Genomic DNA, 123590 nt, shown 5'->3' on the forward strand with positions numbered 1-123590 from the left:
TGAGATATAGGCAAGAAATCCGAGAAATCAAGATGAAGGGTGTAGCAAGATTTGAAACCGAATTTGGTCTCCCTCCACGTAGCGAATGGGAATAGTGGATCCCACACTTCTTCCCTGAAACGGAAGATCGAGCTGTTCGAATCTACCCCAACGACTGCTCATCTCAGGTCGGTTATCAGCTCAACTCCGAGCAATGGTCGACCACCTAACTTAAAGACGGCTGTTAGTGCCAAATTCAACGAATTTGACATTAATGGGGCTGTTCACCTTCTTTCCTCTCTGTCCTATTTTGTCCCGTGTACCACAGACTCCTACAAACAACTGAAGGGGAAACATCCCCCGGCCCCACCAGATGATCACCTACACTAGCCCGACCCACCAAGTTTTCCATAACCCATCTTCACCCCTGACAATGTCAGGAGGGCAATTGCTTGTTTTCCAGCAGGTTCTGGCGCGGGAATCGCAGCTCAAGGATGGTATCCCCCTGTCAGCAGGTGATGCTGGGCTCAAATTCTTGGAGAACCTAACACAGTTCATAAACTTGTTATGTCCGTGTTGCTCACTCCAGCTGTTTTCAAAGCGACAATCTAGACACGTTTTGCTTTCGACGCCACGCTTGTTTACAAACCTGTTATAGACGAACGAAACAAAAGACATATGCAAATTTGTATGTTAGATGTAGACAATATTACCCGAACCGATATTCTTCAGGAAGAGTTTTAAACATGGGCAAATCTTTCTGGGACACCCTGCACATACATACATACATACATACATACATACATACATACATACATACATACATACACACACACATACATACACACATACATACATACATACATACATACATATCTACTACTATTAATTAAAATAATACACGTTTACTGTGAACTTCCTGTAGCACATGCGCAATGATATACAGTAACCTGCCTGAGTTAGCTGAAGCATTCCTGCACATATGTGCTCCAACAAATTTCTTTCCTCATAACTTTCAGAAATTGGATATTTTTTAACGAAAGGTTCTACAAATACACTTCAGATGATGTAAATTCGGATTATATTGGAATTTGTCGTAATTATAAATCTTTCGTTAGAAAATGTGATTAGTCTGAGTATATATGTGTGCTATCCCGCCAATTTTAATTTGCCAATTAAATTCTGATATAATCGTTGTCTACATATTCTGAAAGGTATTTGTCGAAATCTTCATTTAAAAGTATTTCTCTTTTTTTTTAAGTTATGAGGAAACAAAGCTGACCCAAATGAATTTTCTGAATCTCCCTCCCCACAATTTCGAATACATTGTTTTCACTACTAACTTAGATATGATCGGAATCTACACCATCTGTAGCATATTTGTAGAACATTTCATTGAAAAATATCCATTTTTGTAGAAGTTATGACGAAAGAAAATCCTTTGGGACACATTTTTGTATGTATATTCATTGCTTTACGCATGTATATACATATATGTATGAGCCAACGAGAAAACCTCTATATGGCAGCTAGACCTTATAGAAACAGCATCCCAGTTTCCTCCAAATCTAAGTAAGTGGCTGGAGTTAGCTACAACATACTTCGTATATGTGCCCCAGCGAATTTCTTTCGCCATTATTGTGGTTTCTCAGCATTACATACCCACCAGGGTTGAACTTAAGTCACCTAGCCAGTCCATGGCATGCCCAGAAATTGCATATAAGTCCACGACTTATATGCAAATTCCGGGCATGCCAGCACATAGTGTTACAAGCCATGGGCATATAAATCGTGGACTGGCTGTGTGACTTGCCTTCGACCTTGGCGGGATCTTGATGTTGAGAAGCTGGATTAATGGCGAAACATCGGTGTCCATGACTTTGAAGTGTTTTAAGACCCGGCGCTTTGAGAGTGTGTGTACTCTATCACGCTATTGCAGCCACCGGAAAATACACGAAGCATCACTAGCGTAGCTAGAGTGTGTGCTACCTTTCCGTTTGCTGCCTCCGGACGCCATAAAGAACACACAATGCTTACAGCAGACCCCAAAGTGCCGCCCCTTAAAAAGTATCGCTCCATAAAAAGGGTCACTCCTTTAAAAGTGCCGCCCCTGCCGCTCCCTAGTTACGCTAGTGCAAAGCATATACATTAAGTATATGTTGTTAATAATCTATCTATCTATCTACCTATCTAGACTGCTGGTTAACAGCCCAGTCAAGATGGTATTCTCTTCATCTCCTACTCTTGTATTTGTACACATTTACAAAATGGCTTTCTGAAATGAACTTCCATTATGCAGCTGTGGAGTACATTTTCATTGCACATCTTATGTGGTGTTCTCACTACATAAATAAATGAAGCTTGTACGAAACGTACGTACTGCTATAACCTAATACATTTTTGTTGCTTTTCTTCAAATATATATATATACATATGTATGTATGTATGTATGTATGTATGTAAGATTGAAAAGGAACATACGAGTTGATATGTATAAGGAAAATAAAACAAGGTAGAAAATGCTAAAATAATTTTATCGTGAAGAACATTTTAGTACCGGTTTCAGTCTTTGTGACATTTTCAACTTAGAGTAAAGCATGAAAAGCAATCAAATTGTAGAAAAATTAAATGAAATGTTTTTAAAAAATATTTCCATAATTTTCAAATGCAAGGGACATTTTCTTTTTTTCTTTCTGTCTCTGTCTCTTGTTTTTACTCATCTGGGTCCTAGGTAGTTAGTAGCAGCTAGTTTGATATGAATTCTTGTCTTTGATTGTTTAAGCAGCAGTAGTAGTAGAGAAAGGAGGTGGCGGAGAAGAAGAAGAAGAAGAAGAAGAAGAAGAAGAAGAAGAAGAAGAAGAAGAAGAAGAAGAGTGCGGGAGTGGTATGACAGTAGCAGGATGTTTTTTTTTATAATAGTTTACTACATAAAGATCACTAACTGCCTACTCTGAGTAATTACTGACGGTACGTGCCTGGTATGTATGTATTTATGTATGTATGTATGTATGTATGTATGTATTGGTAGTAAGGTTTATTGTGATCAAGTAGACAATGATCAACAACAAAAAAAAAGAAGAGACAATGCACATGAAAATATATTTATAAACTATTCGGTATTGGAATTGGTAAGTCCAATCGCGGCTCGTATATAGGCACTGCGGAACTGCAGCTACGCCTATTTCCACTCGATATTATCGATAACATTCAATATAATGAATCCTTTTTTCTTTAATTCTTTCTTTATACTTGTACATCATATAATCCTTAAGCTTAATGTCAGTAGCCATCCCCTAGTTTATGAAAATCACAGCTCCAGCGACGCGGTGTTTGGCTGTTGTGCGCATGCTCACATGTCCAAGATAGGAGGCTTCACGCTAGGGAGAGACAGCACTGTCGTTCACGCAATGCCGGTGAAAGGTAGTGTTTCTTTTTGACTCAGCGTGTGTTGTGCTTAAAAGTGTGTTTATATTCTAGAGTGTGATAAAGTGTAGAATTAGATTATTATCCTGCTTCCAGCTTCAGTATTGCTGCCAAGATTTGAAAAATAGGGCAGATTCCCCCCACCCCACCTTATTTTGTGATTTAGGGGTTGATTTATTAAAAACAAGTGGGTATTCGCGGCGGTGTTCAGTGAACAAATTAAACACACTACCTGGCAGTGGCTAAAACGCGAACCGATCAAGTTAATGTATAAATATTCTTTTTATATGTTTGTTCCCTTTTACACAATATTAAAACGACGGCTAAAAATTTTCTTAAGCAGCACCTCAACTAATTTTATCTACGAGCCGCCACTGAGTAAGTCATTTCTTATTCGGTCTGACATGTCTTATGACTTGATTCAGTTAAAAAGTGAGCAATTCCGCTCTGCTGTGGCGAAAGCAAACTGCGGAGAGATTTGGAGAGAGAGCAAATTGTTAAGTGAGAGAAACCATCTTGTAGCTGAAAGAACTGAGAAAGGAAACATTCTTCGTTTTGACATTTTATAAGCGAAATAGCTGTCAACAATTGGTCCAAATTTAGCGGGATTTCTAAAATGTCATTTGAATAGGGTTGCGGTATCCTATTTTGGTGGGAAAGCACCAAAATTGATAAAGGACAATATAAATAACAGAGGAAAAATCAAATGTTGATGCAAAATTAGAAACAGGACTGAACGATACAAATGGCGAGTGGGCCCAAAGACCAATGGAAACATGCCACGTACGTATTCCTAATGTGAAAATGGATGTTCGTCTGCATGAGGAATCAGTAAGACATTATAGGAAATTTGGTTATACACCATTAGGTGTACACCCGCTTTCCTATATTAAATTCTAAATAAACAACGAAACGCTGACTCCGAACTATCAACACAACAATATTTATTTATTGTGAAAATAGGCAGCAGTTATTTGTGAAGCTCTGGTGCTGACATATTAGAGAGCTCCGCTGTTGGACGTCTGCCATCGTCGCCGGCCGGCGAGAAAAAAGAAAGAATCAGGGCGCCAAACTTGGATATTGATGACTACGCATGCGCACGAGACAAGGCGTTACTACAGGGCTCCCCTGCCAGTGCGGAACGCACGAAAATAGAAATTGGAGGAACGCCTGAGGCAGGATGGCCACTGAAAACCACCCACAAGATGTGGCACAAACACACACAAAGAAAAATCAAAGAAATGAATGTACACTTGTGAGATACATGCATGCAATGTTTCTGAAAGGAAAGAAAATATATGAGTGCACAAGTGTGTGTGTGAGAGAAAAAACACAGAACATAGTAAAAGTGTCTGTAGAGAAAAAAAATCCAGTTCGTATAAGAGTTACACAAGATTATAGCATGTCCATACGCAGGAAGTTGTGGTCAAAGGAGCAGAGCTGTAGTTGAGCGTCGATGCTGGGACTTGTGTTACCTGGTACGGAATATTCTAGTTGGTTAGTTCTGACTGTTGTCCGTGAGTGGATACTCCACTCATACAGTGAAGATAAAACCGAGTGTGTTGATATTGGTGTGTCCCTGGTGGTGGGGTTGCTGGCGCACGACATTGTGGTAGACAGTACATTGATGGTGAAGACGTCGGCGCTGGAACTGGCTATAGCTGTGTTCTGTATGTGTGTGGTGATAATGATGTCATGTTGACGCTGTTGGCGACGTCGGGGCGATGCTTGTAGTTCGTCGTGGTTGTTGATGGCGACGGCGGTGTGTAGTCGTAGCTGGAGATGCTGTTGATGGAGTCGCTGTAAACTGGCTGTCATGAATTCGGTTGGTAGATCAGAATCCTCGGCTGCGGTTGAATCACGTCGGGGTCACCAATTATAGGAAATTTGGTTATACACCATTAGGTGTACACCCGCTTTCCTATATTAAATTCTAAATAAACAACGAAACGCTGACTCCGAACTATCAACACAACAATATTTATTTATGGTGAAAATAGACAGCAGTTATTTGTGAAGCTCTGGTGCTGACATATTAGAGAGCTCCGCTGTTGGACGTCTGCCATCGTCGCCGGCCGGCGAGAAAAAAGAAAGAATCAGGGCGCCAAACTTGGATATTGATGACTACGCATGCGCACGAGACAATGCGTTACTACAACATGTATACAAGCTGCAGTGAAGTCTACATTCGTGTACATGCGTGTGCACGAATACGAGTGATTCTGTTTGACACAATTGATTCTGTTGTCCATTGCCTTTAAAAAACAACAGTAATAATCAAATTAATCTCTCCGCGGTCGTTCCGTTCACTCTAACGGTCAACCAAATCTTCATCTCACAATATTTCCTCCCTTAAAAATGAACAAATATACCAGACAGAGTAATTCTGAATTTGGTACTTCAGAAAGGAAGACGAAATGGTCGCGGCTCGATTACCAGTCGAACGATGTTAATTCATCATACAGAATTGATTTCCAACAGCTTAAATGCCGTTAGCAGGAAACAGAAATCCATAAAAATAACAGTGTATTCTAAAATACAGCAACACAAACACCATTTACAGAAACGTCACACAAATACATGACGTTAGGAAATCAATACAGACATAAAGGATAAAAATAAAAAATACCGTTTTTTCCTCCCTTCCCAACATCTCATGTCTTTTTGAAACTGAAACTCATGACCGAGCATAACATGCATGTGAGAATATAAATATATTTGCAGGAAATATTTTTACTACTTCAACCCCCATTTACACTCAGATCAAGTTTTTAGTGCGGATGTTTAAACGGAGATATAATATAACTGAAAAGATAGATCTGTGTCTAGTCTTTTCGTTTACTACCTATGTACCATATGACTGTTGGATGTGGGGGGATGACTTGACGCGCCATGTGAGTAATAAATTATTCCAGAAATGTAATTCTCAATATACACAATAGCTCTGTATTAAATATGGAATAAATTCAGTGCGTAACACTCAGACACAAAGCCCATTATTGTTAACTTTCACCTGTCGATTAAGCTATACTGATTTCATGATTGAATGGCCAACTACAGTGGTTCGGCACGAACAGGTTTATAAAGACCATCCTAGTTTTGTGGATTCATGAAAATATCATAACAAAAGAAACAAATGTGCGACATAGTTGATAAGAATGATGGAAGTGTTTCGTTGAATAATAAACCAAAAGATTATTTTACAATTATTAAATAGTAAAAGACAGAATATTTCTTTGAAATAACACACAGCGTTTGGCAGAACTCATGAAAAACGGATTGCAAGGAGAAGTGCTAGCGGACACATACGATCGGCTAAGTTTGAAAAAACAAGATCTTATCAAAGAAATAGTCCTTTATCCAAAACTTCGAGTACGCTTTGAATAAAGAGTTTGCAACAAAAAGACTCTTAAAATCAGAATTGCACATGCTTCAATTTCATCTTGATATAAATTCAAGTTCTCGTAGCACTTCTGGAAAGTCATGTAAGAAGTGTCCTCTCAGCTGCTTTCGCATTCGGTAAATGCAATGGAGAGCACTCACTATTTAGAGTAAAGCTATCTATTGGAAGTTGAAGCTTCATAATATCTCATACCGAATTTTTCGTTGCCACTTTGTAGATGATTATGAAAAATGGTATATGAAATTCCATGTGTAGTGTGTATACTTTACAATAGTTGAATAAGAAATGAATATATACTTGGCTTAACTCCGACATTCAATCAAATTAGTTGCGAAAACGCATTCACTAAGTTAACAAAGTAAAAATTTTATACACTCCATAAATGAAACACTCGAAATATTTTAATGATAATGAGCATCGAAAAATTTATTTACATATAGACCATATAAATCATCAGTCTATGAATTGTGCAGATCACGAATTTATGACCTGTGTAGATCACAGCTTATGAATTGTAGAGATCAAGAATTTATGAACTGTACAGATTATTATTATTATGGACTGTACAATTCATCAGTTCACGAACGGTACAGATCAAAAATTTATGGACCTTGAGGGTCACGAATTTATAGACCGTGCAGAGTACCAGTATATGTGTCACAGATAATGTCACACATTTAAAGAAAGGAGTGTACTCGTTCAAATCTATTTTCAGCACTTGACTCGCGTTTATTTTATCAAGAAGAAAGGGAAAAAGGCAGAATAGACTTCGGTGAGATTTGAATTCAGATCGTGATAAGACAGAACTATATGTAACGAATAGCTTCCTAAATTTTAAGCCAGGATCCAAAACCGAAACTACATTTTTCTAGAAGTTCTTTCCTATTGTTCAAGGCTTTTGCACTAAGAAACTCACGAGTGTCTATTGTTAACCTGTCTATTGTTAACCTGTCTATTGTTAACCTTTCGACTGAAACTTTGGCCAGGGCAAATAGGAAATAGAAAATCCTCTGTTTGACATGACCTAATTTAGAAAATATATAAACACGAAACCCCAAATCGGTTCTCTCTCTTTGGTTGCTTGGTACCTAGCCGAAGAACACTTCATGTATGACCTGTCATCGCACGACGACACAACTTACTCCCTTTCTACTTGTCTAAATTCTCTTACTTTATCTCTCTCCTTTTCCATTTTCTCTTCTAGTAGCCAACAAAAGATGAAGTTAACTACCTAGAGAACGAATAACAGAACGGCAAATAATCTGTCTAACAACTCGAAGGAGTATCTTATATTGTAACGATGATAATAACAATAAAACGGCCATTTCAAGTTGATAATATTTTTCCTCCTCTCATTTATCTGCTACATATAAGTCGTTATACGTCGCAAGGCATTTTGACTGCTGCCTTACAGATTCTGTCATCCAATGTCTTTTAACATTGGTACGAGAAAAAATGTGGGATCTTTTTTAAAACGGGGGCCACATTTTTCATTAATGTTTTACGTAGTGTTTTTGGTACAGAAAGACTTTCAAACTTCGTATACTTATCTATTTTGTGTTATAGAACAGAAAAATATTTTTGTATTCGAATTTATTTCATGTAAAAAATTGTCTTATTTCGATAATTTCAACCAATCACTGACGTCCATTCAGTCGATATACATTAAGTGCCGACTACATAAACAAACGATTCTTCGTTTTATTTGCTTTTTTCATTTTAAATTTGCTTTAACCCTAACCCTAACCCTAACCCTAACCCTAGGGTTAGGGTTAGGGTTAGAGTTAGGGTTAGGGTTAGGATTAATTGTTTCAGAATCGTTTGTTTATGTAGTCGGCACTTAATGTATATCGGCTGAATGGACGTCAGTGATTGGTTGAAATTACAGAAATACGACAACTTTAACATGGAATAATTTATGGATTTCTTTTTTTTTAAAGAAGACTAAGAGAAAAAGATGTTTTATATGACACATTCTACCAGTGTTCCAAGTTTCAAAGTGTTTCGTTAATGAAAAATGTGGCCCCCGTTTTAAAAAAGATCCAAAATGTGTACAAGACGTGTTGCCCATTAAGTTAAACCACAATACCTGAACGGTGTGTATATTATTTACCCTGCTCACACCATCTCAGCCCGAAGGGTGAATAACAAAATCAACTCCGGCGTGATTTATATACAGAACGCAAAGAGACGTAGCTTAAAACTGCAAACTATTTTATCCGGCATCTTACTGATTCTGCTAATTAGAAATATTTAAAAGAAGACGAAAATAAATCCATGGTAACCTCAAACAGGTTGCTAAGAAAGAAAATGATGGCAGAAGGCAATTAGTTCTGTTGCATTGTCTTGTATACATATGCAAGTACACGTGTGAAAAATGTGTGTATGGGAGAGTGTGCGTGTGTAAAGGTGGGATAATATGCGCAGTAAAGTAGCTGTATGCGAGAGAATAGCAAGAGAGTAAGAGGGAGAGAGAGAGAGAGAGAGAGAGAGAGAGAGAGAGAGAGAGAAGGGAGAGTGAAGGGAGAGTGGAGGCTTGTGCATGTGTACATGTATGTATATATATATATATATATATATATATATATATATATATATATATATATACACATACATATATAAATGTATATATATATATACATATATATATATGTATATATATACATATATATATATATATATGTATATATATACACACACACATATATATACATATATATAAACATATATAAATATATACATATATATATACACACACACACACACATATATATATACATATATACATACATACATACATACATATACACACACAACGCACATACGCATATATATGCACACGTGCTCTCGAGAAAACGTGTATGCATACGTATGCGTGTGAGTGCGCCATAATGTGTTAGTGTAAATTCCAATTTAAGATAGAATTAAATGCATCATTACCAGTCTTCTTTACAAAAGAAAGCTTACAAACAGCAGTAAAAAAAAAAGAAAGAAAAAGAAAAACAGCAACAGTAGCGCAGTAGCGATAGAAACAGATGCAACAGTATGGCAATGTTCCTGCTCGGAAGAAAAAATCAGACAAATGGAACAAATCAGTTAATATGGAAATATTGTTATTTTCCTGCATGTTATGGCCTTGAGACGTTCGCTGACTTTCAGTGGTAGCATGAAAATAATAGAACCGTTCAAATCCTACACTTATTATAGAACATTGGTTTCAAATTTTGGCACAAGGCCAGCAAATCGGGGAGGGGTCAAGTCGATTACATCGACCCCAGTTCTCACTGGTATTTATTTTATCAACCCCGAAAGGATGAAAGGCAAAGCCGACTCCGGCGGAATTTGAACTGAGAACGTAAAGACGGACGAAATGCTGCTAAGCGTTTTGCCCGGCGTGCTAAGGATTCTGCCTGCTCACCACCTTAACAACAATAACAATATTAGGAACAACAACAACAACAGATATTTTTTTTATATAATACAAACGTGTCATTCGACAAAAGATTCTTGATTGTCTACTGTGTCCGCTGACGTATACTCCAGTAACTTACGTTGCTATCACCATCAAACTGAACAATATTATCGGGAGGGTCGAAATTACGATAATATTTTGGTCGACAACTGACGAGGAGTAAGGTTGTTTACATTTTGCGTTCCTCTTTGTATATAGTACTTATAGTACTTATTCTGTCGGTCTCTCTTGCCGAACCGCTAACTGACGGGGACATAAACACACTAGCATCGGTTGTCAAGTGACGTTGGGGGGAACAAACACAGACACACAAATATATATACATACATATAATCAATCCAAACATGAACAAGCAAGAAAAAACACGAAGAAACAACAACGCGAGGACGTGGAATAAATACAGTGTTATTAGACGCTCAGGAAAGGAAAGAAAAAGAAGAGGATTTCACGTTTCGAGCGGAGTTCTTCATCAGAAATATAGAAAAAGTCCAAAAGAAGAGAAAACGGAGAAAGAAAATTGCCAACGATATTCACGCGGTCACATATTGAAATGACCGGAAGGGAAAGGGTGGAGAAAAAGTTCTTTTCAAAGACAGGAGAGTGCAAGAGAAGGAGGTATGTGTGGGTATGTGCGTGCGGGCAAAACTGTGTGTGTGTGTGTGTAATGATAGCACGTGTGTGTGTGTGTGTGTGTGTGGTTGGACATAGTATCATTTAAGGTCATAGGAAGAATTTATAGTAAGAATTTTGGTAGGAGTGGCTGCCTGTTGTGTCTACCTACACATGTGCGTAGGAGAATGGTCAGTAGAAAGGTGCTGGTAGTTTGAAGTATGTCTGTGTACGTATATTTATATGTAGTGTGTGTGTGTGTTCTGTTTCCAGTGTGCGTGTGTGTATGTGTGTACGCGTGAGGTTCTGTCTGTGGAGTAATTGTACTTTACTCTGTGTGTGTGTGCGTGTGTGTGCTTGTATGTGCGTGTGTGTGTGTGTGTGTGTGTGTGTGTACACGTATATATAATTGTGTGCGTGTATGTATGAATGTGTGTGCGAACGAGGGGTTATGTAGGAGGTATAGGTGCGTTTTTTGCGCGTGTATGCATGTGCGTGCGTGTGTACGTGTGCATGTGCATGTGTATGTGCGTGTAGTTGTGTTTGCGTGTAGTTGTGTGTGCGTGTGTATGCGTGTGCGTGTGTATGTGTGTGCGTATGCTGGTGTGTATACGTATATGCATGGGGTTGTGAGTGTTAGGCATGTGTGCATTTGTGTGCGTGTGTGTGCGCTTGTGTGTGTTTGCGTGTGTATGTATGTGTCTAAATGTATATGCGCATGTGCATGTGTGTGCGTGTATGTATATATCGTGTGTATGTATGTATGTGTGTGTGTATGTGTATGTACGTGTGTATATGCGTGTGTGCGTGTGTATATGTGCGTGTGTGCATGTGTGTATGTGCGTGCGTGTGTATATGTGTGTGTGAACGTGGAGATGTGTGTCGGGTTATGTGTGCAGTCTGTTGCGTGTATGCGCGTGTACTTGAATATGTATGTGTATGTGGTTGTGTGTACGTGTGTACGTTTATGTGTGTGTGTGTGTGAATAGATATGTGTGTCTGTGTGTGCGTGAGGTTGTATAGGTTAGGTATCTGAGCATTCCTGTGCGTGTGTATGTGTGTGCGCGTGGGTGTATGTGGGTGTGGGTGTGAGCGTGTGTGTGTGCATATGTGTGTGTATGCGTGTGTGTATGTGTGTGGAAGTATGTGTGTGTATATGTGCATGTATGTGTGCAGTATGTGTGTGGTGTGTGTGGGAGGTATATGTGCGTCCATATGTGTACACAGATGCGTGTGTTTTTTCGTGTGTATGTGGATATGTACGTATGTGTGTGTATGTGTGTGTGTATATGGAAATAAAAACAATAAATTATAAAAAATAAGGTTGAAAGGAGATAAAGAAGAAGTTGATGCAATATAAAATGGCGCAATTACAAGCAAAAAATAAAAAATAAAAAATGAAATAAGGTTGCTTAGTTGCAAGAGGTGTAGAGGCAGTCAATAGGAGGAGGGGTTGTGTTTAGTCCAAAGGGGACAGTTGTTCGTAGATTAAAGATATACCGTTGTCCCAGGCGGAGTCGTGAGTGTGTGGATCCGTGGTGTAGAGCGAGGCCAAAGACGGAGATGTTAGAGGGGGAGTGGTTGGCCAAGCGGAAGTGACGGGCGACAAGGGTGTTCGAACGTAGCCGAACATTCTTTAGATGTCCGGTGAATCGGTCGGCCAGCCGGCGGCCCGTCTGACCTACATATAGTTAACCACAGAGGTTGCCTCTAATACAGTATATGAGGCTAGAAGAGGTGCAAGAGAAGAAATTTGTTATGCGAAGAGTTTGCTGATTAGAACCAGTGAGAGAAGTAGTGTTAGTGATGAAGGGGCAGGTGTTGCAGCGGGATCTGGAGCACGGGAAGGATCCCGCAGGAAGGGGTAGAAGGTTCTACGGACCAGAAGATCGCATAGGTTTTGAGCGCGTTTAAAGGACAAGGGTGGGTTGGGGAAAATGGGGCGGGTGTTGGAATCGAGCTGGAGACGGCGGAAGGCCCGTAGAATCCTCCGACGAAGGGGTAGAGTGGAGGGGTGGAAAAGGAGGGGAAAGGGGGTGCAATTAGGGGGTCGGTGAGGGGAAGGAGAAAGGGCGGTGGTACGATCGATTCGACGAGCGCGAGCAAGGGCGTTTTGGACAAGGGTTGAGGGGTATCCTCGATGCCTGAACAGGCAGGCAAGGTACTGGGACTGGGTCACAAAATCCTGGTCCCGACTGCACAGGCGTCGGAGGCGGAGGAACTGAGAGTAGGAGATAGCCCGTTTGGTGTGGAAGGGATGGGAAGAGGAGAAGTTGAGGTAGAGGTGGGAATCTATGGATTTGAAGAAGGCGGAGGTGGTGAGAGAGTGGGAGGGGTGGTCAATGGTAAGAGAGATATCAAGGACGTTAACAGAGGTGTTAGAGATAGTAGAAGTGAATTGGAGAGAAGGGTGGAAGTTAGAGAGGAAAGAGATGAAGTGGCAGAGTTGTTCACGGGAGAGGGAGATGGCACTTTTACAGTCGTCTATATAGCGACCGTATAGCTCTGGGGTCGGCCCGGAGAATTGGAAGAATGCTTGGGCCTCAATGTGGTCAACAAAGAGGTTGGCGAAATTGGGGCCCATTCTCGTTCCCATCGCGACCCCAGACGGCTGTTGGTAAATTCCCCGGCGAACGTAAAGCAGTTGAGGGTGAGGACGAGCTCGGCCAGGCGAAGAAGGGTGGACACAATATTTCGCTCGTTAAAACGAGCTACAAATTTAAGCCGCCAGGGCAGGCGAAATCGTCCCAGAGCTGAGCAGAATTTACTGAAAAAATAAAACAGCAATAAATTTCGCTCAGCTCAAACAAACAAATCCACCTACCTCGACGACCTTCACTGTTATTGTTCTTTTTTTCTTTTTCAGTTCAGTATTTGGACGGAGCTAACAAGCTCAAGTCCACTCCAGTATCTGGGAAGAAGCAACACTAACACGCATGCGTGGTAAGCAAGCTACTTACCACACAGCCACTCCTGCGCTTACGTATATATATATATATATATATATATATATATATATATATATATATATATATATATATATACATTATAGTAAGAATGGATACATAAGGGTGGAAGACCACAGGAACAATACCGTATATCCAACGCAAGATTTAAGATATGTGTGTGTGTGTGTGTGTGTGTGTGTGTGTGTGTGTGTGTGTGTGTGTGTGTGTGTGTGTTCAATTCCTTCAAGAATCAATAAATAAATTTATAGTTTTCAGTCTCTAAAGTGTGTAAAAAGCACGGTAAAATAAAGTAAACAGGCATACACAACGATATAAACTTTAGAAATATCATGAATGTTCAAAATATTTATTTTAAAATAATTATAAACATGCATAATTTCCAAGTTGTATAAAAATATGACAATTTAAGTTAAAACATTACGATATATAAACATATTTTATAATTTTGACGAACGCAATCTGACAATTTTCAGACCAATTCCACTTTACATCTCTTTTTGATAGATTATTTAGTGGAACTCTTACCTTATGCATATTTGGAATATAATTTTGGTAATAATTTGCTAGTCCCCAAAAAGCTTGTAAGGTCGCTATATTTGTTGGAGGGGACATATTTTTAATTGTATCTACTGTCGACGGTGTAGAAAAAAGTTGTATGTCAGTAGAACGGGAAGGAGTAAGGTAGTCATGATGCTGACTAGAAAGAAAGAAAGGGTTAGGGCAGCATCGCCTTTCTTACGGCCTAAAGCGTCTCTTAGCATGTCGAGCGAAGGGCGAAAGGAAGTGTTGCTCTTGGTTAAGGCTGAATCAAAAGCGGGTATTACTCCTTGGTCTGGCTAACATAAAAGTGCCGGTGTTGCTCCTTGGTCATAGCTGACACATAAGAGGAAGAGATAGAAAATTCTCTCTGTTATATAGGCTACTAACAGTATAACCCGGCGCTGCTCGGGATTAAGCTAGGATTATTAAATGATTAAGTCCTTTATTTCAAACCAAAATAAGTAACATCGACATCAGATTTGAGCGAAATCCGTTGAAATTGGTTTGGCTGAAAATGGTTTGCTGGCAATTTGATTGGGAAATCCCATAAGGAATCAGTTTATTGGTTATTTTCACTTATTGACTCTTTTTTTAAATGTTGCATTAGAGATCTGCATAGGAGAAGGTTGATCTGAAGGTTTGCATTGGGGATCTGGATTGGAGTAACTTAGGAAAGCTTACCAACAACCTTAACCAAAAAATAAGGAGCCTGTCCCTTCTATGTTAACTGTAACCCTAACCCTAAACTCTAACCCTAACTCTGACCCTAAAACCGTAACCCTAACCCTAATCCTAATCCTAACCGTAACACCCTAGTGGAAATCGTGCGGGTGTTAATCTGAAAAATTACCAAACCCTTTTTGTGGTCCGAAAAACGGGTTGGGGGGGGGGGGTGACTGACAAATTGTTACATACGTTTTTGTTTCATACTTGTGAAATATAAACAAAACTCTTTCGCTCCCAAAGTAGTATATGTGCGTATGTGTGAGAGTGAGAGGGGGGAGAAAGATGAACGATTTAAAATAAATAAATGATTTAAAATAAATATATTTGAATTGTTGTGTGAGAAAGTATATATAATCTTAGTATAGAATATAGTGTCTTTCAAAAACATCTTATATTTGAAACTATATCTCATGTTTAAGAAAAAAAATGCATTTTACTCTGTCTTCCTTAGCTACATTTTCTTTCGTAATACGCTTTGTCTCCCTCTTCCACTTGTTCGTTCCTTTTTTTTTTTTTTTTTGTTAGACGCTGTCTTGGTGAGAGAAATTTTTTTTCCTTAGCCGCTTTGTCTCCCTCTTCCACTTTTTCATTTTTTTTTGTTTTGGACGCTTGGCAAACACTGTTTCTTCCCTTGTCACAAACACTATTTCTTTTTTTCTCTCTTTTTTCTTTCTCTCTCTCTTTCTTTCTCTCTCTTTCTTTCTTTCTCCCTCTCTTTCTTTCTTTCACTCTCTCTTGCTCTCTCTCTCCTTCACGCGCGTACGCACAGATTTGACTTCGCCATGTCAATAAACTTCAAAATTGGTAAAAGTTTATCGATTTTTACAGCTATATGCGGGTGCCTCTGTGAGAAAAAGTTGACAAAAACACAGCTAGGGTCATGAACATTGTCCTCCTAAAATTGGAGCGACATGCGTGCTAATTTGTGGACGTGCATAACCCACATCACGTACACACACACACAAACATCTTGTGTTTTATAGATATTGATGATCAAACCTTAAACAAAGGACTGACCTTTCCTTGACCAGTACAGGTCCTAGGGGGTGGAGTATTTCCTCATCAATCATCTAGTGTGGAGGATTTCCCGCTCGTTTTGACAAGCAGCAAGCCGGTGGATTTGGTTTCAAATCTCAGGCAGAGTCAAACTAAACCCCAACAAATATCTTGCCACCGTTTAATTTCACAAATATGTCCTTCGGAGTAGGTAGCGGACAGTGGAACGTTTTAAGACATTCGTTTAAACCAGTTGAAAAATCATTGCACACTCTCTTTTATTATTCCTTTTCTTAACGTACACAGTTGGTGATGACCATTGACTATATTCCACGTTTTAGATAACTCCAATTTTGTCTAGTCTCTCTAACTCTAAGTTCATCTGTTCTAACGCTGCAAATGGTACAGTTCGTTTTTGTTTAAATACCGGTATGACGTTTTCTTTTACTTCAAACTTCACCCTTGTTTTGATGCACAGATCTAATTCATCAGACAGAACTTCAGGAAAAGTCTTTTTAATATTTTTTTTTTAAATTCGTCTCACGACTTATTTGTACTGGCGGAAAAACCATTCATATTTTTACAGAAACGATTGGTGGGGACGTTCCATAAATTAAATAATTCCATCCACTCTGTTCCGAATAAATTTGTCGTTTTATTCAACACAAAAACTTTGGCTTTTAAGGTTTTCCCACAAAATGTACCGTCATTAATCATTTCACCCTTAAAATGTAATTTTTTTCCTGAAAGCGTGCCATTTTCGAAGTTGCTTTTAATCTAGGTCTCCCGATTTTTTCCCCATGTATCTGATATCACTGCCCTTATCGAGATATCGCTGCCCGTATCCAATTGTAACTTTACGTTTGTGTTCATTTTTACATACACAAATTTCCTTTGAGGCTCGTTCGTATTTCTTGTCACCGATAACCTGTTTACGTGATTTTTTTCCTGTTGAACCGTTTTTAGGTTTTGTTTTACAGTGTGATTTTTTAATGATCTGTCTTACCATGCTTGAAACATTTTATACTTTTAAACGGACCGTTACTTTTAAAATGTAGACCGGATTCAGCCTTGACATTTTTTTTTTTTTCATATCCGTTACCGGTCGACACGCACGAATAATGAGAGCAATCTTTTTCTACAATTTTATCTGCGTCATGTCTTAGATTTATAAACCTCAGGCATTCATCTGCTACTGCCTGTAGAGTTAATTTTTGGTCCTGTTCAAATTTTGTTAATATCTGGGAACATATATTTGCATCTTTGCAAATTCATTTAAAAGCGTAAAAATAATTGAAAATGAAACAAAATTTGAAACCAAAACACTAAAAGTTAGTGAAAATGGGTAGAAATAAACGTAGTGTAGTAGTACTACCCCAGGGTATCTGCAGAATGTTGAATGTGATTTCGGAATATAAAGAGGAAAAATTCGGATCTTGGAAATTTTCCGTAAGTCCTCTCCGCACCGCAAGATTTTCCCCACAAATTACTTTATAGCCGTAATGTATGCCGTTTCAAAGGTATTTATATAAAATTTCATTGAAAAAAAACTCATTTTCCTAAAAGTTATGAGGGAAAAACTCGGATTTTGTGAATTTTCCGAAGTCCTCTTCCCACTTCATTGGAAAAGATTTTCCCCACAAATTTCTTTATAATTGTAATGCATGTCGTTTGAAAGGTATTTCTATAAAATTTCATTGAAAAAAAAAACCTATTTTCCTAAAAGTTATGGGGGAAAAAACTCGGATCTTGTGAATTTTCCGAAGTCCTCTCCCCACCTTCCCGTTGCTTTGCGCGCATTCTTTTTTCATATTCGTTTCCTACACATTGTTTTACACCCATTCCAGTTTTTTTTTTAATTTTCATTTCCGGGTTAAGATGTAAACATTAATCATATATATATATATATATATATATATGTGTGTGTGTCTGTGTGTGTGTGTGTGTGCGTGCGTGTGTGTGTGTGTGTATATATATATATAGATATAGATATAGATATATATATGCGTACGATTATATTGGAATTTGTTGTGAAAATTTCGGTGGGGTAGGGGAAGGGGCAAGGATTTTCGGATATTCACGATTCGGCTTTGTTTCCTCATATCTTTCATAAAAATGGATTTACAAAATTTTCTGCAAATACCTTTCAGATTGGGTACATTACGATTACATCGGAATTCAATGCAAAAACAAAAAACAAAGGTGAGCGCACACAAATGTACTGACATACATCACATACATATATCTGCGAAATAAAACTTAAGATTTTGAAAATAATTTGTGTTAGTATTAATGTGTAAATTCCAATATAATCGTAATGTACACTCTCTGAAAAGTACTTGCAGAAAACTTCATTTCAAATATCCATTCTTTTTCAAAAATACCATGGAAACAAAAGTGTGGTGTGGGGTACAGTTGTGTAGGTATGCCTATATATGTGTGTATTTTCTTTGATATACCTACACAAATCTGTCTCCCTACGCACGACTTTGTTCCTCGTAACTTCCATAAAAATGGATGTTATTAAATGAAGTTTTCTACAAATTCTCTTCAGAAGATGCAGATTACGATTATATCGAATTTAATGCGGATTTTTTTTTCCTAAGTGTGGGGAGTTTCGGAAAATTCATACGTGTCAGCTTCGTTTCTTTTAGAAATATGGTTTCTTTTTTTTTTTTTTGAAACTCGCTACAAATTCCTTTCAGAGTGTATAGATTACGATTATAACAGAATTTAATTTGAAAAAGAAAACTGGTGTAATCGAACATATATATATATATATATATATGTATATATATATATATATATATATACTGACACACACCGCATATCTCTAAATGAAACATGAAATTTCGAAAAAAGAATTGTGTCAGTGCGTGTTCGTTTTTCTTTTCACATCAAATTTCAATATAATCGTAATCTTCAATATTAGATGCATATTTGCAAAAAAATTCATTAAAAATATGTATTTTCTGGAAAGTTTATAAGGTCGCGTGTATAATACGTTAAAGAATGTCATGTGCTCTTATAAATAAGGCGCCAATTATGCCCCTTGTTATTTATTACATCCTCACTTCAGAAGATGGGTTCTATCAAGATGCCGAAGAAAGCCACGTTGTTTCTGGAAGATGGCTCCAGATTTAGTGGCCAACTTTTTGGCCATCCTGTCAGCGTTGCCGGTGAAGTGGGTTAGTGAAAATGGATTAGAATCATTCTATTTTTCTATTCTCCATTTTAAAATATGTCGAAATTGTTAAAACCAAGTATCTCTAAATTTATATTTTCGTATTGTATAAAATTATCTCTTAATTACTCTAAGTTTTAATTGTATTAATTACTAATATGTATGATGTGTGTATTTTTTCTTTTATTTGGTTTTTCTTAATTGGATTATACTATTAATTAATACGTCATTATTAATAAAAAGGTGCTTCTTTATTATCGTTTACGTAATATTTTGTGGAAATGGCATGAACGTCATGCAGTCATATTTTTCTAGCTTGAAATAGTCGTCTTCTGTCCAACCAATATAACGAAATGGAATTAACATATGTTGCTAAACGCTCTTGGCGGAAAGGCAAGAAGAAATTCTGACAATTGTATTTTTTCTTCACTAAATTTCTGTCACTGTGCTGAAAAAAAAAAACTAGTTAAAATTCCGGCACGGACGCACGCGTGCAGGTACACATTTAATTAAATAAGGATAAAATAGCGGGGAAATTAAAAGATTTTAAATAGAATTATAACATTTAATCAAAGACTAATCTGTTTTTTTCAATTGAGCACTTGGCATAGTTCATTAGTTGCTCCTATTTTAATCATTATTTTGTTCATGTATCAGTCATCCTTCATTTTTTTTTTTTTTTTTCGTCTTTTGGATAATAGTGGCAGGAAACTTTGTAGTATTGTATATAATATATAGTTAAAACAGCTAATTACGAATACTTGTTCTATTTTCTTAAAATCAAAACACTTTTCACCTTCAGGATGAATGAAAAGCTAGTTCAACTCTGGCGGGAATTCTTTTTCACTTTACCGTAAAGATTAATATCTATTACCGAAAGTTCTGATCTAGATGATTTTTCCAATTAATTTCAGTCAGCCACTGGTTGAGTGTTTTTTATTTTTGTATCCGTTTTTATTATTGCATAAACCATATATATATATATATATATATATATATATATATATAGGAAAAGCAAGCGGTTGTGAAATGCTGAAACAAAGATTTCTAATATATAATAATATTTAAAAATTGTTAGATTTACATTACAATATATTACTATACAACAACAAAAGAAAAAAAGACGAAGAAACTTACAAAGTTAACCTTTAAAGTATATTTACTGTCAAAATATTTTTAAAATTCACCTGGTCTGTATCTATATATATTTACACACACACACTTATACGTACGCAGTGCGCTTAATATAGTGAAACAGACACGTGCTTTAAGTAAGCAGTGTCTAGAAAACTCTAACAATCTATTTTGCTTAATCGTTAGAAAACAATTTTTATAATTCTCTTCGTAGTGATGAGGAGCGTAAAAGTCTCAACTAATTATTTTCTTTACGACTTTAAATTTCTGTATGGATTATATGTACATGCATACACAAATTGTTTGTTCATCGTGGGTATTCATTGATGTGGATAGGCTATAACGCTTTCCCTATTTTGCTAATATACATAAAAATAATAGTCATCGAATGTCACAAAACTCAGCTTTTTAATTTTTTTTGTAGTTCTGAATTTGGCAATGTTTTAGAATGTAGAGAACTCTGTTATCTATTCTCTCCTTTCCCCAGGATGATTTGAGTAAAATTTGGCTGTTGTTTTTAGCGACCTAATACAATGGCCGACAACAGCCTTCAATCAGTAGTGTGTCCCCATGTTCTATATGTATATGTATATATATATATATATATAATATAAAAATAAAGATGGATAAATGAGTTGTAATATACGATAAACTATATTTCTCGTATGATTTTATGGCTAATTGTGATTTAGTGTTTATATTGTGTACAGTAAGTCTCAATCGTGGCTTTATACTGAAGGCATGTGTTGGATGGCGTGGTGTGTATATAAAAAAACAGAAGTCATTTAAAGAATTGATAATTAATACTTTCTCCTTTTTCTTTTTTAAAGCTCTTAGTATTTGATGCGTGATTTGTGTCAGTTTGCATTGCAAGGTACCAACAATTTGATAGTGTGGTTATATATATTTTAAATATATATGAACATATATGTTACGCAAATCGTCTTCTGTTTTTCTGTGTGGTGTGTAGATAGTGGTTGTTGGTCTTTGTGTTCCAAAATTAAACAATAATTAGTTGTTTTCTCAGGTCAACTCTTTTTTAAGGTGTTTTTAAGGTCCAGATGGACAATATGTAATACTACGTTGTCCTATGTTCCTTTGGTCGATTTGAGTAAGGTTTGTTATTTCTAGCAAGGACCACATTTAGGTTTGTGGATTTTATAGACGTCTCAACGTTGTGCTAAGCGTCAAGAAAAGCGCACGAGTTTTATTTGTAATCTTTATTCTTTTTACTTTCACAAAACACCATACGTGTTGCATATCAATTTGAAGTATGGAAAACTAAAAATACATCAGAATGATAGCAATATATCTATTTTCTGCGTCTTTTCTCTTCATTTTGCGATTAACGGCAATGTTCTCGTTTAAGAAGCATTTAATTTAGATGTGTTGCTGCTAGTTTGTTAGATAAGTGCCGTTGTATTCTATGTATTGACTATTTTTATAGTCGCTATTGCACTTTTAATCGACAGACATGAAAGTCAACATCCTTATATAAGAATTTGTTAATTGAAATTATTTAATTATTCTTTTAGTTATAAACGTAATTTTATTTCGGAAAAGAACTTGAAAGGGAGATTGGTTTAAAAATTAAGTTAGGCAATAATTTTAAATATGCTTAATATTCAATTAAAGTTCTGTTCGAATTCGATTTATATATGAACAGCTCTCATCATCACTATCTGCAAACCTGGAGCATGATCTCACTGTGACTCACTTTCTATCTCCTGTGTCAGAATTGCTCAACACAGGTGTTGTATATTGATGAATCACTATTTTATTAAAGTATAAATATTAATAAAAATACAACCTTTTAAATTAAGTTGTAATATTGTAAAATGTAAGCATGTATCTATGATTTGGTAGACTTCGTTATATAACCTGCAACCTTCGAGGCCCACGTTGTATTTCGGTTTTTAAGTCTTTCACATTTAGGATTTACAATATTGGGTAGTATAGGTTAAAAATGTCGAGTTCAATTCCGTTTATTAAAAAAGATCAGTTGTATGTCATGTGTAAAAGAGTAGGAGCATCCTTCGGATAAATTAATAAATAAGATGTTGGGCATGGCTTAGCAATATCATTATACTTGAGCCAAAGACGAAGCCTCCGGGTAGGTGCGCCACTTGCTAAAAATAACAGCCAAACTTCCCTTTCGTCTTTACTACAGTAAAGGCGCCTTTGATCACGGGTCAGTTCAGAGTTGACCTGACTCTAAGCATCTAATTTAGGTCTAATCTGACTTTGCTTTTCATTTCTTTGTGAAGAATTTTTTTCAAACTTTGTACTACTACTAAAGTTAGTGTATGTTCAACACAAGTTTTTTTTTCTGTGGGTTTGTGTGTGTGGATTTCATTGTCTATAATAGTGAACGTTATCCACAAATACATCTTTAATTTTACTGTGCTTGTGTCTTCTGTACAGTTCACTATAAAATGTAGGTTATGGTACCTTATTGATATTTTGCTCCATATCAATTCTGATCAGGCTGACATATGAATGACATTCCAACTGTTATGCTGTCTTTTTCTAATGGTACCTTATATTAGATCTGCTCAAGATAGCAGCCAAATTTTCAATTCATACTACACTATCTTAAATTACATTTTGGATAAGTTGGTAGCTAAGTACATCCTGTTCTCATTGATAAAGAGCTATCTAAAACAAACTGCCATTATCATGGATTTAACATCCTTTCATTTTTGGGACATTTGATTGGACAAATGTGTAATAAAGGATACTGACAATTCTATGTCAAACTTACTATATCTCCTTCCGCAAATCTAACTTCACTCTTCAAACAAACCAAATGCCTTGTCATTGCTATTGTCTTAGGTCAGCTCAACCCTGATCTAGATTATGCTGTTTCTTAAAGGATATCTAGGACTACATTATCTAAGATGTTATTTCTTATTTATGAAGGCCTGTTATGATTTATGTGAGGTTCCTGTGTTGACTTATCTCTCCTGTAGGAGTTTTGTGGGGAATTTTCATGATCACATTGAAAAGTAAACATTAGAATTACAAATGTGAACTTGTTAGAAGATAATTTCCAGACAAGGCACATCTAATTTTAGATGTTCTTAATCAGTTTACGTCATTTATTTCATTTTACTTTACAGAAAGACACAAGTTACATAACAGATACTTGAGGTAGTGGTGGTGGAGGTGGTGATGTCTGATACTATTCTGTATTATAGGTCTGCAGTAGAGTTTACGACTAATTATCTTAATGGTGTCTTGCCTCTAGATATCCAGCATAATTCCATAAGTTCCCTTTGCTTTCTGTGGCATCAGGCTTTGAACGACCTTTGGTAACTTCACTGAGGAGTGCTACATGCTCATCATAGAATTTTGTTGAGAGTATTCAGGTGTATTCTGTTGCCTTTTAAGACACAGCTGTATGGTTAAGAAGTTTGCTTCCTAACTACATGGTTTCCAGTTCAGTCCCACTTGTACCTTGGATAAGTGTTTTCTACTGTAGTCATGAGCTGACCAGCTTTGTGAGTGGTTTTGGTGAAAAGAAACTGAAAGAAACTTGTTGTACATGTGTGTGCTTGTTTGTGTCTCCTTGTCTTGATATTGTACAGTAGTTGTAAATGAGCATCACTGTCATACAAGCAGTATCCTTCATTTCCAATCTTCCATGAAAACATGTCTGGCCATGTGGCAGTATTACTTTGCTTGGAAACATTTGAGGATTGGTGACAAGAAGAGCATCCAACCGTAGAATATCTGCCTGGACAAATTCTGTTTGATGGCTTTCTTTCAATTTTTCTTTACCAGATCCAATCGCAAGGCTTTGGCTGACCTGGGGCTATCACTTGCACAAGTTGCTGCACAAAGGAACTGAACCTCAAATCATTTGATTTGGCAGCAAACTTCTTTAACTACACAGCCATACCTGTGCCTATTGATTGATTAATTTTATGTTTAATATTGATTTTCTTTGTCAACTTTGCCTGATGGTAAACAGCAGCTTAACAGCTGTCCTTTAATTTCTTTGGTTCACTGCCATAATGGAACTTAACATACAGTTTTGAACCATTTGTGTAAACCTGGGTATTTGGCTTCACTCTGTTTCACATGCAGGGTGAGCTTATAAATATAGTAGGTTTTCCAGTTTCCTCTTGGATTTCAGTTCCCAAATGGTTTTTCTCTACTTGAGAGAGCTGTCTTAGTGTTCCATCTCTTTACTCTGGAATCTCAGCAAAATGATGATTCTCTGCTTGAAAGAACCTCATCAGCCTGCCTTGTTTGGCAGAATCATTCATTTCTTCTTCATTTAAGTTCACATGCAAACATTGAGCTCAACTTTTTGGTCCTAGTAGTATTTGATTTAGTTGCTTTTCGTTCCCTTTGCCGTTATTCTTTTTTGCTGCCAACTAAAACTACATACTCTAGCAGCTTAGAGTACAGAATTTAAAATTTTAACCATTGGCCCAAAATGGCAGCATGTGTATCATTTCTTTAGTATAAATTTCAAACAGATTTTAATTGCATATTCCCATAAATGCAAAATGGAAGTAGAAATTTCATGCAACAAACATCATGTAGATATATATAAAAAGTCTGTTCATTTTGTTTATTTTTCTGTGCTAGCATGGATTAGACAAATATGTATTATTGAGGCATTATTTTACAGCAGAATGCCCTCTCTGTCAATAAACCTTCCCTGGTTGTCAAGTAAGGGGTCTCTTATTCCATATGTCTTTGAAAGCACAGAGCCTGTGGATGGTTTATTGGAAAAAATGACAGTAAATTTCACCACTTGTAAGCTCAGCCCTTTTTCATGTAAAGCATACAGGATATAAATATTTGCACAGATACATGTACATGTATACACGATGTCATAAAGGTTAAAATTTCATGCAATGAACATCATCATCATCATCATTTAACATCCATTGTCCATGCTGTTTGATCAGGGCTGGCAAGCTGGAAGGCTACACTAGACTACAGTCTGATTTGGCATGGTTTCCTAACACCAACTTCTCTGAGAGTGTAATGGATGCTTTTATGTGCCACCGGCACAGGTGTTATTTGCACGACACCAGTATCTGCCACAACTATGATTTCACTTGGCTTTATGGGTCTTCTCAAGCACAGCATAATGTCAAAGGTCTCAGTCATTTGTCATTGCCTCTGTGAGGCCCAACACTCAAAAGGTGCTTTTCACATGTCACCAGTATCAGCCACCTTACCTCCGTGAGGCCCAATATTCCAAAAGGTGTTTTTTTTTACATGTCAGTTACATGACACTAGCATTGACCATGACTACGATGTCACTTGGCTTGACGAGTCTTCTCAAGTACAGCATATTGTCAAAGGTCTCGGTCACTAGTCATTGCCTCTGTGAGGCCCAAGGATATATAAAAGTAGTCTACAAAGAATTTAAATTTGTCATTTTCCATTTCATTTGTTTTGATGTTCATCATTTCTAATGGAAATATAAAATGAGGATGTAAGGAAGAGGCTTTTGAAATCAATGCCTAAAATGCTAAAATATTATAGTTGTGTTAAATTGGACAATCATACAGGATAATTTATTAATCAGGTCATAAACAACTGTAATGGATCTAACTTTAATTTTCCTTATTTGGAAATGCAGCACAAATTGACTTAGATTCTGATGCAAAGACAAAACAAAGAACATGAGGGTTGGTATTTTATAAACGTTTATTAGCATACAAAGAAATTTTTAGTGGGTTAGACTATCTTAACCCATTAGTTAATGAAGAATTTAGTAAAAGTAAGCTGGTGTTTGAAACATAAATTAGCATGAAATTTTGGTGAGTTTTAATTTAGATCACTTTATAACAAGAAGTTTCTATCATAAAACCAGAGGCAGTTTCAGATTGGTTAAAGGTTAACCAGTTAATTAATTAGTCTTCTGGAGATTTTTCAGATGCTGTTATAGGCCTTGTTTTGCTACATCCTGGAAGCAGTATATTAATGGGTTTACCATTTTAAGTACACAAAGTAGCTGTATGGATACCATTTTGACAATTTTATTATTAAAACGATAAGAATAATTTTTGATGAGTTTATGAATCTGAGAAATCCTAAAATTATGTAACTTTAAACATTTTTCATTTATATCCAAAACCCCACCCTGAGGTTTAGATAAAGCTTATTTAACTTGAAGTTATAGAAACAAATTTAAAATGCAAATAAATAAAGAAAAACATTTTTAGTGCTGAGTTACCATCTGAGTGTTCAACTTGTGTACAATGAAAAGAGGATTTATAAAAGTGTGCATGTGTGCACTCACACACACATTTATTTTTAAGATATTTTAATTAAAAAGAATTTTTTTTTTTTTTTACAGTCTTCCAAACTGGCATGGTTGGTTATCCAGAATCTTTAACAGATCCATCTTACAAATCTCAGATCTTAATTCTTACATACCCACTAATTGGTAATTATGGAATCCCAAGTCAGAAAAAAGACAAGAATGGCCTTCCACTCTGGTTTGAGTCAGCTAAAATACATGCATCTGCCTTGATTATTGGTGCCCTTAGTGATGACTACAGCCATTGGAATGCAGTTCGTTCTCTATCAGATTGGTTGGCTGAAGAATCTATCCCAGCTATTTGTGGTAATTTTTGTTTCATTTTCTATATAAATAATTAGTTTCATGATCAAAGTTTGTATACTGTTTTTTCTCTTTCTTTAAACCTTTGTCTAAATGCATCACTTTTTCTATCTTCTCTTTGTATTTCTCTATCTCATTTTTATTCTGTTTTCTTTCCTCCGCTTCTAGTTAAAAGAAATTAGTATATTTACACCGAAATATATTGTTTGTTGATGAAAGATATATATATATATATATATAAATGTATACATATATATAACAATTTAACAATTTTGTCAACTATGCCAACCATAGACTACAATCTTAAAAGAAAGGCAGTGGTTTTTTATGCATTGATGAAAGAAATCATTCTTATAACAGTGTGATACAGATGCTAGTCATATTGACAAAGATGGTTAATGGAATCAAATGTTTGATTCTCATTTCAAATATTTCTAGTATATCATTTGCCATTTTCTGATCTGCTCAACTCACTATATACCCAGCATCATCTTACAGAGGTGGGAAGGAGGATGTACTGATGTCTAATTGTAGAGGGAATCTGTGGGAAAGGTAGACCCAAGAAGAAGCAGGATGAGGTGGTGAAATATGAGCTTTGGTTGTTGAGTTTCATGGAAGTGATAACCAGTGACCAAGGCTTCTGGTGATTTGCTGTGCTTGAGAAGATGTATCAAGCTAAGTGAGATCCTGGTCATGGCTAGAACCAGTGACATGTAAAAGATGCTTGTGATAGTGACACGTTAAAGGTACCCTTGCTGGTGACGCATAAAAGCACTCAGTACACTCTGTAACTTGGTTGGTGTTAGGGAGGGCATCCAGCCATAGAAACCAAGCCAAAACAGATGTCTGGAGCCTGGTGCAGCTCTTCAGCTTACCAGCTCCAGTCAAACCATCTAACCTATGCCAGCATGGAAAATGGACATTAAGTGATCATGATGATGCTGATGATTGAAATTGCAGTTAAGGCTCTTTGGTATGATTAAATATTTATGCACAAGTACTAGATGTGAAAACTGGAAAGTGACAAACAGTGAAGAAAAAACAATGGACAGCTTCTAATTCACATGCTAAAAGAGAATACTCAACATCAAGTGGTTGCAAAGACTACAAAATGACACAATTGAAACAAGAATGGGCTTCAACAGGGTCAGTGACGAAATAAGACGCAGACACTGGAGCTGAATTAGGCATATCCTCAGAAAAGATTGAAAAAGCGATTGTATAGTTGCACTAAAGTGGCAGCCTGAGGGGGAAAAGAACAGCAGAATGCCCTAAAACCACATGGCGAAGGACCATTGACAAGGAGAGGCGACGGGAAAAGGGGAGAAGGATGTAGCAAGCAGGCTTTAGGGTTCCAACTCATTCTATGGTATTTCTTTTGCTTAAGCAAAATCTGAAAAATGTATAAAAAAAGATAAAACTTGAACAAGGAAAGCTGTTCTTTCATATATATATATATATTATATAGTTTGCACCCACTGCCTAAGTCGGCTGTAATATAGTATATATTAAATGCATTCAAGCTGAGACCACCCATTCTCATCTTCAGGAAAGGTGTGACCCAGATTACATTGTCCAGTGTGCCTTTTTTTAAGAGTCTGTCCTAAGATTTTTTTCTTTTCACAGGTATTGACACCAGAGCCCTGACCAAACGGATTCGAGACAAAGGCACAATGTTAGGAAAGGTAATTGATCTCTTTATTATTTACATTTGCTGATGCCAGTGCTATGTGACTGGCACCCAAAAAGCACTGTTCTAAAGTTTTCATATGCCATAAAAAAGAAAATTTGAAAAATTAAGAATTTTTTACAACCCCACTCCCTGCCCTCAATTGTTTCTGTTTAGCAATTAAAATATTGGAGAGCCTGAGAAGGTCGTTGCTGGCATTTATCCACAGTGATTTATAAAGATTGCAGAGATGTACTTGCATAGCAAGTGACTTGATCTGAGATCATGTGCTGAAACAAAAACAGTTACAGCATAGATGTTTGTAAGCCATTCAAGAACACACAGAAACCGTTAATTTCATGGCACTACTTAAATACAGAGGTCCCAATGCATCTATGTAACAATATGAAGGGGAGGGTTAGTTTTAGGGTTGGTTAGGGTTTCATTACATGTCCACACAGCATACATTTAAAATGTTTTGTATGTAACACCTGTATTTAAGTAATACCATTAAGGGACCTCTGTATTTAAGTAGTACCAGTTTCACTTCAACATTAGAATTTCATTTGTGTCAAAATATTTTCTTTTGAAACCACAACCTGTTCATTGACAAAACTTTGCAAAAGTAATGCAGCATGAAATTGTGTCAGTGAACAGCAAACACACACACACACATTCATTGCCTTTCGTTTGTGTGTATGTGTGTGTGCGCAAGTGTGTCGCTGTTGAAGTCGCTCATGCAACTTGTTTGTGTGCATATTGGTTTAGTGGTACAGAGTGCATCCAATAAATTAATAAATTACGTATACATTAATAGAATAAACTGTTGGTTTTCCAAATAATAAATGAAAACTTTAGAGAAAATGAGAGACTTTGCAAATGAGAATGGAATACTCTGCAGTGAATGCAATGAATATTTGAATTTGTGAATTGGATGCAGTGAATATTTAAATTTGCGAGAAATTGGAGTTCAAAAAATTCAAAAAACTTGAGTAATCGAAATTATAGGAAATTTCTTAGAACAGGAATTTATAAAAAATATTTCCAGACGGTCAACCCATTAATTGCTTCCTTTTAGTACTTTTAGTAATTGTTGCATACCTAATTTTGTTGGCACTCCGTCGCTTACGACATTGAGGGTTCCAGTTGATCCGATCAACGGAACAGCCTGCTCGTGAAATTAATGCGCAAGAGGCTGAGCACTCCACAGACACGTGTACCCTTAACGTGGTTCTTGGGGATATTCAGCTTGGCACAGCGTGACAAGGCTGACCCTTTGAATTACAGGCACAACAGAAACAGGAAGTAAGAGTGAGAGAAAGTTGTGAAAGAGTACAGCAGGGTTCGCCACCATCCTCTGCTGGAGCCTCGTGGAGCTTTAGGTGTTTTCGCTCATTAAACACTCACAACGCCCGGTCTGGGAATCGAAACCGCGATCCTATGACCGCGAGTCTGCTGCCCTAACTACTGGGCCATTGCGCCTCCAAGCATACCTAATTAATAAGCGGCTTTTCCCATTATAGTATAGATACATAGTGCACACGCACATACATATCTTAATATATATTCACGTGTGCACACACGCACACTTTTGTGCTTCCGTGTATTTGGAATATAAATGCACCTAATTACATCAGTATCGGAAGAGTTTGTTAACCATGTCAATGTGGAAGGAGGATGTTAATTCAAAAGTGGAACAATTTTGCATGCACACACTCTGTTTGTGCATATATACATGTATATTTAATTATACACACACTCATAAGTGAACAGACATGAATATAGGATTTTTGAGCGAGATCGTTGCCAGTGCCCCTGGACTGGCTTGTGCGGGTGGCACATAAAAGACACCATTTCGAGCGTGGCCGTTTTCGTGCGGGTGACACGTAAAAGCACCCACTACACTCTCTGAGTGGTTGGCGTTAGGAAGGGCATCCAGCTGTAGAAACTCTGCCAAATCAGACTGGAGCCTGGTGTTGCCATCCGGTTTCACCAGTCCTCAGCCAAATCGTCCAACCCATGCTAGCATGGAAAGCGGACGTTAAACGATGATGATGATATATATATACATGTATTGGTGCATACATATGTGAATATAGATAAATGTACACACACACACACGCACATCTAAATATATATATATATATATATATATATATATATATATATATATACACACATGCACACATATCTAAATATATATGTACACACACACACACACATGCACAAATATCTAAATATACATATATAAACTCTGCCAAATCAGATTGGAGCCTGGTGTAGCCATCTGGTTTCACCGGTCCTCAGTCAAATCATCCAACCCATGCTAGCATGGAAAGCAGACGTTAAACGACGACGATATATATATATATATATATATATATATATATATAGCAATGTTAATTCTCTAAATGAAGTATTAACAGTAACTGCACGATAAAGTGTAGCATATTGCCACTTAAGTGTGGCTGACCCCTAGGGGTGGATGTTACTGTTGCTTTTAGCCCCAGGAGGACATCTCCTCCAGCTGGCTTATCGACACACGACTGTGTCCTGTTTGCCAAGGGTAGTTATCCCTCTCACCAACATCTGCAGCACGAACGGATCCAGATTTCAGGGTTATTTCCATTCGTCGGCGTCCGATAGCCACATATACATGCACACGTATCTAAATATAAGCGGACTTTAAATGATGATGATACAAATGTACACACATCTAAATATATATATATATATAAACAAGATATAAGTTAGAGGTTATGCAACCATCTAAGTGATAGACGTATCTGTAAGCACTCCTGGTGTATTAACTCACTATGTATAGTCCTAGTTATAAGGTATATGGTAGTAGGTAATTTAAAGGTAAAACCGTGGTTTAATATATAGAAACGATAAGAAATGGAGCAATAATTAACAGTGAGAAGTGGATCATTGGTGTTTAAAAGTCGTTGTTTAATTGTATTTGGGACCATTTACAGCTGTTTCTGTTCATCAAATCAGTAAATTTACATTTAATAAACATCTTCAGAATGATTAGAGGGAAAAGAAAGGCAAAGAAAAAGAAAGAGTTCGTTAAATCTTTAGGCTTACATTTTAGTGACTTGTGTAGTTCCACATGTTTGTAGATTCCTTCATTAGATGCGTGTGGCAGTAAGTGGGGACAGTGGCTATTTGACTGGCAGTGTTGGTTGAAGGAGTTATACCTGGTAGGGATATCCGGTGTTGTTATTAGTAATAAGTAACGGTAATTTGTGACTTCTAAGTTAGTTTAAGATTACAAAGGAAGCCCTTGTTAAAAACTAAGGATGCTATTTAACGTTTGTATGACATAGTGTATACATATGGGCTATGTAAAGGAATAGTAAACAGAGTTGAAAACTACATAAAAATTATTAAAATCAATAGAAATTATAACATGTAAGTGTGTCAGTAGTCTAGCTTTCAAGTGAATTTATTATATGGAATTAATTCCCTAGTGTACTACGTAGATTAAAATAGATAGTTTGGTTAGTTATTAAACATAAGAGGTAAATGTAAATTTACTCTGATTTGATAAATAGAAACAGCTGTAAATGGTCCCAAATACAATTAAACAACGACTTTTAAACACCAGTGATCCACTTCTCATTGTTAATTATTGCTCCATTTCTTATCTTCTCTCTCTCATATATATATATATATATATATATATATATATATATATGTGTGTGTCTGTGTATATGTATCTATATTATAAAAGGCAAATCTACTCTGTGTGTGTGTGTATGTTTAAAATTCATACATTTACACAATTCAAAATTTCTTCGATTAAACACTCGCAATTAATATTCTAAATACAATTTGTTAGGTCACTGCGTCATTTTTTCACTCCAAAAATTTCGTAATAATGAATAAAATCCATAAAACTACAGCAGTAAACATTTTCTCCGTAATAAAATCTAATTTCCTCTTTCTAATACAAATCCTTTCAACTCCTACTTCCTCTTACGAACCTTTACGAAAACTTCAACAACAAATACAAAAAGAAAGGAAGGAGAAAAAAAAAACTATTTCAGTATCAAATCACATTTTGATACTGTAATGACAGACAAACGAAGGAGAGGGAGAATCAAATAAACAGACACACTGACAATCATACGTAAATACACACATATATATGTACCTATGGTTACCAATGACCTCATTCTAATTGGCGGGAATTATAAGTTTACTTTCCATTTCTAACACCGTCATTTACCAGCGAGACATCTTTCTCAAATACGATTAACAAACATTTATTCCCTACAAACTGAGTCTTTTTTGAAAATCTTTTCGTAAATCTTGAGATTAACACCCGCATCATTACCTACCTAACCCTAACACTGTAGTGAAAATCATACGGGTGTTAATCTGAAAATTTAACAATCTTTTTTAAAACACTTTTAATTACTAACATCTTTTTTATTTAGTGTGTGTGTTGCCCATATATGTATACACTTAAGACTTAGTTGTGGGTTGGGAGTTTGATCGGCAGAGGTCATTATTATTATTATTTTTAATTTTTCACACAACGGCGGCTTCGGGCAGGTGGAGAATAGTCGATTATATTGACCCCTGTGTTCAACTGGTACTTATTTTTTAGACCCCGAAAGGATGAAAGGCAAAGTCAACTTCGGTGGAATTTGAACTCACACACTCATACATATAAATATCTGTCATTCTCTTCCAAATACGATCGACAGTCAAACATTTATTCCTTACAAACTGAATTTTTTTAATATCTTTCTTAAAACGCATTTACTTACTACCATATATAGACACAGAATACACATTAATACACACATACATACAAATACCTGTCATTTTTTTAATTTAGTGTGTGTGTGTGTTGCCCATATGTATATACACTTAAGACTTTGTTGTGGGTTGGGAGTTTGATCTGCAGAGGTCATTATTATTATTATTCAGATTAACACCCGCACGATTTTCACTCGGGTGTTGGTTACAGTTTTTGGGTCAAGGTTACGATGAGGGTTAGGGTTATGTAATCGTGCGGGTGTTAATCTGAAAAATCACCGAAATGTGAAAACTACCGACCCTCCCATCTGTTATAACTTTTGTTGTTCTGTTTAATATGTACATAGATTATACCTCCAAACAAGAGAGCTTGCTGGGGAAAGAAAGCAACCGGTTTAAAAAGACAGCAACAGACTGCAGCAATTCACCACATTCCAGAAGTTACTTTGAACATAATGCAAAACTGTGCATCATCATCTACTGCCCAATCTCATAGAATTCTGGCAGAACTGTGTAGCAACAGATCGCCAGCAATTGCTTCATCAAAAATTGCCGTCCTACCTCCTACGAAAAGGAATTACCCTGCTATGTATAATCAAGGCAGTGCAAAAAGTTGCTTTGCACAAGCATTTGTATAGCCAATTAGACGGATGAAATTTACGTACACTTAATAACGTTACACAAAACAGCCTTCAGACTTTCCATATTAATTTCATCGTCTTTTGAATTATGAACATATTTACATCATAAGGGTTTTTTCATTGTAAGGCCTTCTTTTTTAGATAATTTTCACCTAGCAAGACTTATCGTAGATGACGTAATAACTCACCCCCGGACAACGTCTGGTTATACTGCTAGTATATATATAAAAGGAATTTTTGTCCATTCTTTAGCTAAAACAGTCTCCAGTTCTTGTAGTGATGATGGTGGAGGATATCAACTCCTTGTTTTTCTAAAATGCACCATAAATGTTCAATAATATTGAGATGTGGCGACTGTGGTGGCCAGATAAGATGTTCAACTTCACCAGAATGTTCCTTGTGCCATTCAGTAACAGCTTTAGCTGTTTGAATTAGTGCATTATCATCCTGAAAGATTGTGTTTCCCTCCGTATTTCATATCTAGAATAACTGTTACTTAAACATTTTCCCGCACCGTCTCTGAAGGGATATATAGAATATCCCGGAAACAGCTGTAAGACCTCTTTATAAATGTTCTGAAAACTTCCGCAGCCTTGGATTTTTTATTTCATTCTGTTAATTTATATATATATATATATATATATATATATATATATATATATATATGAACATACATACACACTCAGATCTTTTAGTTTCTATCTATGAAATCTGCTCACAAGGCTTTGGTCAACCCAGGGCTATAGTAGAAGACACTGAAACTGCATTAGAAAACAAGTCTTTCAACCAGGCAGCCATGACTGCACCTGTCAAGATGTATCTTGTGATCCATGCTTTAATGATTAATATTAACAAGGATGATCGATTAGCAAAAGTGATAGAGCATTATACAAAATGCTTGGAGTTGTTTAGTAGCAGTCCCTTTTCCTTTCAATTAATAAATAAGTATCAATTAAATATGCATTTGCTTTAATTGAGAATTATCATTCCATAAAATATAAGGCCTTTTCCCTCTATCATGAATCAATATTAATATGGTGGGCAGTTTGCAACTTGTTTCACTGCTGTCTGGTGCTATTTTGATTAAAGTATTGCTAACTATCATAGTAGAAAATATACATAACTTATTGTGATGGGCTTCCTTTCATTGAAAAATGAAGCTTTCAGCCTATGTACTAGATATGGAAAGTTTCTTTTGTAGCATTGGTTCTGAGAAAGAGGGCTGAGTATAAATCCTTATTACTTTGTATTTGTTTAATTTCATTATTCCATTTCTATGACATTATCATAATAAACATTTATCACAAGTTGTTTAACCCCAAGTCATCCCTGATCAAGTAAACTCATAATCAGATATGTTTGCAAACATTGCAACACTGCAGTATACACTATAAATAGGCATTTGTTATAAATACTACTGTGCCAAGTGAATGTACCTCAGTCATTCTTCTATTTAAAATCTTAAAGAACATGTGTTCTTTGTGTTACAGTTTTACATGTAGATGTCTTGCTGTTACTACACCAATAAAGGATGTCTGGTTTGAAATTACTCAACGTTCTATTTGTGATGTGCAGATCTTTGTAGCAGATTGACTAGCAATGCTTGTGCATCCAAATTTTAATGTCAGCATCTAAAAGATTAAACTATATTTTCTTCTTTGTCTGTTTTGATTGCAGTTACTAGTGAAAATATTCTTTCATATGTATTTCTTGTTATTTTTATTGTTAGCTTCATGGATTGGCAAAATAGTAAGAGCATCAGGCATAATGCCGTGCAATATTTCTTCTTGCTGCTTCTGTTCTCTGTTCAAAAGGTCAATTATACTTTTCAGCCCTCCAGAGGTTATTAAAATAAAGTATCAAGTACTGAGATTGATATAATTGACTCTTTGTTTTTTATTTTTATTTTATGTATTTCAGTCTAAAGGATGTGGTCATGCTGTGGCACCACCAATATCAACACCTTTTGAATAGCCATTTCTATGTGGTTGGCTTTTAGTGAAGGAGGGAGTTAGATTTGAGTTTCTTGCCATGATCTGGTCCCATCTGGGATCAGGGACAGCAGAAAGGCAAAGTGCTTCTTGATAACCTGCTGTGTGAATCTTTGTTTAATTCCTTCTCATGAGAAGGAAGTGTTTTTAAATTTCAATGTTTGGCCTTACTGATGAGATAGCATCACATAGCCTTTTCATGTGAACAAATGATGCACTGTTGATCAATCCCTATTATTTGCACATAGTGTTATTCTAATAGAAATAGAAAATATAATATTATATATTTTATTTAATAGCTTTGATTCAGTAAGCAAAACAGATTGCATTTAGATTAAGTTAAAAGAATATGCAGTGCGTGAGAAGACCCGGCAAGCCAAATGAGACCTAAATCCAAGGCCTCTGCCAGGGGTGTAGCCAGCCCACTTATGCGTACCTTTCCTTCATTGGACACTAAACTCCGCTTGCGAAGACCTGTTGAGGCAAGTGAAATCGAAATCAAACTAAATTCGACGACTGGCACCCATGCCAACGTCGTCTCCTTCATTGAACACAAAACTCAGCTTGCGAAGACCTGTTGGGGCAAGCGAAAGCGAAATCGTTATGACATCTGTGCCCAGTGTCACCTTTCTGGCACTTGTGCCCATGGCATGTGTAAGGACTTTCGAGCGAGATCGTTGCCAGTGCCCCTGGACTGGCTCTTGTGCAGGTGGCACATAAAATACACCATTTTGAGCATGGCCGTTGCCAGTACGACCTGACTGGCCTTCGTGCCGGTGGCACGTAAAAGCACCCACTACACTCTCGGAGTGGTTGGCGTTAGGAAGGGCATCCAGCTGTAGAAACTCTGCCAAATCAGATTGGAGCCTGGTGTAGCCATCTGGTTTCACCAGTCCTCAGTCAAATCGTCCAACCCATGCTAGCATGGAAAGCGGACGTTAAACAACAACAAAACCTTTTTTCTTTTTCTTCTTTAGGTGATTCTTGAGGGAACAGATCCCAGTATTTTGGCATTCAGTGACCCCAATAGAGAGCATTTGGTGGAACAAGTATCAATAAAGGTTTGTAAACTAAAATTTCTGTCTGAAAATGTTGTAAGTGGTTGAAAGGCTGGTTAACACTTAAATTATCATCTAACCCATGTTATTGTGTATTTAGTACAAATACTAGCACAGACATGATATCAGACTAAATGCTTGACAGGTTTTAGTTTTGAGTTTGTATCCTGCTGAGATTGACTTGAATTTCATCTTTCAGTTTGATAAAAGTAAGAAAGATTAAAACTAGATAGAGTATTATGTGAAGACTTTAGTTGTTGTGTTAATAATGCCAAGTTATTTTCATTGTTGCAATTGAATATTTGAACTGGATTGCAACCTTAGTCTCTTGTTCAAACCTGTTTGTCTAACTGTGACTTTATTGTTGAGGTTAACAACAGGAGGTACATTTACTGGAAAAACAAATGTCTTACATAAAGAAACTAAAGGAAACTTGTCTATGATTGCATCAGTGTAAAATGCCTGCATAACAGTCTAGACAGCTAAAATTCAGAATATATTTTATTAGGACCCAAATTGCTCACAATACTGTATAATATTACTAAGTGTTAAAGCATAACTGAGAAGAGCTCTTTTACTTGTTTCAGTCATTTGACTACAGCCATGCTGGAGCACTGCCTTTAGTTGAGCAAATCGACCCCAGGACTTATTCTTTGTAAGCCTAGTACTTATACTATCGGTGTCTTTTGCCGAACGGCTAAGTTACGGGGACGTAAACACACCACCATCGGTTGTCAAGCGATGTTGGGGGGACAAACATATACATACACATACATATATACGACGGGCTTCTTTCAGTTTCCATCTACCAGATCCACTCACAAGGCTTTGGTCAGCCTGAAGCTGTAGTAGAAGACACTTGCCCAAGGTGCCACGCAGTGGGAATGAACTCTGAACCATGTGGTTGGTAAGCAAGCTACTTACCACACAGCCACTCCTGCTGTCCATGAAAAAAAAACTCTATTTCAATTATTGTAATTATTATTGTTGTTGATCACAACAATCATTTTCTGAATGTAACCAGAAGTTTGGCTGTAATCTGTGACCTATATTTGATGTCCTGCTAAGCATCAATGATTTCTGTTATATTTGTGCAATTAGCTTTCGAGACAAACTTTTAACTTTGTGATTGTTATTGGGTGACATATTTCTTCTGATTATTTAATGGGATGCAAATGCATATTTACATGACATTTTTTGTTATCCATACTAGGAACCTGTGGTTTACAACCAGGAAGGGAACTTGAAAATTGTTGCTATTGATTGTGGGATGAAATACAACCAGGTTCGTTGTTTGACTCAGAGGGGTGTGTCTGTGAAAGTTGTACCATGGAATTACCCTGTGAAACCAGATGGTAAGTAACTTCTAACTAGCTGCATGGATTGATTACTGATTTATTTCATCAAGCGCAGACATGGCTCTGTGGTTCCCATCCAATTGGTTCTAGATTCAGTCCCACTGCATGGCACCTTAGGCAGGTGTCTTCTACTATAACCCTGGGCTGATCAAAGCCTTGTAATTGGATTTGGTGGATGGAAACGGGAAGAAGCCTATTGTATGTCTGTTGGTGTCTCCTTGTCTTGACATTGTGTAATTGTTGTAAACAAGTGTTGCTGTCACACAAGCTGTGTCCTTTTCCAAGCTTCCAGGAGAGCATGTCCAGCCAATGGATAAAAATTACTTCACTTGGAAACAGGTGAGGGCTGGCAACAGGAAGACCATTTGGCTATAGAAAATCTTCCTGAACAAATCTCATTTGATCCAGGCAAGCATGGAAAAGTGGATGTTAAAACAATGATGTGTACAGGTAGGTTGAGATATCCATCTCAGAATATGGATAGGAAACCTGAGTATTGTGGGGGAGTCTTTTCAAAAATATATTTAAGCAAAGGGCAGCACTATTATTTTTAGAGGTCCTTCCAGGCTGATGAGATGGATAGTGTTGATATTTCCTTTGAACTTCTGTTAGTTAATGCCTATCGGGAATATGTGGTGAGGAAGAGGAATGTTTGTGCAAAGTATTTGAGTGTTGCATGAAACATAGTGGCTGACAAAAGGAGGAGAGCTATATAATTTAAATGAGCTTGTATTTAGATAAGCAGTTGTTAAAATAGTAAAAGATGCACCGAAAAAGAACCAGTGTGACTTTATGCCAGTAGTTGTAGCATGTCAGTGAGTGAGGTTTTACCAGTTAGATGGAACCCAGCCCCTACACAATTGCTTGACCTGTTTTGGAATAGCAGCCAAATTCCCTGAAATTCGTGTACTATGTTAAAAAGAAGGATATACAGGACAATGTACCCCATCATGCAGAAACTTTATATTGTCATAGCTGGCACCTTTGATCATATAGTCTATCCAATCAGTGCTGATGTAGGGTTAAGCAATAACAAAACAATACAGGTAACATAAGAATATCATACAATAATGCTAATCAAGGTTTATATTCCAAATTACTTACACCAACACTTTCACAGTTACCTAGTTAATTCCTATAATTCCTTCTCAGGCATCACTTTCTGTTTTACACACCTGAGCTAGTTGCTCCAACAGTGTGGTCAACACGCTGCCAATTCTCTTCTGGCCACCTCCTCAACTTCATCATTATTTGCATATCATTGGAAATAAAATCATTGTGGATTAATTACACAAAGATATTGATTAGTATGAAGATTTTAGGAAACTAAATCTCCTTCAAATCGCATGCTAACAGTTTGGGAAAGGAAGGGCACCTTAGATAATGTGGTGGTGGTAGTGGATCTGTTGTTTAGTAAGGTATGGATTTGTCCCAATAAACTGAATTTCCTGCTCCTAAATCAATATGTAAGTGGCTGAACATTTTGCAGACACGTGTGGTTTTAGCATAATTCTCATACAGAGTCAGTGTGATATAGTGTGTGTGAATAAGTACAATCTTGTCTGACAAGCTTTCATTTGCAAGGTATGGGTCAATCTGAAGTTATAGAAAATGACATTTGCTCAAGATGTCATACAGTGAATTAGGGCTTTGTAGATATGAAGCAAGCTTCTCAGCCATTTCACCATACTGCACTACTACCTTGGATAATAATGATATTTAAACCAGTGTTATCTGGCCCAAATATTCTACCTGTTCTATAATCAAGCAGGCCAGATCTGCTCTCATAACTAGCCTACAAATATCATTCTAAAAATAAACCATCACATCATTGAAATCTTGAAGCTTCAATATAATGCATGATGCATTCAAAACAATGTGAATAAATAAGCATTATATGTGATAGAGTAATCTGAATGCTTAAGAGTTATAAGAAAAAGACATGATGGTTATGGTTAGACTGTTTTTGATCATAAGATTAAACAGAAACACACTGCAGTACATAAATCATCATCATCATGACATCTGTTTCCCTTGCTGGCATGGGTTGGACGGTTTGACAGGAGCTGGCAAGGCCATGTCAAAATATAACAGTAAACAACTAAATGACTAAAATGTAACTTGGACAATATAGCTGAAATAGTCAACATTATATTCATCTCTGGTAACCTTAAACACAATACACCAACCTGGTTACTCAGTTTGCTAGAAAGAGCAGCTAAAACTCCCTAAGTTAGGCCTTATGATCCCCCAAAAAGAAAAAACAATGTTAAATAATTTTATCCAAGTTGTGTAGTGTCTGAATAAAAGATGGGTCGGCCACAACTGGGTTAGTTTAGATCAGAGCTGACTTGAGGTTATACATTCTGAAATAGTCTCAGGATCATGGAAACAAGGGAAACAGAAGACTATCAAACAAACTACAAAAACAGTACTTTGTAAAATACTATACAACATAATTAACTATATGTCAAAGTAATTGTTATGGCTTTGAACAAAGTGAGGGAAGACCATTCCTGAAGTAGGCAAGTTCAACAAAAGTTCAGTCTTTCTGTTGTGCTTTTAAAGTATAAAAAAGAGCAAAGTGTTAGAAATAGCAGTCAAATTTCCTTCAAATCACAACTCAGTTTCAGAAGAAAGGACACAAGAAAATGTTATCTTGGGGAAAGATGAATAGTCAGAGCTGGAATACCTTCTCAGGTCTGCTCAGTTGGACAGATTCGGGCAATTTCCTTGTAAAATTTTTGCTAGCCTTTTTTACTCTGTCAATCTTTTTGTTTAAGATTTATCTCTTCCTTGCCTTGTTCAAAAAGGCCACTCCTTCACCTGTACATTTATTGTTTGTCTCCTTTTATCCTTTTTACCCTTTGATAGTTATGAAACTAATGATATTAATTTTGTAAATATGATGAAACTTCTAATAATTTCTAACACGTTTATATTCAATTATATTGACTCTATTGTTTGATTGCTTCTTTTAATTGTTGATCCTGGGAAGATTTAAACGAAAGTTTAGATATCACCAGGCAGGTTTTGAACTCAAATCATTGTCCAATAGAATTTTTTAGAGGGAACATTTTAGTAGTAGGCAGTCTTCCCCTATAGAACCTTTTAAAGTATAAAAAAAAAAGAGCAAACTGTTAGACATAATGGCAAAATTTTCCTCAAATCATAACTTATTCTTGGAAGGAAGGCTACATTTAATAATGTGAAATAACGAATACACTTGAAAAGCATTTTTGCCTCTCCTATCCCATAATTACAATAATGATGATTTCAAATTTTGGAAGAAGAGATAAGTCGTTTACATGACCCCCAGTGTTCAGCTGATACTCATTTTACCAACCCTAAAAGCATGAAAGGCAAAGTCAACCTTGGTGGAATTTAAATTCAGAAGATAAAGATGGATGAAATGCCACTAGGCATTTTGTCTGGTGTACCAGCAATTCTGCCAGCTTGCTGCCTCAATAATAATAATTTCTTACATGTGCACAAGGCCTCATATTCAGGGCCATTTTAATGTTGATTTTTGTCATCTATAGAATGATAAAAGGCTAAGTTGAACTATGCAGACTTGAAATCAGAGCATATAGATCCATACCCAAATTCTGCAGAACTCTTGTGATTATGCCAATCCACTACATTTGCTGCATAATAATTATAATCCTTCCTACTATAGATACAAGGCTTGCAATTTTGGCTAGTCGATTTTATTGATCACTGACAGGATAAAAGGCAAAGTCAACTATGGTGGGATCTGAACTCAGTGTAAAGATGGTTAAAATGCCACTAAGCATTTTGCCCGGCATGCTAACGATTCTGCCAGCTCACCACCTTTACTACATAATAATTGATACTGAATAATTACGTTTGAGTGAAGGAAATAACATGAAAACTAGTTTCTGGATCCTTTTTTTTTTTTTTTTTTGTTTTAGTATCATATCTTGTTTGTGTGGGTGGTTCATGAATCTATTAATGGGTTGTGTTTGTTGGTTTTGGAACTGATATTATGTGTGTGTGCTTGTATGTTTAGTTGGATATCTGGCTCGTTCATAGATTAACAAATGAGGTCATTTAGAATATTTGTTTACTTTACAATTTTAAGACACATATGCACACATTGCCGAAGTAGTATTGATAATGCTATTTCATCTAGTTGAGTAGGATTGGTGATTTTAGAGCAGGGGCACTTCCCATTGTTCACTATGTGAATTAGTGTGTGTCTGTGTGTACACACACACACACACACACACACATACACACCTTTCCATTGTTTTCACATCCGTTCTTTGCATGGGTCAAACAGAATTTGTTGTAGCTGATTTTCTACAACTGAATGCCCTTTCGACAAACTTCACATTTCCATGGAATATGAAAAATAAAGGATACTCATTTACGACTATTGCAGTGTCAAGACATACTCACACATACTCACCCATACATGCACACTAACAGATACATACATGTATGTGTGTGTATATATATATATATATATATATATATATATATATATATACACACATACACGTGCTGAATCCACTCAAGGCTTTGATTGGTATGGGGCTATAGCTGAAAACACTTGACCAAGGTCCCACACAGTGGGATTGAACCTTGGACCATGTTGTCGGGAAGCAAATTTCTCAATCACACAGCCATACCTGCACTTAGTGAAGAAAAGTATAAATTTCACATATTGTTCTGTTGTGCTCAATGGCTGTTTCATTTGTAATAAACCTCATTATATAATTATGTTATGAAAGATACATAATTAATAGATTAATTTAAAAGTGATGGAAACCGAAAGCCCATTGAATGGACTGTACTTGTAATCCAAAGGTCTATCCTTGTTGCTCTGTGTCTGGAATACTGAGCTACTTACACTATAAATTGAGTTTGTACCAAAGCTGATTGAAAAACTGAAATACTGGTTGAAATCATGAGATCCATCATCTGTTTTTATACAGTAATATTTATTTCTTTATTGCTCAGAGGGGACAAACAAGGACAAAGGGATTAAGTCGATTACATCGACTCCAGTGCGTAACTAGTACTTATTTAATTGACCCCGAAAGGATGAAAGGCAAAGTAGACCTTGGCGGAATTTGAACTCAAAACGTAAAGGCAGACGAAATACCGCTAAGCATTTTGCCTGGTGTGCTAATGATTCTGCCAGCTCGCTGCCCTTTTATACAGTAATATTGCTTGTAATGATCTATCTATATAAGTCAAAGCTTCCTTTATAACTGTATATGTGTTTGTCTGATTTCCCCCCTTGTATATGCATGTGTTTTGCATACGTATTAGAGAAAAACCAGTTTTGTGCTATTTATATTTTACTCAGTTATTGATTTGTGAAGTGAACTGAAATAGGAACAACTCGATTGCAATTGTACTGCAGGTCACACTCATTAACGGTATTGCACAGAATATTCATACATGTTCATTAAGAGGATAACAAGCAACAAATAAAGACCTGGTTATGCCTGATACTTAAAAAAAAAACCTCTTTATTACCTAATATACTGGTGTAGGCTGTGTCATTGTACAATTAGTTGTATTATCATTACAGCCGACTTAATAACTCCATATGACAGGTGACTGCATCTGCAGGTTAGAAGTTGAAGTGTATTGGTGAACAACTTCATACCATTTAGTTAAGGTGCTGTCTTTCTTTGGATATAGTCTAGGGTATGTGTGTTTGTAGCAGCACTGTCCCAGTTGTGGATACAGTACTCCACTGTGGGTTTCACTTGAGTTTTGTAAAAATTTGCAAACTGAAGTATTTTCTGGCCTGCAAGAAGACACTCTTTGCCATTTTAAGAATGTGTATTTGCTAGGAGAGATCTTCAGTGATGGTGAGGCTTAGCATTTGAAATGATTGTAAGGGTTTTAATTATATACTGTTAATGTTGATGAGTGGAGATGGCTGCAATGTTTCCTTGATATGGGCAGTGATTGTGTCTTTGCTGTTCAAGGTGATGAGATGGGTTACAATGAAAACAAAACAAAGCACCATATTGTAAACTTGGAACACATGTGTGATTTCTTTCTTTTTAATTTTTATACTTTACATCACAGCAGTGCAAACTTCAACATTATGCAATTAGGTGTAATTTCACTATAGCCTTCTTAACAATACTATATAATTATATATGTGCGTGTTTATATAGAAATAATGGATTGTGTGAAATATAGTTTGTTGAAAGAAAGTGTGCAATTAATAAGAAGTGGCTGGTGGAAGGGTTATTTTGTTACTCCAACTCAGCTGTTTGGCCTATGATTTGAGGCATTCCAGCCATGACCATTTGGACTTCTTTCTTTCTGGAAATGTATCTTGTTGTACATTAATCCAGTGTTGTTTAAGACAGTAGATGCAGTTTGAAGATTTAGCTCCTATTTCTAACAGGCTGAACTGCTCTATAGAGGTTGTCTGGTTTTCAAATGTAAGTTGCACATTGCAAAGAGGAGTTTGAGACAGTACAGTATGAGGCCTGTGACTGAAGATTTTTGGTAAAGAAAGTTTGTTGTAACTCCAATCACTCTTCTTTTGTATGTATGTGGCATTGAGATTGTTGATCAAATAATTAAAAATGGCCAAGGAGTTCAGCACACTAGGAATATCCTACAATTAACTGTTTGTTGTCATGCAATGTTTACTAAAGTACAGCACAATATGTTGCAATTAGTGCATGCCTCGGTATGAATGGAGATTTTATGGGTGAATATTAGCTCTGTTTACAGGTATACAATTCAACATAGAATTTCTTTGGAGAGAATGTGGGTTTGTTAGCTTGTATTTGTATGGCTTTGTGCTAGCTTTTCAGTTGTGTATGTGTATACTTGTGCTTGCTTTTGTTGTTTGGCTCCAGGTTAGCCTAAGTAAGATGACATCAGTAGCATTGTGTTTACTGTCTTTTTTGTATGTCAGATTATATTGTTCAGTGTGCATTTCCTTATTTTAAGATAGTAGTGTGATTTGAGGGGAACTTGATTTGTTGCATGAAAAGGGACTACATGAAGTTTAAGGCAAATTACATAGTGTGGTAATTAGTGCTGTAGTGAACCAAAGTATTGTAGTAAACAGTAAATGTGTATATAAGTATGTATGCAAGTAACTAAGTATGTACGTATGTTTGTACCAATAAAGTAGTAAACCAGTTTTAACTGTGAACTTTGGCTTTTACTTACTTACAAGTATACTAGAAGAAAAATGTTAATACTCTTTAAAACAAGTAATTTATAAATCTGGCACAAGCCAATGTACTTCACAAAGGAAGAGTCCACTTGATAAATGTCAAATAAATGAACATATTCACCTGCTATGTAGAGTGATACAACGCTCCATCTTACAGGTTCAAATCTAGCAAAATCACAACACTCACCCCACCTAAAAAAAGTTGACAAGCAGTTCAAAATTTAAGAATGCCCATATAACGGTCTGGAGGTCTTACACGGTGTGAACGCCGAAGTGGTTCGGCAACAGGTGAAGGGCGGCATCATGAATTTCTTCATTTTCTAATGTGATGGGATTGTTTATAAATATAGGAGTTGTCTCAGAGTTAAAAGTTTCTGTGGGTGTTTCAACACCCACAGAGCTCATACCAGTTCCTCTTGGATACTTGATATGAGCATAATATGGTTTGGATTCCAGTAGTTCTACTTCTTGAACCAGAGGTTCATCCTTATTACAAATATACTTTCTGAGTAGTACTTGACTAGGTTTAGTAAGTCACGTAGGCATGCTTGTACCACTAATGGATTTTTGTGAATACAAGAATAGTTGTTCGTGTGGAGTACAATTTGTAGCGATGCATAGCAGCAATCTAACTGAGTGTAACATATCAGGTAGGACAACTTCCCATACTCAAACAGGTAGGTTTCTAGATTCTAAACACAATGTAATAGTTTTCCACACTGAACCAACAAATACTTGCTTTGAGCATTTCTTGTTGGGTGATATGGAGTAGATCTACTCGTAGGGACACCTTTGGAATGTAAAAATGACTTTAGTTCTGACGACATTAACAATGAACCTCTATCTGAATGTATATACCCTGGAAGGCCGAAGATTGAAAACAAAGACGTAAGACCGGAAATAACAGTAGAGGAAGAATTATCCTTACAGGCAAAACCGAAAGGAAATCGTGAATATTCATCCACAACTATTAATAAGTGTATTTTAAGGGAGACGATGGCAGAGGACCTTTAAAATCTTTGCTTAGTCTGTCAAATGGATGCATAGCAAGAATCAACTCTTGATTTTCAGGCCTATAGAATTGTGGTTTATATTTCTGGCAAGTAGAACACCGGGAAATAGCATTTTTTACATCGTCTACAGAATACGGTAGATTACGAACTCTGATAAAATGCACCATATGTGCGATTCCAGGGTGACACAACCTTTTATGTAATTCAAAAAGTCCGTGTGGGAAGTAAGAGCAAATTTCTCTTGAAAGTGTGTCAGCAGCGGTATTTAATGAAGCTGCTCGATGCTGTACGTCATACTGGTAACGCATAAGCTCTAAATTCCACCTTTCAGTCTTCTCATTTTTTATCTTTGATGACGGGTGTTGAAAATGTAACCCACAGATTTTGGTATTACCAAGGTAAATCTTCGACCCATGAGGAAGTGGCACCATTTCTTTATCGCTTCAACAATAGCATAAGCTTCTTTTTCAATGGCTGAATGGTGCTTTTCGGAAGAGTTGATCGTATGCAAGAAAAAGGCAGCCAGTCAGCCATCCTGGTTCAACGTAGTGGTGATAGGCACATTGGATGCATCTGTTTCGATTGAAAACAGCATATTATTGTCAATTCGCATCTTTACAGCATTTAGAATTGCGGTCATATTCGTGGGTCGGGTCTTTGATGGCATCAACTGCCTCTTTAGACAGTGTTAGTTTTTTTTATTTATTTTGATTTATGAAATTGTCAATAATTCGCTGAAAACAAGCAACACCATTTGTTAATCCATAAGGAAGTCGTGTGAACTGATACAGACATCCATTTGCCTTGAATGTGATATAAATTTTAGTGTCTTTGTGGAGCACTACACAATATGCGCTACGTAAGTCTAAACGACTATAGTATTTGTAACTAGAGATCTTGTTTACTAAATCATCTAGATTCAGCAAGGGAAATTCAATATTTATCGTAGCTGAGAAATCAATAACTAGTGTTTTTTTTATGTATTGCTTTGAACCATATGTACTTGAGCTGTCCATGGTGAATTGCTTGGTTCGATGATGCCTTCTTTCAACAATAGCTTGATTCAAAAGAGATTATTTTGCTCATCCAACATTTAAAATTTTCTGGATTTCATAATCACTGGTTTACAATCTAGTATTAGACGAGAGAACACTCGAGGGGGTTCTATTGTGATAGATGTTAAGGAACACCTCTAAGTTTGGATGTGGTCCCCCATAGTTCATCTTAACAGAAGAGTGCTTACTGAGGAAAGGTATTCCTAATATAACATCAGTGCACGAGTCGGGTAGTACTAGAGATTGAATGTCAGGATACTTTTGTCCTCGAAGAGTTATATTTAGTTTGCAGCATGCTTTGATAGACAACTTTAAATTAGCTGCAGCCATCGATTATAGTACCATTATATGAAGTAGGAAGCCGAAGAGGGTTAATCACAGATTTTGAAAGAATATTTTCTAAGCTTCCAGTGTCTAAGAGAGATTTTAATGAAAATTCATTTATAGATATTTCCATTATCGTCATGTTCAATGCAGAAAGAACAGAAGCGAGCATACCAGTTTGAATGGATGCAGTAACTGAGCATTTAGACCTGCATACTTTTGAATAATGACCACTCTTCTTGCATTTCCTACATTCAGCATTTCGTTGGCCCATAACAATAGGTCTAACGTTTTGATGTATTACTAGCCACTGTACTAGTTTCCTTTAATCTTTCACTCCCTTTTACACCTGAAGACGTTTTCGATTTTTCACTTTGTTTCGCTGTAGCTACAGGGAGATTAATAGAGATTGATGAAGAATCATAAATTTGTGAACTGATATTAGTAATTTCCAAGGCACATGCCTAATTGATTGCAGTAGTCAGAGTAAGCGATTTATTTTCAAGGAGTCTAGTTCAAATACCTTGAAGAAATTCCGAGAAGGGAATTTTTCTTTCACTCATTTAATGAAACCAGCCCGAAGTAACAAATATGACCTCCATGGTGATCCTAGACTCTAATAATCATACAGTAAATTTTGCAAGTTTAATGTTCTTCATTTGAGAAAATTTTCTTTTCTTCATTTCATCATCGTTTTAAAGTTCACTTTTCTATGCTTGCTTGAGCCTTTCCCCTGTAATATACGAACTTACCCAAATTAGAATTTTACATAAGATTTGAACTCTTGATTTAATGTGTAATAGCTCAACATCCTCTGCAGCTGTTGCATGTGTGTGCATATGTTTTTATAAATTTATGTATTTAGTCATTTAATCTCTTGTATATTTATGTTTTCAGAGTATGATGGTCTTTTCATAAGTAATGGTCCAGGTGATCCAATGCTTTGCACAGACACTATTAATAACTTGAAGCAACTGATTGATGATCCACGGTGTAAACCTATCTTTGGAATCTGTCTGGGACACCAACTGCTCTCACTTGCCATAGGAGCAAAAACGTATAAAATGAAGTAGGTTGATAGTACTTTCATGTATATCAAATTTTTTTCTACCACTTATTCATTCATTTGTTTATCTGAAGTACTGTTGAAAAGAAAAGCTGTTTACCAAAGTCTTGACCACCCCATCCTTTTAGGCATTGCATATCTAGAACTACATATTTAATGTGTCCAAGATGGGTGCAATTTGAGAAATATCATTGCCTAGGCACCACACATATGTTTAGACATGGGATTGAGATTTCTTGATAAAATGGTAGTTGTGGATGTTTCTGAGCTGAGCATTTTTCACAGTCTCCTTTCTTTTATCAGGTGTCAGTAATAGAATTTTACCTGCAATAGATGGTTTCCAATTTAAGGTGTGTGTTTATGGTAGGAATGTTTTGTCCATTTTACATCATAAAACCTGGACTCTCCACATATGAACACTCATTTTGTTTTATAATTATATCTATCTGTACGCATGTGTGTGTGAAAGAGAGAGAGAGATGGGGTAACTAGGTTTCTCAAAACAGCCACCCCACTCATGATAAGTATCAATATTCGTAAAATAAGATTTTTTTTAAGCCAACGCCCTTCCCTCATTTAAGTGAAGACTTTTCCCATGTTCTTATACCATCTTTTCACATGGTTTCAAACAAACTTTTATATAAGAAAAAGTCTGGAATTCAATGAAATTCTTGATGGTTTATGTTGGCAGCAATTAGCACTTATAGTTCAGTGAAACATGGACCGTGACTGCTGAGGATATGTGTAAGCTTGCAAGGAATGAAGCCAGTATGCTCTGCTGGATGTGTAATGTTAGTGTGCATACACGACAAAGTGTAAGTGCTCTGAGAGAAAAGTTGGATTTAAGAAGCATCAGATGTGGTGTGCAAGACAGACAACTGTGCTGGTATGGTCATGTGTTGCGAATGAATGAGGACAGCTGTGTAAAAAAGTGTTGCATCCTAGCAGTTGAGGGAGACCCAGGAAACCTGGGATGAGGTGGTGAAGCACGACCTTCAAACATTGGGCCTTACCGAGGTAATGACTAGTGACCAAGACCTTTGGAGATATGCTGTGCTTGAGAAGACCCGATCAGCCAAGTGAGACCATAGCCCGTGGCCTATGCCAGTGAGTGTAACCAGCCAACTTATGAATACCCCTCATTCATTGGACAATAAACTTTGCTTGCGAAGACCTATTGAGGCAAGTGAAATGAAAATCAAAATTTCTGACGTGGCCGATGACAGTATTGCCTGATTGTCACTCATATCAGTGGAACATTAAAAGCACATCCGAATGTGGGGTGTAACCGGTCCACGAGTACCTCTCATTCATTGGACAATGTGCTTTATTTTAATATATTTTTATTTTTTATGCAGGTATGGTAACCGTGGTCACAATCAACCTTGCACTCACTTGGACACCAGTAGATGCTTCATCACCACTCAGAACCATGGCTTTGCTGTAGATGCTAAAACATTGCCAGATGGCTGGTCTCCATTGTTCATTAATGAAAATGATCAAACAAATGAAGGTGTTATTCATCATACTAAACCTTTTTTCAGGTAAGAGTCAGCTTTGGGGTTGGTGTAGTTTAGCCATAGGTAAGTTTTGAACACAACCGTTTTATACTTTTGTGTATCAGTCTATGCTATCTAATATGTCCTTCCTCTTTTTTTAAATGGATTTTGTTTCTAGCATAAGGCTCATGGTTTGTTGTTGCTGTTTACTCCCAAGTCAAACTCATGACCAGAATCATTCCAGCCATGTATTTTCAGATCTAGTGTACCTTAAACATTACTTAATGTTTTTTTTGTTTTTTTTTCTTTCTCACAGACAGATGTAATTTAAAGGAAATTGATTGACCTGATGTTTAGGACATGATGACAACATACTGAACACTATTTATCTAACTGTATTGACAAACTATTTCTAACACCCTCCACACACGCAATTGTGTAACAATGTAGACAAGATGAACTGTTAAATGCCTGCTTGGTTATTTACAACTATCAGTGTATCTGAATTGGTAATTAATTTAACTCCCCTAACTCGTTAAAAGCAACAGTAATTTAATCTAGTCATACTAACATGGATAAACCAATGTAAAGCACTATAGAAAGTTAGTGACCCACTAATGAGGCTTTTGATTTACTATTCCATTGATGTTTCATTTTGTTTGTTTTTTTCTATTATTATTATTATTATTATTAATTTCATTCGTATTGCAGTGTTCAGTTTCATCCCGAACACACTGCTGGTCCTGAAGATTTGGAGTTCCTGTTTGATGTATTTGTGGAACAAGTACGTGCAGTGAAAGCTGGACATGCCAAGTAAGGGGAAAATAATTTTGAATGTTTGTTGTCTCCTCTTTTGACGTAGTTCACTTCACATTGTGTATATGTGTATTTGTTAGTGTGTGCCTGCAAACAATTGGTTGTATGTGTATGCAAGTGATGTTCAATCATTCATGTCTGGTTTGAGCAATTAGATAAGATGAAAACTGATTTTGTAAATATAATACTTGACTTTGTTTCTGTACAAGTTATTTAACAATACCAAGCCTGCAGCATTGTTTGTTTGGGTGCAAATGACAGCTTTGAACTGGAAGCTTCATGATATCTGGCTTACTCAAGGCAGCGAGCTGGTAGAAACGTTGGCACGCCGGGTGAAATGCTTGGCAGTATTTCGTCTGTCTTTATGTTCTGAGTTCAAAATCTGCCGAGGTCGACTTTGCCTTTCATCATTTCGGGGTCGATAAATTAAGTATTAGTTGCGTGCTGAGGTCGACCTAATCAACTGGCCCCCTTCCCAAAAATTTCAGGCCTTGTGTCTAGAGTAGAAAAGGATATCTGGCTTACTCCATTGATTTCATTCTGAGTTAAATCTTGCTTAGTATCACTGAAACTAAAAGATTACTTTGAAATCAACCACAACTCCTCACAGCAGAATTTTAAGAATATATAAATATGACTTTAGCTTGGGGACTATGAATTACTTGTTCTTGCTGTTTACAGTGATGAAGTGATTGCCAACCCCTGGTCCTTTTTATGGTTGGTGAAAATTAAATAGCCAATTGGATATGATGCTGGACTAACAGTTCAAATTCATTGTGGTTGTTTAGTTGGATGCTTTTAATTGAAAATTTTACTTCATCTAGCTCTTGGGAATTGGTACTAAATTATTTGAGGTTTCTTGAAAGAGGCTGGTATCCTATCCAGATAGTTTCATTTCATGTAGTGTTGATTCTTATAAAATACCCTTTTGTAGCTCAAGATATATTCTTATCTTGCATTGTCTACAACAGAGTTGACATGGGGGTAGAATATATTTGCATTAATTATGCAAACTTCATAGTGACGGAGAGATGAATATTTACCCTTCACTTATTAGTTCAATACCTTTTGTCTCAGTCTTTTACAACTTTCTGGTAAAATAAAGTTGCTTCTCAGGCCCTTAAATGGTCCCTTAGGAGCTGGTACTTAGTGTTGTTGTCACTTGAATTTGGTTGTTTAGATTCATTTCTGCCACTGTAAAGGAGAAAACACCAAATTATATGTTGATCCCCACCTAAAAATCCTCTACCTTCAACTACCAAATTCTGTGCTGGTCCACACACACATACCAGATTCTGTTTTGATCATCTCTCCCCTACCAAATTTTGTAGAAAACTGTTTATAACAATTTTGCATAATATTTAATCTGTTCTTTTCACATAGGTTTTCTATACGTGAGAGCATTCGGCAGAAGTTAAACTATGTTTGTAACCCAATGCCTCCTTGCCGGAAGGTACTGTTACTCGGCTCAGGTGGACTTTCTATTGGGCAAGCAGGAGAATTTGATTACTCTGGTTCACAGGTCAGTCATTTTCAGGATGTGATTTCACATCTAATGTTACATTTAGTATAATGTGATGTGTAACATAATTTGTGTATGATGTGTGACTGTTATAGTGCATTTATTGTTTGGACTTGGTTATAAGTTTATCTATCTATGTAAGGCTGATTTCGTTGTACAGGAGAGAAAACCTGACATATTCAATTTATGCTTGAGGGTGTTATAAAAATATGCACTCCTTATATAGATGTGTAATGTGTTTGTGTGTATGTATGTGTTTATGCATAAATAAAATCTCCCAGCTGCCAACAAGATTTTATATTTAAAAAAAATGTTAGATGGTCAGAGAGGAGAATGGTGAGATTAATGTTAATGTTCAGCATGAATGTAAGTAGACTGAAAGTAAAATCCAGAAGATTGCATACATCCTGGGCGAGCATTTAAGTGTGTTTCATGTATAATGTAGGAAGTGAGAAAAAAGGGTTACAAGACAAAGAAAGACAAATAGGTGTGGTGGGAAGATTGTGCAACCAACTAGTTCAGAGAACCAGAGGTAGTTTTAGTAACTATATAAAAGGCTGAGAGAAGAAACGAGTAAATGTAGTGTATTGATGAATGACCTTCTTTGGATGGGGTCTTGGATATTACTGTGTTGGTAGCAGTACTATGACCTTTGTAGCTTAACAGCTGATCAGGGTTGAAGTATTTGGTTACTTGAAAGAGAAACTTTACTCTTTGTGCTGCAGTTTTGACATTGTGAAGTTTTGTATTTGTGTTCATAATCAAAACACTTGAGGTACAAAACTCTTTGTTATGTATTAACTGTACTTTCCACACTGTGCATTAAGCACTTAGCCTTGACTCCCCTTCCTCTCCAAATGTACAACCTGCTGGACTTCAGTCAGTCCACATTTTCAAACTGATCAATAACCACATCAATCTCACCAGTCTCCTCTCTGACCATCTTAGATCTCTTGAGTATTTGTGCTGTTAAGAGATGAGGCTGTCCTAAACTCTTTGAAGAATGCTCTGAAAATCTCAATTTATGGAATTTGTTGTAAGATGCTTACATTGTCTGGCTGTGCAGAAAAATGAAGATTAGTATAATCTTGATTGAAATGTTAGTGACACAGTTTTTTTCTTTTTTTAAGAGGGTGGTAGACATTACTGGTGTCTTGGGATACACCAGTGCATATACAGACTGGTATGAAGGGAACTGTGTGAATATATGTTGTATGGGTAGTTTGACAGGAAGTTTCTGATATAAAGAAGGAGTGAATGGGGTCTCTTGATAGGCAAAAGTGTATTCAAAGTTTGCTACTCTATTTTTTTGTCCTAACCAGTCTTTGCTATGCACAAATCATTATATCTTACTACTAATGATAAAATGCACCCAGTGCATTCTGTAAAATGGTTTGCAATAGGATAGGTATCCATCTGTAAAAATTGTTAAAAATGAAAATGCTATATACAATAAAAGCGATTGGCAGTTTTTCCCATTGCTGTGTTAGATGATAAAGCAGTAGGACATATAACTCACTGTTTGACTTGTCCAACTTCCCCTGCCAGTCATGGATGGGATTGACCCAATCTACTTACACTTACAAATTTAAGGCCTTGTATCAATATTAGAAATTATTATCAAGAGGACTCTGTTTTGATAGACATGGTAGTGCAAGATAAACTACCTTTACTTTCTGAATTAGAGTGAGTACTGGGTACAAAATGCTGTATACAAGTAGAAGACATGGGAAAAGAAGTCAAAGCTCAGGATGCTGGGCCATATAAATGAGCTGTCACAAGACTGAGATAAGTGGTATTCCATATGGTACATTTGTCTAGTCCATGTAAATATGGAAAAATATGATGAAGATTTTGACCTATAAAGATATGTGTGAGTATCAACTATCTAAATTTGCAATCAAATCTACCACAAGCTGTTTTAAAAATCTATTTATCCTTTGTCTGTCAAAAACAAGCTCCTGGCTCCTTTGACTACCCTATCTCATTTATATTTTAAATTTTTATTTTACAGTCCTTTGTTCGTGCTGGGACAAGTGAGAGATTAAATATTTTTTATTCTTTTGCGTGTAAATTCTTTTTTATGAAAATCTATGCATTTCTTATCTTTAGAGCAATTAGCTTTGTTTAGAAATTCTAAATGGCAATATGCATAAAAAATGTTTAAAAAAATAAAATTAATTTGAAAGACATGATGATAATAATTGCAAGTTTTTTTATTGATATAGAGCAATTGTTTTTCATTAGGGTGATCTTACTTCTAATCACTTGAACAGTGAAGTGACCAAGCTAACAAAGTTTTTATGTGGTCACTCAGATTCTAGTAATTGCTGCCAATTCTCCATCTCTTTCAAATTCACACCCTATCGTCTTTTAAGTGGGAGTGGAATCTCAAGCCAGCAGAGTTGTGCACTGCTTCCGTATACCACAACAGAATGGTTTGGCTGCAGTAAAAGTTGAACTTTTGACAGATAATAGCATGTCAACAATTGCTTGATCAGTCAACCAAGCCATGAATCTAATCAGTATATATGTTTGTTTGTTTTTTTGCAGGCTATCAAAGCTTTAACTGAAGAAGGTATTCAGATCATTCTAATCAATCCCAACATTGCAACAGTACAGACATCAAAGTGGTTGGCTGATAAAGTGTATTTCCTCCCTATCACTGCAGACTATGTCACAGATGTAAGTTCTTTGTGCTGTTAATTTGTTCATCTATGACAGCTATTTTTCTCATTAAAAGTTTATCATGTGATAAAAAAATACAATTTTAGTCAGTGACTAATAAAGTTTATCGTTAACTGAAAATTTTATAATTATCTAGAACTGCAGTTGACAGTTAATTACCTGTACATAAGTAACACAAGACAGGTATGGCTTACTTTTGTAGTGCTGGGAAATAGGCAAGCATTTGATGCTCTTGGATACTGAGTTGAAATGTTCTGATACACATAGCTTTAAGAGGGATGGCATCTGCCAAATTAACTTTGTCAGGTGTGGCCTAAATAGTCTCTTGCCAGAATTTGTGACTAAATCTTCCATCAAATGAAGCCCTAAGCAAGGCAGAACACATTGAATAGTATAGCTCTAGATATATTTTGTATGAAAATAAAATTGGGTTGTCATTGCTGGAACACTTTTAATTATAGTTCAGCTCAGTCAGAGTAGTGTTAGGAAAGGAAGACAATCTTCAGTGATGTTCCAGTCTGTTTAGCTATCTCTTGTTGACTGATTGCTAAACTATGGCAGTAGAGTCTTATCAAGAGAAACTGTTTATCCACCTGTTATATCTGCCATCTTGACTGAAATCAGAACTCAACTCTGTAGTATTTCCTGTTTTTTTTTTTTTTCAGATCCTGTCTTTGTTGATAAAATATGTGTCTTCTAACTTACAAATCTCATGGCAGATCCGTCAGAGAAATGAATTATAGTAGTTGTTTGTTATTGTTTATTTAATACGGCTTTGTTTCAGGTCTGATCTGAAGAATCTGCAATTGTCTAAATATTAGTGATATATCTTGTCTTTCATTATAGGTGATTAAAAATGAAAGGCCTGATGGTGTTCTTCTAACATTTGGAGGTCAAACTGCTCTGAACTGTGGCTTTGAGTTGACCAAGCTGGGTGTATTTGAGAAATATGGTGTCAAAGTTTTGGGTACTCAAGTACATTCCATTGAGAGAACTGAAGACAGGAAAATATTTGCTGACAACATGGCAGAGATTAATGAACAAGTACCACCAAGTGAAGCAGCTTACACTGTAGAAGCGGTAAGTTGAATACTAAAATAATAATCATTGGTTAGTGAGGTTTGAAATTGCTGTGATACTGGTGGATTAAGTAGAAGATAGTATGTTGCAAGCCAGTATTCCATTGTCTTTAGAGCTCTTATCTTCAGAATTGTCAATTCACTTGCCAATATGTAGGAACAGTCATTGAATGAAGTTAATTTTCAAAGATTAAAATCTTGTCAATTCCTTATCTGTTTGGAGATTCCTTATACATTAAAATTTTTCCTCATCCTCCTAATTTCCAAGTTGAAATTTCTTCTTTAGATGTATATAGAATAATAGAAGAGTTAAAGATATATTTTGAGGTCTTTATGGCTTCATTACAGGATGAAGGGTACTGCTCATATAAGACTGGTTTTGGAATGAGAGGGAGAAACTACAACTTCAGTGTTACTTCAGGACCTGGGCTGACTACTTACAACAAAGACATCTCTGTTAAAACCACATGGTGCAATAAAAACTGGCTTTCAGAATAAATAAATTTACTCTCTTATCAATGTCCAGTCCATATTAGCTCTAAATTTTCAAAGCCAACATGTGCTCTGTGAGACATAAGATTACAACTAGTATTAAATTACATTTGCAAATATTGGCAGGAAAATATTAGTGAATAAGTAACTCAAAAGCAAGTTGTTTCTAAGCCAGTTCTAGTTAGAAATAATGCAGACTAAATGAAATGTGTTTATTCTATAGAAGAGGCAAAATGTGAAAATATTTTCTACTTACCATGAGTATTGACTGTAATCAAACCGAGTTGAAGATTTTGTAGATACACAGATAAAAAATTTAAATCCTATTCTGTATTAGATGTTAGTTTTCATTACGTAAGTTATGTGACCAGTTAAATGTTCATGAATAATTAATAGGTGTTTGGTGAAATCAGTGTTTTTATGTTTGTTATACAATCTATAGCTGGCACAAGGCTAAAACAAAGTACATATGTATGTACATACAGTTATAGATGTGAATGTGTGTGTGTGTATACATATTTTTTTCTTTCATATGTTTCAACTAAGCGGCTACAGTCATGTTGGAGCACCATATATATATGTATAAATGTGTGTGTATAAAATCTCAGAATGTAATAATTAGTTTGTGTATGTTCACTTTCATGCTAATGTCCAAATAGCATGGTGTCAAACAATATATATTGTGACATAGTAGCCAAATGAAATACTTATAACACAACTTACTTTCACTTTAATTTTAAACCGGCTTACATACAGATACACACATACTTGTGCGTGTGTGTGTGTGTGTGTGTGTACACATGGATATATGAATCTGTTGTAAAGATTCAGCTATTTTGCTGTTTGAAAGCCAGCTGAAAAGTGAAGCAGGTTTTTTTTCTATGTATATCTGAAAAAGTATGGGAGCATTAACAGAGCTACAATCTTAAAACTGTCAACTGGTTTATCAATGAAACCAGGAAGTTATTAAGAAACAGTCAATTCACAACTTAAAGCTGTATTTGAGTACTATTTCATGATAGCTGTTTTTCTCTATTAATCTATTAATATACCAGTCTCTTTAATATGAAATCCTGGGTCATCATCAAATAATTTTGATATTGATTAACAAATAAATGTGAAATAAACTGTATTTGTTATGTTTATATGCACTTCAGATAGGATTCCCTGTGATATGTTGATTCAGTTCTCTGCACTCTATTCTCAAATCATATTGAGGTCAAGCTTGTCTTTCATCCTTTTGGAGGTCAGTAAATAAGTACCAGTCTATAGTAGGTAGATTGATGGACTTGTTAAAGAGTCTAGAAAGGTGACAAGCAGTTGGCCACTGCTTTTCGTTTGAACAAAATTGGTGGTGTGGAAATAGGGAACTTGCATGCATGGGTAGCTACTAGTTTTCTATAAAACCCTTACTGAGGCTTGTTCCTTGGTGGTATGGATCCATGATCTTGCAAGAAATACACGGTATGATCTTTGTGATTGATGAGTCAGTTCTAAAGTACATTGCAGTGCATTTTTCTTAAGCTGGAAGAGGATGGCCAAGTTACTTGGCCGCAAGAGGGAGTTTACAGCCATCTTTTGGTAAGCAACCACTTTCACAGCTTGTCTAACACTATCCAGCCACTCACCTATAAAATGTGAGGTGGACCTGTTGTCAGTTTGGCAAGTTGATACAAGAAATTGGATATTTTATGCAGTGATAAAACTCAAAAGCTTCATTGAAGCAAGAATTGAATTTAGAATCATGTAGTCCAGTACCTAGATTTTGTGTATTAGATATTGTTTTTGTATTTGATTTTATTTGTCATCTGAATCTGTTTCAGGCTATTGAAGCTGCTGATCGAATTGGCTACCCTGTAATGTTACGTGCTGCCTATGCATTGGGTGGCTTGTGTTCAGGTTTTGCTACTAATGGAGATGAGTTACAAGCATTGGCTAACACTGCTTTTAAACACACCAGTCAAGTCCTCATTGATAAATCATTGAAAGGTTGGAAGGAAGTGGAATATGAAGTTGTACGTGATGCCTACAACAACTGCATTACAGTAAGTTGATTTATTCTTTACCCTTTTTTAAGTATTTTGCTTTAATTCAAGTTTAAATGTCCTAATTTGGTTTTGGTTAAGGTTATTATTATGTTGCTCTGTATTTATATTTTTCTAATTCTCAGCAGAATTTTGTTGCATTTCAAACCAAGTATTTGATATTAGTGTTACTTGTCATGTGACTAACAACTTTAGAAGTATACTTTTGCTACTAGGGTAATATCAGGAAATAGGGCATACATATAGTAATTACAATTTAACAAATTTCTGGGTGCTTAAAATGTGTTTTTCAGAAAGCCATAAGATATTCTGCACCTACTCTCTGTACATTGTAAGGCATAACTGGAGAAATAACCGACCAACATTTATATTAGCTATTATTTTATAGAAATTGTTTTTAATTTGTGCATGATAAGCAATAATATGTATGTCAAGTATTGTTAAATATTGCATGTAATATGAAATACAATTTTATGGCAACAGGACTGTGCATACCAAGGTCTTTGATTGCAGTAAATCTAATGTGTTACTTGCCAAGGGGTTGATGGCAAAACACTTAGTAGGATTTTAAGTTCATACCAATGAAGTATCAAATTAAAAACATAAACCAATATATTTGGTACAAGTTGCTAACTGATAAAGCTAATGCTCTAAGAAAATGTTGAACTGATTATTATACAAATCTGTTTAATCCATACCTACTTGTACATCAGACACTCATGTCCATTTTAATGTGTATACATTTAGTCTTCACTACCTGTTTTACATACAATTGTTGAACCTCTTTGTAACACATCACTAAAACTCAACATAAAGTATCATTAGACATATAGACATTATGCAGATGTGGCTGTGTGATAAGTAGTTTGCTTCCCAACAACATGGTTCACTGCATGGCACCTTGGGCAAGTGTCTTCTACTATGGCCTAGGGCCAGCCAGAGACTTGTGAGTCAATTTAGTTGATGGAAACTGACAGAAGCCTGTTGTATGTGTATCACCACCACTTGACAACCAGTGTTGGTGTGTTTACGTTCCCATAACTTAGTGGTTCAGCAAAGGAGACCAATAGAATAAGCACTAGGCTTTAAAAAAAGTCCTGGAGTTGGTGTGTTCAATTAAAACCCTTCAAGGTTGTACCCCAGCATGGCCACAATCAAATGACTGAAACAAGTAAAAGAAATGTGTATAATTGGTGTAACCAAATATGTAATTATTACCAAATGTAATAGATACTGCCAAACATGCCTGTATCAGTGTCACCAAACATATCTTATTATAATATCTGATTGAAATATACTTCATCCTACACACACACTCAAGCATCACGCAACTCACAACATTGTTACTTATTTTCTCAATTCACTTGTACCTTATCCTGTTTGTTAACTTATGCAACCTTCCTGTTCTTATTCATTCAATTATTCATTTGAAGAGTAGGTTGGGATAGTTCACATAATGTATGGTATTGAATGGCAAATTGAGTAATGTGTGGCTGGTATTGGCAGTTTTGTGCCATCTGAGTCATGAAGTCTGTATTAAATTTGATTACTGAGAGCTGTAAGTGGGAGGTTGAATGATGCTGTAGTTGGTAACTTAAAATTATTTAAAAGTGCTGGACTGATGGATATAACATGTAATTAACCAACATGGGCATCTTGCCAGTTTATGAATTGTAGCTTAAGTTAAGCAAATAGCGTGTGGAGTGGGAGTGGCAGGAAATGGTAGCTAATTTTAGAAACTGGATCTGAGTTTTCTTGCTTTCTTATATATATATATATATATATATATATATATATATATATATATATATTATACTTGTCAGAGTACAACTAAAAAAAAAAAAAAACCCCAGTTTTTTTGTAATATTTTTTATAGGCTGAGTATAACTAAAAACAAATTTTTTTTCCTAACCATTTCAGCACCATTACTACCAATATCTTATGACTAGGCAGTTTATATAAGGGATATCATGTGTTCACTGAATTAACAGCAGACTACATTGTTGCTAAGTTTTTCATCAACTCCCAAAAGACTTTAACTGAAATTTTTTTCTTTTCTTAGATAACATCCACCTTGGCATTAGCTGGGATCTGTTTCAAAACTACTTAGGTTGAAATTCAACAATTTCACTCAATAATGAGTAATAACGTTCTTAAATATTAAATCCAGTGGCTCTATTGATTTCTTAAAAAAATCACCTTTTCGCAAGTCTATCACTAGCTTGCACTTCCTCTTCATCTCTACTCTCTCTCTCTCTCTCTCTCTGTGTGTGTATTTGTGGTAACAGGCTTGCTTCACAGTTTTGTAGTTTGAGGTTCAATCCCACTGTGTGACATAGGGCAAGTGTCATCTGTTATAATCCCAGGTGAACCAATAGCTTGTGAGCAGAATTGGTAGCTGAAAACTGTACAGAAACCTATTATGTGAGAGGATGTTAGCATTCATTAGTTTCACCAGTCACTGCCTGAGCAAAAAGTTGAGGTGATGTTCACATTCCATATTTACTGCTCTACACTTTCAAGGACAAGTAGGATGAAAAAAATTACTTACATGAAAAATAGCTAAGAGTTTGTGACAGGAAGAGCATTCAGCCATAAAATGCTATTTTGAAGCCCCCATCCAATGTATGCCTGTGAATGTATGTATGTGTGTGTGTGCACACACCCAAACCTTGTTCCTTGATTCTACTGACACACATTTTCTATGGCCAAATTCCCTTCTTGTCACCACTTCTAAGCAAGATAGTCTTTCCCCTGGTCCAAAGGTCCTCAATGTGGTCAGTATCTCCCCCAGGAGGGCATTAGGCTTTAGGAGACAGTGAAGTAATAAAATTAACTTATTCAATTTTTACCTATTATAGTAGTAATGTTATGCACGAGAAAACTAGTTATGATTATTAAAATAAAATGATCTCATCATGCACAGAGAAATGATTAACTTGCAATGTATAAAACAAATTTACAACTTTTGTCTTTATTAATTTTTTATTATTCCACTAAATTACCATCCATGTTAAGTTTGTTTAGCCATGATACTTGCCACTTAGGTGGGGGCTAGGCATAATGGCTACTTAAAAAGAGGTGCTACCAAAAAAAAAAAGAAGTTTAGAACCACTGTCCTAGTGGTCCTTTAAACAGGAATAGTGCAATGGTTGGATGTATTTTCATGGGAGATTGCAATGCAAGTAACACCACTTGTATGGTCATGTTTGTTTACAATCAGCATGTGATATCAAGGCAAACACACTCACACACATATATAGCAAGCTGTCATATGATTTCCAGCTACAAAATCCACTCATAAGATTCTGATCAGCCCAGGATTACAGTAGAAGATCCCCAAAGAGCCTGGTAGTGGAACTGAACCTGGAACCATGTGGTTGCAAAGTGAACTTCTTATCCACATGTACTTACACACACGCATATTTGTGCTTGCACAAACACACACATTTAACATTCACTTTCCATGCTAGGATGGATTAGACTGGTCGTCATGGTCCAAGTAATTTCTCATTTGGGGATCTTATTCTTATAGACTGGTGGTCTTTCATCATTTAGCTTGGTTTCTATGGCAGGATACCCTTCATAATGCCAATCACTTTACAGTGTGTACTGGGTGCTTCTTTTGTGGCACTAGCATTAGAGAGGTTAAGATCTTAGTGAGATGTGAATGAAGTGTCAAGAATGCCAAAGTGGAAGACGCAGCAAATATAGGTTTGGCAGTTTACAAAATATCTCAGCCTCTAAACACTACCCTCATTTCAATGTGTTATGACATGAGTAGTCTTTTGCAACACAGCATATTGGCCAAACTATCCATTCCTTTATCATTTATCCTTGGGATGCAGCATCTTCAGACCAGTCTTCATTTTGTTTCAAGTCTTCCTTGGTTTCCCTCTTCCGTGCACTCAGCGCTTCTTTATGCCACAGTCAGTGACCATATACATAACATGCTCATACCAGCATAAATTCCTTTTTACACTACACTTATTTCCCATTACACCCAGTTTTTTCTCTCAGCTCATTTGTTCTATGGCATTCATGTACACTAACATTACATATTCACTATAGCCTCTTCACTTCATTTCTTTCTAATCTTCATGAGACTTCTGTATTCAAGGCCAATGACTCTCTACCATGCAGCATCACAGTTCTAATACAAGTGCCACCTTCTGAACTTCTTTCTACCTGTTCTTACCCTGGCTACTATGATTTCTAAACAACTGCTTTACTTGGTAATTATGCCATGTGTATGGTTATGAATTGAATATTTCTGTCTAAAGGTGAAGAAATTCTGACAACAGTTTTGATAGCAATAATGAAAAAAAGAATTTTGTAGCTGGATCTAGTAAGAATTTAAAAACTGTTTTTCTTAGTTCATTTTAGAAAGATATTAGACCTAGCCACAGTCTTTTCAAGGAAACAAGACCATTAGATTATTTTTTTACTTTTTTTCTTTTGAAGTATTTGCTGCAGTAATGAACTGTTATGCAGAATATAAGACAAAAAGAAAAAGAGTTTGAGGTTTCCTACATACATGGATGAAGGATTAGAAATCCGAGCATTTTTAGGAATACTGCACCTGTGCCCAGCGTCGCCTTCCTGGCACATGTAAAGACATTCGGGCGAGATCGTTGCCAGTGCCGCTGGACTGGCTCCTGTGCAGGTGGCACGTAAAATACACCATTTTGAGCGTGGCAGTTGCCAGTACCGCCTGACTGGCCTTTGTGTTGGTGGCACGTAAAAGCACTCGCTACACTCTCGGAGTGGTTGGCGTTAGGAAGGGCATCCAGCTGTAGAAACTCTGCCAAATCAGATTGGAGCCTGGTGTAGCCATCTGGTTCACCAGTCCTCAGTCAAATCGTCCAACCCATGCTAGCATGGAAAGAGGACGTTAAACGATGATGATGATGATTGTGCATGCATGTGCTGCTAAGTATTTTGCCTGGTGTGCTAAAGATGCTGCCAGTTCACCAGCTTAAACTGACCAGAGTATTAACTGATAATTGAAGGAAGAAGGGAGTACAGAGATGCATCAAAAACTTTTAATAGAGCTGAATTGTTGGAAGTGGAGAAAAAAAAAGAAAAGCAGAGAAAACTGGCGACAGTATGGGTTGGTTACAGGAAGAGGTTCAACTATTCTTCACTCATGGTTACTGGAATCGATGCATTTGGCAAAATTATCTACTGCCCAAGTTACTGACATTGAAAAGTCAGTAGAAGGTACAATGATTGACTCCTCTGTGACTATAAGTGTTTTAAAGAGAAATACTTTAACAAGACAATCTTCATCATCATGTGTTTATTTTAATACTAAACCCATATTGTCATTTCTTGAAAAAAAAAAAAAGAAAAAAAAAATTTTTTTAATCTATCGGCTATAACCAATGCAACTTGTAATTTCTTTATTGATGCCACTAGAAATATATACAATACTTAAAAGGAGCTGGATTTAACATTTTCAGATTCTATGTAGCTGAAATTTGGGCCCACAGCAAAGTTGAACATTGGAAAATGGCTTTTTAAACTGTTATCATTAACAGCATCAGTCTCGCTCTCTGTGTCTCTCGTTAAACACATTGAGAACAACAAATATCTAGCTACTGAGAAAAAATAGGGTTGATCACTGGTTCATTATTTTTCCCATTGTGATAGTAACAACTAGAGTGCTTGCACCTGGGAATGTAATTTGACTATATAAAGGTTCTTCCATGGTTGATAGTGTTTAATAAACAAAGAGTTTATAAACAGGTAACCTCTACAATGATACTATTATATTCTATTTCTTTTTACTGATATTATTTGCATTCTTTTGCCCTTTTTTAAATACTTTCTAGGTCTGCAACATGGAAAATGTTGATCCTCTTGGAATTCATACAGGGGAATCAATAGTGGTAGCTCCAAGTCAAACATTGACCAACAAGGAATATAATATGCTTCGGACAACAGCTATCAAGGTTGTACGTCATCTTGGAATTGTGGGAGAATGTAACATCCAGTATGCTGTGAATCCTGAATCTCATGAGGTAGGTCTGCTTTATTAATTGATTTATCAATCTATCTGTCCTATATTCCCGATGGTTGGCCGAGGGTGGGTGGGTGGGTGAGAGATAGGGCAGGGAATATCAACTAACCCAGATTTTAAAAGAAAAGTGATCCACTTGATAAGAAAGATACCACTCCAGAAATTACAACTATTGTGTCACTGTTCACCCTTTAACTGTGATGGTAAATATTTACTTACAAATGTTATTGGTATTTTTTGCAAACCGCATTACCTCACTAAACTTTATATCTTTAAAAAAATTGCTTCAAACATAACATTCCTTTATAAAACTGCTTTTGCAGTTAAGGGAAATTTTGAGTGGATATATTTGATTTTTGGTTTCTTAAGCAGAAAAGGATACACTGGATAATGTAGAGCTAGATATTCCTTTAAAAAAAAAGAAAAAAAAGTTGGTCATGGCTAGAATGCTTTGGATCAAAAGTTTATTCAATTATAGCTAACCTGAGGTTTAAACAACACATACACACACTGATAGACACAAAACTACAGCAGTTAGTAATAGAAAGTAGTCAGATATGAAGACCTCACTCAACATTGATCCAGTAGTTGTCAGTTGTTGAATGGTGCCTTGTGTATAAAGTGGATGGCCTGATTTTGAAAAAGTGTTATGCATGTGTCCAGAATGTTCTCTAGTTTTTAAGATTTTTGTTTAATTTTTGCCCCACCAAGCAAGGGGTCATATATTAGCCACTGATCCATATTCTCATTGCTCAGTGATTTAATGTGCTTGTCTTTTTTTTTTTTTTTTTTTTGTAGATAATTTATTGAACTATTAGATGGTTTAGTTAGTAGATCATCATTTAAGATTTGTTTTCCATGCTGGCTTTGTTGTATTCTGTTCTGTTTTCTATTTGGTTTTCTTCAACTTATTCTGTGGGTGATAATATATTCCCCCAGAGATAATATATTCAAGTGTTATGAGAGACATGAATGTGCCTTTCCTTCAAAAATAAATTCTTTCATACTTGCTGTTGGTAAAACGTCAAGCGTCGTCAAAATACATTTGTGGAGAAATTTTAAAACATCAATTCCAAAATATTTCCATTTGATTCTCGTTTATTTTACTAAATTCATTACATATAAACAACTGAGAGTAATCTCCCTTCGTCAGTAAAGAAATGCGAAAGAAACATGAGCATAGTCGGAAATCAAATCTAATTCTTTTTGATCTAAAAGTGATCTGTCATATAGAGATGACAAGAATTGAATCTCTTATCTTGCTCAAGCAAACGTCTTGTATCAACATAGCAAGAACGTTTGAATACAACAAAATGTGAGAATGAGTGACATGTCTTCCAGAAGTCAAACTACCCACTAGATAAAATCGGGAAAAAATCCAGGCTTTTATAACTTTCCTGTGGAAGTTTGTAGAAGAATTCTGAAATACTTTTTAGAACAATTCTGGCTAAAGTCTAGAATGATTTCGGCTGAAATCTTTTCAACCCAAGCAGAGGACTTCTTTTAAATTAGTTTAAAACAAAGCCACCAAAACAAACAGCTCTCACTACACTAGCATGGGTTGGATAGTTTGGGACAGAGGGCTATTCCAAGTTCTATTGTTTGTTTTGGCATGGTTTCTATTGCTGGATGCCCTTCCTAATGCCAACCACTTTACTGAGTGTACTGGGTGCTTTTTTGTTGCACCTGCAGGGTCACCAAGTAACTTGCAAGACAAGATAAAGTCTCCTCGACAGTGGGAGTACTATTGAGGGAGGTGGCTTTGTGCCAGTTGAGAAGTTAGAATAATAGATGGATAGAGGTGTCTTGTAGAAGAACTACAAGGATATTCCAGCTGGAGAAAAAGGGAGGAGAAGATACAAAGGATTGGAGTGAGTGTGGGGACAGAGGGGAAGATTTTATAAGAATGGAACGGGTATTGATTAGATGGGATAGAGGTGGCTGTAATAACTGAAGATAGGAGTGGCTTGGGTTGTCATGTTAGATATGTTTGGGGATTTTTGGAAAGAAGGGGGATGAAAGTGGTGCAAGGATGTATGGTGTATAGCAGATAGGAGAGAGCATGACTGGACACCTATTAAGTTCACATACTGCAAGTGTCAGCATTTTGTGATTTCAGAAAATGATAAAATAAATACTAGTCATGTACAGAGAATGATTTGACTATGCACTTCCTCAAATTAGAGACTTTCTGTTAGTTAAAAATAATTTTTTTTTTTTTATTCAGCAGAGATGGTAAAACAATTAATATACAGTTCTCAGAAGTTAATTTCTTTTTCTTTTTTTTTTACCTTTGCTTGTTTTGCATCGTTACTGTTTTATTGACTAATAATGAAATTACTATTATTGTTGTATTATTTTCATAGTTCTACATCATAGAAGTGAATGCCCGTCTATCACGGAGCTCAGCTCTTGCTAGCAAGGCTACTGGCTATCCTCTGGCCTATGTAGCAGCCAAACTTGCCCTCGGTAAACCTCTTCCAGAATTAAGAAATTCAGTCACCAACTCAACAACTGCTTGCTTTGAACCCAGTCTAGATTACTGTGTGGTGAAAATACCCAGATGGGATCTTAGTAAATTTTCACGAGTATCAACAAAGGTAAGAAGAGAACTTTTTATGTTAAGCAATCTTGGTGTATTATGTAGTTTAAGGTGATATATAATTTCAAACTTTGATTGATATTTTTTAATATTTGCTTTTACATGTTATTGATATCTTTCTTATTACATATATTTCTATTGACCGACAGCAAACGTTTGTGTTCCTTTCTCTAATAACATAAAATAGTGGCTGTAGTAGAACTTTTAACTCAGTAACCCAAGACATCACAAGTCATTGTTTCTAATTAATGAATTATGTTTCGGAATTTTAACTAGTTTCCTTTATTGATACCTTAAGTGCTTGCTGTATTATAATCAGTAATTGATTTAAAACTACAGAAACCATTACTAGTTTCAGTACTTCCTAAGCAAAATAGTTTCATATTTTGAATTTCTTTTTTACAAGTTATGTGAATGTAAACTGGGTGAGCCTCACAGGAAACAGAAAATGTAATTGGAATAGGTTTCCTGCAGTTGCATAGTAATGCAATCTCCCTCTGATATTTGTTTTTGCCTATGGTCCACTTAGATTACCATTTTACTCTAGTGGACCCTCATAGACATTCAATGATTAAAAACTAGTTTTAGAGATACTTCTTTCAACATTCTTATTTTGTTTTTCACCCATTCATATGTGTAGGTCTTCTATAGAACTTCCTGAGAGAACATTTTTCAGTGGTTGAAAACATGTTGAACTATGTAAAATGTGAGAGAAAGAAGCCTAGTTGTTTCTTGCAATAAATATATCGAAAGCAAAATTTTTTATAGACCCCCCCCCCCCCCCCCCCTCCAAAAAAAATACTGCTGTAGATACCCCGTTTACTATTTTGCTTGCTCGGACTCACCAGAATCTTATATGGACCCCAGTTGAGATTCAGTTGTATAAAGGAAAGGATAGAGGTGGAGAATGCACATAGAATGTATCCAGACTTGATATTATTATAGCTTTTATTGTTTCCAGATTGGCAGCTCTATGAAGAGTGTTGGGGAAGCTATGGCCATTGGAAGAAAGTTTGAAGAAGCTTTGCAGAAAGCTTTGAGGATGGTTGATGAAGGAGTGAATGGGTTTGATCCTTATCACAAAGAACCCTCAGAAGAGGTAACTTTTATATATTTTGATTTACTTTTTGAATTATATCACTTGACTGAAGAAATTTCTCTAAACTTAGACAAATGCAAGATTGATGTATGATTGCAGAGCATATGCTTATAAAAGACATTGAAAGACATTAATACATAAAGTCAAAATATGTTTAATGTGATAAAAATTTGTTTCATTACTAAGAAGCACCAAACTAAATTCATAAAGAAAAATTTCTAGTGGTTTTAATCCGCACAAATCAGTGCAGACCTGCTTGTATAACTCCTTGCTTTCATTTCAATCTTACTGCTATCATGAGTAGCCCAAAACCCTGTGAATGAAATATAGTAAATGGAAGCTGGGGTGAAGCCTGCAGGAAGACCAATCCTATTTTTTAGTTGTAGACTTAATTTGTTATCTATTTTATAAAGCCACTGTTTTGGGCAGCTAGAATAGTACGAGGAGTTTGGTCTAAACACTAAATGATTTCAGCCAAGTCTACTCCATTACATTCAAGCCTATCTTCAGTGTGAAGCTAACTTCCAAGCAGTCGCAGATGACCCGAAAAAATGTCACTGTGTTGCCCTTCTTTTCGTGATTAAGTCATTTCTCCCCTCCCCCAAATCTTAGTCTAAAGTTTACCAAGACAGATTCAATTCTGGTATAGAAAGACAAAACTTAATACTGTAATGTATTTTGATCCTCTTGCTCAGCTGTTTCAGCTAATTGCTGCTATATATATATATATATATATATATGTATATATAGTGCGTGTTAAGTGAAAGAGCCAACTGAACAGCAAAAGAAGCTGATGAACATTTAACAAAAGAGAAAAGTCTCTTAGCCAAATAATGCCAAGTAACATTAACTCTCAATTTAAATGCCTCTCCTCTTTCATTATTGTGAAATCACTTGGGTATAATTGAAATAGAAATGATCCGATTATGTTGTAATGTTTTATTATCAGCATTTTGTTAATAGTAATTAAATTGTCTTTTCCAATATATTTTCCAGGAGCTGCAGAACCCAACTGATAAAAGGATCTTTGTCGTTGCCTCAGCTCTTAAGAAGGGCTATTCCATTGAAAAACTTTACCAGCTGACTAAAATTGATCGGTGGTTTTTAAATCGGTTTAAGGTCATTGTTGACCAATATACTTTGCTGGAACAATTCCAAACAAGGGTAAGTACAAGAAATATATATTGGTACAAGTTATGTATTTTAAAAATTTTATTATTTAAACCTGGTGTAATGATCATGGAACTGTAATGTCCCAAGATACTTGTTCACAACAATGTAGTGTGAACCACCTACCCTTCAGTTGATAATCTACACCTTATTGATCAACTCGGCTGTAATTTGGCTCTGTGATTACAAAATTTGTTTCATATCCAGATGGTTTTGAGTTCCATTGCACTGTAGCAATTTAAGCACATTTCTACAGGAGTTTTGGGCTGACCAATGCTTTGTGAGTGATATTAGTTGATGAAAACTACGATGGTCAACTGTCTTTAAATGGAGACTAATTGTGTATGACATAATTATGTCTCCTGTAAAACATTTTGTAGGTTTCTACATGTGGAGACAAGCGGAATAAAAAAAAAATCCTGTACAATTAAGGGTTGGCAACAAAAAGGGTATTTGGCTGTAAAATATTACCTTAGTAAGTTTCTACCAACATGTACATGTATTCTGAGTGTGTGTTCAATGGAGAGTTATTTGAAGCAGGATTTTTTTTCTGAAGGATGTACTCACTGCTACTAGCCCTTTCTTATTGTTACAAGTTAGGGCTTTTTTAATTCCAGAGGTTTTCATGTGCAGAACAACTTGTCATGTAATCAGGAAGATGGTGGTGGTGCTAGCAACAGCAAGTAATTGTCAAATGACTGAAACAAGTAAGAGGTAATAGATATGAGGTAGATTTATTGCTGAATGTTTTATTTTGGTCATTAACCATTCAGCTATAAAGCAGCTATGGAGGTGAATTTGGGTTGCCTCTTTGTGTGGCACTTTAGGCAACCTTGGGCTGGTCTGCCATTTGAGGAAAATTTGGTGTGCAGAAATTCATCACAGGTGTGTATTTGCCAAACAAAGGATGTAAACATTAGTGAGAAAACTGAAAAAGTAGTATTACTTGCAAATGCACTAACCCAGTGATTGGTCCATTGGAAACCAAAACCAGCAGCATAAATTGTTCATATATTAATGATATAAATATATAGATGTGCAAAGTAAGAAAACTGATGTAATAATAGCTGTAAAATTTGTATATTTAAGATGAAATTTATACCTTTGTTGGCTTCTAATCAGCTGTCTCTCTATCCTCGGTTTGAGATCTAAAAAAGTGTAACTTGATAGAGGGTAGCTGCTATATTTAGTAGGTCATGCAATCACATTGAATTATGGCCAAATACCTAAAACTGAAAATTTGTCCCTGAAGTATTGATTAGTTGATAATGATTGGTGAGAAGCTCCAAATTTTAGGTTCAGGACTTCATCCAATGGAAAGATAAGATGCATATGTATTTATACACAATTTTATCTATTTATAAAATTACTTTAATATGTAACTGGTCCTTGATACAGTGACTAAAAGGAACTAAAGAACTAATAGAATTATTTTTCATTCCTTTCTCTAATTTGTCTTCTAGCCCTGTGATCTTCCCAAACAAGTACTACTGCAAGCAAAGCAACTTGGATTCTGTGATCTGCAAATTGCCAAATGTGTTTCAAGGTAAGCGGGTTTAAAATTAACCCTAACTTGTATTCTATCTCCTTGTTAAATATTTCATGCAGTGAATTATTGTTTCTAACACTACGAAATGTTATTACCTTTTTAAATCAAAATTTAGCTGGTTTGTCATCAATACACTATAACATGTCTTAAAATGCTTTACTAAATGCTTGTCTGTCCATATTACCTATGTACCTATTTATTTACCTACTTATATATATATATTTGCATACATAAGTCTACTACCAAATCTACCTGTGTATGTATATACTGTAGGTATAGGGGCATCACTACTCTCTACATGTACTTCCTATTTAGTACAAGGGATGTTTCATTTATGAGGACGTACTCCTGTATGTGTCTGAATGATGGGGCTTTTGGATGCTTGGATAAAATACAGATATCAAGCCGGCCCAGTGTTCCATGTTGCTAGTGTATGGAGGGCTTTTTTCTGTTATCATATTGTCCGCAATGCTTCCAGATGTCTCAGCAATGTATGTCATGTTCTTGTCCTTACAAGCACCCTTTTTGCACCTTATGCTGTAGAATACATTTCTAGTCCTACAGTTAATGCCAGTGTTAATCTTCCATACCATGCAGTTCTCATTGGTGCATGTGGTATCTTGAAGGGGTCTGTCCTACATGACTGAATTGATGGAGCTCCCTGGCCTTTCAACGATCTTCATGTTGAGTTTGGTCTCCTTTAGAGCTTTCCTAAATCTACAGGCTAGTTCCCTATGTGTTGTAACCTCTACAAACATCACTACCTGATATCTGTTGGCCTTGTACTGTGTTCACACTGTTTGCTTTATCACAAACTTTCTGTATTCTATTCCAGTTTTCCTCTGTATCTAGGGCAGGTACCACTGGTTTCATTACATATAATGCTATCTACCTTCTTTCTAGCTCCCCTGTATACCCGAATCCTATCTTTCTGGTCATATCCAGAGAATTGCATGAAGTTCTGTACATGTTTCCTTGTTTCATAGAGTTTGCATAGTGGGGACACGTAATTCATTATCCTAAGTAAATCTGCTATCAGTATGTTGATTTTCATGTTGTGACAAAGCTGAGTTCTTGTGAACAACATATTTAGAAGCTTTGGGTTTTATGTAATAGGAGTGGAGGAGCTGCACTCTGTTGTTCACAGCCTCTAACCAGAGTTCAGTATCTCAGACAAGAAATCTATTGTTAGGGTGCCGAGTGGAGTAATCTGTAGTTAGCTACATGCTGGGTGCTCTCCATTCTGTTCCACACCGTTTCTACACTACAATTACCAGAGTTTGTCCTAACTTGAATATTGATGTCATCTACATACCTACAGTAAAGCAAAACAGTTGTGGATTGTTCAGATTGTTTGAAGGGGCTAGCCACACCGACACCAATGGCTGCACCTTGAACCTGCATGTATGATTTCCTGTTAAACTTTACTATGTGGTTCTTATGTTAGCCCCTATTGCATGTGCAATCATTTTTTGACCTGATTGTTGTTCTCAGGATCCTGGATGGGTATGGTCCAGCCACTCCAGTGCTATGCGATGCTTTTCTTCACTGCCGAAGTGATCATGGTTGGTTTTCCCTTCTGTGACCTGGTGGGGCAAAATATACTACAGTCATGGTTGTCCAGGTAGCTACAGTCATAGCTTAGTTTAAGGAGGAGGCCCAGTTCTCTTGTGTTGACTTCGTGGAACTATACTTTACTCTCACAGATAATCTGTGTATTTTTCCACAGCAAAATCTGTCTATAGATGGGTAGAGTGAAACTACATCCATACTACCCTCTTCACAACCTGCGAGGTCGTTGGAGTGGTTGCAACTACTGATTCTACTGAGGTGATCCTCCGTTCTCACACAGACATATAGTTGATTTATATGTATTATTGTTTAGATCCTAATCTGTTCTGATCAAGCAGAGCTGTGGTTAAAATACTCCATCTTTTAATTCAAGTGTAACTTTTTTCTTTCATTTTCTGTTTCTTAAATCAATGATTCTGCTAATATTTCAAACTTGTTGAATAACTGCTTAGAGAACGTTGGGACCCTTTTAGCACCAGAATGAATTGTAAATCGGAACAAAACTGTGGGGATACATCTTCGCTGAGAAAGACAAGAAATCTAATTTTAAAATGCCTAGTTATGTAACTTACATCAAATTGTTTTGTTGTACTTTAGTCCAGTAGGTTTTTAGAGCTTTCATCCATGGACTGTTCAGATTTGGGTACAAGTGATGCAGATTATTCACTACTGGTATCGGGAGTACTACAGTATGTGTTTGTGTTACCTTAAGGAGAGTAACAGTGTATGATATTACCATCTTTGACTTAATTTTGACTTTCTTGTTAATTGCAGCACTGAACTTGTGATCAGGCACACTAGGGAACAATTTGGTGTAAAGCCATGGGTGAAACAGATTGATACAGTGGCAGCTGAGTGGCCAGCTGAGACCAACTATCTCTATTTGACATATAACAGCATTGAACACGACCTCCCATTTGCGGAAGGTCACATTATGGTGCTCGGTTCTGGAGTTTATAGAATTGGAAGCAGTGTTGAATTCGATTGGTGTGCTGTGAACTGTATCAGTGAATTGAGAGCGGTGAGTACAAGTGAATGTTGGAAGTTTGTCCCTCTGTTCCATTAGTTCTTATTCTATCAGTTCTCAAGTGATAGTGGTGGGGGACAAGCACAGACACACACACACACACACACACATAAATACGTACATACATGCATGTGTGTATATATATATATATATGTGTGTGTGTATAGATGTGTGTGTGTGTGTGTATAGATGTGTGTGTGTGTGTATATAGATATGTATCTATATATACATGTATGTGTATATATATATATACATGTATCTATATATACATGTATGTGTATATATATATATACATGTATGTATATATATATATATACATGTATCTATATATACATGTATGTATATGTATATATACATGTATGTACATATGCATGTATATACATATACATATGTATGTATATCTATATACATATGTATATACGTGTTTGTATGTGTATATCTATACATACATGTATATGTGTGTATATATATGTGTGTATGTATGTATGTATATATACTAGGAGCAATGCCTGGTCGGTTTGGATGATGTGCCTGTAGAACCTGTAAGCATTCGACTTGTTTGTTCACACTTGCATTAAAAAAACAATTTTAAAATGACTTTTTTCTGTCAAAATGTTAAAACTGACTAAGGGAAAAAAACAAACAACCAAGATTCAAGCAAATCGATAAATAAACACAAATACTAAGCGAACAAATATGTACCATCCCACTTCCGTTGCGTGCGCACATACTACTCCTTTTACATGCGCACACATATATTCACACAGTGATGAAACGCTGTTTGATTTTTTTTTCAGTGTGAAATTTTCATCATCCCACTACCAAGTATGGCATCACACCTTCCCTTCCTTTCTTATTCATCTGTCATTCCTTTCTTTCTCATTCATAAACCCAAAAGTATTATTATAGTAGAATGTCTCTTTAACCGTGGGAGCTATGGAAAAAATATGACATCATGCCTTCCATACTTACTCATCTATAACCCCATTCCATTCTCATTCCTGAATCCAAGAGTATTATTATAGTAGATTACCTTAGTAACCTAGGGAGCTATGAAAAGAATAGAAAGCCCAGCAATACTACCAGATCATTCTCCACCTCTGTGTGCTTTTTCACACAATTCCACCCAGCCGTTTGCTCCTGAATCCCAAGACAAGACAGAGTCGCCCATGTTAAATTTATATGTATAGAAATAGAGAATCGTGATGTCGTAGGAGAGAAATGTGTCCGCATGGATGATGGCTCACTTGCACTAAACAAGGCTGCAAAGAGAGAGGTTTGGAGACACCACTATGAAAGATTGCTTAATAAAGAGAATGAATGGGAGGAAGAGAGTCTGCCGCATGTCGACCCAAGAGGGACCAGCTATCCTAATTGACAGTACCTAGGTAGATAAAGCGATTAAGAGTATGAAGACAGGGAAAGCTCCTGGCCCATCAGGAATCACTGCAGAGATGCTCAAAATATCTGGCAGTGTCTGCTATAGCCTAGTCACTCGTATAGTTAATCAGGTGATACACATACGCCATAGAAACCGGGAAACCGCGCCCATGAGCTTGGCTAGGCTTTGAAAGGGCACCGAAAAAATAAAAAACGAATATATATGTATGAATATATTTGTGTGTGTGTGTGTATATATATATATATATATATATATATATATATATATATATATATATATGCATGTATATCTATATATGTGTCATTCAAAATTTGATCTTGTGCTTGAAAATTAGAACTTATAAAGTGAGGTATTACTGTACCAGTAGAGGGTTGGGGGGGTCAATGTAATCGACTTACTCCTCTGCCCTGAAATTGCTGGCCTTGTGCCAAAATTTGAAACCAATGTAAACTTTTTTTATTTAAAGAGTATAATATACGTATATTATGGTAGTCTTTAATGCTGCTCCCATCTCAGTCTTCGTAGCTTTTCTCGTGATCACTGATATGTGGATGATTAATTCAACACAACGTGAAAAATATTGCCCAATTCTGTCCACAAATTTCACATACTTTTCATTTAGTACCTCATCTGCTGTAGATTTCTAATATCTTCAGTTTCTAGTTTACTTGATCTATTTCCCATTTCTTTTGTTTGACTTCTTGAGTTCTCAGCCATAGAAAGTACAGCTAACTGAAAAATTGTTGCTCCAACAAAAAGTATTCCACCTATCTAAAACAAAATTCTTTGCATTTTGTCTAATGTTTCCATTTTCTCTCTCTTTACAGATGTCCCACAAGACCATAATGGTCAACTGCAATCCTGAGACTGTCAGTACAGACTATGACATGTGTGATCGTCTTTATTTTGATGAAATATCATTTGAGGTAAAAATTGATAAAGGCTATGTATTTGTGGGTTTTTTTAATTTTTTGTATATTCTAGGTTACCCTTGATTAAACTTAGTCATATTCATTCCTGCTATGACTATTTTTTTTTTTTTTTTTTTTTTTTAAGAATAATTTTGAGTAAGATTTTCATGCTATTTCTAGCAAGTTGAGCTGCCATGTACAGGCTCCCTTATTGGCTAGCTGAAGTTTCTGCTTTCATAGTAAATGGACCTGATAGAACTAGTCTTGGTCCTTATTACACCTGTGTTAAGATTTGGAACATCACATAGCAAATCATTCAATTGTAGAGGGTTTCTGGCTGGTTCCAACAGTAACTGTACCACTCTGTACTCTCTATTTGTATCATTGGTTAAACATGAAAAGAAAAGCTTACTCTTCTCAATGTGATATATATATATATATATAAAACATTGAGAGGGGTAGATAGATATACACACACACACACACACACACACCTAGAAGTGGATTTCTTTGGCTTACAATACATTATTCTCAGTGTAACTAGGGACACTAGGGGACCTATTGGATTCTCTCCACTCTTTGTCCCACCCGAGCTCTTTCATCACCATAAGATATATACTTATGAGACTTGCATATACCTTATATCCACTACATGTATTCCTCACTGGCCATTAGCTATTGTCAGCTTTCATTCACTCATCATTTATCCACCTATTTCTACTTGTCACTTTCTTACCTCTATCCTCTCTAGCTCTGGCACCACAAGATTTTGTTCCTAGTACACTGTTGGGTTGTGAGGACACTATTCTTGTTGAGGATGAAACCACCTCTCTAGTGCTGGTGTTATGAAAAATCTACCCAATACACACTGTAAAGTAATTGGTGTTAAAGAGAACATCTAGCTGTAGAAACCAAGTGAAAAATGAAACTTATAAGCAATCTATGAGAACAACAATGACCCATCCAACCATATCATCGAAAGTGAACTTAAAACAATGATTATGTTATATGTATATATAAAATCCATTATTTTTATATCTAATTATTTCTCTGTTTCTTTTTTGATGATTTCAGACTGTAATGGACATATATGACCTAGAGAACCCAGAAGGAATTATTTTATCGATGGGTGGTCAACTGCCAAACAACATTGCTATGTCTCTACACAGACAACAGGTAAGCTATCTAATAGCCAAACCTACCATAATTCATTGGGATGATGTTCAATTAAAAGGTTAATTCATTTGAAAATGTTTGCTTGTTTATGAATGTGTATTTGTGTTAATTTGTATGTTGTCTTTTTTTTTATTATTTTACTTCGCTGGATTTGCCGTCTGAGCTATTGTTTGTAAACCTGTTGTCAGCCCTGATCATGGAGGCCTAATTCTTGTACACATGTGATAGGTTTACTGTGTGTTTGAGTTTGATATTTTTCTCGTGCGTATTTATATGTAATGGATTTATTGAGTATCTATGTAAGTTTTCAGTTTTTATGTGTATATGCACACTCCATTTCTACTATACTACTTGCTCTTTCTTATTCTTTCTAGGCTCGTATTCTTGGTACCTCACCTGAGTTTATTGATAATGCTGAAAATCGATTCAAGTTCTCTCGTATGTTGGACAATATGGGCATTTCTCAACCCATGTGGAGAGAGCTGGATGACCTTGAGGTAAGGCATCTCTTCTCTTTTATCCTTTAAAACACTTAACATTTCTTTCACTCATCTGACAGTGCACCCTCTATGAATGTTCATATGCATGGGTATGTACAAAGTCAAGTGAAAAGGCTTTAGTTTTTGATTGCTAAATAAACAATAAAGCATATTTTAAAATAGATTACATACATCATAAACATTTGGATGGTGTTAGTTGATAGAAAGTACTGGTTGAATACTTTTATTTGATTAGTTGCTGTGGTGTTAGTGCATCTACTATGATGGTACACTTAACATGCCACTCTGTTTAACACCACTACCTTATACTTTTGTATCTTTAACAGAGTTCATTCTTCTGCAAGCATTTAGACTACAACCTTGATTCGTTCAGGGACAATATTTATTTTTTCCTACAGACAATGTTCAGAATGGGCATCAGCCTCACCAATTCACCAGTCTGTGAAGGCCTACAAATGTTATGAGCATTGCTGTTCAGCTTCTAAAACAAAAAAAAAAAATTTTTAAACCCTCAAAAGCTGCATCACTTTCACTCTTACTACCAACATTACTGTCACTATAAATACCATGTTACTATTACCAGTGAACAACTTCATAAAATTAATTTGCAAAGTTGATTATCAGAATTTATCACAGCCCTATGAAAAATGAAGCCGTTTTTCCATGAAAGCTCTTCACTTTCATAGTTAATGAATGTGACAACTTCTAGATTTCATTAACTTATTACTTTGTGGTGTTGTCTATCTATTGCAGGAAGCCAAAAAATTCTGTGATACTGTTGGTTTCCCATGCCTTGTTCGTCCTTCCTATGTCCTGAGTGGTGCTGCTATGAATGTGGCCCACACTCACAAAGATTTGGAAAGTTATTTGACTCAAGCCAGTGCCGTATCCAAGGAGCATCCAGTTGTTATTTCTAAGTTTATTCTTGAAGCTAAAGTAAGTACCACAAATTCATTTGATCTCTTTTTCTTCAGTCTCTCTTGCTATCACTTTTATTGTCACAAAGTTTGTAGCCCCACCACTCATTTGCTTTTCTCTTTTTTTTCCATTTACTTTTTCCTCTCTTGTTCAATCTCACCTCAATTGTTTCAGTCCTCCTAATTCTTCTTAACTTCACCTATTTTCAGTAAAACTCTTCCACTGTTTTACTACTCCAGAATTCTTTCACTCTTCCAAATCACCTATATAATTATGCCACACACCCTTGCCCTTAGTTATTAACTCACCCTTCCTTATAGCTCAGATCTGTACATATATGAATCTAACCAATACTTTCACCAACTTTTTGGGGGGGTTCTCTACAGGAAATTGATGTGGATGCTGTGGCATGTGATGGAGAGGTCGTCTGCATGGCTATTTCTGAACATGTTGAGAATGCTGGTGTGCACTCTGGTGATGCTACACTGATGACGCCACCACAAGACATCAATGAAAAGACCCTAGCTCGTATCAAATTGATTTGCTGCACAGTTGGCCGAGCACTTGAAGTGACAGGTCCGTTTAACCTACAACTTATTGCAAAGGTTTGTTTCTTCTGTTTTTGTACTATATTTTGTGTGTGTGTGTGTGTGAGAGAGATTTCTCATGTGGTGTGTATATTTGTTTTTTTTTAGAACATGGCTTGTCTTTTGTATGTAGTTTCTTGTGTTATGTGGTTTTAAGTTTGCTATTTGTTGTACATTTTCAAAATTTTTAGTATTTCACTTTCTAATACAATTTTCCTTTTTCAACAACTTGGTCTAGTTCATTGACATTATATGTTATCTTGCTCCACCATTACTACTTTCTTCATTTAGATACTTTATAATCCCGATTCATATTTTTATAATATTAATATTAATAGTAATAATAATAATATTTTCTTAGTTGAGTAGATTGGCAGAAATGGTAAGGAGTATCCTGTTATGGTCAGCTTTACCTTTTATCATTCTGGAGTAAACAATCATTACTTGATTATGTTGTCCTTAACAAAAAACTGTGACCTTGTGCCAGTGCTAAAATTTATTATTATTGAAATTTTTTAGGACAACCAGTTGAAAGTGATTGAATGCAATGTCCGTGTGTCACGGTCGTTTCCATTTGTATCTAAAGCTTTGGACCATGACTTCATTGCGATGGCCACCCGAGCCATTATGGGAGAGAAACTGGAACCAGTCAATGTTCTTGCTGGTTGCCGCAAAGTGGCACTCAAGGTAAGACGGATTTTTATTTTTAAAAATTGTATTTTCTTTTCAGGTTTTTAAAAGTTTCTAACAGTCTATTGTCATTGCTTACAACTTACAATTAATTCTCCAGTGAACACAAATGTATCCACATTGCAGATATGTCTAGTGTGCTGCCATTTATATTCCTTCTTTTTCTTATAACTTCCAATTCACTACAACTGTCCTTTTTGTCTATGGTTACAATATGTCTTTTTTAAAGATGTTAAGATTTATAGAAAGTGACTTGAAGGTCTGTTATTATAGTTATGTTTGCATCAAGTTCACCAAAGCACTTCTTTTTGCAATGAAGGTCTGCAGAAAAAAATCAAAGGAGCATTTTTGGAGAACAAAACCATGCGTGTGTGTGTGTGTGTGTATATAGGGTGTCCTTAAAAGCTGGACACATAAGGCAAAATGTATATTTTCAAGAAATACACACACACACAATAAATATTTTCTAGGCTTAATTCAGTTTCTAACAGTCTAAACTAAAAGAAACTTAATACCATCTCATCATGGTAACCTGAAAGATAAATTAGTGTTGATTTGTGGGTTTTAAGGGTGGGGAGAATATTTCTTTTTGTTTAAATCCTTCATATTCAACATGCCAGAATGATTAATAACTATATCCTTGGTTTGACAGTGCAATAATAAAGTACCAGCTGCTGTTTAGCTCCATGGCAGCTCTGAGTCAGCAGACTTAAGATGAAAGATGTCCCATTTATGATCATCTCATCTTTATTCTCAGACTTACCCGAGATCACTCCTGGTTCTATAATCCAACCTTCATGTTAATTTGTTTCAAACACCTGTTTAAGTATGGCAAAATTAATTGAAATGAAGGTAATGTATTTCAACAGAAGTATAAATAGCAAAAATATAAAGGTTTATCCTCTGAGTTCATTTAAATTTGAAATTCTATTGTCTGTACTTGGCTGTCAAGAACTCCTGCTAAAAATTGATAGTGTTGAGAAAACTCTAGTCTGGTCATTTCCTTGTTGCTTGTAGCATAATAGAATACACTACATCCATACTGTAGAATGGTTGGTGATAGGAAAGGGAAAACATAGTATGCACAAGAAAGATCTTGGAAATAGGCAGTCACTAGGATGACAGAATGTTTTATGATTTGTTCTGACTTCTGCACTGTGTTTAAATACCATTAAGATCAACTTTGCCTTTCACGCTTGATGAAATAAATTACCAGTTCATTGTGACAAATTGTATGGGGTTCCTTGTGGTATTTGTTTCAGTTTTTGACATGGTAGGCTTAATTTTGTTACCTGGTTTAACCTTACCGCTTAGTTCTTGGGTGCCTTTAGTAAAGTCTTGTCTGTTGCAAGCATTTGGTTCAAGTCTCAGATCTCCACTTTCATGGGAGAAAAAGAGGAAGTTATCCTCAGTCTTCAAAACAATGAGTCATGTGTTTTCTCTGGTTGATGTGCTTGATGATGATGATAATGATGAATGACAAATAACATGACCCTATCAAATTCATGTCAGCAAGGGAAAAAAAAGTATAAATGACACTATTCCCACATACACACAATTTCTATGCTTGTACATATACATACTACTTGCTCACATGTTACAGGTACCCGTCTTCTCCTTCTCCCGTCTTCGTGGTGCTGATGTGTTGCTAGGTGTTGAGATGGCCAGTACAGGTGAAGTTGCTGGCTTTGGTGAGGACCGTTATGAAGCTTACCTCAAGGCTCAACTCAGCTCAGGATTTAAAATTCCTCATAGAAATATTTTGATATCCATTGGTAGCTTCAAGGTAAGGGTTGTTTCTTAAATGTTTGTATATATGCTGGGAATGGGTTTCTTAGTGTCATTGTTAGAATGAGTTTGTTCGCCTGTCTAGGTTTGCTTGTCTGCACACTTGGTGGTTGTCTCTGGTCATTAGTGTGTATGTATGAATGTTATGAGTGGAGTTGTATGTCGGAGTGTTCAGGTCAAGGTATGTTGAGTGGGGTTAGGTGTATGTGCACACCTTGGAGTAAGGTGCAGGTAGGTATAAATGTTTATGTTTACATGTATAAGTATCATTAGATGTGTAGGATATGCCTTCTAGTTGTTTTTGCTCGCTAATATAAAAACCAGTATGTTTTGGTCTTTTGTTTTCTCTCCTCCTCTTCACTGTATTTAATCTACTGTATTAATGTTCATCCTGTTTCCACCACTCTACTTTAAGATAATGCAGTCCACTCTCTATACTGTTCAGATGTTCACTTCTCATAATTTTTTAACAATTCTTTTCATTTTTCACTCTCTTCGCTCTCATTCTAAATGCTTACCATTTCAGCACAAGAATGAGCTTCTTCCTTCAGTAAAGACACTTGAAGAAATTGGCTACAATCTCTTTGCCAGTATGGGGACAGCTGACTTCTACACAGAACATGGTGTCAAGGTAAGTATCCTCTCTCTATCAAAGTATTATTATTTTTTTTTTTCTCTTTGTCTCTCTCTTTCATGTTCTATGTGTGGTATCCCCTGTGTGTCATTATATTAACTGACCCCTATTTCATTACTATTCCAGATCAAAGCTGTGGACTGGCCTTATGAAAATATCAGTGAAAATGGCAACGGCAATGGTGTAGAGCAGAGGACAATAGCAGACTACTTGGCTAAAAACATGTTTGACCTAGTCATCAATTTGCCCATGCGTAATGGTGGCACTTATAGGGCTTCATCTTTTGTCACCCAGGGCTACAAGACACGACGTATGGCCATTGATTATTCTGTACCTCTCATAACTGATGTCAAGTGCACCAAACTTTTGGTGGAGGTCAGATTTTTTTTCCTATTATATTTTTTATTTTAACCTTTCATTATTATATTTCTAAAATCTTTCTCAAGATAAGTGTGAATTTAGACTAACTTTTTTTCATAAATTTATTGATGTGACATTTGAAATGCATCTTAACAATAGATGTATAACAACTGCATTATCTTGAAACTACTTGGTTAATCACTGACATAGAAAATTCTTAAAATTTTGTTTCAATATCATATGATTTATCAGCCAATATTTAACTGAGATAAATGATGGAATGTTGTATAGGACTTCAAAGGAGGAGTTAGATGCATAATTAACATTTTAATTGGACTTGAGTACATGTAAAACAGGTACAGACATAAATAAAATAGCATGAAAATGTTTGAAGAAAATTACAAAATGAGCAGAACTTCATGCTTGTCTAACAAGTAATTAACAAATAAATTTTACAAATTAGTATACATGTTAAAGCATTTTACAGATAAATTCAATAATAGCAATTTTTATAAATTGCAAATTTAGAAGATTTCGAAATTTCTATGCTTGGACACATACAAAGTTTTCTTGTATTAAAGGTTCCTGTCTTCTATATGAAATTAAACTGAGTTTCTTATTTAAAAAGAAAAAAAGCCCCATTATTCCTTTTTTTACACTTTTATATAACACTTCATTTCATCTTATTGTATGAATGGTGGAATTAAACAGAAATAGTCAATGGATTTCGATTTTTTTCTCTGTCATCACTTTTACTACTGCTGTTTATTGTTTATACTATCAGAAATTGAAACATCTCGTTCCAAATCTACCTTGTGTTATACTCCTTACATAAACAATTCATTTAAAAATTCTTTCAGTTCAAAGTCATTGTTTTCTAAATTAGAAACATAAAAGAAATAAGGAATAGCCTGTGAAAATGTTTGGCTATAAGAATTTTGAAAACACTTTTGTTTGATTTTGATGATTGTATTGTTTTTGGTTGGCACAATTGTCAACTTTGTGATAGTTTCTCCTAACATATGTAAAACAGCTGTGTTCATTCACTGATGTAACATTAAAGATTACACATGTTCACTTTTACTTATTTACTTAAGATCTTCAGAGATGACAGAGACAAAGATCCAGTCTAGGCCTGGTGCTATCTAGCTTAGTGCCACATTGTTCTTAAGATAGTAAAATGAGTGTCAGTCATTATATACCCCACTTCAAATTCCTCTACCCTCACTACCTTTAAAAATTCTTCGCATATAAGTTTGATCTTCTGCACAACACTAAAATGTTATCTACCATAATCTTGAGTCAGCCTAATCTGTGTGAGTGATATTTGTTAGAAAACTGTGGAAGTCCGTTTGGTAGACTCTGTGTAATTCAAAGATTAGCATTAAGTTGATTGTGCTTAGTGATTATTTTAAGGGTATAAGTATTTGAAAAATCTGTCAAACTGTTGCAGTATTGGCTGAATAACAAGTGGTTCAGTATATTTATTTCTATCTCATTTCATATTCAGTAAGCTCTTCTTTCTTAATCAATTGTTGTGCCCAAGGTAACACAGGTAACTAACTGAAAGATATATTTTATTACTTCTTACAGGCACTTCGTCGGCTTAGAGAAGCTCCGCCTCTGAAAATACAATATGATTGTATGACTTCTCGCAGAGTTGTCCGTTTACCAGGTAATGAATCACCTTACTTTCCTTGGCAATTTCTTCATATCTCCTAGCTCAAAGACTGTACCTTTCAACTGAATTTATTGTTGTACATCCTTTCTAAGAACAGTTCTGGTAACAACTTAATGTTGGCTGTATATATCAAGATTAAAGTTTACAACCTTTTGGCTAATAAAAGTTTTAAGTTTGTGGCCACTGAGCCCTTTGTTGTCAGTTAGTTTACTTGTTACCCTGATAGCAACTATGATGGTGGTGATCATTTTGGTCTCTTTCTATACTTCCTAGGTCTTATTGATGTTCATGTTCATGTAAGGGAACCTGGTGCAATCCAGAAAGAAGACTGGCAGACTGCCACAAAAGCTGCACTTGCTGGAGGTATAACCATGATTCTGGCCATGCCAAATACCCAACCAGCAGTTGTAGACCAAGCCTCATTTGCTCTTGTTCAGAAGGTAATCAAGATTTCTAATCTATCATCTACTTACCCAATTGTTATCTATATAACCACATATGTAGTTGTTCATCTATATAACATTTTATCTACATGTCATCAGACTTTCTATCATCTACATACCACTATACTTAGTATGAAAAAGCCATATGCATTTGCTTGCAGATAATGCTCATACACATATAGGAACTGCACAAACTTTCACTATTTTTCTTCTAGCACCCTTCATATACAATTTGTACAACTCACAACTACCCTCTCCCTTGAAGAAACACTCATCATTGCTAAATCTCCCTCAAATAACACTACCATCTTAAACAAAGAAAGGCATGTTGAATAATGTTTTGAATACATCTAAAGACAAGATAGTCATTACTAGAATTCCTTTGATCATAGGACTGTTTCTTCATAACTTGGGACTAAACAACCACCTTGTCCTCTGTCTAGATTTCTCTTTAACTCTCATAATTTACTGTCTCATCCATCTATATCTCTTATAACTCTTGCCTCTTATATCTTCCTCTTTGTATGCTTTTCCTCTCCTTCCTCCAAATCTCCAATTTCAATTTAATTCCACCAGACATCACAATTTAAGCTTCCATCTCTCTTTTTTCAGATTGCCAAGAACGCAGCTCACTGTGATTATGGTATCAATGTTGGTGCCAGTAAAGACAATGCACAGACTCTTGTTCAAATTGGAGCTAAGGCAGGAGCATTGAAGATGTATCTCAATGAAACTTACACTACCCTCAAACTAGATAGCATGGCAGACTGGCAGAAGGTACTCGCTCTTTCTATATATATATATATATACATATATAGGGTCATCCCGTAAATAATGTGGTTTTTATACTTTTTTTTTTTTTTTTTTTTTCTTCAAAATTAAGATAGTTATTTTTTAATCTAAAATATACTCTCTTTCATTTTCGACAATGCTCTTCCATCTATTTGGTAGATTTGCAAGGCCCCTTTTCCAAAATTCCCATGTCCATGATGAAAGATCTCCTCCAGTATTGTTCTAACCTCGTCTACAGAATTCATGTTTTTTTTTTTTTTTGTCCAAATGATTTTGAAGACTGCGGAATAAATGGGGGCAGTGTCCGGCGAATATGGTGGGTGGGGCATCGTTCTGAGCTAGGAAATCAATAACCAGAAATTGATGTCTTGTAAATGTTTGTGAAAATGCCTACATGTTATCAATTTACCTGTATTCAGCTGTACTGGTGAAAGTGACTTGGCAGCAGGTTAAAAGCTACATTCAGAATGTACACTAAGAAATATATCAGCAAATTTCATCCAAAGTCATGTGATAGTTCTATTTTTATACTGAAATAACTGCAGTTCATCAAAATCTCTAGTTTCTAACAGGATTGGGAAATTTATATGGAGAAAACATTATGAGCATTTTAGAGTTAAGATAATTCAGAGATCTATGAGTTAGGCTTCAGTTATGTAGAATTAATTTGACTTATTGTTTGAGTTGATAAAATATGTATCCTTAAAGAACTGGCAAAAATTATTGAAGAGGAGGAGGATAGCCTAATGAGTTTTACTTTTCTTTTTACTTTATAGCATTTTGAGAACTGGCCTGCCAACTTACCTTTGTGTGTTCATGCTGAAGGGACTACAACAGCTGCTGTGATACTACTTGCTGAACTATATCAGAGACCAGTGCATATTTGTCATGTGGCTCGTAAGGAAGAGGTAAGTGGGAAGATGCAGATGTGCACTTCTCTCTCTTTCACTTTGTAATAAAATTCATTTCAGAAGAAGCACATACTCACATATATAAATACACCCAAGTGCATGCACATTTTCTTTATTGATTGCTCACACTGCATATACAGATGCTTGCTAGTGCATGCATGAACACTCTTTAACACACACTTGTATTGCAGAAGCAAAATGAAGAAAAAAAGAATTCATTAAACTGGCAGTACATCAAATAACAATTGCTATTCCAATGGCAGATGTCCATTGAGGCTGTAGGAAGGACTCTTTTAACTGTTCATCCTCCTTGACTTATGATATTGTCACTTGACATCATTTTTTTTTCTTCTGTGGGGAAATTGTGTAATAGAACTTAAGTAGAAAAGATTAATATCACAAATATTGAAGACACCAGTTGTATGAATCCCTTGCATGACAAACCATACTGTGATAATCCAGTAAGAGAAGTTCTACATAGTTGCTCAGTTTACTAAATCTCGAGCTGGCTGAGCAACCGTATCGATTAAATTTCTGCCTTATAGATGTGGTGTCTGTTCTGTCTTTTCTGCAACTACTGTTGTGGCCTTGACTCTTTGGAGTTGGCTCATTTTCTGTCATTTCCATTCAGTCATTCCCAATTTACTCATCTATCTTGCTCTAGTCACCTGTATTGTTTCCACTACCCACACACTAACAACTACATTCATTCTTTCGTCTACAAGAAGACTTTCCTGCACATGTTTTTATTACTATTCTTGATTGCAACTGTTCAAGACCAACAGTAACTGTGATGGTCTTATCAGCCTCAGAGGATTTGTAAAAGTCAAAGGCACATCTCATTCCTCTACACCAAATCAATAAACTGGATGGTTATGACTTGTACATCATTGTAAGTCTGTTCAGTGAAAGGTTGATCTGAGATGCAACACCTATAGTCTGGAATTAAGGTATATAGGAATTTTAACTACATGGGTTAATCCTAGACAGTATTTGACTGTTTATTTGAAATGTTATTGTTGCATTCCTCATCACTTTCCCTCTAAATATTGCTACTTCCCCTATTACTACTCCTGGTACCCTGTAAGGGAGCTGCTGTTGTTTGCTCAACCTGTTAGAAATAGCACTCTGTATTAAACTACACTGGATAATGTGGTCTTATATAGAAAAAGCAGATGGTCATTGTTAGAACACTTTTGATGATATAGATCTGCTGGTTAGGACCAACCTGGAGATTAAGCAACAGCTCTGTATCGAGTTTACTAGTCTGCAGTTGGCTGTATCTGTGCCTATAGTTTGCTGGCGATCTTTTTGCTGGACAGAACTGGGCTGACTGTATATTTTTCACTTAAAACACTGGCAACAGGAACATAAAACTTTGTTGTCCATAAATGCCTGATGCCTTTACTAAATTTCTAATCCTTCCTCTATTTTTAGATCATGATCATCAAAGCTGCAAAAGATGTGGGTATTCCAGTAACCTGTGAAGTTGCTCCACATCATTTGTTCTTGAGCACTGATGACAATAAAGTAATTGGTGAAGGCCGTTGCCAAGTACGACCTTCATTGCAGACCGCTGAAGACCAGCAAGCTCTTTGGGATCACATGGACGTTGTGGACTGTTTTGCCACTGACCATGGTGCGAAACCATTTTTTATTTATTTTTGTTGTTGTTTAGCCAGAAGACAACCCTGATCAAGCAGATCCTATAATCACACATTCTAGCTATGACCATCCCATTTTTTAGAGTTATGTAGGGCTACATCTTATGTCTTTCCTTAATTAAAATGGCAGGGTATTATTTGAAGGATATTTGGCTGTTATTTCTAGCAGACCAACTGAAAACAGAAGTTCCCTTGATGTTGAAGTATAGTTTGATTTCTCTCTCTTTCCCTTCAGTACTTTTAAGTTAAAGTCCTATATTGCTGATCCAAATGTCATAGAATAGAAAAAAAAACATGTCTGTGTGTCTATATCCAGAATTATCCAGTATGTTTAACTTTTTTTTATATCTAGGGGTGTGTAAACAGAGCTACAATGCCTTGGTTATGGGGGCAGCATTAGGCATTCATATTGGTAGAGCATGTGTTAAATAAGCACCTTCTCCTGCCAATCTTGTGTTTTGCAATGACAGCAAACATTACAAAATAACCAAATCTTATAAAATAAAAGAAAGCATTCGAGAATCTGAAGGGTTTGGGATTTAAAGTTTAGGTTAGGAGTTAGTGTTTCGTTGTAATTGTATTTTTCAACACATAATTCCAGTTTAAGGGTGGGGGAAAAGGTAAGAAGTCAAAAACTTAGGGGTGGAGGTTATTTCTAGCATATTGAAAAAACCACATCAAGGCTATGTTGTGTGACAGTTCAGCAGGCATTCATGCATATGGAAATAGATGCTTTTAAAAACAACTGGTTGGTTGTGCCAGACAGCTGTGGAGTTTTTCCAAAACTGGACAATGTTGGTGGGGATATTAAATGATCCCCCACTCCCAGAACCTTAATTTGTGTATTTTTTTACATGAAATTCAAAAACAAATTTTTAGTAAAAAAAAGTTTTGAAACAAGTTGGCTGGCAAGATTTTGAAAAGCTGTTTTGGGGGCAAAATCATAATGTCTGTTGTAAACATAAGGATCCAAAGAAATTTTTTCGTGGTAGTGGAGGTGGGTGTAGTCACATATTCTGTGTCTCATTTCCATCTCAGCAGCTGTAATGCTATTGAAGTATGTTGTTTTTCTTTGCAGCTCCACATACCTTAGAAGAGAAAGACAGTGAAAAACCACCACCAGGTTTTCCAGGTCTGGAGACAATGCTTCCTTTGTTACTGACAGCTGTTAGCGAAGGAAGACTCACTCTTGAGGTAAAAGATTTTTGTGTAACACACAACTAGAATACAGTATCCAATTGTTTCTTTCTCTTAATTACTTGAAAGGTTAGTTGGAAAAAAATTCTAATGAGGAAGTAATAACAAAGCCTTATAAATATTTTGATCAAGGATGTTATTTTTTGTTTTTGTTTTTCCCCTCTGCTTAGCCATAAGGAGAAGGGAATGCTCATGATCCTGTTATTTTGTGAGGGCTTCTCAGATTATGGTAGAAAGTTATCCTCAAACTAGAGACATGGTCCAAATGTTTGCAGCATAGTTAACCGTGCTAAAGGCACCTAATGGCAAGGTGATAATGTTAGATCTGGCTACAAGTCTACCACCAAGAACTTTGAACATAAAGAATTGTAGCAAATGCTGCAAGGCATCTCATCTATCACTAACAATCATACCACTCTATTACCCTAGACTGGTACTATATTTTATTAACCTCCAACGGATAAAATGCAGGCTTTACCTCAGTGATGCTTGAACTCCTCACAGGAAGCCAGAACAAATATCATAAGGTACTTTGTGGAATGCACTTACGACTGAATTTGCTCTGGAAGATGGTTAAAATATTCTATTGTTTCATTGCCAGCTTAAGTTCAAAGGATGACTTTATATTTTATTTTGAAGTTGATAAATTCTATAGTGGTATATTGGGTCAAATTAAAATGGTATTCTGTTTAAAAGAAGTTTATTCATTTATTTCTCTAACATTCTGGAAAATTATAAGTCATTGGTTTATATTCATATACTACTCTTACACACTTTGAAAATAGGAGCCACTTTATTGTAATGTGATTCATTGATGCTGGTATCCCATAACTGAGTGTTACATAACTTAAAACTGAAAGTAAATATGTTTGATTTTGTTGCATTAACTCCTCTTTTTCTATATTTTAGTTTTTAAATTCTGACAAAGCATTGTTGGAATTTTGTTGTTCAAAAAAATTTAGGGAAACTCTGGGATATAACTTATTTTTCTTTCATTCCTGGCTTTTTGCCTACTTTTATTATTTATTTATGAGTGAGACACAGCAATCACTTGGTAATAAGCTGTGACTCGAAACACTGTTGCGTACCTCTTACAAAAGCATATAATTTAGTTTTTGCTAATTGACCTGATTAACAAAGCAAATTTTACTGTCACTTCAAAATCAGATTTTTTAATATTGCATTTGATGGGCTATAAGTGTTTGCTATAAGATATCTGCTTGGCCAATCATTGCTATAATGCTTTTGTTACCCTGTTTCTTCTGAAATACACTTTTTCTTTCAATTAATTTTTAAAATAATGAAGAATATAGTAAGATAACTTAGTTGATATTAAGCAGATATTTGGAAACCTGGAATTTTAATGGGAAGTTTTAATTTAGATCACTTTGAAAAAGTAAGTTTATACCAATAGAACCAAGGGCAGTCTCAGGCAGGTTTGTATGAAAAAGGTTAAGCTGAAAAAAATAACTAATTGTAATACAATTTCTCCATCATAAGTAGTTCCAAACCCACTGACCCATGAAAACATGTTTTTCTTAACACAATGAGAATTCAACAGACTTTTCTAATGAGGCAACAGTAATTCAAAACAATTGATGTGCTTTTTACCTTTCAGGATATTATACTACGATTGCACTCCAACCCAAAGAAGATTTTCAACTTGCCTGATCAGCTTGACACATATGTGGAGGTGGATATGGACACATTTTATACAATTCCTAAGCAACCAAAACAGAGCAAATGCAAGTGGACTCCATTTGCAGGACACCGAGTGTGTGGAGCTGTTCGTCGTGTGGTGATCAGAGGAGAAATTGCCTTTATTGATGGGGAGGTGAGTATTCTCTCTCTATATCTATCTATCTATCGATCATTCATTTGAATGCAGATGATTGATAAAATAGGGTTCTTATCAACCATCTTTGAGATTAATAGTTGCCAGTTGTACCTTATATTCATGGCCAAGATTGACTTTGCATGACTCAGTCCACCTAGCTGTCTGTATGTTCATTGTACTATCACTCATAGTTAATATCTTCATTATCATGTCCTGTTTTGAGCATGCAGTTGTTTTCCGTACCCATTTCAAATTCAAATCCTATGAATGTTTCTGATTTTGAAAGTGTAGCTGCTAGAATAAGAATAGCCTGGCTAAAGTTCAGAGAGCTCCTACCTCTGCTGGATGACAAAGGGCCTCTCGCTCAGAGTAAAAGGTAGACTGTATGACACATGTGTACAAACAGCCATGCTACATGACAGTGAAACATGGGCCATGACTGCTGAGGACATGTGTAAGCTTGCGAGGAATGAAGCCAGTATGCTGCACTGAATGTGTAATGTCAGTGTGCATACACGACAGAGTGTAAGTGCCCTGAGAGAAAAATTGGATTTAAGAAGCATCAGATGTGGTGTGCAAGAGAGACAACTGTGCTGGTATGGTCATGTGTTGCAAATGAATGAGGACAGCTGTGGGGAAAAAGTGTCACACCCTAGCAGTTGAAGGAACCTGTGGAAGAGATAGACCCAGGAAAACCTGGAATGAGGTGGTGAAGCATGACCTTCAGACATTGGGCCTTACCGAGGCAATGACCAGTGACCACGACCTTTGGAGATATGCTGTGCTTGAGAAGATCCGACAAGCCAAGTGAGACCATAGCCCATGGCCTATGCCAGTGGGTGTAACCAGCCCGCTTAAGGATACCCCTCATTTGTTGGACAATAAACTTTGCTTGTGAAGACTTATTGAGGCAAGTGAAAGGAAAATCCACTCGTGCCAGTGGAACGTTAAAAGCACATCTGAACGTGGGGTGTAACCGGTCCATTTGTGAGTACCCCTCATTCATTGAACAATGAACTTTGCTTGTGAAGATCTATTGAGGCAAGTGTAAACAAATCAAAATTGCTGACGTGGCCGATGACAGTACCGCCTGATTGGCACTTGTGCCAGTGAAACGTTATAAGCACATCCGAGCGTGATCGTTGCCAAGGCCATGGACTGGCTCCCGTGCCGCTGACATGTGAAAAGCACCATTCAAGTGTGGTCGTTGCCGTTGTTGCCAGAACTGCCTGACTGGCCCTCGTGCTGGTGGCACGCAAAAGCACCCACTATACTCTCTGAGTGGTTGACATTGGGAAGGGCATCCAGCTGTAGAAACTTTGCCAAATCAGATTGAGCCTGGTGAAGCCTCTGGCTCACCAGTCCTCAGTCAAACTGTCCAACCCATGGAAAATGGACGTTAAACAATGATGATGTTTCAGCATCTCTTCAGGTTTTTTGTGTCATCAGACAGAAAGAATGGTTGATAGACACTGTGATGTTTCCTTCTTCATGATTCAGTTTTCAATGTTAGTTGAGTTCATTTAATGGTAATATCCTTGGACAAAACATAAATGCCAGCACATCCAGTTATGCTCCCTTTAGTAACCAGAATGTGTTTAAGAATTTACATTTTTTTTTCTTTTCTTTTTTTAACCAAATTTGAACTCAGGTTCTAGTTCAACCCGGATTCGGTATAGATGTTCGCTCATTACCACAACCAACATCATCAACTCAACTACCAATCAGTGAGCAGTTGACTGTTCAGATTCCGACAATGGCATCATTGTCACAGCCGCCATCTGAACCAACAAGCCCTCGTAAAATGATTCCATCAACGACACTAACTGCTGCCAGCAACCAGCCTGGCCCATTTGCCTTCCCTGGTCGTGGCCTTCCAAAGATGTCACAACCAACACATGAATCTCACCAGGCTGCTTATCATCACGGTAAGTTAAAACAGCAAATGTTTTCTGGATGTCCTTTCTCTCTCTCTCTTGTTTATTTATTTATTTTTTTTGTTCTCTACCACTCTTCCTCCATCTCACATTCATAATGAATAACAAGAGTTGCTGAATTAAGTAGTATTTTAATCCCTGCAGTCACTGGAGCAGGAGGGTTTCTTATTTTCAGTTTTTGTTTATGTCGGCATGGGTTATGCAAATTTAAACGCTATATATATTGTTATTAAACAAGTTGCTTCATTATAGCTGGATGCTCTTCCTGCTAATCACTCACTCATCTGTAAAATAAGAGTGTAGAGCATGTTACCTGTTCAAAGACCAGCAGATGTTACGTACCTTACACAGGGACACATGGTGGCTGTTCTTCAGCATCTTAACTTCCGAGATATATCTCTGTTGATCATGCAAATTTGTAAGGTTCCCTCAACCATCTTCACAGAGACTGGTTGCATATAAAAATATACCCATGACGCTTGTAGAGATTGGGTTTATTGATTTACTTTTTTCAGGTTGGCTGTTTGTGAAAAGAGTTCAGCATGTAACCTGCTTTTAATGTCTAGTCATTAAACTACTGTCAAAACTAAACTAAGTGTTTCCTATGGTAATGTGTAGACAGTTAGTACCAGGTAAGTTGTAAATATGTTTAATATCTCGTCTAGAGCAGTGCTCCGCAACCAGTGTACCACGGGATGATGCTAGGTGTGCTGCAGTGTTACCTGAATATAATTTTTTTTCCCTATACTTTTAGTTCAGGTGGGCCACCGAATTTTGAAAAGAATGTGTACCGCAAGTGAAAAAGGTTGCGGAGCACTGGTCTAGAGCATGGCATTAATATGACTTTGATAATATCACTTACTCAGTACTAACATCACTCTACAAGTTATATATAATACTATTCTATGCATTTGTATCATCATCTCTATCATTAACCTTGATTGGCCATTGGATTATCCCTGTTAGTTTACTGCAAGGAACCAATTCCTTTCTTAAGACTATGTTGGCAGATTGGGATGAAAAATTTGGGGGTATAATGATTGTGTCTTGAGGTTTTCTTCTGAGAATTTATCTGGTCTACTGCTACATAGTATTTAATTTTTATGTCTGTCATGTTTGGTGTGCAAAAGTTTGTGTATTGTATTAACTGATACTATCAAAGTGAAGTCACTAAAGAGAGAGCAGTTTTATTTCTATTGAATCTCCATTTCTTTAATATTGTTATGGAGAATGTTATTTTCATTAATAAGTTGGTATATATACATACACACACACACACACACACACACACACACACACACACACACACACATATTAAAATATTTAGTAGTGTATCTTCATTTCTGTTCCCCTAACTAGATCATCAAAAGTAGTTATCTACTATGGTACTTCCACTGTATTTGAATTTTGTAGAGGTACTGGCAGATCATACAGATAATTGTGTCTGTGATACTTTCATTATGTCTGATCTCCTTCCAACTGCTACAAAAACAAAAAAAATTAGCCTTATTAACATGTGGGGAACTAGATAGCACAACTATGTCCCACCATCTTACCCATTCCATTCACCTCATCAGAAAATTGTCCCTTTAAATGCTTTTTTATTATTATTTTCAAGCTTTATTTTATTTTGTTTATAATTTTAAAATGTTTCTCTTGCTTTGTTTTTTTTTCTTTGTTTCTTTCTCCACCCCTTTTCCTGTATTTCTCCCTCTCACTTGTGTTTTTCACCCTTTCCCTTTTACCCTATTTCTTTGTCTTTATTATTTGTAAAATAATGATGACCTTTGATATTTACCCATTCCAGGGAAACCAGACAGAAAAATACTACAGTTGGCAGGTACCACTGGTTTGCCTGTGTCTTTTACTTTTAAAAAAAAAAAAAAATTACTTTCAATTTCTGCTTTTCTTTCTTTATCTTCCCCTCCCTACCCATGTATAACCCTAGCTCCTCTGGTTCAAGTGATCATTACACCAATATCAACTTTTACACCTAAGGCCTACCGATTAGACCCTTTTTGTTTGTGCTTTTCTTTTGTTACTCACTTTTCTTTCTTACCTAATAATTCAATTTATCTTCTTCCATTGATTTTGTTTATGTTGTGGCTTTCCTTGTTTTCCTCTCTCCTCACCCTTATTTCTCTTAACACTCCACTGCCTTGCAAATCTATAAGTAGCTCTCTCTCATATATATATATATATATATATATATATATATAATGTGTGGTTCTTATTTTGACAAGTGTGAATATAATTTTATCTCTGGGCTTTTAGGGGATAAAATTAGTTTAGTTCTTTCTGTTTTGCAGTGTTTAGTCTTTTCTTAATTCTTTTTTAGTTATTTGAACTAATTTATGTTCATTTTTTTTTTCTTTTTTACAAACAGATTAAAACACATAAGTGTGTGTGTTGTGTATATGTTGTTTTGGTCATTAGGCTGTGGGCATATCTTCAAGAGTTTTTATTCAATTGTCATGTGAATGTCAGTACTTTTAATACTTTTAAGTTCATAAAAGTTGACCTTAGTTTAATGAGAGATAACTCAGCTGGCCATATAAATGACAAGTTTCTGCACAAGTTTATATTTCCCAAATTTCATTCAGAATATTAGTCAACCCAAGTCTAATAGAAGATATGTGTTCAAGGTGTCAAACAATGAGATCAAACCTGAAACTGCAGTTGTTAAGAGAACTTTCTGCAGTGAATAAATTGTTGTCTAAATTACACAAAAATGAAAATAACACTGACATCATATTTTAACAGATATATTTACCAAAATTTCATTAAAATATCTTGAAATACTAAAGAGTAAATTTATTCAATAAAATCGCCGTTGGCTTAAACCACAGCCTCCAGACGACTTTGGAATCCCCTGCAAGTCTTCTGGGCTGTCTCCTTGTTTAAGTTGATGCATGCTGCCATAATCCTTGCCTTTAGTTCATCTTTAGCATTACAAGGAGTTTTGTTGGTCTCTTGCTCAAATATGCCCCACATAATAATCAAGGGGGTTGCAGTGTGGGAAGTTAAGTGGCCAGATGGGGTAGATCATGGATGCATTTGTTGTAAAATTCAACTGGTTTGCTATCGAAGAAGTTTCCAATTGCAGTTATCAGTTCATCATCAGTTATGAATGTTTTGGCATTCAAGAAGGTCTACAGTACCTGGTATGGGTGGTAACCTGTTGGCGCCAGGTTGGATGAGGGAGAACTTCTCACTCCAGCTCAAAAGTTTTTCACGGCTGAAATTTCCATGTGGTTAGTTGTTATCATGAAGAAACATGATATTAGTCAATTCTAGGTGTTTTTGTGCAACTGTGTCTGCCACCCATTGCAGTTGTTGACAGTACAATTGAACGTTGATGGTCTGATTGCGTTCCGACATTTCCCAGTAAATCACACTCTTCATATCTCATACAGGTCAGCTTGGACTGTGTGACGACTAATTGTGTCTTTTCCAAATGCTTGGTTGTGATTTAGGCTGGACTTGTAATCATACAGTGACAAAATACATAGCTGTTCGTGAGTGTTTTCCTGGACCATTTTTGGAACTTAGGTCTGAAATGATGAAAATATTCAATCAAAAGATATTGCATTTACTTATATGTAAATCAGTAAATAAATAAGCATATATAAAGCTGTGCAGGAACTTTGTTTCCACCCGTGTGTGTGTGTGTGTGTACATACACACATGGTACAAACCTTCAAAGCCTTGCAGCTTTACTGTCTAGAATGATGATGTCTTACATTGGCTGAAAAGTAAGTAAAAGGGTGTAATGAAATAATACTGGCCACAGTATGTGTCTGTTTGTTAAACTAATACAATATTGTATTAATATAATATGCTGTGCTTATTACTACTTCATTATGTCTTTACATTCTGAGTTCAAATTCTGGCAAAGTCAACTTTGCCTTTCATCCTTTTGGGTTCAATAAATTAAGTACCAGTTGCGTACTGGAGTCGATCTAATTGACTGGCCCCCTCCCTAAAATTTCAGGCCTTGTGCCTAGAATGGAAAAGATTATGCCCTTTTACGTACTTCTCAGCAAGTTTAAGACCTCATCATCATTGTTATTATTTTAGACAGTAAGGCTGCAAGGCTTTGGGGGTTGGTTCTGTTAAATAGATGTTGCCTTCAGTCCTTTCGGCAAGTTACTTATTCAAATTACTGTTAATAATTTTGTGTCTTCATTCATAAATCGTTTTTACAAATGAAATCGGTTTCATCCTGATTCTCAGTTGGACTGGTTTTATTGTGCTGAATGTTTTTGGGAAAGACATGATTGCCCTATGGCCCTTCCATTTATCTTACAATTTCTAGAGCTTTGTATCTAAATAGACATTATTCATGCCATTGTTAATTGGAGGTTTCACTTTTGTTTTTATTAATTTTACTTTCATCTTTGCATTGCTTAAGACATTGGTGTGGTGAGTATCCTACTGCAAAATCTGCAGCCCAGAAGTTAAGTTTCTCCTCCTGGTAATAGCTGACTCACTTCACTTATGTTAAGGCATGAACATTACAGAATTTCATTTTCCTGTTACAAGTTATGCCTATATACATTTACTGCATGGCCATATGTGTAAACTGTAAATTGATAAGACTATAATAATGATAATAATCCTTTCTACTCTAAGCACAAGGCCTGGAATTTTGGGGGAGAGTTCTAGTTGATTACATTGACTGGTATTTATTTCAACAACCTTCAAAGGATGAAAGGCAAAGCCAACCTCAGTGAAATTTGAAATAATAGAAGTAATCTTTTCTACTAATACTCTGAAAGGATGAAAGGCAAGCGAATAATACTGTCAATTTTAGATAACAGTAGAATTCCTTGCTGCAGTTAAAGGGATTGCTTGTGCAATTTCTTGTAAAAACTAAAGGATAACCCCTATGATTTCTAGTGAAATTAAGGGGCAAAACCTAGAAAGGAAAAAAGTCTATTCATATAAATGCAAGAATTTCTCTCTCTTTATCTCACTCTCTCCGATTTATATTTATAATATATTTCAAACAGTTATCATTTACTTTCTATATCTGTCTATCTAACTTACTTAATTTGTAATATATTTCAGATGTATTTATAATAACATAAATGTTTCAAACAGTCAGTTACCTTCTTTCTTTCTTGTGGCCTGAAGCAATTCTTTTTAAAGCTTTAAGGCCTTGGTCTCTTTATTGTGAGCTAAGCAGGCTTGAGCTATTGATGTAATCGTTGTAATACTTCTATTTCAGCAATTTTTCTATGTATTTCATTTTGCACTGTAAATTTCAGAGATTAATGGGCAGTCAGGGTTACTGAAGTAACATTTACTTCAGTGCGTGCTCATACCTTAAATTCAAGATGTTCTTTTAAAACAGACAGTTACAGGTAGCTACTGTGATGTAGCAAATGGTATTTACTATCAGTGTGTGCTTGTATGTTCTTATTTAATTGCATTAATGTTTACTGATGCTTTCCTTGTATCTTATATATGTTTGTGAATATATATATATATATGTGTATTATATATTATCATTTTCATTAAACGTCCATGTTCCATGCTGGCATGTACGTATATATATATAATCCTCAACTCTAGACTACAATGATAAAGCCAAAGCTGTTCCTTTTTAGCAAACTCAACAAAGTAGGATTCAAAATCTCTTGGCTACAAAGCCCCATCTTATGGGTATACTAGGACTTGCAACTTATTTGTACATACTATGTTAACTGTTTTCTCTCAAACACCTAACCCGTGAACTTCAGCAAACTTCTTGAAATCTTTTGGATGATCTACCTGAATCTTTTTGTCTTTGACTTCTCTCTCATTACTAACCATGTTGATGCAGCACTCTTCTTTATATTTCTAACCTCATTATCCATCAATCACTCCTAATATTAACAGTCCCTCTACAATCTTCTACTTCTTCTATTTAATAGAATGTCATTGGGGATGACAGTGTGGTAGCGTTTAACAATATCAAAATGCAATGATGATATCAAACCAGAAGAAATATATTTCTGTAACCTCTTCTGAAATGTTTGTGTGCCTAAAACTTTGCCATCGAAAAGACTCTTCTGTCTTTGAGATTAAGAACTTTAACACTAAATAGTTACTGATGCCCTTAATACAATTGCTAATAAAATATTGTTCTTATTATCCATGACTGTATTCAAAGAGCTATTCATTTACTTCCCAAACCTTTCCACTTTGAAACCTATGCTGTACTTTCATTCTACTGTTTTTGCTATTACAATAATGTACATGGTCTTTTCAAACTTGCCACATCTGCTGTTTTATTTCCACTTTAAATTACTTAAGATATGTTTTGAAGGAAATATTTAAGTCCAAGAGTTCTAGTACCTAACTTCCTACATTTCATCACCTTTTCACATATGCTCACTCACTATCAATTGTGGAACTTCATTTCCTTCTGTTTATTCTCACTAAACATTATAAAAACACTAGCAACCACTCAGTTGCCATCACCTTTGATGGGCTTTTGAGTGCTTCCCTTTCCCTCCTTTCTTAAAAATTGTTCTATAACTTCCATACTACATACTCATTCTACTGCTATACACTTTGATACACTCTTAGCTATTTCTCAATGTTATGTAAACTGTTCACAGTGTGCGTTTTATTTTTATTTATTTTATGCTTGTTTAATCCTTAGAGCATTAATTCAGTTTGTAACTATGAATTATGAATCTTTCAAAGAGATAAAAAATAACCATTTATTTTTTGCTAGTTGCTTTATAAGTTACAAAATTCCTTATTAAAAGTTTAGGGTATTTTTAAACACCACCACAAAAGTGTTCTGCATATTAAATTTGATTGAACCAATATGACTATTCCCTTGCTTAATGAATCGGCACTAAATTGAGATTTGTGGAGCTGGGGTAAATGAAACCTTGTTATTACAATTATCTTGTTTCTCTACTCACTACACACCATATATTGAACATATGGAACGTTAACAAGTTATTTGTTTTACAATCATGTGGATCTAGGTTCAGTCTTATTGCAAAAGACCTTGAACTTGTGTCTTCAAGCCATTAACTGTTGATAACTTGGAAATTCCACTCTACTGGCCTACATACAATTGGAAGGTCTATGTACCCTGCTGCTGCTAGGGAAGTTATTACCTATTTAGTGTATTATAACTGTGGGCTGTGACCCAGTTTGTCATGCACTTTGACAACACCTAACTAGTTATTTCCCCATGTATCACATTTTGTTGTCCCTGAAATATCACACTCTAGAGATCGCCAACTGATTAATTTTTTGGAGCATGTAATAAAGCTGTTGTCACTAGCTAGCTAAAGAACCCATTTATCCTAAGCTGACTAATGTAGGTCTAAATGTCCCTACTTGGTACCTATTTTTAAATTTCTTTAAATTCTCTCCACTCTCATTCTATATATTTGATGGTGTGGAAATGTCTTTCACCCACAAAACTTTAATGTAGATCTGAGTCAGCCTCTGTATGTGTGTGTTTTTATATGACTTAATCACTTACAAAAGAGAAGTACACATGACGTTTTATGAGACTTTCAACATTGCAGTGTAAGAATAAAGCAGCTTATCAGATGGAGCTATCCTCACACAGCATGCTTTGTCAATAAAAATGATTCCTAGGGCTCATTTAAAAGTAATTTAAACAGTCATGTTTTTATGTGCACGTGCACTCGAGGTTTCATTAATCTCTTTGAATGGTTGGTATTCTTGTTGATGTTTTTGTTTCTTTTTCTTTTTTAATCCCTTTCAATTTCTGTTTTGTGTGAGTGTGTGTGCATGTAAATATGTATACATATGTATTCATAATACACACATTCATGTTAGTGTCTTTTAAATAATATATATATATCACTATTATTAAGTGCATTTAATTGGAAAATTATTAAAGCATCTAACACAATGCTTTATGACATTTAATTATTACTTTTTATGTTCAGATTCTTCTGAGGTCAACTTTGCTATTTTTCTTTCTGGGGTTGATAAAATAAACTCTGATTACTAGCTTCACTATAGTTAATTGTTCTTTCTTCTCTCCAAATTCCTGACCTTGTGCCTGTGTTAGAAATTATTTATTATTTAAATTCACTCAGTGAATAAAATATTTACTCTGCTAGTGTGATGCAGCTTGAGGTGGGTGGTTGAAAGTAGATTAAAAGACTACTTTAAAAAAATTTATTCTAAATATTGTCCATTATCAATTCTAGTTAGACATTTTTTTAGATAGGTGGGCAAAGTGAGACTATTCAGATTTCTCCCTTCATGCTGTAGAAGAGGTGGGGCATCTGTTTTTAGTACGACAAGATCTAATTGCAGCCAAAGGGAAATAATGTGAGTCCAAAGACACTTTTAAAACTATTAATCAGTTGAGCTGAGTGTTATTGACTCCTGCCACTTACTGACCTCCGACACATGTCTACATTTGGGTTAAGGAAAGTAAAGTTGTACTTGATGAAATTTGGAAACAGGGTAGTGAGTAAGTAGTCAACTACAGTTAAATTCAAAGAACTAGTCTTTGATGAGCGTGATTTTATCAGCTCCAGTACATGTTCAGTAGTTTATCGATGGTCAACTACAATACTCTTTGAGCTTTGAATGTAGATACCTGTAATTGATACCAGTAATTGTCTTGTCCACTGTAGTCTACTTTGGACTGAATTGATGTTGATAGTATTGCTTTTAACAAAGGCACAAGGCCCTAAATGTATGATGGAGAATGGGGTGTGGATATGATAGATTGATCTTAATGTTTGATGGGTACCTTTTTTATTAACCCTTGGATGAGCTGAAAAGTAAAGTCAGTAGTAACCCCAGGATTTAAACTAAGAATGTATGGGATATAACTAAATATCAGAAAGCATTTTGTCTGAAGCTCTAAATATTTATCTTGCCAATCTTGCCATTGGCTGCATTGATAATTAGATTGCTTAAAACCAGTTTATATAGTCATACTCCTACCCTCTGCTGATTTGTTACACTTAGATAGTCAACTACACTCACAGATATGTATATGCACTCATATTCATTATACACACACTCATACATGGTGTTGGAATTGCTTGAGACTTTCTGTTCCCCAACTTTATTTCCTAATTTATAACATTTTCTGTTTGCTTTTTTTATAATTGTTCTCCACTTCTTGTTGTAACCTTTCCCTCCAGATCACTTAGAACCTACTTCCAAGGAGCTTGGCACAGGTATATACTCCTTTTTTTTTTTTTTCTTTATAACTCCTACTTCCACCCATTGTCTTCCTGTTAACATCCCCTTTCTCTGTTCATCTGCCTTCCTGCTTCTTACCTTTTCTACTTAAACACTATACTATTTCACTTTCTTTTCCTCTATCTTTCATCTCTCATTTTCTCTTTATTTTCCCCCCTCTCTCTTGTCTCCCTCTGCCCTTCAGCTGGAAAATGTTTTCAAGGTACAGCGATGATGATAGTAGATGATCTTCATCATCATGTGTCAGTTGGTTTCCTTGCCTGCTTGCCTTAATGTCTTTCATACCATTGATATGTACATTACACACACACATGCACACTCTAATTACATATGACATGTACATATACACATACTCACATGCACTAACACAGAAATACTAGCATGTTGCACTTAAATGCAACTTCCTACAAATCTTCATATGTTTGTTTGCAGGGTAAGTGTATACATGCATGACTTGTTTCTACATGGTTTATTTGCAGGTACACATGCATTTGCACGGGTTCACACAGAAATGTACATCCACATTTAATCACACTTGTTTCTATAATAAGCACACACATTCACACTTTATCTTCTAAAATAAAAACAATCCCTTATTGAAGTTAGTATGATTCTGTTAATGTTCTACTGTTTGTGCCATCACTGGATCTGTGTTAGTGGATTCAGAAGACTGGTTGTCATTGGATTTAGTACTGAATGCCTACAGTGGAGTAGTGGACTCCTCATAAACCTACTTCATAGAGCAGATCTCATGTCCTCTTGACAATGTTGTATAGCCAACAACCTGGAAGAGAGAATGGCCCAGTTCAGGCCAATTTGCATGCTCTTTTAAGCATTTCAATACTTTACATCTCATAGATGTATTCTACTTTTATCTGTCTCTTCTCTCTCATTGTGGGATGTGTGCTGATTAATTCACTTCAGTGTCATCATCATCATCATCATCATCATTTAACATCTGCTTTCCATGCTAGTATGGGTTGGACAATTTGATTGCGGACTGGTGAAGCGGATGGCTGCACCAGGCTCCAATCTGATCTGGCAGAGTTTCTACAGCTGGATGCCCTTCCTAACGCCAACCACTCCGAGAGTGTAGTGGGTGCTTTTACATGCCACCGGCACGAGGGTGTCTTTAAAATCACTAATTGATTTGTGTTGGTGAATCCAGCTTGGTCTGTATCCTTAAACCCATTGATGAATTTTCTGTATGATGTAGCTGGGTTAGTGACCACCCCTGCATCCATTATTGGTTCTGTTGATGAATCCAGCTTGTACATTTCTAAATCTTTTATGTGAAGTTGTTTAGCCCTATACAAAGTATAGGGTGTAAATGTCAATCATCCCATACTAGTATGCATGCGTGCGTGTATACACACACACACACACACACACACACACATTTTTATATAAACAGGCTTCCACAAAATTTCTCTCTAGCAAATTTCACTTACATGGTTATGAAAGATCTTAGCCCCATAGTGCCACACACTGGAATAGAACCCAGAACCTTATGGTTGCAATGCAACTATTAACCATACAGTTAAACCATTTCATTTTGTAACTGTTTTTTCCCCCCATTTAAAATATTTTTGTTTTCCATCAATGTTGTGACTTTGAAAATTAAAATTTCATCTTCTATTGTCAGTTTCTATATATGTGTGCGAGTGTGTGTATTATTTTCTTATCGATGCTAATGTAGGTACATCTGTATATCTAATTGAATGGTTCACCCTCCCTAAATGATTCATAACTTGCACAGCTTCTTTCACCAACCATCTCTCTGAAAGAATGAAATGGAAAGTGTAAGAGAGAGAGAATTATTTTCTGTTGCTTAACAAGTAATATAACATCAATGTATATCAGCTGGTCTTTGTTCCATAAAGGAGCTTCTACTTAATCACTAAACCTGCTGAAAATAAAGTCAAATCTTCCTTATCACATCTTACAACCTTCAATAATATACTGGATAATGTAGTTCTTTTACAAAAGGATAAGATGGCACAACTGGAACACCTTTCATTGTGTACTGGTTAACAGTTGATCTGAGACTAAATAATAACAACCAAGTTAGAGCCAACGAAGAAAAGCCAATGTGTGACCACTCAACCTGCTTTTCAATCAAGAAATGACAAATCAGATGTCAGGGAGAAAACTACATAGGGGGCGATGTTACTACTATATATGCAGCTTGAAGAAAGCAAACATGGCTGAATCAGTAAGTGGTTGGACAACCAGCAACCAAGACATTAGCAGTATATAATTCTATCATTAGCATTGTTGTATCTTTTTTTGTGAAAACACTTAGCTTCCAAGTGACTCAGTCCCAGTTTATGCCTACTACAATTACATTATTCAATGTGTTCTTGATTTAAAGCAGCAGGATGTTACTTAAGGGATTTTGGTTGCTATTTCTAGCTAGCCAATTGACTATGCAGATGCTTTTTTTTTCTTTCCTCTCCTTCTTCATTGGTAGTTATTTTTTAGCCTCAGATCAGCTGTTATCAGACACATGATGTGGCAATTCCATCTTTTTGTGTGTAGCAAGAGCTGTATTCAGTATATGCTTTAAGATGGGATGTTGTGATGTGAAGAAGATTTGGCTGACTGTTCCCTTGTGGAACACCAAGGTCAACTGATTTAGATTTGGCATCATCTTATTTGTTAGGCAAGAAAACCAGTCTTTCTCCCTTCGTACACTTTCTAATTTCGTTCATTCAGACATGTGGTTGGTGTTATAGGCAGTGTACCTAGGTGGTGAGAGGAAACACTGGTGTATGTATATGAAGAGAATGCTATGTGTTAGCATCAATATAAGAATATGTGTTTATGCTTAACTGTGTTAAGTAAAATCCCTTTGTGTCTAAATCATGATTTAACTCTTTAATAAATAAGTATGGATAAAATGAGTGCTGGGATTGATGTGTATGACTAAATCTCTTGTTGGAGGCAGTATCCCAGTATGGGTGAATTCCATTGGTTGAACTTGTTACAGAATTATGGGATGCCTTTCTACTGGAAATTTGATTCCCCTTGATGGCTAATACATGCAACAGCCCATTCCATATCTAATTCACCATCCACTTGTCAATAGACAAGTCAACACACATCTCTCTAGTCTGTAATTCCCACTATATATATATATATATATATATATATATATATATATATATATATATATATATACATACACACACACACACACACACACACACATACACACAGGGCAAGATATTTGAGGACAGATTTATGTTTATAAAAAAAAACATGACTTTATTTACAAAAAAATGCTATGAGGATAAAAATGAACCACCTTTTCTATAATATTATTCAATAAAGCCACCTTAGTTTTAACAACTGCTTCTATATGAGATCTAAATCATCTACATGCTCAAATCAAGTGGTCTTGGTTCATTTTGGACATTACTCTGACTGTGGTGTGTTCATTGACCTTTCTCTCAACAACATAATAATAGTCCAATCGATTGAGATTTGGGGAATTAGGAGGCCAAATGTTAGAGGTTATGTGATCTTGAAAATTTTCAGCCACCCATTCCTGCATTGCTTAAGCCTTGTGTGATGGTGCAGTTTTGCTGAAACACACAAGGTTTTCCATTGTCTATCCAAGATTTAACACCTGTTTCCAGAACCTCAATGTAGGCGGCAATGTTGGAAAGAAGTAAGGCAGCATCACATGTCCTTCATTGCTGGCAGCCCCAAAAACCTTGATAGTTGCAGGAAATTTTGTATACATAACTCATGGAACTTTAGAAGGGTCTGTACATAACCATCTTTCATTTCTTCTGTTAACTTTTTGATCTTGGTAGAAGTTTTTCGTGTCTGAGAAAAACTAAATCAAATCTTTTGCTGGTTTTTTTCAGGCTCTGATGTAGCAATTTTCTTTTGCATTTTCTGACATAAATTGACCATTCCTCATATAAGACATATCTGATCTCTTCATGGACAACATTACTGGTTGTTACTTCTAACATGTAGATATCTTTTGCAATTGACCTCATGGATTTTCTGGGATTATGATCAATGGTCTGCTGAACTTGCTGGATAAATTCAAGTGTTCTGATAATTTTTATGCATTGATACTGGTGATACATTTCCACCTTTGGTCTCTAACTCCTTACAAACTTAATAGATGGAAAATATGGCGACTTCCAGTAATCGAGATATTTCTAAATCGTTATGTTCAGCCTTTATAGCCATGATAACAACATGCTTCTTCATTTCTTGAATAAGCTGAGGGTCTGCCATTATTATTTTCTGAAAAAAAAAAAAAGATTACATAGAGGTAGCACAAAATGCAGCAATAACCAAATAAAAAGTATGTCCTCAAATACTTTACACACCCTGTGTTTATGTATGTGTGTGTGTGTGTGTATGTAATATATATATATATATATATACATGCACACACATTAATGCAGCTTGTGAATATTTCACTGTATCCTGAACTGTTAGGCTATAGGGTTGTGATTGTACAAGTAATCAACCAACAATAATGGAGTTACTTACAGTTATTCAATCTTAGAAATAGCAGGCAAACCTCCTTTATAGTAGATCTTGCTCTCTTGAAAAGGAAAAAAACATTGGGTCATGTTGTCTTAGACACACTGTCTCTAATGACTGGGTTGTTATGACTGGAATGGCTTTGATCAAGGCTTTAAAAAGTTATTAACCAATAATCTAAGTTTCAGGTTTTCCAACAAAATTCCCAACATATAATAGGCACATGCCTCTACAATTCAAATTTCAACCTTTATTTAGAGGTTTTTGCCTGAAATTTGGCATTTTTGCTTACCAATTTATTGAATTACTATAGAAACTGATTTAACAATTTTGCTGTTCTAGTCAGTTCTTCTCATTCTCCTCTTCTCTATCTGTTGTGGCTTTGACATAACTATAACCGTCAGTTGTATTGGCTGCTAACTTAGTGTAAATTAGAACAATCTTCTCCAACTCTGTCAGTTTATCTGTTGAGCATTTAGTTTGTGTTTAATGCAGAAACACTGCAAAATTGAACACATTTCCAAATGTATTAACAATGTATTGTGTTCATACTCTTTGGAAAATCAAATCTAGGTATGTTTAGCCTAATGATTGAGGTAGATGCCTCAAAAGCACCAAAAATTGGGTCCTGAAATGACTGTTTATCACTTTTGCTTTATATATCTTTCCTTCTCCAAATCTTGCGCTTTCCATTACATTATGGTTTTGATCCACCCATCCTGGCATGCTAAGTTTAGTATTGTGTATTTTAAAGGTGTCCCTCACTATATGTCTGCAAAAAATAGTTTTGCACCAGAAGCTAGTGTAAGTAAATATTTCCTGTTCTATCGTGAGGACCCTTTTATAGGATCTAGATTGCTCTCCAGAAAGGCATGCCTGTTACTTCATCCCACATCCTTTGCCTTAAATATGACGCTTTGTGCTAGTAAAAGAAATAATTATGGGTGGTACAAAGTCAAAAGGTGAGTCACTTCCATTTTAGCTTGTAATGTTTATTAAGCCATGACATCACATCTAAATGCTACCTTTAAAAATCTTATATTCTTTGGATTATAACTAATTTTTTGAGGGGATGGGGAGTAGGGTTTCCTTTTGTTTTAATTCCTGTTCCCGAATTCCATTTACCTTATTTCTCTCTCCCCTTTTAATTTTTGTATTTTTATCATTTTCATGTCTTAAATATATTTAAAAATAAACTCTGTTTTAGTTTTTCTGTATTTCACAAAATTATAAAAATTTCTATTTTTATTTGATTTTATGTTCACTAATGAATTTTTTTTAAAATTTCATACTAATTATTTAATATTCCATTCACCAATCCCATCTAGTTTGGTATTGGAGATTTGGGGGACAGGGAAATATTGTAGTAGCTTATCTTTATACCGCAACAAGTCTCATGTATGTTGTTTGCCAGTGAAACCACTTGGTTGGAGCTTCCTTCTTTTACACACTCAATAGGGGAGAAAACATACTTAGTAAAGTATTCGTGTAACATGGTTCTTTTCTACTCCACTGTTAAACCTGAGGAGGAAATCATTAGAGAGGCAGGTATTAAACTTAGATAAAGGACTAAAGTGGAGGTGCATGGCCTAGAGGTTAGGGTATTGGATGCATGCTCATAAGATTGTGGTTTCAATACCTTGACTAGGCAATGTATTGTGTTCTTGAGCAAAACACTTTATTTCGCGATGCTCCAGTGCACTCAACTAGTATGAGTAATCTTGTGACAGACTGGCATGCCGTCCAGATAGGGAATATATACACCATGGAAACTAGGAAGCTAGCCCTGTGAGTCTATCTGACTTGAGAAGGATCTTTATCCTTTATTGTTTGTTAAAGGATTAAAACTCAATACTATATAAGATGTAGTTTAACCCTAGCTCAGCCTGATCTTTGAAATATGCTTCAGCCATGACCATCCCGTCTTTTTCCAGACTGTATACCCAAGTTTGATTCTTCCTGTTTTGTTTTTTTTAAGATGGTAGGGTGTAGCTTAAGGGATACTTGGCAGCTTTTTCTAACAGATCTAGTAACTGCATAAAAGTTTCTTTTTGGCTCATGTAAGAGGTGTTTATCACTGTTTGGAATATATTCATTTGTATATGGAGTTAGCTTCTCTGTCCACTTCCATTTTCACTCTTACCTCTTAGCTTCTCCCACAAACATTTATGTAGATAAGCTTAGTTGGGAAGGGGTGAAGTAATAACTGTTTAAATGTCTTTTAATTCTCTAAGCCAAACTAGATTGGAGTTCTTAAGCTCCAAGTCAAACAGTCCTATATGTTCAAAGATGTTCCATTCGGGACTATCATTTTGTTTTTTTCTTTAGATACCATACTTGGGACAGTTATTCAGTGTATTCTTTGCTTATTTTAAGACAATGGGGTGTAGTTTGAGGGTGATTTGGTTGGCATATTTAGTTTATTAGCAACCATGTAGAAGTTCCTGTGAGAAGATTAGACTAGAGTGATTTTATAAACCTTTAGGTTTATAGAATATGTAAATAGGACGACCTTGAATAAAATTTGAATAAATATAAGGTGCATATTTTGTAACACATTTGAGATTGCTGCTATTTTATGTATTCCAGACATTATTGCATTTTGCTGTTGCTGCTATGTAATCACTGTGCTACTTTTTTTTTTCTGTACTTTTAGAAATCTTATTTATTATTAATGCTAAAGCAACTGTTACTAACCTATTTTCATTTGATTTAAAAATGCTTTCATTATGATTGGTGCCATTGTAAATCCACTGCTAACATTTGCTGTTGTAAACTGCATTCCTACAGTCACTCATCCACACCAAGTTATTTTGCCAAGTTTTTGACAAAGTCAAATCACAGTGGCATGGACAGCATATTTTAGTCATTTTCTAATAGGCTCATATTAACTGCTTTGAGCCAAGGATCTTGTATGTAAAAGCTTCAAAGCAACTGGTAAGCAGAGGTAATTTCTTAATACAAATTTAACAAGGCTGGCTTTCAAATATCTTCTATATTTTCTAACCAAACGATTTTTGCAGTTTTAATTTTAAAATGCTTTGACATTTTGTGTAATGTCTATTCATTTATTTGAACTTGTTACTTTCCATTTCTTGTTTCTGTTTGTCTTGGTAAACTGAAACTAACAATGGAAAGAAGCTTCATCTTCAAATGAATGAATAAGTGTATGTATAATATATGTCCTTCCAGTGTGTACATAAATTTTTTTTTATGCTTTTGTTTTTAACAGAACCTATCCTCAGAGAGTATACTGGAAGTGCATTGCCTTGTAGCGATCTTCTGGCCAAGAAAGACCAGGCTGTTGCTCAACCTGCTCCATACTTGTTCACACCCCCTGTTCACTCAGGTTTGACCGGTCATCATATTCTTAATGTTCAATCATTCCACAAGGAACAGGTAACTTCTAATTGTTATATAAAATGTTTATAACCTATTGTGACACCATCTTCCTTCACTCTCTGTCTTACTGCCTCATTTTTCTGACATTTAAGCTTTCAATTTAACACATTAATTTTCTAGAGAAACAACCCCCTTTGAAACTTGGGGTGTTACACCCCAAGTTAAATGTTGGAAACCAGTATGGAATTTAAAGATGGTTTTTACTCGATTATCCTTCACTTCCAGTTTACATTTTTACAATTACATTCATTAGTGTTGGTCGTTAACAAAAATGTTATTTGAATTCTAGCATAACACTAGTTACACTAATAATAATAATAATAATAGATCGCCACCCTAGCTATGTTGATCAATTTATTTCTGGAAAAAATACTCCAATTTTTCTGTTTTATGGTTGGGGAAGTTTAATGTTAAGAAGGACATCTGCACAATTGTCAGCTCAACCTATACTGTTAATTACAAATTCAACTTAAGGTGTGTAGTTTCTAATTCTTAGTAATGTCTATAAAATAGATTCTTATATTCACACAAGTGTGTCATCAGTATTTGAATTAATCCTATGTGCTGGATGTGTTTTATTGTTTTGGGAGATTTTAAAAGTAAAATCAACCTCAGAATATAGAGACATGTATCCGGATACACAAAAGCCCTTATCTAACAACCCAGTGTGTCTACCATTGACTATTTTTTTCATATATATACTATCATTAAACAAATTTTTAACATTAGTATGATATTGTAAACATTTGGAGAATGTCGTCAATTTAATTGAACCTGGCATTTGACCAGTACATATTTAATCAGTTGTGGAAGATTGAAATATAAAATCATTCAAACAAAGTTCCTTAGGATTTGGACCCACTATACATAGGGACATACCAAAGCATATTTTAAATGTGTTCTTAAACAATTTCTGCAATTAGCTGTATAACATATATTGAGATTACAATTTTGGTGCTTTAAAGTTGTAATATTCCTTCCATCAGTGCCTAGCAGCATTGCTTTCCTGCGAGCTATGTACAAATGTTTAGCAGAACCTATTTCAGTTTGTCACTTTTAATCTTTTCCTTGCTTGTATAACATTTTCAAGACTGTAAGCTTTTATTTTGTCTAATTTCAGTTGCATCAACTGTTTAATCAGGCTCATAATTACCGGATGTCTGTACAGAGAGATAGGGCCCTTGATCATATACTTAAGGTATGTAAACTTTTGTTGTTCAGTCCTGGGTCTCTCATGGTACATTAGACCTTGTAATCCAAGGCTATCCAATCAAGACCAACTCTTTTTTTTCCAGGTATAGTGTGATTAGAAATTATCTAACCTGCTTAAGTTATCCAGATTTAAATGATAAAATGGCTTCTTTTCTTTAGCTCTTATTCTCCTTTTCTCTTGTGTGTATATATTTACTTATGTTAATTGATTCCTTTTAACCCACAGGGTAAGGTGATGGCTTCCATGTTCTATGAAGTCAGCACTCGGACCAGCTGTTCCTTTGGTGCCGCCATGCAAAGACTTGGTGGGTCAGTGATCACATTCAATGAAGCTACTTCCTCAGTACAGAAGGGTGAAACTCTTGAAGACACAGTGCAGACCATGTCTGGTTATGCTGATGTTATTGTGTTACGACATCCCAAGCCTGGTGCAGTTATGAAAGCTGCTCAGCATTGTCGCAAACCTGTGATCAATGCAGGAGATGGCACTGGAGAACATCCTACTCAAGCACTACTCGATGTTTTTACCATCCGAGAAGAAATTGGTACTGTCAATGGCCTTACTGTAAGTATACTTTATGTTGCAAATACAATAATCCTGCTTTCTTTGTTGAAATGGTCAGATATTTTGGAAAGTTTCGTGAATATCCTGAAGATTAATCTGACTTGTTTCTGGCATTGTACAAAAAAAAAATCATTATTGCCATGACATAACAATCGAATAGTGTTGTTTAATCCCAGATCAACCTTGATTGAGCAAACCTATGATCGAAGGCATTCCTTATTGGCTTGCCAGTTGAATAGTAGAAATCTGTGTGCAGTAATAAATGTATTGCTACATTGTATTAAATTCTGATGTGGGTGATGAAATATATAAGAAGTACCATTAACATACTATGGTTGATTCAGTTGGACTAACTTTTCATCACAGCAAAAATTGTGGGCTGTACTAATGTGAAAAGTTATTAGAATTGTGAGTAGGATTGGAGGTGAATGAAACAAGAGTCCTAGTTAACCCATTTTGTAATGGGGAGATAAAGAGAGATTGTGGTTAATTACTACTTTTTGAGTACTGTGTGCCTATGATCTGAATTCAAAATAAGTACTAATAATGTACTAGATGGTTGATTCAACAGTTCTCTTGTTGTTTTCTTGCATAAACAAAGCGCAATGCCTCAGATTTAGGGCTTAACTAAATACCACAAGGCATTTTGTCTGCCAGTCCATCACCTTCCTGGAATAAGCAATTATTTTAACTTTTTCATTACTAACTCGACTGTAGCCAGCTGAGAAATTTTCTGGCATATGTTACCAACCCAGCCAAGATAACTTTGTCATATTTAAATGAGAATTTTAGTGCAAATCTTGTTAGTACATTCATGAACACGTGATTTTATTATGTAAGCAATTTTGGTGCACTGTATATATCTGAGTGCTGCAAATTTTTGGAGAAATTTTTTTCCACTTCAATTTTCTAAAATGTTTCACTATGGCTGAAAATTTAAAATAAAATTAGCTGTTTTATGAAACCAATCTAAATGCACAATTATTTTAGAATTTAATTGAAACACATAAGAGATGTATTTTGGTTAGAAATGTATTGATAAATAGTAGTTAGTTATTGCTAGTTTGCTGTAGTTGGTTGTAGGGGAAAAGTCTTCAGAGATAAAGAACCTTTTGTCCTTTAGTCACCCAACCAATATCCTGGCATTACTTTCTGAACTTCTTGATACTGTTCATGTTGCCACACTTGCAACTTAACTTCAGTGAAATTACCTGATAAGTATCTGTTCATACTTCATGACTGACTGAATATCAAAAGTTGATTTTTTTTTTTTTTTTTTTTTTTTTTTTTTTTTTGCTAGCTTGAAACCTGCTCATATATGATGCCAAAAGTTGAATCGTACTATGTTTCAGTAATCCATGAATGAATGGTTTTTTTTTTTTTTTTTTCCCCTCCATTTCAGATTACCATGGTAGGTGATTTACGAAATGGCCGTACTGTCCACTCATTAGCTCGAATTTTGACCCTCTACCGTGTCAATCTCTGTTATATTTCCCCACCAACTCTTGAAATGCCAACCGATGTACAAGAATATGTTAGATCCAAAGGAATCACTCAGGTATACTTTTTTTTCTTTTTATCATGCCCCATAAAAGTATACTTCTAGGAAAATTTCAAAAAATATGGTTGTGAATGACTGTGCTATAGTGGCTTTTTATATATATCAAATTTCAAGCAATTAAGCACAAAAAAGTAGATGCCTTTTTTTTATTGAAAGTAAAAATTCTATAAAAGAAATAAACTATAGAAATACTATGAAAAAGAAAATCACTGTCATCAAAAGTACATGAATATTAAAACTAGATCATAACAAATAACCATTTTAAAAGAAACAAACTCGATAAGGTTCATAGCTCTTCCTTTCCCAAATTGAAGCATTGTTTGAATAAAAATTTGTAAATGAATGTGCCATGAAAGATTGCATAAAATTATGTTGTATAATTTTGAAAAGTTTATCAAAGAAATATCTGTAGTAAAAGTCAGGAGCATCCCAACGATGTAAAGAAAAGCAAACGATACAAAACAATTTTTCTTTATTTGTTTAAGCTTCATATCTGATGTAATTTGCATGTGTTCTCTCATTGCAGACAGCCTTCAATTCTTTAACTGATATAATTGCCGATACAGATGTTCTCTACATTACCCGAATACAGAAGGAACGTTTCAGTAGCCTTGTAGATTATGAAAAGGTATGTCATTTTCAATTTTCTTTTTAAGTCTCAAGTCTGCTTACATTTAGACTTAGTATATTTAGGACATTATCTAATGTATATTTTTTTAGTGTAGCTTGGAGGGTAATTTAGCTGCTGTTTTTAACAAATGAAATGATCGTTTTTGGAGTTTTTGTCTTTGTGCTATACAGAAGTTAACTAGATTTTCAGAGTTTAGTCTTATCCTCCTGCATTTCATCCATATTTTGTTAGTGAGTAAGTTGACTTTAAAAACCTTGTATGGGTGCAATGGATATTACATAAGGACAAAAACTCTATTAATTTTGTCCCTTCTCCTTCTTCCTAGAAGAATTACCTTAGGCTTGTGATGTTCTGATTTCAGATCCATCTTAGGTTGACTGTCTTTCATTATTTTCCTGAAACTGGTGATTCTGTGCCTTTCGACAGAATCATTTGCTCATCAGACAAACCCGTGAGATATTTCTTAGGTTCTGAGTTCAAATCCCACCAAGATCAAATTTGTCTTTCATCCTTCCAGGATCAATAAAATAAAGTATTAGTCCTTCTTTTCATATGCCATATTTATAGGTATTACCAATCACGGATCCCCTCCCCTACCTAAGCCTGAAGATTAGTATTTTTCTTGGGAAAGCTAGAGCAGTGTTTTCCAGTTACCCTTTACCAGTTTATGTACAGTTTATTCTGCAAGTCTTCTGTTTGCCTAAGCTTACTCTTGAGATACATGGCCTATTTAATCTTTAGGCAGTGGTAACTAAGGGATAACTCTGAATTCCTGTTGTGGATCTGCATCACTAGATGCAGTTTAATCTCTTACCCAGCACAATCAAGTCAAGGGTTTGATATAGTCAACTATTACATTCCCCAAAATTTCTAGTTTTATACCTTTATCTGAAATTGTAACAACTGGGAAGATATTGTGCTAGAGAAAACCTCTCCAATCCCTACAAGCTTGGAAAAAACATTAAAAATGGTGTTGCTGTTGCAAATGGTAAAATACCAGAGTAAAAATGTTTTTCAAAATATACCGTATTTTAACATGTATAAGGAACCCTTTTTTAGGTTAAAAAAATATGGGAGTTTCTTATACATGGATAGTATTACAAAAACTTTTTTCCAAATATTAAGCCCCCAAAATTAGGGGGTTCTTTATACACGTTAAAATATGGTAGCTCTGAGTTGAAATTCTGACATGTTTGATCTAGTATGTTGTGTTTTGAGAGTGATATAAATTGGCTTGTCATATATTACAGTTTTAATTGACTAATGCATTCTAATGATACAATATGTACCTTTTAATTGATTTGCAGCAGCTGTAGACTCAGGCACACTTAACCCCAAATAGTGTGATGGATACAGTTTATATTTAATTTAGAATTTCTGGGTGCTTAGACTAGTTATTCTTAAACTTTTTCCACTGGCTACGGCAAAACTTTTAAAATGAAGTTTAAAGTGGGTGGGTGTGAGTATTTTGGGTGTATTGAGTATTTTGGGTGAGCTTGGTATTCAGTTCAGAGGAGCAGGAACTTAAATAATAGTAAAGATAACTAAACTAGAAAGTGGATACTGTGTATAAGTAAATTAGTGATTAGATGTTGAGTGAATGTTAACTAATCTTTTTAAAAATCTAATCTAAAATGTTTGCATGTGTGCAGTAGTTGCTGCATTCAAGATATAGAAACAAAATGTTTTCCATGATTGAATTTTTCCTATTTTTCCTTTGTAGGCATGTGGACAGATTATTTTGACTCCAGAACTAATGACTAAAGCTAAAAAGAAGATGGTGGTTATGCATCCCTTACCCAGAGTTAATGAAATCAGGTTAGCATCTGTTTTGTTTCTTTCCTTTTCTATATAGTCCAGTTGCAGTTGGCCATGTGGTTAAAAGTTTGCTTCATTATTACATGGTTTCATGTCCAGTCCCAGTGTGCAGCATCTTGGGCAACTTACAACTTAGTTTTTACTGTGAGTGAATCTGTGCAGACGAATTGTGTAGTAGCTTGTTGGATGAACTGTAACTGTTCATACCCTATCCCATTTTCTGAAATAAGCTATGCCACACCCCACCTTGAGAAACACTACTTTAGATATCTTCAGAAGAAATAAAAGCTTTCATTGACTTGCTGAACTCCAATATTACTGTACGTTTAGTTTAAAGAGGAACTCACCTAAAGTCAATAAGACTAATTACCCTTTGAGGGATACATGGTTCTAGCAAAATTGCAGACTGAGAGATTAATTTTGGTTGAGTATGTTTTTTTAGAGGGCCAAAATATACTGCTAGCAATTTTTAAATTACAAAATTCCTGTCAGAGAGCTTTATGGTGTTGGAGTTTTATAAGACTTGCATTTTCTGAGTTAATGATAATTTAGCTAGCTGTATTATTAGATTTAGTAAAGCTGCTGATCTTGCCATGGGTATGGACTAATTGAGAATGTGTATTGGCTTGTGTTGAGTGTACAGGTGTTGCATTTTGGTTTACTCTTTATACAAAAAGAATTGCCAATAATTATACAAGAACTACTTCTTGTCTGGATCAGATTATAGGGTAAAATATTTGAGCTTCAAAAGTTTGATCGCATGTAGTGAGGTAAGGACAGAAGTGAGTAATTAATGTTTATTCTTAGGAAGTACCAAATCCAGTACGGGTGCTTGACATTATTGACTAGTCATCCCTCTTTTCAAAACTACCAGCCTTGTGCCTAAGCTAGAAACAATTGATGTTTGTTCTTATATAACATTATTGATTTTTAATGTCATCATTCTTGCATTTCAGTACTGCTCTGGATTCTGACCCGCGTGCTGCATACTTCCGCCAGGCCGAGAATGGTATGTTTGTTCGGATGGCTCTTCTTGCCATGACACTTGGAAGGGCTTAAAACTATTATATATACACACATGCATATATGAATTTATAAATTAGAGCTTACAACAATGAAACAAAGTGACCTAACCTGATTTATTTACTGTTATACTACCAAATTAACACTTCTATTTCAAAAGATCATGATGATAAAAAAAAATTATGAAAAAATTACATACTGGGATCAGTTGTTTCTTGTATTTTTTTATTTGTTAACAGGTTGAATGTTCCCACATTTTTGCACATTCATTAAATCATTTTTTTTATTTGTGCCCACTCCCACACACGTTTTACTCCTTTACTGATTTGAACCTGTTGGTTGTGGTCATACTATGGTACTGCTATATATGTACATATTTTTAAAGATGCTTGTACAACTACAGGGTGGTCACCAGAAAAGTGGAAAATTTGTGAAATGCTGATTTATATTTTCACAAGATCTATTTGAGGTAAAAAAAAAAGTTGCAAAGTTGCAACAACAGTATCAAATTGATGCCTTGTGATAGTTGAAAAAAAAAGTTCAGTAACATAACTAAACAAGTCAGATTTGATGTGAGGTTCACTCAGAAGCAAATGACATCAATGCTTATGATTACGCGCTCATTCGATAACAGAAACCACCTATCATCAAGCAATTTATTGATGACCTAATTAATGCTTGTTAGTTTTGCCTTCAAATTTTCTGCTTTTCTAATGACCACCCTGTATATATGGCTTGCTATGAAATGAATGTAACCAATATGGCACCTATTTAAAAGCTGGGCTGATGAATGACAAAGTATCATAATGTACCTTGTATCAGTTGGCTTAACCAAAATGCCATTATTGCCTTAGTATGCAGAGAAATAATTTCATTCCAAATGTATCTTACATTGTTATCTATGGTTCAGCAGACTTAATGTATGAGAGAAGACTGTTGAAACACTAACATAAAATAGTTATAGCTGACTGCTTGCTTACTAGGGTCAGCAGTTCACATTGCTAAAAACGCAAGAACATTTTTACCTTGGACAGAGTTCACTCTGTTGCATGCAGTTTTCCTGCCCATCCACCTGTTACCCAGGATAGTTGAGCATCAATCGCATCAATCTAGAAGACACTGATATGATTATGGAGCTTTGCTTCTCATTCTCTAATAAATTTATTTAAAATAAAACAAACTTACACCTGCAGATTTACACAAGTACTTACAGAACATGTCTTGGAAATATTAAATTTAAGATTATAAAAGGATAACATAGTAAACTGGTTTTCAGTAGAGATGAATAAAATGAGTAGTGAGCTGATAGTGTTGATATAATTGAAAGCCCAAGACCTTTGAAAAAAGTACAGCATGCTACTGTAAAAAAGCAGGAAAACATGTATAATTGATGCATGATGCTTATTTGTTTAGAGTTCTAAAACTAAAATCCTGCAGTAGGCTTAATTAAGAAAATGTATGAAGTTTGCCATGTAGAATTGCTTCACATGAAGTTTGTGATTAGTCTTCAGAGATGTTCTAACAGCATCAGTTCTATAAAAATGAAACCTGAACAATAACAGAAACACTAGCAGCAGAGATACTTGTTGGACATCATTCTCTTATATCCTCAAAGTTATCCTTCAGCAGCACATATCAAGAAAACATCATTAAACAACAGCATGCAACTGGATATTGGATGCTAAAAATGCAAGGTGTTATTGTCTCTTATGGTAAGCACACATCCTTAACTTTAGCAAAAAGGCTGAAGTATTTCCAGTAACTACAAACCTATAAATTCCAGGCTAGATCTACCATGAAGTACTGATCCAATATCTCTAAAAATAAATAAATAAATGGCCATCCAACTGACTAGTATAAAAATGCTTTACAGTGGCTCCTTGGAGTTGGCTGGTGATGATCATACCTGTGTTAAGGCCCTAGATTAACCACTACCCAGAATGTCAGTCCTTTGGAATTCCTTTACATACTAGTATCTACTGTAACCATTGACTTAGAACTATTCAAGAACATAATTGTGTTCATCTTCCAGACCAAACCAATGTAAAATATATATCATACTTTTTATCAAAATTTCAAGTTAGTGTTGTGGTAACTTTATGAAAATATATTTCTCAAGTTAAAAGAGGATCTAACTAGATAAAATATTAAACTTAGTGAAGCAGCTACCCTGGACACTAGTAATGACTGGTAACCAAAGTTGATCGACCAGTACTGAGGGCACATCATCTCTTATATTGTGGACTGCTCCCTAAGGAAATAAGCTGCAAAAGGATAATCAGGAAATTGTTTATATACTAAGCAGCTACATACACAAAACAGTAGTCTCAACTCTATCAATCAGCACCTTGAAAGCCACATCATTTAAAAATTAATAAGTAACAAAACAATAGACCACAGAAGGCACTGCTTGCAAGCAGATTGCTAGATACATGCCTTATAACTTGGGACTCAGCAGATGCTTTGAAGGGGACTTTATGCACCTGTATCACAAGAAATGTAATGCTCACAGTGGTCATTACCTCTTTATGGTGTCCAGACTATAACATAGATAAGGATATACTTTGATCCTGTAGTAGTCTTGAAAAAGAAGAGATCCACCCATTGGATAATGCCCAAGATATGCAATGCCTGATAGAAAAGTCTTGGAGTGTAATAGATGGTAGTTAAGTTAGTTTTAGGTTGCATATAATGAATGCTCAACACTTGTCACAATTCTTAATTCAAGACCAACTTATTTGTGTGGTAAAATAAAATTCTGGAAATTGTTCACAACAAAGTTTACACTCTGGAAAAACAATTATGTAGCTCTTGCAAAAGGCTCTATAATTAAACTGCCATGGTGAGAAAATATACATACTGGGTTCATGTCAGCAAACTGTAGCTGCATGTCTAGGTTGAGTGAGAGTTATAATAATGACTGTTAAAAGCAGCAAAATGAATGCTATTTCCTTATGGAGGGAAGTTGTTGGTTGGCTGGAAACAAGGTGCAAGAGCATGGAACGTGTTCCTTCTGTGTGCACTCAAAGTATGCAGATAAACTTCCACTTCGGACTTTTGCCATTCTTGTGGTGGTGGTGGAGTTCTGATGAACAGGAAATGGTGGTCACAGGAAAAGATAAAAAATTCTGGCTGTTAGTGAATTGGAAGAAAAGGATTCTCTTGACATTGCTGAGCAGATTTAACTAATTTGAGGAAAATGAAAGGTAAGCTCTTAGTCAATGGAAGTCATTGTCATTGCGGTAAGAAAAACATGTAGGCTTCTTGCACCTCTGACTTGACTTGATTTCTTGGACAGGCTGTTACTATACAAATTTTTGGATAGTGGCTGAAAATTTATGCAGTAAAGAAAACTGGTTTTCAACAATTCCAGTTAGACATTCTTGAATGGAATAGCAGTAAAACTGATTTGTCTAGGTTACCAGGACTGTACATAGCTATTGTTACTGGTATATAGAAATGGTTTACAACTCTGGTCACCAATTACTCATGATTGCTGGTTGTTGGCTTCAATGGGTGCCCAGTACTTAATATATCTACATGTTTGCTTTGTTGTAGGACACCAGTTGTCATTATGTGTAATAGATGGGATGGTTGTGGCTGTAGTGCTTTTGATCATAGGTCTGCTGTGGCAGAGCTGACCTGGGCTAAACAACAGATCTCTTCTGCTAGGCCAATGTCTAGAAATAGGAGCCAAACTTCTTCAAATCCCATCCTACCATCTTGATAAAAAGATGTCTTGAAACATGCAGTCCTTAATATACAAAAGGATGAAATGGGATGATGAGTACTGCACTGTTTTTCCAATGAAGATTGCAAACTCAAGAACAATGGAAAGATGTCTACCTTTTCATCTATGACAGCATGTAAAAAAAATAATCAAATAAGTATAGTTGCACATCCTACAAGAAATAGCAGCCAAATCTTCAAATGATATCTAATTATATTGGTTAGTTCAGTTTTTAAATCCACTTGTACCTCAGCTTTTTGGGGTTTTGTGGTTGGTTTCTAAATCTGATTCCAGCAATTTACTTAAAAGGTCTGGATTTGATAACTATATTAGCAGGTTTATGTTGTAAATTCCCATGTTTTTGGGTTATGTTGATCAGAGTATGTGAGTAATAATTTCATCTACTCAGAATATACTGTAGTTAGATGTCATAGCCTGTGAGAAAGTCTCTCTCTCTCTGGGTACAGATTAAAGTTGTATAAAATAGTTCAATTATGACAGCAATAGAAACTTTACTTTTTAGTGAACAGTGGTGTGACCGAGTTCATGTAATATGTTGGCTTCATTTCACTTATATTATTAATGAACTTCACTGGTAATATATGTATATGTTCTCTTTATACGGAGTGTAAAAAAACAATATTTTATGGTTTTGTCACGATAAGAGATACTACTGATTGCAGATAGTCAGGTAGAAAATATAGAGAGTAGATATTTTCCAGCCTTATTTCCTTTCAGTGTGAAATAATAATACTTTCTACTATAGGTACAAGGCCTGAAATTTTAGGGGAATGGGACCTGATCAGCAGAATACAAAACGTGGAAGTGCAAAATGCTCCAGTTTGGTCAGACAAACTGAGATTAGGCAAGATGGTCAGACAATCATGGATGGGAGCTATCTGGGCATTCACCACTTCAGATATCCTTTCAAGAAAGATTCCCCTCAGCTTTTCTTGGTAAGGCAGGCCATTCTGCTCATCTCATCCCTGTTCTGGCGATCTGGACCAAACCAGACCCTTAGCAATTTCATTAGTCTATCTGTAAAAAATGGTTTCAAATTTTTACACAAGGCCCAGTAATTTTGAGGGGAGGTGTGAGTTGATTACATTAATCCAGTGCTCAACTGATACTTTATTTAATTGACTCCAGAAGGATGAAAAGTAAAGTTGACGGTGGGATTTGAGCTCAGAACATAAAGAGCTGGAAGAAATGCCATTAAGCATTTTGTCTGACATACAAATGATTCTAAAGCAGGTTTCTTTCTGACTTGACAAAAAGACATGTCTTAGTGCAAGTGTTAATATGTAATTTTGTGATACTTGTACCTTTTGCAAAAGCAACAAAAGTAAAGTGAACTAACATCAACTAAGAATTGGAACCAATTCATCAAGAGTTTTACCTTTTACTCTCAGGTGCTCTTACCAAAGAAATAATTCATCAGTTTCCTTCAGAGCAAAAAAAAAAAAAAAAAAAAAAAAAAAAAAGCAAATCAATCCTAATTTTAGAGGTCACCAACTGTAATTACTTTTGGTAAGTAATTATGTTAACTATAGAAACAGGGCTGTTGGTGTTCCAAATGTGTTAATTTCAACCGTTGGTATTAAATGTTAAGTCATTTGATACATTACCTTGGCTGAAGGTATTTTAAACATGTGCTAAAACAGTCTGCTCATAATAAATTCTTACATTCATTCTTTTCACATTGATAGAAGTATATTGCTGCTCTGTATATCACTTCTGTGATATTTCGCCATCTCTCTCAACAGCACTAACATACAGGATGGATGGTCAAGACAACATTTTTACTGGATGGCCAGCTGAGAGATAAAGTACTTCAAAATAACTTAGCTATAAATAGGTTCTGCAGGATAGGAACACCACTTACTGCTGAAAGCAGTAGCAGCTCTGTAAAATTGTGTGTTGAGTCTAGTCTCACATATGAAATATAGTTTTGAGAGGAATGTGCTGATTTATTTCAGTTTCCATAAGAGGTAGTCAACTAGGTGGGAATTCTTATGCACTCAACATGCCAAACCACTTTCACCATTAATCCCTATTCATAAACATGATCAGCTTTACTAAATCTAATATTGCATCTGGCTAGATGCCTGTTAACTTG

General features: G+C 35.7%; 1 protein-coding gene across 4 annotated transcripts; it reads left to right on the forward strand.

The window, feature by feature from the left end:
- The first annotated feature begins 19189 nt into the window (after positions 1–19189).
- LOC106882594 (multifunctional protein CAD) lies at positions 19190–117945 on the forward strand. Of its 4 annotated transcripts, XM_014933327.3 has the most exons (44): positions 19190–19305; positions 26767–27036; positions 28660–28718; positions 37088–37171; positions 38382–38523; positions 49011–49182; positions 50538–50723; positions 51390–51491; positions 52878–53016; positions 55570–55701; positions 56551–56784; positions 59099–59320; positions 65158–65346; positions 67712–67945; positions 68909–69046; positions 70043–70210; positions 71680–71762; positions 74112–74358; positions 76594–76692; positions 77752–77853; positions 78228–78350; positions 79107–79289; positions 79658–79876; positions 80378–80545; positions 82152–82334; positions 82863–82967; positions 83097–83345; positions 84924–85005; positions 85285–85451; positions 86067–86231; positions 87023–87154; positions 88595–88796; positions 89900–90015; positions 91637–91852; positions 93507–93783; positions 95600–95632; positions 102951–102986; positions 110762–110928; positions 112052–112129; positions 112370–112708; positions 114111–114266; positions 114796–114897; positions 116624–116718; positions 117675–117945. In XM_014933327.3, exons 1-44 carry the CDS (start codon positions 19200–19202, stop codon positions 117775–117777), a joined length of 6804 nt encoding a protein of 2267 aa, XP_014788813.1. In that variant the 5' UTR covers positions 19190–19199; the 3' UTR covers positions 117778–117945. The 4 variants fall into 4 exon arrangements, with proteins under 4 accessions (XP_014788813.1, XP_014788815.1, XP_014788814.1 ...); XM_014933329.3 differs by lacking the exon at positions 102951–102986; XM_014933328.3 differs by lacking the exon at positions 95600–95632.
- Positions 117946–123590: the final 5645 nt, after the last annotated feature.

Source organism: Octopus bimaculoides, chromosome 4, assembly GCF_046866305.1.
Source record: "Octopus bimaculoides isolate indiv1 chromosome 4, ASM4686630v1, whole genome shotgun sequence".
Classification (NCBI taxonomy): domain Eukaryota; kingdom Metazoa; phylum Mollusca; class Cephalopoda; order Octopoda; family Octopodidae; genus Octopus; species Octopus bimaculoides.

What these genes read in the sequence shown, in the direction of transcription:
- LOC106882594 (XM_014933327.3), top strand. Translation starts at nt 19,200, where the DNA reads ATGGGTTCTATCAAGATGCCGAAGAAAGCCACGTTGTTTCTGGAAGAT. An exon ending in ACAAAGAACCCTCAGAAGAG is followed by an intron (nt 69,047 to 70,042) that starts GTAACTTTTATA and finishes TATATTTTCCAG; the next exon opens with GAGCTGCAGAACCCAACTGA. An exon ending in GCACCAAACTTTTGGTGGAG is followed by an intron (nt 83,346 to 84,923) that starts GTCAGATTTTTT and finishes TACTTCTTACAG; the next exon opens with GCACTTCGTCGGCTTAGAGA.